Below are 119,719 nucleotides of genomic sequence, written 5' to 3'. Positions count from 1 at the left end.
GCAGGGATGAGGCAGGCGGGCTGGTGAGGGGACAGCGGGGTGACATCGATGGGTTACAACAGACACCGTCAGTGCAGTGTGGGAACTGCCAGTGGCACGGTCCGGCAGGGAGGCTGAGTTCAACCGGAGTGAAAGAGTAAGCACGAGGGATGGCGCAGCTCCCTTTGGTCCCTGCACACCGATGGCTGGCTGGTGCCAGGCTGCCTCTGGGGCAGCACGTGGGGATGCTGCCAGCAAAACAGCAAGGGGAAGGCTTGGGTGTCCACGGTGGGATGTCAGGCAGTGCAGAAGGACCGGTGCAGGGTCTCTGACAGAGGCTTTCTTCCCCCCAGATAAAGTGAGGTACAGGGTGAGCCGACCGCCCCAGGCTGCTGCCGGGCTCTCGTCCCCAGGCAGAAGGGGCTGGTTGCGCCGGAACAGCCCGGGGAGAAGGACAGGCTGCTTCAGCTGCTGCGGGTGTGCTGCTTCCCGCGGACAAATGAATCACTGAAAATGCCATAAGGAGTCAATGGGCATCCTGGTCTCCTCGCACAGCCCACACAGCTGGTGGGCAGCATGAGCCATCGCGCAGGAACCTTCCCTACCCTCCACTGCGCTGCCTGGCCTCTGCTGCTTGCTCCAGGAAATTCCCATCTGTTTCAACAGCTCATCCACAACCCCCTTCTTACTCCTTTGCCACCACAGTTCTCCCTTCATAGGTTTCCCCTGCAGTAACTGCGTGGCTTTAGCTCCACGGCATGTGCAAGGCTGCGATTTTGGAGGGGAGCAGGCTGCAGAATCAGGCAGGCTGGAGCCCTGTACATCACCCTGTGTGTGTGCATCTCCCCAGCCCTCAGTGCTGGCTGTCCCTGTGCCAGGGAAAGAGAGCTGCAGCAAGCTGAGTTTGGTGGCACGGGGTGGGGAGGGACCCTCTGCCAGGTGCGCTCCAGAGAAGGGACTGGGGGCTCTTTGCCACAGCACAGGCAGATATGGCGCCCGTGTGTGCCTGCACGAGGGGCTTAGCCAGCACGGTGGAGCATTGCTCCCTGATGGTGCCTGAGGATGCTGGAGTGGGAACGGCAACCTCTGAATGAGCACAGCCACAGCCCCGCTGCCTGGACGAGCTGGAGATCACAGCCAGGAGCCCAGCCGGCACTCACTTGTCCTCTGAAGCCACTCTTTTGTTTCCCAGGTCCCCTCTAGCCCAGGAGGTCATGTCCTCAGCCCTGTGGCAAAGAAGACATCAGACTGAGAGCAGAGGGGCAGTTTCTGCCCAGGCTTGTGGGGAGCAAGGGCCCACATCGCCCAGTGGTGCATTTCCAGAGGTTCCCTCCTTGCCGACCACTCAGCAACACAGAGCCCTCATGTCACAAGCTGAGGAGGAGGATGAGGCAGAAGCTCCCGAGTGAACATGGCTGATCAGGAACCACCAGGCACAGAAAGCATGGAGGAAAAGCAACACTAGGTCCCCGCGCTCGGTGACTTCAGGTGAAGGACAAGGCTGAGCTGAGTGCCGAGTGGGGCTGAGGGGAAAGAAAAGCAGAGCTTGTGGAAAGGAACCAAGCAGAGAAACTCAGTGAAACCCAGGGGCATGGACTGCTAACCGTTGCTGCCCTGTGGGGAGCTGGGCCTCCAATTAGCAGCCCACATGAATGAAGATTGCCTTAGGGGAGGACTTTGGGAGACCCCCGGGGGCACCTTCCCCTTCCGCTGCCCCCACCTTACCCAGCCGGCTGGGGTGGCTGTCCTGGTCACCACACAAATTCCCCCTGGGGCTGCATTTAGTTTTAGTGCCAAGGAGAGAGCGGCAGAACATGGGGGGCTGGCGAGGACCCACCAAAGCCTGAGGATGTTGTAACTCGGAGGAGCCCCATTTGCCGCTGCCTCTCACTGCCCGGTCCTTACAACATTTTCCCATCCACAAACAGGGGCAGCTGCAACATGAAACTGAAGGCGGGAGTTTGCACAGCGCAGGGTGTCTCCTGTCCAGCCGCCGCTCATTGGCTCCTGCCCCTGTCCCACATTTGGCCTTTGGTAGGCGAAGGGTACCTTCAAACCCTGTCCCCTCCTGACCCCTGCCCTACTGACATTACTCGCTCTCTGCTGTTTTGAAAGGGCACTTGCAGACTTTTCCTGTTATATTTTACCTTGGTAATATTATCCCCAGCCCCTCCGGGCTTAGCATCGTGTTGCTGCGGCTGGCTGCAGTGCCGGCGCAGTGCCACGGAGCGCTCCGGCTTAGCCAAGGCTGGCAGGCGAGGGGTGGGCATGAGGGGTTTATTTCTGCCCGGCTGTGGCTGACACCTCTTTGAGTACATAAATACGAAGAGCAGCAGAAGCCGGAGCTCCGGCAGCTCTCCTGCTCACAAAGCTCAGATTCTGGTTTAGGAGGAAAGCCGTGAGGACTTAGCAAAACTGCACGGTCACTCTGTGCGCAGAGAAGTGTGCGTGCACATGGGGAATATAACATCCCGTTCACACCATTGCACTGAAGTACTGCGGATCGGACGCCCTCTCTACCCACCGCGAGTATTTCTGAGGCTGCCACATGACTGACTTCTAAGAAGGTGGAGACAATACCAGCTATAACATCTTGTCCTCCTTCGCCTCTCTCCTGGTGCTTTCGAAGCCCTTTTTATGAGCATTATTCAGCCAATTCCCCCAGAAACTCCAGGGCACAGGGCAGTGGTGTGATCTCTGTTCTATAGGTGAAAAGACCCAAAAGGCCCAGAAAAATGCTTGGACTGTGCAAAAGTCCGGAGCGGTCAGGAACAGAAGTTGGAGCATGTTAACACCGACTTGCAGCCACGTGAGCAACTGTACTTCGTCCTCCAGGATCCCACTGAAACCCAGAAGTATCAGCAACTCCACGCCTCTGAGATGCCCTGTTTCTCTCCATCTCCGCTGTCCTCTGGTCCCCTCTCGGCATAAGGGCAGCCTGACTCTGACATCCCACCCAGTTTTGCCCGCTTGGCTGAAAGAAGCCCTACCCCACCCCTGTCCAGAGGAGAAACGGGGCAGCGCAGGCTGGGCTCTGCTTTCCTCCTGCTCCTCAGTGCCCCTGGGCTGCCTGGCTGAGCCGCAGCGTGCGGGTGGCTGCTGCCAGGGTGGGTGTCCCGCAGGCTGCCGGCAGCTGGGGACTGGAAAGGGCTCATCTTCTTGGGTTAGAAAGTAAAGAGGGGGGAACTGTGCTTGCACACACACCAGAAGGGAGAAGGTATTTCTAAAACACACAGCTATGCACAGCTTGATTTTAGAACAACCTTTCACAAGTAATTCCCATGAATGGTTGCTTCCTATTTGAGTACAGCTGGTGTAAAGGAAATCACAAGACACTCGAGTGAGAACCTTGCCTTTTGTGCAACAAATTCCTCGCAAAAGACTACTTTCGTGGTGAGGCCTTCCAGTCCTGCTTTTTCCCCTGAGAGGACAAATGTCCCTCCTGTTCTCAGCTCACCTCCTCTCTCTGTAGCGTTCAACGCTTGCATCTTCTGCAAAGGAGAGACTGGAGGGAGGGGAACGCACTCCAGACCACAGACCAGCAGGGTCAACTGGGAATTCGAGTCTTGGTCTGCAAGGAATTGCACGTGCCCCAGAGCAAGGCAATTCCCTTCCCCAGACCCTTCCGGTGCGATCTAGCAGCGCCCTGCTCTGTGCTGTGCCTGCTGTGAGCCACCGCTGTTCATCCCAGCAGTGGCGTTCCTGGGTCCAGACCTCCCACCCACGGGAAGAGAAATTTCATTCCTGGTGGAGCAGCACCAGAAAAAGCACCTTGAGTAACTGTTTCAGCACTTCATAACAGTAATTAGGAATAAAGTGCCACGGCAATGAGGAAGAGGTGGTGGCAGCTTCTCTCTTGCTTTGTTCCATCCCAGCAGCTGAGCTGTCCCTGTCCCCAGCTCTCGGCAGACATATGATATAACACACGCTGGCCACTGACATCTTCTTTCGGTGCAAGGCTTGGGATCATCAGGGAAAATCCAATGTTGCCACACTGTATGGTGTTGACAGCATGTCCTGAACCAGAGGGAGCCTGGAAGGTATTAGAGAGAGGCTGGAAACAGCGCGCTCTCTGCAACAGAAGCAAGGCAAGAGCATGGACGGGCAGCAAGCCTTTCCTGCCAGAGGAAGAAGCACCTTCTGTTCACCCATCAGAGTCTGATACAGAGCTCTCCACCTAGATCGCTCCACATCGCTTTGCTGCATCAGCCATTTACACTGATCCTGCAGGCCCGTCTGAGGGAATTTGAGGGTCTGGAGCCATCAGGTTGCAGGTTTTGCCACTCGGCTGGTTGTGTACCAGCTAATTCGGGCTGCAGTGCCAAGCCCTGCTCTTCCCATGTAATTGCTACAGGTAAGTATATAGAACATTCATGAGATTTTTTGTCCCATTATTAATTATTTCTGAAAGGGCTTTTAGCGTACGCCTGAAAACCCTGGACAGAAAAATGACGTGCGTGACATCGAGACGCTCGCAGCAACAGTGGGATGAGCACTGAGATGAAATTGAGGGAAATCTGAAGATCTTTTGCTCCTTGTTACTCTTTGCTCTCAGTCACCTGGCCCCACTTCAGTGCAGACCCACCGAGCCTAGAAGTGACCCTTGGCCCAACACGCTGCTCTCAGGGTTTATGTATCTCAATATGGAGTGATCTAGGGACTGTTGAGTGGTACCCAGTGATGCTGGGTGCCCCCACTTTTAAGGCCTGGCATTTTTAAGGTGTGCATGGCATTACTTAAAGCAAGTGACATGGGTGGGTGCTCATCCTGCAGGAAGGTGCTTGCGCCCCACATGTGGCTGCAAGCCCTGGGGGGCACTCTGCAACTGCAGATGTGTGTCTCCCGCTGGGCCTAGGTGTGACCCCCAGCCCAACTTGCTGCACTCAGGGTTTATATATTTCAAGTTGGGGTGATCTAGGGACTGTTGAGCAGCACTTGGTGATGCTGGCAGCACCCCAGGTACCCCCACTTTTAAGACCTGGCACTTCTAAGGTGTGCACAGTGGTGCTTAAAGTGGGTGCCGTGGGTGGGCACGTGTCCCGTGGGAAGGTGCTTGTGCCCCACGTGTGGCTGCAAGCCCTGGGGGGCACTCTGCAACTGCAGACGTGTGTCCCCCCAACCCACCGAGCCCGGATGTGACCCTCAGCCCAACACGCCGCTCTCAGGGTTTACGTATCTCAACACGGGGCGATCTAGGGACTGTTGAGCGATGCTCGGTGGTGCTGGCTGCCCCCACTTTTAAGGGCTGGCACTTTACGGTGTGCACAGCGGTACTTAAAGCGGGTGTCCTGGGTGGTTGCGTGTCCCGCGGGAAGCTGCTTGTACCCTACCCGTGGTCGCAAGCCTCGCGGGGCACTCTGCAACAGCGACGGTTCCCCCCCTCCCCTGCACCCTCCCACCCTCCCCCCGGCTCCGTCGCCCTCCCCGGCTCCCGCAGCCGGCGGGCGGGGGCTGCGGGCGGCTCCGCCCCGCCGGCCACCCGGCTCCCCGCTGCCGCCACCGCCGCCGCCGCCGCGCCTGCTGCATGCTCGGTGCCGCCTCAGCCCCAGCCGGAGGTGGAAGATGGCGGAGCCGGGGCCGGATTGCAGCTCTCTGCTCGACGAAGATCTTTCCTCCTTCGTCTTCAGTTACCTCGCTGACAGTCAGGTAGGGAGGGCGGTGGAGGGGCTCTGCCGTCCGGCTTCCCAGCGCGGTGCAACTGTGTGTGGGGGGAAGCCGGCAGACCCCCCCCCTTTCCCGGGGCACCTGGGGGAAGAGCCGGTCCCTCCGGGGTGCCTGCGGGGTGCGGGGACCGGCTCTTCCCCTAGGTGCCCGGAGGATCTGCGGGGGTCCCGTTTGCTCCACGGATGCGCAGAGGGAGAAATAAGGGGAGGGGGGACGCGCGGAACCCTGCAGCCCCCGCTGCTCTCTCCGCGCCCCTCCCCGTGGCTTCGGGGCGGCCCCGGCGCGGCAGCAACCCCGCAGCCCCGCCGGCGCTTTCAGCACCACTCGCACGTGGACTCTCGTGTCGTGTCCCCCCCCCCCCTTCTGCAGGGAATTTGGGGGGGGGGGAAGTTGATGGGTTGATCGCTTTCGGCACAACCCCCCCTCCCTTTGCAACAGTCCGTCCCCCCCCTTCTGATCCCCCCCCCCCCCCGCTGCAAAGGTGGGGAGGGGGACGCCGCGGTGCAGGGCGGGGGGGGGGGGGGCTCCGCAGGGGGCTGCGCGGTGGGGGCTGATAAGAGCCGGGCTGTGGGATGAGTCATGCCGAGCGTCAGTTACACGCATACGGGTTGGGATCTTGGGGGATGGAGGTTTGGGAAGGGGGGGGGGTTGGCAGGGAGAGGGGTCTCGGTGCTGCAAGTCAGCAGCTCCAAAATCTGGATGGGCTCGCTTTTGGACGGAGCTGGGTATTAAAATCAGATTAGGGCTCCTTGGCAGCTCCCGCACGATCACGAGAGCGAGCCGTGCTGGCTATAGGGCTTGCATGCTTTTCCATTTTGGGGGGTGGAAGAGAGGCGCTATACAATAAGCCGGGCAGTAGCAAAAGCCGTGACTGATCTGGAGCACAACCGCGCATTTCGCAGTCGGATTGATGAGGCTGGTGCAAGTGGGAAGAGTTTTCTGTAGTTATATATCATCCCTCCAGCCCTTCACTTTCATAACCACAGATTACAAAATAGCTTCGATTGTGAAGCTAGCACATTCATCCCAACCCTTGCTGTCTCACCAGTATAGCTCCGGGATTGCAAACAGCAGGAGCATGCATGTGGGGAATGGGATGGGGACTAATCCTGCTGTTTGGGTTCAAAACAAATAAGGTCTCAAGACTTGGTAAATCAGATTTGCCTCTGGTGCATGTGCCAGACAGAACCAGGCAGGTCTTGCCACCAGCTAGATTGATGTAGTCCCGGTGCCTCTCCTCGCGTGCACCGGCTCCAGAGCGCTCTGGCTTGGCGTGGGACCCCAGCAGCTTGCTGGGGGCAGAGCAGGGGGAGGTGGCAGCTTCGGTTGTTAACGAAGAGCTGCTGATGGGTTGATTACAGCAGAAGGGTCAGGAAGGGTGAGAAACAGGCCGAGAAGATTTTGTAAGCGGTTTGCGTTTTCTGATTTGGATGGATTTATTATTGCCGAGGGAACCGTTGGCTGGAGAAGAGGAGGCTGGCTGTGTGGGGTGCCATCCCTAGGAAGTATGGCAGAAAGGCCGCAGCTCCCACCAGCCCCATTGCTCCCTGGGCAGGTGAAAGTTTCTGGCTCCGCTTCCCTGCAATAACCTGCGCTCTGCGTGCTTCACGTGAAATGAAAAGCTTGTGTGATTGCAGCATGCATCTGAAGGCTTGTTTCTTTTTTGCTTTTTGGTCAGCATTTGATGTGCCAATTCAGGAATCTGATTCCAAAAAGAGACTGCTAAGGGGAAAAAAAAAATCCTGTGAATTGTCATCCTTCTCTGGTGCAAAACCACCATGTTGTGAACATCCCCTGCAAAATTTGGGACTGTGAAATGGCCTGTGATGAAATAAGACCGTTTTTTATGGCATCTCCTGAAATACAGTTTGCTGTGCCTGTCCTCTCTTTTTCTCTCCCTCTCCATACATGCACTACATTGGAGGGAGCAGTGCAGGTACGCGCAGAGTTAGTGCTAGTCTGATGTCTGCGGAGCGTGTGACACGAAGAGCAGCAGCAGGACCTTTGCAGCCAGCCGCAGGTTCCCTGGGCACAGTGTGCAGCCTGGGTTTGCTCTCCCGCCTGGCGCTTGCTTTGGATAATCCCATTTCCTCTCTGTCCCCACGTGCACAGGGGGGCTAAAGGCTGGGGAAAAAGAAAAGAAAAAAGGGAGGGGGGGAAAAAAAAGAGAAAAGCTCCCCCTCAGCTACGATTTGCATGCATTTGCTTAAGAAACGCCTGAAGTTGTAAGCGTGTGCGGTGCTTGTACCTCACCCTGTGCCGAAAGCGCGGGGCAGGCTCCAGCCCGGTGCTGTCACATCCTGCCTGGGGAGTCGGAGCGGGGGGCGGTCCCGGGCCGGCCGCTGACGTCTCTCCCCGTTACTACCGTACGAGCCTCTGCTTACAACTGGGTTACTGACTTCTCAATGAAGCCCGAAAGCTGCTTCCGCAAAGTCCCCGGTGCTCCGGCACAAGATCAGATTATTCTGAGAGGCTACAATGTCAGGAGGCCATGAGATCATGAATATTAGCCATTTCCTTCGTGGAAACCTTGAGGAACTCTGACTCTCCTCCTCTCTCCCCCGTGCTCCTCCCCAGTCCTTGCTTTTGCAGTAGGTTTCGAGAAAGGCGCAGTTGGGTGCGTGCAGGTGCCAGGCAATCCCTTCCTCTCCAGGGAAGGAATCCTCGGGAGGGCTCTCGGGGAAATGCACGGTGAAGCTTTAACATGGATATTTGCATCAGTCCCGTAATTATATGGGCTTGAGCTGAGGATGCCTGCTAACCTCTATTTACATATCGAGGACAGCGATGATTCACGTGCTACCTGCATTGCTACAGAAAGAAAATCAGTGGTTTTCACTTGATATCTGCCTTTCTCCTGCCAACTCCTTTTCCTTTTTTAACAGCAAAAAAAGTGATTTTCTTTTGCTGCGACTCAAAATGTGTTATTTCTGGGCCCGCTTAATCCATTTTGTGCAACTCTCTGCTGCTCAGAGGTATGAAGCTGGTTGTAGCTGGTTCATCTGCTGGCACCAGGCGCTGGAGAGTGACAACCATGCAGCTCTGCCGAGAGCACCACGGAGCGGCCAGTGACTCTCAGCATCCCTGCGAGATGCAGGAGCAGTTTGACTCTTACGGCTTCGATTTGTTTAAAAACCACAAACAAAGTGCAGCGGGGGGAAGAAAAAACAAAAAACCAGGCTGGTTCTCGAAGAGATGCTTAAAGATCACATGAACTGAAATACAATATTCCCTCTTTCACTTCTCAGCTTCCTGCTAACAGCTTAATCCATTGATGAGTGCAGGAGGCACAGTGAAGCCCTTGGTGGAAAAGCGGTCCATCGGCTGGATTATTACTGCTAGTAATGGAGCGAGGACGCATCCCCAATTTCTGATAGTCCTCACCGAGCGGACTAATATTCTGCTGTTTCTGTGGCTTTTCTCTCAAATATTTTTTTTGCGGGGGATGTCTGGATGACTGAGACAGCCCAAGGGCCTGTGCAAAGTGTATCTCCAGCCTGGCTGCATTGCTGCAGCTTGGGTCAAAGGGCCACTGCATTGCTGGGGCTGGAGACCCCCCCTCGCTCTCCTGGGGAAGCAGTGCGAGGTGGCTGTGGCGTGGTGGCAGTCACCGATGGTGGCGGTTAGCAGAAGCCACGCCGGTATGTTTGCAAAGCTGGGGGCGGCAGTTGCTGGGGATGCCGGCAGGCGCCCGTGCTGCAGCGGCGGCTGCGGGAGATGGTGAGAGCGGTGTGCTGCTGAGCCTGCCGCTCCGAGCCGGGAGAGAACAGCCGCTGGGAGCAGCGGGAGAGAGCAGCGGTGGGGGAAAGGAGGGCTGGTCTGAAATCTGGCCGCTCAGAGAGCCTCCCCACATACCCTCCTGCCTTCACCCCCTGCTTTTGAGCAGATCCCCTGGTGCTCCCCACCCTGGCAGGGCCCCAGGGCTGCCCCACACTGTGTGCTTTCCTCCCTCCTGCCTGCACATCCCTGCGCTGGTCTCATGCCGTAATGGAAAGGCACCTCTCCAACAGGTGAATAATTAAGGTCTCAACCTAGTGCCTCCAGCAAAGGGAGCTTTGTGAGGGAGACAGATCTCTCTCTCACATTAACCTTTCCAATGTCAAAAGCCTCTTTGTAGTTAGAAACTCCACTTGCTCCGGCACTTCGGTGCTGTCAGTTGTCCAATGAAAAATGCCTGGGGGATGCCCTTCCTGCCCCAAACCCCTTCCTGGCCTTGAGGAATGGGTCCCATGGTCCCCAGCACAGGGCTGGGGACAGGGACGCCGTGGGCTGGCTCCTGGCAGGTAGTGTGCTGTGCTGCCAGCCACTGCTGCCTGCTGCTCCCGAGGCTTTCCAGGCTCTGAAATCCTCTTTGGTGGGGCTGGGGGCCAGCTCATGGCACAGTGTGGGAGCCCCGTGTCTGCACTGCCAACGAGCAGTGTGCCAGCACCCATGGGAGCTCGGGGACATCACCCGTTCGGCACTGTGCAGGGACAGTCTGTGGCAAATGCCACCAAAGCCACGGCTTCTGCCTGCCCATGGCCTTGGGGAGAAGGTGTCACTGGGGTGAGGGGCATCGTCCCTGCAGCGTGCTCTGAGCTTGAGCACCCCGTGGGGCTCTCCAGCATGGAGGGGGTCCTGGCTCTGCTGGGGAAGGGAAGGGCTGTCACCAGAGATAAGGGTCCGCTGGCACCACACACGTTGTGCTCACTCGCCGCCACCGAGGAGCCGGGACGAGGGGAGCTGGGGACACGAGGTGCCGGCAGTGCCTCAGTCGGCAAACGCGTTTGCTGGAGGAATCAGCTTCGGGCTCCCGCGGCCGAGCCCCGCTCCATGGCAACCCTGCGCGGGCTTATATTTCTCGTGACTGCTTGGCAGCCTGAAGTGATTTAGCAGAGGGGGAACTTTGTACACGCTGGAGCTGCTGCTGCCAGCGCGGCCGTGCCGGGCTGACCACTGTGGTCCCGGCCACGTGGTACTCCTCCTCCCTGGGGGGCACAGGCTGGGGCAGCCCCTTGCCTGCACCCCAAGAGTGGGCAGCTGGCTCCCCTGCCTGCACACTGTGCCAGGAAGGGCAGGTTCCCACCACCTGCCTGATGCCAGACAAACTACCCTCTCGTGAGCGCCTCAAAGAGAGTGTTTTAAGCTGCCTCTGCTTGTAGTAATGAGCCAGAGACTAAAGGTTGAAGTTAATGGGGTGGGTGGTCAGGTGAGGTAATGACCTACTTCCAGGGGCACCCGTGCCGTAGGCACCGGGTGACGGTCCAGCCAATGTGTTTCCCTTCCCTTATCGCTTGGCTGTTCTGCTTTTCAGCACTTTTCCTGAGCTCTGGCTAATATTTATTTATTTATTTATTTATTGGGGGTTTTTTTTGTTTTTTTTTTTATAATGGGAGCTTCCAAGAACTGCCGAAGGACTTTCCACAGGTCTGGCTGTGCTCAGGGTCTTATCAACCCCATCCTTACCCTGCTCCATCTCGCTGCACCTCCCCAGGCAGAGACAACAGCCAGGGTTGAGCTGCTGCAAATTGCTGTGTTAAACCGGTTCACTTCAGAATTAAGATGGGGAAAAATCAAAGCTGGAAATCCTCTTTGGCCCTGTAAGAGCTGGACCACCACTCCTCCCCAGGGAGGGGTTCCCCATGTAGCAAGTCTGGTATCTGCTGGTGGGGAGTGTGGAGACTGTGGCAGCCCTGGAGGCTCTTTGGGATGGCCCCATCCGGTAGCCAGACTAACCTTTGATCACTGCTGGCTCCTGGGCAGCAATGTGGGGCTTAGGGAAAATACTTGGCTTATCTTGCATCCCTGCTGTCCCCAGGCAAAGCCGCAGGCACTGGGTGCTGGGTGCCTCCCCAGTGTTGTGTGTGGTGTTGTCGTCCCCCATACCAGGAGCTTTGTCAGGGAAACACGATGAGGGTCCTGCTGAAGTATCACAGGAGATTTTTATATCTGCCTGTGCATACCCACCCTTCCCGCAGCACCCTACCCACCCAGGCAGCGAACAGGCAGGCGTTTGCCTTTGCAGCTGGGAGCAGGAGGCCTCTGCCCTTGGCGAGGGGGAGCCTGTGTGGTGGGGGCTGAAGTGAGAGGGACCCCAGTGCACCGGGAGGGCTGATGTGACACTTCCCCCCTCCCCTGGGACGGAGCAGTACATGCTTTGTATGGATGTTTTTGTGCTGAGGCGGCAGAGGATAAATGAGCCTCGAGCTCTTGCAGCGACTACGGTTGCAGGGCAGCGTATCTTTACAGAGATGCATTTTCTAAATTCTTCCTCTGCATCGGTCCTGCGCCCTGTGGTTGCTGCCTGCAGCGGCAGGGAACACGCCGGCTGAAACAGCCCCTTCTGCTGAGCCAGCGCCACTGGTCAGGCTCCTCAGTTCCTGTTTCAGTTTGCAGCAAGTTCATCGCTGCTGTCGCTTCTGCTTCCCCGGCCTTTGTTTGGGGAGTCTGCAGAACCCCAACTGACCCCAGCGTATGGGGTGACGGGCGAGGGGTGTGGGAGGTGTCATCCTTTCCCCCTGCCAAAAGCTGCCTTCCCCACCTGGTCCCCGAGGAACCCTCATTTCCTAATTTTCGTGCACATCAAGAGCAAGGAAATCCTGTGACGGGGGGAGATGGAGGGGAGAGGGCAGAGCATCCCGGCACAGGCGGGGGGCTGAGCTGGGGCTGTGCTGCAGCCGGAGCAGCGTGCTGGGGCGGCCGGCTGTGCCTTGCGGACGGAAGGAAGCCCAGCTGCCTCTAATCATGTTTCTCCTCCTTCCTGCCCGGATGAGGGGGGACTGCAGGTTTTGCCGCCTGCAAGTGACAGCTGGGGACCCGGTTGTCCTGCTACGAGGGGACCCGTGGCCGGAGCAGCCCCAGCTGTCCCTCGGTGTGCAGAGCTGGGGTGCAGGGGGGCTGCTGCCGGGAGCAGGCAGTGTGGTCCCTGGCCCCAGCCTCGGCAGCTTTCTTGCTGAGCCCTTTCTTGCTTCGTTTTTAGCTAAAGTGCCTAGGTAGGAGCAAGTTATGTTATTTTTTTTTATGAAGAAAGTGCAAATGTAGCCGTGGGGTGTTTCAGGAAACATCCCAGCGGGACACTGCCGCAACCCTTTGCATGCACACGAGACTGATGGGCTGAGCTCCAGCCAGCCCCGCAGCAGTCGGGCTGGGTTAGAGCAAAGAGCAGCGCTGATTGCAGCCAGGGTGATGGTTGTACACGTGCTTCGATAACAGCAAGGAGCTGGAGGTGTAAAACATCGCACTTATACAGCTCCCCTTGAAGGCCAAAGCAGGGGCAGGCTCTGGCTTCTCTCTGCCCCGCGGCCAGCCCCTCCGCGAGCATCGTGTGCCGACGCCGGTGGGCGCAGGGCTGGGGCGGCCGCGGTCCTTTGGCTCCTTGCACGTTGCCCAGGCAGAGCGTGAGCTCCCTGGGCTCAGAGCAGCGGGGAGAGCGGCCGCTTGTGTGCCGCAAGGATCGGGGCTCTGTCTGCTGGCAGTCAGCACTGGCAGAGGGCAGGGCAGGACACCGGGGGCTGCGCCGTGGTTTGTGCCAGGCGAGCTGGCAGCGCCCTTTCCTGCCACACAGAGGTTGCTCACCTGGCACCAGGCATGGCGGGGTGAACTTTGTCCGAGCTCAGGTCCCTCTCTCCTGATTTCCCGGGACTTGCACAGCCTTGGTGCAAATGTTTGCAACTTCCATGGCCCTTGGCTTCAATATAATTAAACTTTACATTCCTGTCGGCTCCCTTTACACCACGGCTGCTTAGCAGCTTTCCTTTCCCCCTCTGCTCTGGGGCCTGCAGCCCTGCCTGCGCGAGGTGTGTGTGGCTCAGAGCCACCTTCCAGCATCTTAATGACGGGAGGATTTTTAAACCTTCCCTTCAACAGCATAAACCCCAGAGCTCTGCATAGCTGGAGCTGGAGATTTAAACCAACCAGCATCGTTTCTCCCTTCAAGCAAGCTTGCACACAGATAGTCACGACCTAACCGTGCTAGTAATGAAAAGAAAAAATTGCAAATGTTTTTCTTAAAAAGGAAGTTTCTGTCTCTGTGTGGGCCCCACCAGGAGATTGGCATATGTGAGTTTTGGGTGCATTTTCCAGGTATCAGAACTCAAGCCTGTGAGAACTGTGTGGTTTTCTCAGGCTGAAAGGTTGGGTGGTATTTAAGCTGGTGTTTTTTTCTTTTATTCTTGTGGCTGTGTCCTTTTAGAAAGGAATGTCTATTTTTATATATTTTGAAAATGAAAGCACGTGGTACATGTCCCCAGAAACCCTCATGGTGCATGTTGTCACCCAGCTCTGGTGGGGATGCTGCTTTGCTGATGACCAGCAACCAACCCTCCCCAGCCAGCTTGAGGTGAGCGGCAGTAGGTGTGCAGGACACGCTCGTGCTCACGTGTCTCCTCTCCTCATGGGATCACAGGCTTCGGGATGTGGAACTGGATGCAGGAGGAAGGAAGTCGGCAGCTGGGCGGGGAGGGATGTCATGGGGGGACTGTTAGGACAGGCACAGATGGGGAGGGCTGGAGCTGCTCAGTTTATTTACTTCTGTTGACTCCTCCTGCCCGTGCTTTCGGTCATGCTGCCTGGCCTGCCTGCAGTGATGGCTTCTCCATTCCTGTCTTAGCGCATCCGGGATGCAGTACACTGGCAGCCCCTGGACCCCTGCCTCCCTGCAGGGACCAGGGGTTGCCCATGAGGGTCTGCTTGCCCAGGCTCCCTCATCTCAGCTTTCACAGCTCTCCTGCTGCCCATCTGCCCAGAGGAGCTGGAAACCCATCTGCACATCCAGCCGAGTCAAGAATAAATGAAAGGCAGATTATTGGGGGGGAGACTGTCCCCATCTCTGCTGCTCACTTATGGCAGTGCAAGGATCTGGAAACACAGCTTTCACGTTTTTCTCTGTATTTATGTAACTCAAACTAACTCTTTTTTAGAAAGAGCCACTCTGTCTCATTTAGATACCTAAATATAGCAGCTGCTCTGGAGGGAGGATTAGCCTGCGAGTGCCCTGGTGGGTATGGGACCTTTGTGGATGGGTGTTAGGGGGAGTGTAAACCTCATTCAGTCAGGCACTGGGGGGGTTATTCCCCTGCCATTAGCAGGGCAGCTTGCAGCTGTCCCAGGGCAGTGGGCAGTTTGCGGTAGCGACCGGGCTGTGCAGGCTGGCAGGGAAGCAGGAACCTGCAGAGATGTGGACTGCAGGGTTTTTTCTAAATGTCTTGATGCCTTTTGAGGTCAGAGCCCATCTATGCCAAAACATGCTGTTCACTAACGTGCCATCACCTCCACTCAGAGGAAGGAGCACAGAAGCAGAGCTGAGCTATGGGGTGAAACCTCCACGTCCTGCCCTGCCAAAGGGACCTGTGGGGCTGCAGCACCTCGAGGTGATCATTCCAGGCTGTTGGTGCAGAATCATCACTGCGACGTGGGGCTGGGCAGAAAGGCAGGGAAGGGCAAAGGTCCTTCTGCCCTTGGGTGGCATGCCCACAGGCATGAAAGTCCTTTCAGCTCCTTTAGTGAAGGATGCAGGACCAACCCTTTGCAATGCTGAGCTGAGGGACACCCCACAGGTCCCCTTTCCCCTTGCCAGGGATGTACGCTCCCCACCCTCACGGGCACTGGGGCCCGTGCGCTTGGCCGAGGCACAGGCAGCAGCAGGATCCAGGCACTGCGCACATCCCATGGACCTGCTTCTGCTTCTTCAGACACACAAGACCTCTCCTTGCCTTCGGAGTGAGCACAAGAGATGGCTTTGCCCGAGTGGTCTGACCACCTCACTAGCTTGCCCACATGGTGTGGTGGGGCTCTCTTGTACCATCTGGGATCAGCAAGGCTTGCACGTTGCACCAAGTATTGATGGAAACTGAGTTTCTCGGAGGTGCACGGGGTGGCCCTTGCTTTTGTCTTTTGACATCTCCGACTGCCCTGCAATGAGGGTGCAATGGGTCCCTTCCAAGGAAGTGGGGAGCAGCTGTTTGTGTCCGTGTGTGCCAGTGTCTCAGGGACTTGGAGCATGGGACACATGGTGCTTGAGTCTCTGTAGCTGGCTATTTATAAGCACATGGAGGGGGCACCCTTGTGTGCCCCCTCTGCTCCTCCCTGCTTTGCAGTGCTGACAGTGAGTGCCTGGCTCCCTGGCCCGGCGCTGCTGCAGGGGCTCCCTGATCTGTCTTGTGATTCAGGCCCTGATGGAGATGCGCAGGAGCTGCCTTATGTTTTCTGTGGGAAAGCAGAGCGTCCCTCAGCTATTTAAGCCTTCATCTCTATGCTTTTCTTGTTGCTTCCTCTGCACATGGCAGCTCTGTCTCCCTGCACGCCTCCACATCTCCCTGCTGCCCATCTCTGCCCCTCACTGTGCCCTCTGCCCAGCTCAGAGCTGTGCAGCACCTCGTGCCAGCGCTCATCCCGGTGTGCAGGGTCCTCTGCCATCCCTGCCATCCCACTGGGGCAGGAGCCACCTGGCTAAACGGTGGGACCCCGGCAGGTGTCGGTGAACACATGCATGCTGGCTTCACACGGTGCCCTTGTACAACCTTGCTAACCACGGTGCAATGCCCCCTCGGCTCCCATCGCACGGGCAGGGACCGGGCAGGTTCGGCATTGCCCCGCGGCAGCCCCACTGGTCCCTGCGGGTGGAGGTGGTCTGGGTCTGAAGGAAGGACCCCGCCATTATGGTGATGCCCTCCTCAGGACTGTGTTATTTGGCCCTAGCAAGGTGGAGGTGAAATAGAGAAGGAAAACGCTGCGCATTGAAATGGGAGGAGGCAGCGCGGTGGAGATCCGGCCGGAGGGCTTGCAGCGTCCCCAGGATCCCCGAGCCGCTCCGGCAGATGGCTGCAGCCCTCCCGCCCCGCTCTAAGGAATACAAATGTGCGGCAGATACGGTTACCCAGCCCTGAGAGCGGTGTTAGCTTTCATCTAGATCGATATCCCTGCCTGTCTGCGTCTGAGGGAGCACTCAGCTGGCAACCCAAGCCCAGCCAGGAGGAGACACCCGCCAAGACTCTGCTGCCCACTCCAGACCCTGCCTGTTCGTCTGTCCGTCTGCCTCGGCGTGGAGGCAGAGCCAGCACCGACCACAGCGCCGTTGCCGTGCTGTCGGACTCCGTCATGCGTAAAATGTAATAAATAGGGCCATAAGCCTTTTACGAAGTCTATTTCCACTCTTGGATCCGGGATTTAATGCATGGCTGCTTAGAGAGGCTGAGGATTTCAGGGGTCAGCAAGGCTAATTGCACTGCTGGAATAAAAGGGCGCAGAGCAGGATCCTGCGTACAGGCAGGAGGGGGTGCCCGGGGTCCCAGCCGCCCACCGTGCTGCCCCGGCCCTGCGTGCTCCCCGCCAGCAGCCTGGGAAAGCAGCGGCCACGCGTGGTGGCTTGGCATGGGACGCTGTCCCCCGGGGAGCCCTCCTCGGATGGGCACCGGTGGCTTTTGGGGCTGGGGGGACTGTGCCAGCTGGGGAGTCATATGCTGCAGGTGTTCGGTTCCCCACTGCTCCGTGGTGTCCTTGGGCATCTGACTGAGCATGTCTGGCTGGAGCGCTTGATCTTAGATTACCTGGAAGCCAGGGAAAGCCTCCCTGGGGGCCATGGGCCAGTGAGGATCAGGGCTGTCCCGATGCAGGCTGGTACTGCCGGGCTGGGCCGGCCCCGGTGCCAGCTCTGCCCCAGCCTGCAGCATCTCCCCGAGCTGCAGAGGGGAGTTGGGCACCGCCCTGCCAGGCTGCCCCGTGCGCTGGCTGGCCCCGACATCCCAGCTGGGGCATGAAGGGGTATGTGTGCTCGGAGGTGGTGCTGCCAGGGAGACGGCCCCACCAGGAGTGGAAATGCAGTGCCGAGGCAAGAGCCAGGGGCACAGACCTGGCTAGGTGCTTCGGTGCTGGGTGTGCGCCCGGCCAGCCGGGGCTGGGGGTCGGGATGTGGACTGCGCTTTCATGGCGGTGTCGGGGAGGGACCGACGGGATGGGCAGGGGACAAGCTGGCTGCCAGCACACGCCCTGTGAGGCGAGGGGGACCCAGATGCCCGGAGGCTCCAAGGGCTTTGCCCTGTGCCAGCCAGCCGCGCAGGGCTGGCAGGGCTGTGCCGCCGGCCGTGGCAGACGGAGGACGCCAGCTCCGCTCAGTTACTTTCCTGGCTGATCCCGTCATCTCCATCTCACGCCAAGTGCTGAAGTCGTCATGGAAACCGGCACGGCGGCAGCCTCGCCAGCAGCTCCTGCGCGGGATCCTCGGTCTGAGCGCCCGGCCGGCTCTGATCTGCTGCGGCGGTGGTGGGTGGCCGGCTCAGTCGGCCACTTGCTGCTGGTCCTTATTCCTTGAGGGCATCAGTCTGATGCTGGGCTCCAGCGAGGCACACGCACGGTCGCTTTCCCAGCGATGGATTGTGGCAGGGCCCAATCCATTTGCGTTCGCCAATCCCAGAGAGAGTCTTGCAGAAAGCAGCAAAAAAAAAAAAAGCCCTATAGTATTGCTATTAATAGTACCTGTTCACAAAGTTATCTTTAGCAGCACCGTTCCCACCTTCATTCATAACAGCCATCGCATGGGCCTGATTCTTCTCCCTGCTGCCCAAGTGGCTTTGAGGTAACCCCGACCTCCCGGGGTGCCCTACTCACTCCGCGCTTCCACGGCTCATCAGCATTTCATTTGGCTGTGGAAAGAGACGGTCTGCAATCCTTTCCCTGCAGTGGGAAATGGAGTGGGGTTTTTTTTCCAGGGTTAATTTTTCTCTGGTGACTGTAACTCTGAACTCCGCTTGCCTTTGCCTCTCCTCCCACATCGCTCCTGTCCAGTGGGGCTGTGTCGTGCCAAAAGCTTTCTCCCTGGAGCATCCCTGCTGGAAGTCCACGCTGGTGCTGGGATTTTGCTTGATCAGTGGAGGAGGCAGTGTCTGAACTTGACTATCAGGGATGGAGTATTTTCCACTGGTATTTCAGTGGGTGTTTTCATAGGTTTCAAGCTATGGTCTTCCCTTCCTGTCATCTTCCATCCTCAGAGCTCACACAGACTCCTGGGAGGGTGCAGAGCTCTGAAAGGGCTTTGAGGATTCATGGGTTCAGCCCACCGCTTTGAGGTAACATCTCCTACCACTGCCAGGGAAATGCGTATTTCTCCTATTCTTGAACTCGGCAGTCACGGAGTTCCTCGGGTTCCTGAGCTAATCTGTTCCTGCCTTTAACGAGCTGCCTCATTAAAGTGTTTTTCCCTAATAACCAGCCCTCCGGGCTGGGTGAGAGGCTGGTGATGTTTGACTGTAGACAACTGGAGACCTGCAGGCTGCAAAGGGCTTTTCCAGCTGCTCGTGGGGGTGCAGGATGAACACCAGCCCTCTCCTCCTGCCTGCTGCTGGCAAGGCTGTGGAGGAGGCACCCCAAACCATGCCTCTCCTGGCTTCCAGCACCAGATTTACTGGACCCACAAACCACAACAGTGCAGCTGAGGGGCGCAGGTTGCATTGGGGAAAGCATCTGCCCTTGGAGTGCAGCAAACTGGTGATACTGGGACTGAACTGCCCTGCTGCACAATCTTCCTGCACAATGTCCTTACCCAGTGATGTGCTGCATTGGGGCTGTTCAACGTCACCCTGTGAGCCAAACCCGTGTGTGCACGCTGTTGAGCAGGCATGCCTGTGTGCCTCGGGCCCAGGAGGTGTCTGCCCAGCCTTAATGAAGGGTTTTGAGCTTGTTGCCTTGGTGCTTGGGAGCTGGGGCGGCTGGTTTCAATAAATGGAAGTGGAAATCTCCCTCCTGGGGGTCTGTTCTGTGTGGAGGAGTACACACACAGCTTGCAGCTGTGGCCTCCTGGGATTGTCCAGGCGTTGGTCCCACCTGGTCCTCCCGCCTCCATGGTGACTGCCCTGGCCAAGCAGGGCACAGGGCTGATAGCCCTCGAGGCGATGGCTATGAAGGAGCAGATTCAGCAGTGCTGGCATCACGGCTGCCACAGCCCAGGCTGAGCCAGCCCCCGTCTCCAGGCCATGGTTTTTAGGGTGGCGATGATGCAAGGCAGGAAGGTGCCTGGTGCCAGCACTGCTGGGGCTGCTCTCTTTATATATAGCTGACCCACTTGCTGAGTGGGGGCTGCTGGCCCCTCCTGGTCCTGCACTTGGGGGGGTGCGTGCGTGCACTGGGGCTGCGAGGGGCTGCACCAGCGTCAGCCTCGGAGCACTGGGCTGCAGTCGCCTGCAGCCTGCTCTATGGAAGGGGCTGCAGGAACTCTCTGCTCGCAGGCTGCAACTGTGCTGCCTGTGGCTCAGGGGTTGCAGGCTCCGTAGCCTGCCTGCTTCACCAGCCCTCCTCCCAGCCTCACCCCCCCACTGGCATCCATCCTGGCTTTCCCAGGGAGGCAGGAACCTCCATAGCCCCAGCAGAGACAGGAGCGGGCAGGAACGGCTGCTGGAAGGACCATCCCGAGGCGTACCCGGCTCTGCCTGGGCTGAGGCAGGATCCCAGCCCAGGGCAGTGCTCAAGCCCCCGTCCCAAGAGGCAGCCCAGCCTCCCGGGGGGTTAACGTGCCTCCTGGCCATCCCCTCCAGCCAGGCCTGGGGGTTGGGTGCTCGATGGGCTGGGGCTTTGGGTGCTGGAGCAGCCACGTCGCTGCTAGCCTCAGGTCTGCATGAGTGGGCGTGCGTAAGGGCATGCATGTGCACGCACCAGAGAGGCAGGAGCTGCAGCACACGGTGCCTGTGCTGCCTGCCGGGGCCAGCTCCCGACACACGCGCTCGGTGTGTGCATAGCCGAGCATGCCGGTGCTGCTGGTGTGCACCGTGTCCCGCTGCCCGTCCTGCCCTGCCCACCCCAGGACGGGTCTCTGAGGCAGCAGGCAGACGGGAGCGCTGAGGTGGCTGGGATGGGGTGGCAGCGGCACAGGTACCTTGTCCCTGGTTGCTGAGGAGAGCTGTGCTGCTCCCCAGGGCTCACATTGTCTTAAAGGCACACCGGGTGCAGCGTGGTGGCCTCCCAGGCTCGTGTTCCCCTGGGGGACAGGGTACAAGGATGGGGCTGGCCAGAGTAGATGGCAAGAGGAGAGTGGGCTGTAAGAGGTGAGGATGCAGCCCCAGGTTCCCGTGGGCCAGAGGACTCAGGAAATCAGGAAGCAATAACCCACCAAAATTCACGCCCCGGACAAGTCCGAGCACAAATCTTGCATCCTCTCCCCTGCTTGGTGCTGGTGGGGCTGTCCCCATCACCAGGCACCCCCCAAGCCCAGCTCACTCCTCCAGCTGCCTGCTGCTGCCTGCACTGGGTGCTGCCAGCATACAAGGGGCTTTGGGGAGCCCTTGGAAAGCACTGGGCTGCCAAAGCAGTGCCTCTCAGTGCCAAGCACCTGGGAGCCAGCCGCTTCCCCAGGATGGGGAGGATATAAAAAGAAAATCTCTCAAAGCGTGGCTGGTGGGACACCGCCATGCCATAGCTGTGGTGTGCAGGCCACCCAGGTGAGGGAGGGAGGAGACGTTGGTGCTCCAAAGACTACACCTGCACGGGCCTTGACCGGTTTCTTGGGGAGGAGATGGGGTGCATGGCTGCCTGCCTGTGTTGTGGCCCTCCCTCCTGGTCACGGGCAGGCAAGGAGTGAAGTGAGAAGGAACGATGCTTTCTGGGTAGGTTCGTACTGCTGCCCCTGTGGAAGGGGAGATCTGTGCCTCTGGAAGGGGGGTCAGCCAGGAGAGAGGCTGGGAGCCCCCAGAGCCTGCAATTGCCCGAGCTGCCCCAGACGGCTGCACAGAGCCGTCTGCCCTGAGCCATCTGCCCCGCTGCCCACTGGTCTTCTGCCTGCCCTGAGCCCTTCGGGGCAGAGCATCGCCAGGTGCCCGTGCCTGGGGACAGCGCCCGGTGCCGAATCGCCCGTCACGTGAGGCTGCGGATGACAGCGTGCCTGAGCTCTCACCCGCAGCAAGCCGCTCTGCAGCAGGATGTCAGTGCTGGCATGGGGAGGTGGGTGCCATGAGAGCCAGGGACGTGGCAGTGGGTGGCATGGGAGCATGGCAGGGTAGCCCTGGAGAGACTGTGGGACTGAACCCCATTAACCCTGCAGCTCGCTCCCCAGGCTCGGGGTGCCTGGCCGGGGTGCTTTCCTAAAAAGAGCCGCTATCCGCGCGTAGTTGCCTCTGAACAGGCTAGAGGGGACATGGTGTTCCCATCCAACAGCCTCTTGGGGTCCCTTTGGCTGGGTGTTTCCAGAGCTGTTGTGGTTGGCACACCTGAAAAGGCAAGTCCCCAAGGTAGGTCAAAGCAAAACACTTGCTGCGGAAAGGGAAATTAATTATAGGCGCTTTGCTGCACTCCAAGCGACTGCAAAGGCTGATGTTTCTCCTGTTGGCCGATAAACTAATTGTAATGACAAAACCTCAACAAAAGCAACGCACTTAAATGCTTTCTCAATTAATAATTCTTAATAATTACTTGACGTCAATGACCAATAAACATTCTGGAGAAGGGAAGTTGCCGTTAAGCGCCTGATACCTTTGCTCTTCCAGTCGCTGCGCCTGGGTTCCTGCAGTTCTGATGAATCCTACAGAAAAGCACAAGGAAGGCCAAGCCCAATGTTTTTAAAGGAAAACATTAGGCAGTGAAAAAGTGATTATTCATGTGCGTGTCCACAGGGAAAAGAGGAGGGAAGCTGAGCAATCACTGAGCCATGCTGCTCCTCACCTAGCAGCTGGCAAGGGGTGGCAATGCTGACAGGCAGGCACCTAGAGGGGTGGCACCCATGGGTGCCCCTTTCCCTCCCACTCCAGTGCTGCTGAGCCCACGGTGGGGTGCTTTCCTGGGGGCGGTGTGAGGGAGCCCATGTTCAAGGGGGCTTCGAGGCGCTGTTGAGAGTCCTGCACCCATGGAGGGTCACCTTCCTCCCGCAGGCATTTGCTGTGTGCCTCTTCCTCCCCCTCCCTCCCCCTCCCCTCCTCCTCCTCCACCTCCTCCTCCTCTTTCTCCTCCTCCTTCCCACTCTGAGGGCAGCATCTCCTGCCTGGGCGACACCAAGCCTGAAAGCATCACTGGCTGCATTTGATCGGGAGGGAGTTGGGGGGACCCCGGTCCATCTGCTGTTAAGCAGAGCCTCAGGAAACCTGCCATTCGTCCTCACCGCAGGGTCCCCAACCACAGCGCGGCGCTGGGAGGGTTAATGCCGTCTTCCTTCTCCTCCTCCTCCTCCTCCTCCTCCTCTCAGCTTCACAGCCATCTTAAAACCGCTGGAGCCGGAGCTGTGCAGTCCCTGTTCCCACTCCTTTTACAGTATGGGCCAGCCGGCTGGCCAGGGAGCCCAGCCGGCTCCTCCATCCGTTCCACTCCTTTCCTTCTTTGGATGTCCCCCGCGCTCGCTGCCCAGGCGCTGCCTGCCTCCCGCGGGACCCGTGGCCCCGGCGAGGGCCAGTGGCCGGGGCAAGGGGCTGCCCAGGGCTGTGGAGGGGGGCAAGCACGGGATGTGATTTTTACAGAGTTTTCTCCGGGATGGCACTGGGTGGCTGCCAAGATGGATGCCAGCCGGCTCGCAGGCACGGTTAGCACTTAGTGAGCCCTTTATACCTGCAAATCCCTTGGCGGGCGTTAACAAAATCCTCCTGCAGGGAAAGGTGGGAGAGGGTCACTGAGGGCGGCACAGCCAGGGGACGTGAGCTGTTTGGGGTGAAGGAGCCTGCTGCAGAGCATCCCATCAGGGGTGGGGACAGGGCTCCTTCCAGCAGGACAGCTGGAGGCCCAGCCTCACTGGGTACATGTCACCATCCAAAATAAGCTGCCCTCCTGGGGGGGCAAAAGCAGTGGTGCCACAGGAGGCCCCCCCAGCCCAGAGAGCTGCAGGCAGGGAGGGCAGAGCTGCAGGCAGGCAGGCAGGCTCTGCTCCCCTCTGAGCTCTTTCCCCATCTGCCCCCCCTCACATCTGGACTTGGGGGTCCCGAGGGTGTTTGCTGGCGGCTGTGGGAGAATTGCTGGAGCATGCGCTGCTGCTGTCTGTCCGAACAACAGCAGCGCATGCTCCTGGCTCTGCATCCCCAGTGCTCCGTGGCCTGTCACCCAAATACCAACTACTGCCCAAGGGTTTATGCCCCCCCTGTGAGCCTGGGGAAAGCAGGGGAAAGGCCCCTGGGGCTGAGGAGGAGGCAGAAGCTGGGCATCCGTGTGTCCCCTCTTTGCTGCTTCAGTAGATGTCAGCACAGGGAGGAGGAGGTCATCCAGAGATCATGTTTGGGGGTTTTGGGTTGCTGTAAGTCTTTGTGCATAGGATGGTCCCTGAGCAGGGAACGATGGGAGAAGGGGGAGTAGCCCCCAAAGGCATGGGGTGGTCTCTGGTGTGGTTCTGCCTTGTGAGCCCAGACATTCCCCCAAAAGAAGGGCTGTTGCCATCTGTAAGGTCTGGCTGAGGAACATAGCCTGGGACTGCCCAGCTCACCCTGACCCTGGGGATGCAGTGAGAGTCAGTCTGCTTCAGGCTTCCCCACGCTACGAAAACGTGAAGGTTGGTTGGAAGATGGTGAGATTTGGGGGGGAAGGGTCAAAACATGTCCCCTGTCTCTGGTCCCCAAGAAGGGACTGAATGGGAATTTCAAGACTGTGAGCATCCCATTGTATCCAGGGTCGGACTGAGGGATGTTCGTGGGCATGCGGCTCCCGTGGGCTTGCAGAGCCCCAGCTCCCTCCCTGCTGTGCTGCTGTGGGTCCCTGCGGGCCGGTGGCAGCAACAGTCTCGCTGTAGCCCCAAGGCGGCAGGGACACTCCATGGGGGCCAAAGACCTGTCATTTGGAGGGTGGCTTTTTCAGCTGCCCTGCAGGAGCCCCGCACCTTGTCCTGCCTGTCCCCACATGGTGCGAGCATCCCTTGTGTCCGGGGGCCCCAGGCTGTTTCTGCAGCCACCCAGCTCAGCTTCCAGCCAGTGGCTGAGATGCTCAGGAGCAGGGGGAGTCACCTTTGCCCCTGCCCAGGGGATGTTCAGGGTGCCTGCATCGCACCCTCACTACGCCAGCGGTGGGCAGGGTGTGCAATGGGTCAGTACGCAGTGGGAGGGTGTGTGATGGGCAGGTGTGCAATGAGTGTGTGGCACGAGGGTGCGTGATGGGCGGGTGTGCAGGAGGAGTGCTGTGCACGCCTGGCAGGTTCCCGGTCCCCACGTGAGTGGTGGCACAGGAGCAGCGGGTGCCACGCTGACTACCACCATGTGATCCGATTCACCCGGAGGAGTGTACGCTGCCGGCCTGGCTGCTGGCGGGACAAGGCAGCCCCCAGCAGACCCCTGCCCCTTTCAAGACCCTTGGGTCGTCCCAATACCGAGGTGCATGGGGTGCAGAACTGGCACTCCTGTGGGTGCCATGGGCCCTGGATCCAGCCACTTTCCAGCAGGGATGATTAATGGCTTAACCCCTTCCCTCCCGTCGCTTCCCAGCTACCTGCTTGGCCAGTGGGGTGGCTGGGGGGAAAGGCCGGGTGGGCTGGGGAGCTGGGGGCTGTTTCCTTTGGCCAGTGCTGTGGTCGTGGGGCAGGAACTGTGGCCGAGGCTGGCAGCGGTGGCAGCAGGGCACCCTGGCCACCCGGGGAGCAGGTGTCCCAGCGTGAACCGGCCGGCCGGGAGCGCCGGCGGCAGGAGGCAGGATGCCTGGAGTTCCCATCCTGCTTGGCCCCGTCTCAATGGGACTCGGCGCCAAGAGCTGGGGGGATGGCTGCTGTGAGCAGCCAGCAGCGCCTTGGCCCAGCCTGGCTTCCCGGCCGTGCAGGGGTAGGGACTGGCTTGCAGTGCAGCCTCTTTTTTACGCATTTTTCCCAGATGTGGTGATGGAGGCAGCAAGCACACAGCCTGGGGCTTGATGGCACCCATGGGAACACGGCTCCCTGCCCCATCTGCCTCTTGCAAAGGGTCCCTGCTCCGATGTCCCCACCAGAGAGCAGCAGGAATGGTCCCAGGAGCTTGCTCTGCAGGGGCAGGAGGCTTGCGGGCAGCTCACGCCAGCCCTGCATCTCCTGGGATGGCTCTGACAGGGCCGTGGACTGGGATCAGTGCTGGGGTTCTAGTGGGAGCACCTTTGGGGTCCCACCGAGTCCCACTCCCTCAGACGCTCCCCCACAGGAGCTGTGCAGCTTGGCCCGGGCTAGGGAGGCTGCGCGGGGCAGCACGGGGTCGGCTGCCAGAGGAACAGTGCCATGCGCCGCAACTCGCAGCAGCCCCTGAGTGTGGGTGGCAGCCAGCAGCGTTTTACAGCATCCTGAGCTTCACCCCTCTTGCTGAGGCCCCGTGGCAGCTGCCTTCACACCATGTCCCAGAGCTGAGCCTGGCGAGATTTTGTGCCAAGCATCCTCCCCTGCCTGCCCTGCCCTGAGCATCAATTCCTTGCCCCCAGCACTGCATTTCCCATCGGTGAATAGCTCCTAGGAAAACCTTGGCAAATTTTGAGGCATCTTTTCTTCTCTCTGGGATGTGCAACAGAGGAACAAATCCTGGTGTGACCCGAGCGTTTGGCAGAAATGAACTCTCACCCATAGTCCCAGGGAGACAGTAAGTGCCGCTGGGTCGAGTGGTTTGGGTGAGGAAGCATGCCTGCCTTTCATCAGCAGGGAAGGCGCAGGGCAGCCGTGCATCCTTTGCCGGGAGGCCTGGGGACCACCGCTGCTCTCACCAGGAGCGGGGGGAATCCCTTCCCACCAGGCAGGACCTGCTCATGCCAGTGCATCTCTAAACCCTCCTGGGATGCAGAGAGGGGGATTTGGACCCACGGCATTTCACCAGCAAACCAGCCCCATTTCTCAGGAGACACCTGGGAAGAAGGGTTGTGGTTTATTTTATGCTTTGAACCCTGTTTAAGCCATTGGGAGCTGCTGCACTGGATGTGTACAGGCAGTCCCCAGCTGCGGGTGAGGGGGAGCGTCCGTGCAGCCCCCTGGCTCCTCTCGCACCAAATCCAGCAGCCGGCAGGGTAATAAATGAGGAGTCTATATTTAGATGCAGTGTCTGGTGAAGCGTCACGGCGTTGCCAGCAGGTTTTACTATTCCGAGCAGGAAGGTTTCCCCACTCCTCCAGCTTGATGCCACCTTTGCGGAAAAGCTCATCGAGGACATCCAGCATCAGCTGGAAAAATACCCCAAACAGAAAAACCGACACCTGTGACAAGATCTTGGCACCCGCAGAGGGATGGGTAGTGTGGAGCATCCCAGGGAGCCTTGGAAGGAGCTGGCTCAGGGCCCGTTTAGTTTGGCAAAGGCCTTATTTTGTTGCACAGAAGTTTGTAGTAAAGAAACATGTTGCAGGGATGGAGCCATCTCTTGTGGCACCCCAGCCTGGTGTCAGCTCCCTCTCCCGGCACTGCTGCTGGCGCAGCCGGGCTGGCGTCTCTCTTCTCCATGCGGTGGGCTGGCTGAATCCTCTTCCTTTTCCAAAGCTGTTTCTGCAGCACTTTTCCCTCTCCGCATTCCCACCTGGGTTCCCTGGGTTGGACACCATCCGTGGCAGGAGCCCCACAGCCTGGGTGCAGGTGGGTGCCTGGCTTCATCCCACTTCACCCTGCTTTTCAGCACAGTGTCAGCTATGGCCTCGCAGAGCTGCTAATTCATCGAGTGTCCTGGCCGTACTGCTGGAGCTGCTGGGACCAGCCGGAGGGTGGTTAGGGAACATTTCGCTGCCGGAGCCGGGGCTGCTGGGCCTCCGCTGACTCAGTCGGTGGCATATGAAGTTCCCAGCAATCCATGTTGAAATTTAAGGAGAGGCCAAAGTGTTGTGCAAAGAGTGCAGAGCCCAGTGCAGAGCCGAGCTACAGGTTTCCTGCAGTCCCAGAGTGTGAAGTTGGTACCGGCTTGGGAAGGATGAGATTTGCATGAAGATGCCTGGTGCTCAGATCTGGGGGTTTTTCCCCTGTTTTGCAACATGTTGGAGGCTGTTTGGAGCAGATTTCTCTCCACGTGCTGGCTCATCTCTCCTCCTACCCTGGGGAGAGTTTCTCGAGGCAAAGCCAAACACTGAGCCGTGGCCATGAGACGTGACTGTGGCTGAGCCAGCCGGTGACAGACATGGTGACCAGCTCTGCCAGACGCATCCTTTGTGGCTCACAGCACCTTGACTGTTTTTTCCTGTACCCTTCCAAATTGCGATCTTAGCAGGTCACAGGGAGCAGTTTGCTTGGGTTCCTGCATCCCAAGGATGCAGACAGGGCAGGAAGTGCCAGCACAGCCACAGTGCTGGGCAAAGCTCACCAGCAGCGGGGCAAACAGCCCCTTCCCCACCTTTGCTGCACCCTGGGGCTTGCACAGCCCCGGCTCCCTGCCCCTGGCCGAGCATGATGGGTGTTGTGTGGGTGCGAGCTGCACATGGACAACCTTTCCTTTGACTGCCCGTGCTGCACACTCTGCGTCGGCAGTACCGGGACACTTGAGGACACTTCAAGGACTGTGAAACCCGCTGACGGGGCTGGTTCACAGCTGTGCTGAGGGATAACAGCTCATCATGCTGGGGGACAGCGAGCCCCCACACCTGCCCCCACCTCCCGGGGCACCCCAGGGAGGGGCAGCCCCTCGTTCACAACAGGCACGGCGTGTTCAGCGTGGGGATGGAGGCACCCGCGGGAGCCTGGGCAGCTGCCCGCAGGGGACTGACAGCCGTTTCGGGAGGAGGAGGAGGAAGAAGGCACCTGACTGCCAGGCAGCAGTCCAACTAGTCGAAACAGCTCCCATTGCAGTTTGCATAACCAAGCACGGCTCGGCCGGGTCTGGGGACGCGCAGCCCCACCCGGTCGCCCACGGTTGGAAACCACACTTGCAGAGGAGCGCTGGATGGAGAGGCCGAGGGGTTTGCTTGCTGCGTGCCGTGCCCGCGCTGCCAGGGCTCAGAGGTGCAGGGGTGGCTCGTTCCCCTCTGGCAGCGGCAGGAGGGTGTGAAGGCAGCTTCACCCGTGGGCTCAGCGTGCGTGGACTGGGCAGGGTTCTCCTGCCAGGGCCCTGCTGAACGTGGCCGTGGGGCTCCCTGCCTCCCTGCCGCTGCCCAGCTGGAGCCGCGGCACACCCCTCCAAGGTGACATTGGAGGCTCTGCCCAGGGCCGCCTGGCCGCAGTCCCACCCGGCAGCCCCCAACACAGGGAGCAGAGGCAGCCGTGAGAGACGCATGGCCTCCGTGGAGCGGGGAGATGGATGGGATACAAGCCAGGCGCAGAGGCGGTGGCGGGGCCGGTAACTGGAGCCGCGCACATGACCGGGGAGCGCTGCCAGGCACTGGGACCATTCAGAGTGTATGAAGGTGGCACACCAAGCAGGCGCCTTAACCCCTGCGAGCCCGGCGCAGGGATTTGAGCCCGTGTGGGACACGGAGCTGCCAGGGCTGAGGTGGCCTCCCGTGCACTGGAGGGGACCCTCGGCTTTGATGCTCCCGACCCAGGGATGTGGGGTCAGACCAGTTCCTGGGCACCAGGCTGTCGGATCCTGATTTCAAATCTGGATTTCAAGCCAGCCTGCCCCAAGGTCCTTGGCTTTAGGTCGATCCCCGGATTAGCTGGGGTCAAAAATGGGGGTGAGGCATGGCTTGGGAGCAGGCAAGCTCAGGGCAGGGTTGTGGGGGAGCTGGCACAGGACATGGAGCCAGTAAAAGGATCTGATTTAAGCATAGGAAGTCATGTTTGTGGGCTTCACCCCCGCTGGTTTGGCAGGGGGAGAGGGGGCCCAGCCCCAGCCACTGCAGCGGAGAGCGGCTGGACCCCGCCTGGGCGTGCAGCTGCCCCGCACCCTGCCGAGCCTGTGGGGCTGGGGCTTTGCGGAGGGGAAAGGTGTGGTCCCTCACAGGGGCTTTGTGCATGTGGGTGATCGCCCCGGTTTGTATGCGCTCCTGAAGGAGCGTTTTGCCCTTGGAGGGATTTTTCTATCTGGAAATCTCGGAGCAGTTTCTTTCCGGGGTGAGTCAGTTGTCTGCGGAGGAAGGGGGGAGACAGGAGCACCCGATCCCAAGGCGGGGGACAGCTCGGAGGAGCAGCCAGGTTGGCCGCGGCTCCCAGAAATGCTCCCTGCAGAGGCAAAAAGCAGGGACAGAGCCCAAGCCCCGGTGGCCTGGCTGGGACACCCGCCGCTCCTCGGGACGCCGGCAGTGCTCCGGTGCCGACCCTGGCGCAGCAAAGCCTTGTGCGGGTTGGTAGCGCTGGGAAATCCCCAGGCCAAACAGGTTGTGCTAGTGAAAGTGCAGCAGGCGCTGGGAGCGCCGGGAGCGCCGGCACGGCAGCCGCAGAGGTGCTGCTCAGGGATCACGCCTCTGCCATCCGCCTTGTGAGCCATGTACATAGCCGGTGTCATGGGACCTGCTGTAACCTGCTCTCATGTCACCTTCCCGTGCCTCAGTTTCCCCACTGTAATAATTGGAATAGTATCGATATTGTTGATCAGTCAATACCGGTGGTTTCCCAGCACTGATGATGCCCACCTGGAAAATATCCAGCTATTATTTGGCATCCCCTTTCCCCACTTTTTTGGTGGTTTGAGTTGCTGAAGGGGTGATGTGGCTGTGCTGGCTCTCTGCAGTTTGGGGATGCTGGGGCTGGCACAGCCCTGCCTGGGAGAGCCCAAGGTGCAGCAGCACCTGTGCTGTGCCTGCCCACCCGTGCTCAGGCACCCCGGCTCTCCCTGCGCCGGCTTTTCTGGGGACCGCGGGCAGAGTTGTGCCAGAGCAGAGCCAAGCAGTGACCACGCCGGGTGGTGACGCATCTCCAGCCAGGACACCTCCAGGCACTGTGCAGAAAACGGGCAGCAATTTAATCAGGGAGGCTGCAGTGCCTGGCTGATGGGTCTAGCTGGAAGTGGGGAGAGGAGGGAGCCCCCACTTCAGGAGAAGGGGAGGGGGGGGACCCCTCTCCTCGCTCTCGCAGGGGACCCTGGTGATGGGGAGCAGTGAGGTGCTGGCAGCATGTCCACACCATGGGGGGTGCCAGGGCCTCGTGCAAGGCAGCAGGCAGGAGCTGGTGCGGGCAGCACTGCCCGTTCCCTGCAGCAGGGGGATGCAGCGAGGGGTGGCCGGCAGCGCCCGCCTGGCAGGGAGGGCTGGGCAGGGCTGGTGCTTCCACCCCTGCCGGGATGTGGGCCCTGGCACACACGGATGGTCCTGGCGGGAGGGTATGGGCAGATCCTTGTGGGTTTACCCTTTCCACAGCGGTTTTCATCCTTCGAGGCCTCGTGCCTGCAGCTGAAAACATTTTTCATGTGGGAGCTAGGCATAGCGAGGGGTCCCCCAAAGCCCCCCGGGCGGGAGGGCCAGCACAGCCGGTGTCTGGCAGGAGAAAGGCTCCGTTGAGGGTCACAGTGGGTCGGGTTTGGTGATGGTGCCCTGACCCTCAGCGCTGCAGCGTGCCTGTGGCAGCAGAGCGTCGGGGCCGGACCTGCTGGGAGGTCAGGCTAATGCGGGAAGATCCTCCTTGCGCCTTCTTAACCCCAGCTTGAACCTCTCCTGTCTCCCACCTCGTCCTGATTAGCGCTAAGACGATGCTCTGCTGCTGGCAGTGCAGGCGGCACCGAATGGTGTGGGGCACCGCGCTGTCTTCCATGACCAGGGAGGCGGGGGGGCCGCAATGCCCCTCTGAGCTTTGGTACAGAACCTGCAGGCAGGTGGGCAGGCAGGCAGGAGAGATGCTTTCCTCCCTCCCCTGCCTGCCACCTCCCTGGCAAAAGGGACTGGGAGTGCTTCTGGCGGGGGACAGGCTGCCCAGACAGTCCCTGCTCTGCACACGAGTGACAGCGAGGTCCGAAAAGGTGCCTGTGGCCCGGGGAGGTGAAGAGCATCCTGCAAATGATAGCCACAGACCTGGCAGAGGGATAATGTCGGGCTGTGGTGTCCGGCAGTCAGCAGGTTCTCTCCAACCACTCTTCACATGTGTATGTAAAGGGACAGGATTTGGGCTGGCTTTAACCTCAGCTCCCGTTTCACAGCTGTGGATCTGCTGACACGGAGCGCCAGAATGCGCTGGGAATTACACACACACACCCCCCTGCCTCGCCAAGCGTGGCAGAGCCAGGCTCTGTGCCGAGCCACTACCTCCCACTAGCTGCCACCCAGAAAGCCCTCTCTTTGTTGTCCTGAGTCAGGGGAGAAGGATATTTCAGTACCGACGTTCACCCCGAGCTGGCCTCCCCTGCCCTGTCATTTCACAGCCTCAAGGCAGCACCCCCAGACTTCTCCGGGCACCGCAGGGCAAGTGGCTCTGGTGCAACTGAGAGCCTGCCCTCCCAGCACGCTTGCTCCCTGCCGCCTTCCCGTGGACCCTGAAAGCTTCCTGGCTTCCCCATGTTGCCTTTGCCAGCCCCTGGGAGAAGTTCAGGGATTCCCGGGACCACACGCTGCGGCTGTGGCTCCTGGCAAAGCCAAGGGGAGATTTACGAGCACGACACCGCAGAGGATCTCGGGCTGTGGCTGCGGGCAGGGAGCACGGCTGAGGCTGGGCTGGCCCGGGCAGCCCGGGCAGCTCTGGTGCTGGAGCGGGAACCTGCCGTGGCACAACACGGTGACGTGTACCACGCTGCCTGTGGGCAGTGGCTGTGCTTTCCTCTGTGTGCTGCCGCTGGTTCAGCCTCAGTCGTAGTGAGCGGAGCTGCAGGGACAGTTCCCTCCTGGCAGGGATTTGCTCTTGTAGCCAGCTGAGAGGCGGGTGAAGGGGCCTGTGGTTTTGGTGAAGAGCTGCCGGTGCCAGGGCAAACAGTGCCTGCGGAGCTGAGCTGGTGTTAGCTGGGGAGGGCTGTGCCACAGGAGGACGTTGCAATATCCTCCAGACAGAAAGGGCCTCGTGGAACCCCATCAGCCCGCGGGCTGGTGACCAACCCTCCAAAGGGGCCAGTGGCCAGAGCAGGGCAGGGGCAGGGCTGTTCCTCCTCCGGCTCCCACAGCCACCCTGACCCCGGGGGAGCCGCCTCGCTTGGCGTCCCTCTGCCCACGGCCGTCACGTGGCTGCTGGCTGCTAGGACATCAGAAGAGGAAGGTCTGAAAATAATCGCCTGCTCATGTCTTCCTTTCAAAAGGAGGGAATTGCAATCGTGGGGAATTTTTGTGACCAGCAGAGCTGGCTAATAGTCAGCTCCTCCGTGAGTCAGGCGCTTGCCCCCTCCCGTGGCGCAGCCTGGCCCCCCTGTGCCACCAGCCTGGCCGAGGCTTGGGGGCACCCCCGCTCCCGGGGCTCCTCAGCCTGTCTCGCGGGGCCACAGCGTTTCCTGCCACCTCCAGCTCTGGGTCTGCGTGGAGAAACAGCCCTGAGAGTTTCAGGGTCTCGATGCTCCCAGCGGCCTTGGCCATGGCCCCTGCTGCTCCCTATCCTGCTGGGCATCCCCTGTGCAGAGCCCCTCGAGGTTGCTGGGCTCACACCACCTCTTGCTCCATCCTTCTTGCCCCGGGAGGCTGAGCTACCTCACTGCAGAGATGCTGCGGTGAGGAGGTGAGCATCTTGCTGGAGTGCAACAGCTGCCTGCTCCTGCCTGCTCCTGCCTGTGCCTTTCTCCCCATGGCCAGGGGATCACATGGCTGGGCTGGAGACCTCCTGAGCTGATGGGACATTTCAGTTCCCACCACCCGGCTCAGCACATGCTGGTTACTGTCTGTTGGTCCTGCCTTTGGTTTTGGGGCAGATAACAAGGAATTTCTTAGAAACACCACCAGAGTTCAGGACCCAGCCCGTGCCCTGCCTGCCTGACGCCATGGAGCAGTGCCAGCTCTGCTGCCTGCAGCAGCACCCATCGGTGACCGGGGCAATGGCACAGCCGCTGGCACGTGCATATTTGGGGGTGCTGCTCTCTGCTGTGCCGGGATCAGTGGGTGCTGGGTGGCGTTTGCCACGCTGGCTGCTGGTGGGGTTGGCATGAGGTGCTGCAGTTTGGCTCGGGGGGTATGGATGAAGCCATTACACTTCTCTTGCAATAGGAGACACCGGTATCAGCATGCTGTGTGTGCCCAAGCGTGCTGACACTGCCCAGACAGCCTTCTGCCTGGCAGACTGCATCCTGGGGACATGGCAGCAGCAGCAGCCGGCATGGCACAGCACTTGGCAATAGCGGCAGCTGGCAGGTGCTGTTTCCATTAGCCGGTGTTGAGAGAGGAGCGTCCCTCTTTGGGAACGGCCCGTTCCCTGCTGTGTCTACCTGCTGCCTCCTCTCCTTGCACGGGGCAAAACAACCACCGGTTCTCCTTTTCTGCCCTTGCCGGGTGCTCGGCGGTGCCGCCCCAGCGGTGGTGGTGCCAGAGGGTGCCGGCAGTGGGGAGGTGCTTTGGCCGCTGTGCGGGACGGCTGGGGCTGCGGGGGTCTCCCCATCTCTGCCGTGGCACCGCCGGCGGCTCCTGCACCCCTGGGCTGGCCGGTCCTGGAGCTCAGGCAGAAATACAGTGGGCTCTGTAATTTGAAGCCCAAATAAACGGCCACCGAGTATAGTGTGAACATGCAGCTGTATAATCTGTGATATACTGTGCTGTTGCCCTCCTTCCTAAACCCGACACACCTTTGTTTAAAGTGTTCCAGCAGCGTGTTGTTTATTCAGGTCATTATTACCAGTATCTCAGGCTCCTTTTTTCTATCTTGTGACTCAGGGATAGTTTAGTGCAATTTCTGCCATTTTTCCTCCGTATCAAAGATACCCTGGCAAGTTCATGTTTATTGTTTGCAGTTAATGTTTAATATTTCCTATTACTGGCATCTCATGGTTGATCTTGATTACACCCTTCTAATGTAAGACAAAAGTCAGCGAGTGAAACTGTGTTGACGCTCGGGCTGTGGCTCAGAGCCTGGCGCTGAGCACCCCTCGTCCTGCTGGTACTGCTGGGCTGGGTGCCTGGTGCTGCCTGCACCCCCTCCCCTTGCCGCTCTGCGCTCCATGGGCTGTGTCCGGAGGGTGGCTGCTCCGCACGTGTCGGTGCAGGGTGGCCGGCATGGGGCCCGGCACTGCTGTGGCGGCTCCCACACGCCACAGCAGCATGGACAAACAGTAGTCGTGTTTTGAGCAGCTCAACTGGAAGAAAGGATCAACCTGCTATTTGTTTTGTCCGGGCTTTAAATGCTAGTGCTGGTTTGTCTTCTTTCTACTGGGCTGAACTGTTAAAACAGATTAGTAGAAATTAAAAAAAAAAAAAATCAACAGTGTGCAGAGGGTGAAATGCCCTGCTCCTAGCAGGACAGCGAGGTGTTGCACACCTCTGCAGACCCGGGAGTCTGGGAGATTCCTGTGCTCCTTTTCCCCCAAAACTGGGGAGCTGGATGAGGGAGCGGCAGCCTGCTGCTGCACAGCACTGCCTCTGCACTCCTCCTGCCTCCCTCCGCCGTGCCACATCGCTGTGTTTGCAGGCAGGGTCCCCTCTGCCTTTGCTGCCTCCCAAGGAGGGACTGCTCACTCTCTGCTTTGGGGCTCTCGGGCTATAAATATCGGGGGGTGGCGAGGGGCAGCCGGGCCAAGGCACAACCTGACACTGCCTCTCCGTCATTCACAGTGACATTTTGTCAAATGCCAGTGGGGAGGGGGGTTGCTTATCTGCTGGCACACACTCCAGTGACCTTCACAGCTCTGGCCAGGTGCCTCCTTGCTGTGTTTACACTTATTTATAGCTCTCTCCTCCATCCCCACCTCTGCCCTCCTCCCCGGTGCTTGGAGGGGGGCTGCCTGCCCCACACGGGTCCCTCTGGGCTGGAGGGCTGGGAGGGAACTGGCGCGTCCTTGGGGATGGTAAGGGGCTGTCAGCACCCAGCCTCACCCCCGCGGGGTGCTGGTGGCCTGACCGCATGGGAACCGCGTCTCCTGGGTGGGAGCCCAGGGACAGCAAGGTGCACCCAAGGGGCGGACGGGGATGGGTTTGGCCCCGGCGCGGGTCACGGGGGCTGCCTGCCCCCATCGCCTCCCTGTTCTGGTGCTGGGGCGGCCAGGGAGGGTGCTGAGGGTCTGCAGGCACCCGTCCCTGCCTGCCCGAGTGGGGCTCCCACCTACCCGAAGCAGTTAGTGGGTCACTAGCAGCCAGCCCGCTGCCACCTGCCCGGGGAAGAGTTCATCCCAGTGAAACAGCCGCGGTGCCCATCTCCCTGCATGGCTGTAATCCCCGTTTCAAGCAGTCTGTAATTATGGATTTCCCTGATAAGGCCGGACGGCTGTCTCCAAAACCCCTGCCCAAGGATTTTCTTTCCTTTTTAGAGACAAGCCTGTGGTGAGGGCGAGGAGGGGGAAACTCCGTGGCTGGCCATGAATGCAGGCACTGGGAGCCGGCGCTGCCGGTGCCGCCGAGGGAGGGCTGGCAGGAGTCGGCGCTGCGTGTTCTCGGCATTTCTCACCTTCTGCTGGTTTGGGTCCCAGCCTAAACGCTACTGGCTAATTTGGGGCTCTGTCTCCAGCGCGTGTGGATGTATATTTATCCCTTAATACTTTGGGTAGGCACTGGACTGTGGGGAAGGAGGAGGCTCCGTGTGGGGCTGAGTCACTGCTTCGGCTCCTCGGCAAGTGTATGGGCTGCCTGTTTCTGGCCGGTTCCTTCAGCCCCTCTGAGGAGGTGCCGCTTTCCTTCCTTTTTTCTGCACAGCAAAGTGGCATGTGAGTGACAAGGCAATTGCAAAGCGTCCTGGGGCTGTGTATGCAGGCGGCAATGCAAATCTGGCCTCCCAGGATTAAACGGGATTAAGTTCCCGCGAAGGCGCTGCACCCGTCCAGCAGCGCTTCCGTGCCGGCAGACTTCAGAAGCTGAAACTTTTGCAGGCTCAGTAAGCACGAGTACAATGCGTGTGCCATCGCCCGGTGCGCTCGGAGCCTCGCTGCAAAATACTTGGCCACAACTTCAAGGGGCTCGACCTAGGGGTTTTGCAGATAAGGACAATTTCTACCAGTGCTGTTGTCGGGAGTGTGACAGAGGAGAGGACCTGCAGGTCTCTTCGTCACGGTCATTGCACCGTCCCCAGCCCCTCTGAGCCAGTTAAGCACCGCAGGCAATGGCCAGCTGAGCTCTCTTGTTTGCCCTGATTTAGGTTGCTATTGCCAGGCAGTCGGGCTGCGGTTCCTCCAAGACAGTGCCTGGAGGCGGCATCTCCCTTTTGCTTCTCTCCCAGGCTTGCTGCAGGGAAGGCAAAACCCCAAAGCATCAGCATTTGCCTGAAGGCTCCTGAACTCCAGGTGGCAGGTCCCTGTTTTCAGGCTGGCAGGCAGGAGGGCCGTGCGCTGCCTGCTCCCTCGCAAGCTGGCTGCACGCACGTGGGGCTGAGGTCCGCTCTTGGTGGGCTCGCTGGGTATGGCTGCTCCCGAGAGCCTGCAGCCGGTCCCCAGCCAGCCTCTCCAGCCCTGCTGACCAGGGGGCTTAGTCTGAGGAGCCCAAGTTGACACTGAAAAAGAGGAAAACCTTTCCTGTCTCGTTAATCCAATATTTGAATTAGAGTTGGGCTTGGAGAGTAACCTCATGTGTCTGCAGAGATAAGACCTCACATGCTCCCGCACCAGAGTTAACGCTGCTCCAGAGCAGGAGAAAGACCCGAAAGGGGAAATGTCCCACCTGCTGTCCCCACAACACTGGGAGCCAGCACTGAGCTGTGCACAATGGGGCATCCTTGGATGTGGCTCCAGGCAGTGGCTGCCCTCACTCTGCTGCAGGTCCAGCCCAGGACACATGCTGGAGCTGCTGGGGACAGTGGAGACGGTCACCCGTATCGGCCACCCTCACGGTCAGGCAGGGAGATGGAGCTAACCCCCATGCCAGCTCCTCGTCCCGCTCCACTGTGCCGCTGCCCCGGGAAGGGCAAAGATCGGGGGCTTTGCGAAGGGACAGGGAGTCGGAGCAGCAGTTGCCCTGGTGGGTGCAGTCCCCAGAGCCCCCGGGAGCTCTTCCATCCGCAGCCCCCGGAGATAGAGGGATGCTGACCATGGAGCCACCACCAGCTCTCAGACTGATTTGGTGGCATGGGGTTTCCAGGAGAAGGCATAGCACAGCTGGGGGGGGAACTGGCCCCTCCTCACCCGCCGTGCTTGGGGAGAGGCCCTGCGGGTACTTGTCTGGAAAAGTTTAGGTGCGGCCGAGGTTCCCCGGGTCGGGAGGCTTGGCGAGGTGACCTCTGGACGTCCTTGACTGCCAGTTTGGAGATTGGCCCTCGTGTTTTCTTGCTATTGCCAGCTCTGCCATGGTGGACATGGACGGTGGGACTGGCAGCCGGGCGGTGCAGCCGCAGCGGGCATAGCGCCCTTCTGCTCTCCAGGCTGTCCCAGGGCATGCACAGCACGGCTGCTGCTGCCGGATCTGGCCAGCCTCGGCAGAGACACGAAATGAGCACAAACCCTCAATGCAAGGGTCCCTGCCAGCCTCCCGGGGCAACCCCTGCTCCCACGATGTTAGTTATAAACTCCTCGCAGCAGGAGCTCAGCAGTAAATGAATAAAAACGCTAACGCTCTGTCCTCCCAGCGAGCAAAGCCTCTGCAGAGGCGAAGCTCCTTGCGACACGCAAGCGAGCATCAGCTGCCTCTTTGTCCTGTAACTACGATTGCGTTTCTGCTAGGGCTGAGGTCAGAGTTGGTTCATGCTTTAAAGAAAGACGAGGAGGACGTCTCTGAACAGAGGCCGTTTCCCCAAATGCCCTCCAACTGTTAGCTTTGGCTTTGAGGTGCAGCTGCCCGCATGGTGCTGCTGCGGGCTGCTCCTGCTGCCAGAGGGGATGCCCAGGCGTGGGCTCCTGCTCCCCCAGAGGATGCGAGTCTGTGGCATGGGGGCTCCTGCATAGCTGCCTGGGCATCCGTCTTCCCTGGAACAGGGATTCATCAGACAAGTTGCAACGAGCTGCCAGCAGCTTTCTGCTTGCGGCCATGCTGCAGCGTGCACGGGCCAGGTGTCTGGGCTGGAGGATGCCTCTGAATTTTTGAGCATGTCTCCATGGGTGTTTGCTGGCTGCACACCAAGAACCCATGGCTGATCTTCCTACAAACTCCCGAGTAAAATTAGAACAAAAGTTCACTCCTCTCCCAAGGCAGCAGGAAATGCAAAGGGTGGGAAAAGGGAAAGTCAGAGCAGATGATGTCCAGTGCCCACAGGCAGCTTCCCTATCACTGCCACCCCTACCCGGGCAGGGGGCTGGGTCCCCCCCCACCCCTGCGGCCAGCCCAGAGCTGCGGCCAGCTCTGCTCTCAGCGCTCAGAGACGGGCTAGCGGAGCTGGGAGTGATGGGTTCCCTCCAGAGACACAAGTCCTTGGTGGCTGGGCAGGTTAAATGACCCTCTCTAGCAGAGGGGGCTGGCTGGAGCCGCAGCTTCACGCTGGGATGCCCTGCCAGGTGCCCGTGGGGGTGGCTGCACTAGGCAAAGGGTCTCCCTGCTTTTTCTGAGGAGGAGGAGGACCGATGCAGGCAGAGCTGAGTTTTTGGGCATTCCTGACCTGTGCTAGCTAGGAACCTGGGAGCATCTGCTGCCAACCGCTGCCTCGGGACAGCTGCACGCAGCGTGGCAGTGCCGGAACAGTCCTGCCTCCGGGGCACCCAGAGAGGGCAGCTCAGCAGCATTAGATTGCAGGAGTTTATTTTTACCCAGCCCTGTTGCCAATGGGGACATGTCACATCTGTGGAGTTGATCAAAAGACGTCCCGAGCACTGGTGTCAGCTGCTCCTTGTGATCTCAGCACCAGGATCTTTTCCCTTGTGGCATATCAAAAGGAACGGGAGAATTTGACTGCTTTGCTATTTTTAATTGAACGCACGCACACACACAGACACACATATATATATATGTATGTATGGCTTTTCTAAAAATAAAAGCCTTTGCCTGTGTTCCCATGGGAATATTTGGGGAGAAGGGGGAGCCAAAGTTGTTGTAGGACTTTTTCTGGAGCAGGCTCAAGAGCGGTGGCAGGAAAGCAGGGACAAGCCACAGCAGGTAAGGGACACATCTGAAAGGCCAAAGGACGCCTGATCCCAGAGCAGCCCAGGATGCCCCTGAGCAGAGAGGACAGGAGAGCTGGGGGAAAGGTGACATCTGTGTCCCGCAGAGCTGGCAGTGATGAGGACAGGGCCTTTGACCAGCTACATGAGCTCTGATCACCCAGGGACCAAAGGTTTTTGCAGGGCAGGTTTGAAGAGCCCCGGTCTTGGGGGGCCCATAAGGAGTATTCGGATCCCGGAGCAGTTCAGGGGGTTGCATAGAGTTTTTTTGTGTCCAGTACACTCGGTGGCACCCCGCTCGTGGATGTCTACCTCATACACCCCCTCCAGTGGCTGGGACACTGCAGGAGCTCACTATTGGGCTGTGAAGCCGCTCTTTCCTGCCCTTGCTGCATCCTCCAAACTGCTCACCCTTTCCTTGCCACCCTGGGGAGGGAATGGGGCAGAGAGCAGGCGAGAAATGCAAAATGGGGGGGGGTGGGGGTGGGGGTGCACAGGGGGGTCCTTTGCTGTGGCACAGGGTATCCTACACCCGGTGTGGAGCACTAGCACACAGGCTCCTCAGCCTATGGGAACACAATCAATAATCACAGATTATCCCAATTGAAAAAAAAAAAAAATAAAAGAAGAGAAGAGAAAGAAACACTGCCTTTTCCATTCCTGCAGCTCAGTTTGAAATCCCTTTTCCTTTCCGTTGAGCGTCGGAGGAGACCCTTCCAGGGCACTTCAGGAGGGGAGGCCCCCATGTTCTCCTGCTCCTGCAGCCTCTCTCACGTGCTCAGATGTTTACCTGCTCCAAAATCCATTTGCTCTGTAAATAAACTTGCTTCCCTCATCGCCAGAAAACTCCCCCTGGGCAGCCAATACCGGGAGGAGCCGCACCAGACCTTTCCCCTCCGCGTTTGAGCCTGATGTCAGGGGAAAAAAACAAGTGTGACCCGAGGGCTTGGTGCAGGCAGCGAGCGGCAGTGCAGGCAGCGAGCGGCAGTGCAGGCAGGGCCACGCTGGTGCCAGCCCTCGCGCCTGTGGGTGCTGGATGCAGCCGGGTGCTGGATGCAGTCTTGGGGCTCTGTGGCCCAGCAGCGGCTGGGAGCCAGGCAGAAGCAGGGCAGATCCCAGCCACTTTCTGTGGTTCACTGGAGATCTTTAGCTCAGTTCCTAGAGCTCACATCGCCCCATGTGCACCTGGACATCGATTCGTTTCCGTGCCATTTTTCTCATCCTGCATGTGCGACACGGGGACCAGGGTCCGTATTGCCTTGGTGGTGCCCTGGTACATGCAGGACGTGCAGCTTCCCAGAGGGACTGTCCCCGAGCAGTTCAGTGCCACGCGGCGGGGACGGGGACGGGGACAGAGCAGCCACGCTGACAGGGTGTGCAGCTGCCCACTGGAGCCTGGCCCCGTGCGCTGCTGTCTCGTGTGCGCCCAAGTCTGTTGCCTCGCTCTGTTATCGCTGATTCCCAGGGCAGCTGGATAATCCTGGACGTCACCCTTTTAGGGCACCAAAGGCAGGAATGGCTTCAGCATTCCAGAGAGCACCAGCAGCTGCTTTACCACAGTCTGGTCTCTGAGCTGTGCTTAAAGCTTCTGCTCGCCAGAGGGGACGAGGTTCTTCCTGTGCAGACGCTGCTGTTTCGACGCCTGTCACAGCGCGGGACGCAAGAAGGGGGGCTCGGTGGCAGTTGCGGGGTGTCTTTCAGTAACCAGCAGTGCCAGTGCCAGGCTGTGCAAACTGATGTGCAAGATGTGCAGCGAAGAGGTGCTCTCTGTGCTCTCCGCTGCCGCGTAATTGCTCCTGGAGTCACTTGCCAAAGGTGATTCGAAAGAGGGTCTGAGTAATGGGCTCGAGCAGAGGTGATGGCATGCGGGGAGACCGGCCGTCTCCGCAGGTGGTTGCTGCTGCCTGTTGCTGCCTGCCCCTCCGGTGTGGCGGCAGGCTCACCCCCTTTCTCTTCTCTCCTCAGTACGAGGTGTCTGGCGAGGAGCACCTCTACTCCGACTTCCCCGAGATTGATTTGTCCCAGCTGGATGCCAGCGACTTTGACTCGGCCGGCTGCTTCAGCGAGCTGCAGTGGTGCGGGCAGCACTCGGAGACCGACTCCAGCCAGTACAGCACTGACGACTCCGAGCTCTTCCAGGTACCCCCATCCTCCTGGCACGGGGGACCCCAGGATGGAGGCAGGGGGAGGGCAGGAGAGGGGAGGAAGGAGGGGACCCACGCAACTATTAATAGCTCCTCCCCAGCTGATTAGTGCTCCATTAATTTGCGTGCCGGCTCTAAATGGAGCAAGCAGAGTAAAGCTAATGAGGAGGTGGATGAGCAGAGGAGGGCTGCTGAGCCAGCCCTCCTGTGATGTATTATTAAAGGGAATTACAGCTGGTGCACAGCACATCCCGTTTGATTCCCGGGGAGGCAGGGTGTGCCGGGGCAGCAGCGCGGGGGGTCTCAGGGCTGTGGGATGAGGCAGGTATATTCATTTCCCAGGAGCAGAAAGCAGCCCTTCCCCTGGCTCTCCAGCTCTGGCATCCTCCCTCTGTTTGGGGCTGAGGTCCCTCTGGCAGAAGGCGGCTGGTTTCTCTCCTCGCCTTTGTGCTGGGATGGCCCCATCGCTGTGCCGGCACTTGGGACCGCGTGGTACAAAGTGGCGCTGGGACAGAAGATGCTCCCAGGCACTGGCAGGGCTGGTCCTTGTCCCTCAGCACGTTTTTGCCTCTCCCTGCAGAAGAGCTGAGCATCTCGCAGAGCTGTGGTGCCAGGGCAGGGCTGTGAGCACAGCACAGGCAGGTTGGAGGCAGGGCACTGCAGAGGCTGCCCGGGGACCGGGGGCAGAGCAGGCAGGGCAGCCCGCTTACCTTCCCCAAAGCTCATGCCATGCCCTGGATGTGCCCTGTCTTTGGGGGCTGGGGTCGCCATGCCCTCCTGAGCAGCCCTTACCCCCTCGGACAAGAAGATTGCGACTCACTGGTGCCCGCTAGTCACCAACTCTGCATTACGTTTTGGGAGGGAGGACAATTTGTATTTAAACAAGGGGGGGAAAAAATAAAAAACCCCAATATTTTCTAACCTGGCCATAATAACAACCCTCTGGCTTTTATGCTATGCTGATGCTGTGCTTGAAAATGGTCCAGTCCAGCTGAGGGACCTTCATCACGAGATGCATACTTTCCGCTGAACTTCCTGGGGAAAAGATAAACAGAAAAGAAATGCAAAAGACAGGCCCATTAGGAGCAGCAGAGTATGATGAAATGTATCCCACTGAACTTGTATGCACAGCGGTCTCGTGCCAATAACAGGAGGAAAAGAAATGGAGCCAAAAATGGAGCATCCTGCTGCCTTTCCCTGGAGCCTGCTCTAGTAACTGCGAGCAAGGTTAGGGCATGGAACAAAAGATATTTAATTTTCAAACAAGACAAGAGAAGCACGGGAGGCTGTGTGCAGTCAACAGTCCTCCTTGCGAGCCTGAATTTACCCCTGCGCTAATTTTATAGCTGATGGTAGCCTGCTTCTTGTTGGACATGGTTTACATTCAGAATATGATGGAGGAGGACCAAAAAGAAGGAACTCCTGGCTCACTTCAGCCATTCCTCAGCTTCTACATCCTCTTCCAGGCTTTTGCACCAGACTGGAAGGGGACTCGTGGGGCTGTGTGGGACTGGGACGGTGCTGAGAGGACTGGAGGTGTACCAGCCGAGGCGCAGCCCGGATGGAAAGAGGGGCTCGAGGGGGCAGGTTGGGGCGGCGGGCGGGGAGAAGGCAGGAGCAGCCTGTGGCCTTGCCTGGCCCAGCACAGCCCCGGCGCAGCCCCAGCACTCACAAATCTTCTGTCAGCATCCCCAGATCATGACGTTCTCAAAAAAAAAAAAAAATAGATCAGGGAGCTGTAATACGAGGCCCATCTCATTCTGGGGGCTGTGCTCTGTCGATAGGGTCCCTCACACAGCACTGGGCGTAGCCGGCTTTCAGCGTGAGGGGTCAGAGCCCCTGTCGAGTGGAGGTGCCTGCGTTTGGGGGCTTTTAGTGAAAACAAAACCCCAAACTGCTTGTTGCAAGCTGTGGCATCTGGCCAGTGGTGCAGCCCGAGCTGTGCTTCCCCTGTGTCCTGAGGGGGGCCGTGCCATCTTGTCCACTGGGCAGCCCTGGGCTGGGCTTACGACTCCACACATTTTCTTTGCCTTCCCCATCAGGAGAGCTGTGAATAACCGGCGGTGCCCTCTGGAACCTCCCCAGCCCCTCAGAGCGGGCTGTGCCTGCCCCTTCCCCGGGCTCCCATCCCAGTGGGATGCTGCTCCCAGCCCCGCTCAGCAGTGCTGCGACAGCCAGCGCTGGGGGGGGGACGGCGCTTGCAGCCCAGAGGAGAGAGGATTTGGGCAAGGAGCCTTTTAGTCACAGATCCTTTATCTGCTGCTGCTTGCCTCATGGTGGGGTGAAGGTGACTGTGGGGAGAGAAGATGCTCTGATTCATTGTTTTCCTGCTGGGGGTGCAGGGGGACAGACTGATGCTCCTTTTCCAGTTGTGCCTCTCTCCCCCTGACCCTACGCTAGTGCTCTGCTGGGGAGAAGCTCTCCCGGGTCCCCTGTGGGGTCACCGGGAAGTGTGGGTGCTGGTGTGGCACTGCCTGCCCCTCTTCCCTGCTGCCCAGCATCCCCCAGTCCCTCTGCCCAGCCTAACTCCCCCTCTCTACCTGCTCCTTTCAGATAATAGACAGCGAGAACGAAGCGCTGCTGGCAGCCCTCACCGAGACATTGGATGATATACAGGGAGATGACATGGGCCTGGCTGCCTTCCGAACTATGGAAGAGGGGGACACGCTCAACCATGCCTACACCTCGCCTGCCCCCTCCCCCAAACCCACCGCCCCGGTCACGGGGGAGCCGCCCCCGGCCCCCGAGTTTGATGAGCTGTCTCTAGTAAGAACCCACTTCCTACTGTTTAAGGTGGATTTGGATGAGCCCCTGATAAGCCGGCTGCATGGGTATGATAGGAAGCAAAGGTCTGAATTTTTTCATTCTAGGCTTAAAACTCTCTTTAACCGTCAATACCAAAGCATATACTTGTATTGTATACGTATACATGTTCTGCATCATTGCTGTCACCTCCATCACCATCCTCACGGGAACAAGCTGTGTGTATACAAATATATATATATATATATGAAGAGGGTGGGGGCGGGTGTCGAAGGGGCGGTGGCTGCTTTGGCAAGACCCACACCTGCTTTTAATCGGACACGTGGATGTGGGGCTGCCCGGGGGTCTCCCTAACTCATTCCAGCCCCGTGCCTACGAGCAACGGTGGCTGCTCCCACCTGGCTCTGCCTCGGGGCCGAGCTCCCCGCTGCTCTGGCAGGGGGCACAGAGGGGGCTTGGCCAACTATCAGACAGCCCATGCCCTTAGCTTTCAGAGAGAGGGGTTGACCTCCCTGCGCCTTCCAGCACAACCCCCTCAGGGGCTGTGTGGCCTCCAGGCCCTACAGATTTGAGGACCGGAGCATCCGTCTTCGTTCCCTGTGATATCAGGGCTCCAGCCCTGCTCCCCCTCCTGGCCCGGACTAACGGGCAGCATTTTCTGCAAACCACCGCCATCCCCGGGAGGTCCCCTGGGACAGGGGCACCCAGCCTGTTCCCTCCTGGGGCTCACGGTCCCCCCCAGAGCCCCTCAGCCTGGCCCCGGGGTCTCCCCAAAAGCCGGGGCTGTGGTGGGGAGGAGTGACATCCAGTGGTGAGAGCGTGCATTTCCACCGCCCACGCCCTGCGCGGGGGGGTATATATCACACACAATATGTATGTGTATATATAGGATGTATACGTTGCAGGGGTGGGGGGGAAGGTGCTGGTTGCTTCCACCAACAGGAGCTGCACGCCTAAAGCTGTGGGTGCCCTGGCTGATGTTTCCCAGCAGACCCTGACCCAGGCACCCCCTATTTCTATCACCCCTTAAAACCCCCCGTGCCTGCCCTGGGGCTCCGTGCCCACCGGCCAGCACGGGAGCCCCAGATCTGTCTCCTCTGTGCAGTCCCCCGGTGCCTACGCAGTCGTCTTGCTGTTGAGGAGTTGTCGCCTTCGGTTGTTAGCGCGACATGGGTGGAATATGAAATGTTGTTGCTGGGTGTGGGGTTTGGGGTTTTTTTTCCCCTAACCAAAAATGATTTTGAGTAGAAGAAAAACGTTATGTTGACCTTGCCATCAGAGGTGGTGGCACTGTGGGTAACTCAGGGAAAACCTCACTCCCACCACCCGTGGGCTTGGCAGAGTGTGTTGGGGAAGATCCTCAACAGGTCCCACAGGGGCTTGCATCTGCAAAGCGCCTTGAAAACTCCTTAATGAGTCAAGGCCCTCTCTGGATGTTTTGGCTAAATGAGCCTTGCATGGGAGCCCGAGCGAGCTGTCCAAACCCATCACTCATGCCAGTGTAAAGTCTCTGTCACCTAAGGGCAGAATTGATGGAGTGAGACGTTTGGATGCCACGACAGCTCCTGTCTGTCTCACGGAAGCGGGGTTGCCCCTGGAAAGTAAATTCCCTCGTGTCCCCACCACCCCGACCTGCTTGGGGGCCCCTGGGGATGCGGGTGAATGCTGCAGAGACAAACCCGACCCCCTCGGGGCTGCGTACGGCCAGGCACCTGCCCCCGCAGCCACGGGGAGGTGGGAAATGCCTTCCTGCCCTTTTATTTTTCCTCCCCCATTTTTGGGTCAGATGCTCAGCAATGGACATGCCCAGTGCAGGTGCGAGCCGAGGGGCTGCGGCCCTGCTGGCACTTTCCCCTGCCCTCGCTGCGATGCCGACTCCTTTTCTTGCCGCTTCTCTTTGCAGCTGAAGAAGTTGCTCCTCTCTCCATCGCATGTGCCTCCAAGCTGCGAGGCTCAGCGGGACGGGAGCGCCCGGCGCCCGGGGAACCCTAAATCCCGACCTGCACGGCCCTGCACAAAGGTACTTCCTCAGCGGGCAGAGCTCGAGCCCATCCCAGCACTGACCTCTCGGGAACCGTCCTAAAGGAGCTCACCAAAGCATGGTGTCGGGGAGCATGGGCAGCCTCTGAGCAGGGCTGGGGACAGGCAGGGGCTTTCACCGCCGGCAGAGCAGCACTCAGCATTCCCGTCCCTGTCTGCGTGCTGCGCTGCAGAGCTGACCCCGTCACTTAAGCTAGTCTCCTGAAACCCAGCAGAAGTTGCCATCAAAGATTTTTCTACTTGGCTAATGGTAATTGTGCGGTGCATTAGGCCCAGCAAATTAGATTGCCTTGGAAGAGCACCAAATCTCTCCTGGGGAGAAGGAGCATCATTGCGTGCTGGCTGCTGGAGGGGCAGCGGTTGGGGAACCCCCTGGGGCATGGGGCTGACCCCCAGGCGGGTCGGGATGCTGGTGGGCTGGTACTGGAGGATTTGAGGATGCGGGGCAGCTCTGTTAGCCCGGCAGGCTTCTCCTCCCATGCCTGATAGTTGTGGCAGGTTGTGGCTGCAGGGCTCGGGGCTGACTTTCTCCTCTCTCATCTCCAAAGGTGGAGGGTCCCCGGGACAGGAGGGCAAGCATCCCGCAGGCACAGAGCCGTAGCTGCACTGAGCTGCACCGGCACCTCACCTCCACCACCCCCTGCCCCCAGACCAAAGCTCCCCGGGCGCCCGAGGAGTGCCCCAGCAGCCGCCACCACCCGTCCCCAGGCCACTACACCCATCACGAGGACGACAGCGACGACAGCGAGGACTCACTGAGCTCCGGCGGCTCGGTGACCCCTTCCTCCTCAGCAGAGGATGGTTCCAGCAGCCAGTTCTCCTGCGAGGGGGAGATGCACTCGGTGGTGGAGCTCATCCGCTACATGCACACCTACTGCCTGCCACCACGGAAGCTGCCCACCCGTGACGCTGCCGATGCCAAGCCCCAGCCCTGCAGCAGCCCCTTCAAGAGAGCCAAACCGGACTGCTCTGCACAGCCGGGCCTCCCCAGCAGCGCCCAGAGCCGGCCGGGCTGTGCCTGGCAGGCTGCCGGGGGCTGCAAGAAGCCTGGAGCATCCTTCTCCATCCTGAAGGAGCTACTGGCACGGGACCTGCTGTGCGATGTGAGCAAGCCATACCGCCTGGGCAAGCCCGTGTACGCCGCCCTGGCCCGGCCGCCTGGCTCCCACTCCCCTGTGCCACCAGCCCAGGACAGGGAGGATGCTGGTGGGACCTGCACATCCAGAGCCAAAACAGCGCCGGAGAAGGGTGAGCCACGGCAGAGCCCCGGCGTGGAGGCGGAGGCACCACAGGAGCTGGGTGGCCTCGGGGACGATGCTGGGAAGCGTACAGGCGTCCCAGGTGCAGCCGCAGGGAAGGTGGTCCGCAAGCAGGAGAGCACTGTTTACGCCGTCCGCCGATCCAAGAGACTCAACCCCGAGCTCGGCCACTGGCTCTCCTTCCTCAACGAGCCACCCTCCGAGCCCTCCATCCCCCAGGAGGCAGGGGACAGCCGTGGCCCTCGGGATGCCCTGACCTGCAGGGAGCCCACATTGTGCCCGGCGCTGGAGGGCTTCTCCGCTGAAGAGCCTGCGGCCGAAGTGGAGGTGGGGGGCACGGAGGAGGGAGACGGTGGGAGCACGGCACCGCTGGCGGAGCCCCAGCCCCTCTCCCTGGGCTCCCCAGGGGATGGCAAGCTGGGCGACGGGGCTGAGAACCGGTGCTGTGCCCTCCTGGAGCAAGCAGGTGAGGGGGGCCGGGGGGCTGTCGCTCTGCTCACCCCTCCCCAGTGCACCCACGCTGTCCGTGCCGCCCCTGCTGCAGGTGAGCGCTGCTGGCCAGGTGCCTGGCACTCAGCTGGCGCTGAAGCTGTGAGGAGCCCCAAGCACAGCCGAGCCCTGACCCACGTGCCAGCTGGCTGTGGGGTCCCGTGCATGGGGAGTTGGGGCCCTGTTCTGGTTTTGGGGTGCTGTTTCAATCCATGGGGTCCTTCTGCCTCAGTCTCCCCATCCTTATAAGGAGATGAAGAAGCCAGTGTAGCGCTAACCCAGCAGGGACCGGGTTGCCCCATCCCTCCGGGTCCCTCTTCCCCTCGGGCTTGCCCTGTGCCTGGGCACAAGGGGTTCAGCTGCACTGACGCCCCAAAATCGCAGCTCTCCGCAAGCGCTTGGTGAGCACGAATGGCTCGACCCTGGCAGTGTTAGCCCTCCCGCAGTCGCTGCCGCCTCGTAGGCAGGCAAAGCCCCCGGTCCCCGGCACCCTGCCAGGCCAGGGCAGGCTGAGGGACCCTGGCTCCCGCCGCCAGCACCACGGGCACTGGAGGGGCACAGCTCTGCTGGTAACCCTGCTTCTCTCCCTGCCTTTCAGAAACACCCAGGTGTCTCACGCTGTCCTTGGCACAAACGTAAGTGCACACGGGGCTAAATGAACCGCGCTGGGGCTGGAAAGCCACCTCGGTATGTCTGGCTGGGCATGCATCTGCAGTAACCAAGCGAAGCTGCTTTGCAGAGCAGACCGAGCCGTGCGGCTGGGCGGGGGGCTGTGGGGTGCTGTGGCCCTCGCTCGGGTGCAAGGAGCTCAGAGAGCCCCGGGCTGAGGGCAGGGCATTTCTGCATGCCAGGGGCAACACGCCCTGGAGCTCTGGCTGGGGCGGGGAGGGCACGCTGCTTGCCCCACTGCCCCTCGCACCCCTCCGTGGGGTTACTCTGTCAGGCACTAGCTATGGTGGGAGGGCTCGCTTGTAGGCAGCATTTTCTCAGCTTCCTTTTGTTTTTTTGGGACAGTGGTTCACCTAACCACCTTCTCTCTCCATATTTTCTCCTCTTTTCCAGTGACCCGACCTTTGGGAAGAGAAACTTTGAGCCGATGCTGACAGTGGAGCTGTGTGGGACAGCAGGTAGGACAGGCTTTTAATTTTTTAATTTTGCAAAAGTCCTCCCTGGGAGGGGCAAATTTACCCTAAATTCAGCCTGGAGTTGCTGGCTCAGCCGAGCTCAGCCAAGCGGGCACGTTCACCTCCCAGCCTGGATGCACTGCAACTGCAGGGGACTTCCCATGCACTGCCTCCGCATCCGAGCGCTGCAAACAGCTCGCAAGCTGCATCCGTCAGAGATGCCAGTGCTGGGGGGATGCATTTGAGATGGGCAGTTCAGGGGGTCCCTGCATGAACCCGGAGGGAAGGGAGAGTCCTTTGGTCCGTTCTGGGATCAGGTGTCCTTTTTCTCCAAGTGCCACTGGATGGGTGAGGCAGCGGGGGCTGAGCAGCCGCCCTCCCCTGCAATGCCTGGTGCAGCTCAGGCGTCAGGGTGGGAAGGGGCAGGATGGCAGGGGCAGAGCTGACTCCTGCCTTTTTTTCGGGGGAGTTCAGGTCTCACGCCACCCACCACTCCGCCGTACAAACCCGCCGAGGAGGACCTGTACAAGCCAGACATCCCCCAGGAGCCAGGGAAGGAGGACGGGACAGCCCCCAGCCCCGGGGGTGCAGGGGACGTGGCAGCATCCCGGAAAGCCCCCAGGAAGCAGCCCGAGAGGACAGAGCTCTTCGCCCACCTGAGCCGAGCCGCCGGGCGCCCCACGCTCCCCGAGCAGCAGGGCGTGCTCAAGCGGCCCTTCTCCCGCTCCTTCGGGGACCACGACTACTGCCAGGTGCTGAAGCCCGAGGCCGCCCTGCAGAGGAAGGTGCTCAAGTCGTGGGAGCCCCCGAGCCAGCTGGAGATGGAGCACAAGAGGAGGATCCCGGCCGCCCACTACCAGGGGCTGGACGTTGGCGGCAAGGAGGCGGGCAGCGAGATGCTGTGGAAGGATGGTGTCAAGCAGCTGAGAGACCAGGAGATCAGAGCCAGCTTAACAAAGCACTTTGGCTTTCTGGACAGTGCTCTCAATGATGAGGACATGGTCTTCTGCAAGACCCCTGAGTACGACACTGTCTTTGAAGACAGCTGCAGTGAGAGCGGCTCCCCCGTGGAGGAGGAGGAGGAAGAGGAGGAGGAGGAGCATGGCGACACCAAGCTGTGCTTGCGGAGAAACCCCCTTTCCAGGACCAGTTTGCATTACTGTTCCCGGAGCAGGTCCAGCTCGGGGTCTTCGTGCTGTCGGTCTCGATCGCCCACAAGCAGACGGACCTTCAGGTACAAAGGGAAGTGGGGGGGGCACTTGGGGCGTTTTTGCACCCTATGTTTTTGCCCCGGTGCATGGCAGCCCTGTATCTCTCTGGTCTGCTAGCCCAAGTAATAAAGATGCTAATTAATGAAAGAAAAACTGTTGAAATAATTGGTACTACATCAGCAGCTGCTGAAAACATCAGTCATGGCCAGAGAAAGCAGCACTGGGGGGAAGCAGCCAGGGATTTCCATCACGCTGGGGGCGAAGGGGCATGGGCATGGGCCGGAGCTGTGCCTGGGAAGGGGTGAGCAACAGCTGGGACCCCCCCCCCCCGGCATCTGTTGGAAAGGACTTTCCAGTGTCCTTCCCAGTGTTTCCAGACCTCCATCTCTCCTCGGCTGCCGGTGCTTCCGAGCGCCCGCCCGCCCGCTGCTGCAGACGCCGTGTGCCTCGGCTTCTCTTTGATGTGTGCAGCTTTCCCTGCCGGATCCAGCCCACCCCCCCGGCTGACCTCCTCTCCCTCCCTTCCCAGGTGTGAGAATGGCGAGCAGTGTCAGGGCGGGAGCGGGCACCGGGGCCAGCTGGAGAAGAGACAGGAAAAGGCCATCGTAAGTGAGCGGGGACCCCGCGCTGGGACAAAGCAATCCCCAGCCCTCAGTTCATGTCCTGCTGCAGAAAAGCAGCGGTGGAGGCCATTTGCCCTGGCTTCAGCATCCCTTGGTGCAAGGCCAGCGTTAAACGAGGACATGGGGGTGGAGAGGGGAAAGGAAAACCTAACGTGAAGCAGAAGCCACTGGTGACTGGCAATACACGGAGTCCTTGGCGCAGAAATCCCCGGAGCATCCTACTCCGGTGCTTCAGAGCACGTGGCATTGGCAGTTACGGGGTGAGCTGGGGAATCCCTGAAGCTGCTCAGCCGTTATGGATGTGGTCCTGCTGCAGAGGCAGCCTCGTGCACCAGGAGCCCTGCCTGCACCCACGGGTGGGAGCTGGGTGGGGTGGTGGGCACGCGGCGAAATAACTGTTGGTGCATGCACACACACTGACACACACTCACACGTGCCTCTGGCATTTTTCTTCTGTAATGCAATTGAATTTTGCCCCTAGCAATTTTTTGGAATATTTCCTGGCATCTTCACCAGGAGAAGCTGAAAAATCTGCAGGAATGCAGGAGAAATTTAAATGAGAAGGCGGCAGGGGAGGCTGCTTCAGCCTGGCTGTAGCACTGTCCTAAGGGATGTGGATGCGGCTGTCCCCCGCAGCAGTGGTGTCCTGGGGGTGACACCCATGAGCTAGCTGGAGCAGAGGCAGGCAGATCTCGCAGATGTCAGGCTGTGCCCGTGGCGGCATCGCCCTGCTGCAGCCCGATTCCCGGTGCTGGCTCCTCGGGGCTCCCTGACAGCCCTGCATTTCCAGTGCCCGTGGGCAGCACAGAGGAACGGGGCTCCCGGAGCCTGAAACCTTTCGCTTGCTTTGCCAGGGGGAAGGCCGGGTGGTGTATATCAGAAACCTCTCCAGCAGCATGAGCTCCAGCGAACTGAAGAAACGCTTCGAAGTGTTTGGTGAAATCGTGGAGTGTCAGGTCCTGTCCAGGACTAACAGGTGGGTGGTGAGCGAGCCGTGGTCTGGGGCTCCAGCAGCTATGGGCAACCCCTCTCCTGCGGCAGCATCAGCGCTGCCAGGCGGTGCAGGGTCACCCCAGTGTCCAGCTGTGCATGTGACAGTGATGCGGCTGTGTCGGTGCGGCGAAGTGCTCTGCGCCACGCCACCCCCCTCGGTCAGCCGAGCCCCAGGTTTCGGTACTTTGGGCGAGGAGATGCAGCGTGTCCCCAGGTCCAAGGGCGTGGGGAGAGCCGGTGGGATGGGGGGACAGCTGGATGGAGGGCTGTGGGATGGAGGGCTGGTGGGATGGACAGACGGCGGGATGGAGGGACAGGGGTGCAGTGCTGGGCAGAATCACATCAGAGGGGCTGTGGGGCCCATTGCATCTTGAATTCTTTCTCTGGTTGCTCAGGGGGGATAAATATGGCTTCATCACCTACCGGTATTCAGAGCATGCCGCCTTATCTCTGAAAAACGGCACCTTGCTAAGGAAGAGGAACGAGCCTTCGTTCCAGCTCAGCTCTGGTGGCCTCGGGCAAGTCTTCCGGACCAGATACGCTGACTTGGGTAAGAAAGCAGGAGCTGCTCTTTCCAAGCATCCTGCTCATCAGCACAGAGCCGTAATGGCCCGTTGCACTGCTGAACCCTAGTCACGCAAGGACCCTAAACCTCTTTAGAGCCTGCAGGGAAAGCCCGCCGGCTCTCCTATGGCTCACATAGCTGCTCTTAGCTCAGTCAGATGGCTTGGGAGACTGGCGGGGAGAAGAAAAGCAACTGGCATGAGGACCCGGAGCGTGTTGGCTGCAAAACGTAGCATCACACCCCAGGGCTGCCGGGTCTCGGCTGACCACAGCCCATCCTGTCTCTGCTGCGTTTCTACACAGTGCTGGGCCCTTTCCAGCAGAGAAGTCCCTTCCTAGTCGTTACAGAAAGCAGCCAGCAAATCTCATTAGCCCAAGAGGAGTTCTGGGTGGTTTGCCACTCCACAGGACAGATTCACCAGCCAAAACAACAGCACTGAAATGTGCTGCGGTCGCATTAACACTTTCTGTGCTGTATGGGCTTCTGCAAGACCTCCTGCCTCACTCAGCGACCGTGTTAGCCAGGGTCTCGCTGCACCCTGGGCTGAGGGACAGGAGCAAAACCCTGTGCTAGTCCTGCAAGAGAAAGGTGATCCCGGCTTTGCTCAACCCTCGTTGCTGTGATCTTCAGGTGTTTCACAAACACTGCACGTTTACTGCTGTACCCTCTGCAGGGAGTGAAGTGGTTTCAATATCCCACTTCATGCATGAGAGACTGAGGCCCAGAAAATAGAGCCCTAAGTCTTGACATATCTCTAGATGTCCAGTCTGACACAAGTACTGCCCAATCTTTTAGCACCTTATAATATCTCATCTGCTCAGAGCAGCACTCCCTCTGACTTTGGTTGTGGGTGCAAATGCCTGTTGTTCATCTAAATAAATCCCAGGGCCTCTCATTTTGGGCATGGAGAAGACAGAAAACAGATAGCACCCCATTTGAAGATGTTGGCATGCGGTTGTGCAGTGCTGTGGGGAGGGGGACAGGAGAACCCCCTCCCCAGCACTCCTCACCTGCAGATTGCTGTAAGGTCAGCAGTCACCCCTGTACTGCACAGCCTGGCTCCTTCCTAAAATCCTGCTCACCCTGGTACAGGATGAGATGGGCAGCCCACAGGCAGAGGTGAAATGCAACCGTGCCGTTCATGGCTCATTCACAAACACATACCCAAAAGGGTTAAGCTGCTGTTAAATTAGGCAGCCTTATTTCTGGCATTTGCTGAATTTTCCAGGCTTTGCGGTGGCTGCTTGTTCAGCTTCTGGCGGAGGGCTGGGGAGTGCTGCAGGCAGGCACCCCCTCCCTGCGACCGGCACGGCTCCCGCAGGGATGGCCCTGTGTCAGCGCCTCGGAATTCAGCGGGATCCGGCAGATCTTTACGCACCTGGGAGCGGGTGTCCGTGGTGTGCGACCTGCCGGGCTGGGCACTGCTACAGCCCCTCTGCAATGGGGGAGAGACAGCACCGTCCCCGCTCCCTTTCGCCATCACTGCCTCGTCCGGGCTGGCTTTGCAGCGCTGGGATGTAGCGTGCCGGTAGCGGGGGAGCAAGCAGTGCCCTGCCGTGCCTCAGTTTCCCTCCCTGCTAGGCAGCGAGCGTGCTTGTGCCCCGCTCCCTGACCCGGCTGCCTTGTGTCCCTGCCGTTCCCAGATTGCAGCGCAGAGGAGTCCTCCCCAGCTCCAGTGAAGAGCAAGTACGAGACCATGGATTTCGACAGCTTGCTGCAGGAGGCCCAGCTAAGCCTGCATCGGTAACAGCCTTAACCTTGGAGGAATACCTCAATACCTCAGTCAAGGCACTTCCAATATGTTTACGTTTTCAAAGAAATTATTCAGTCTATGGAAAGCGAGAGAGAGCGAGAGAGCGAGAGCACGCACGCACGAGAGAGAGACTGCTGTCCCTTCCGATCGATGTTTACATTGAACAAAGCTGCTTCTGTCTGTGAGTCCCCATGGTGTTGATGTCTCACTGCCACACGTTAGTCCCCCCGCTTCTGACTGGTTGTTTTAGGGTGAGCCTAGGAGCCCCCCGGCCCCCTCTCCCTCCTCCTGCCCTCCCTGTGCTCCCGCCGCGGAGTTGCAGCCGTGTTCACCATAACATTTTTTTGTCCGTAGTGTGTGATGATGAAATTGTTAATTGTGAATAGAATCAGGATTATAAACTAATTTTTAATAGAAGAGGAAAAAAAAGTATATACTTAAAAAAATGTATTTATGGCTCAGATGTACTGTAATTCAGATTTATTGTACCGCTTCCTTGATTTTTAACTATGCACTGTAATGAGGCACTTGCCACTCAGCAAATGGGGGGTCAGAGCAGAGTCACGGAGCCGGCATTCACCCGTTGGCCGTGGAGGCGCCCGCCTGCCCCGCCAGCAAACCGGGGTGCTCGGCGGTCGCGTCGGGATCGCCCACTTTGCTGTCAAAGCCATTCTTCTTGCTCGCGTGGCCCCAGCCCCCCAGCCCCCAGCCCCCAGCCCAGCTGGGTCGCAGCACCCAGATGCTGAGCTCGGTCCTCGTGCGTGATGGAGCCGGCGGGCGGTGGGCCCTGCCCAGGGGGCCTGCGGGACCGATGCCTGCCAGCCATCGCTGCTCCAGCGCTCTGCTGCCTGTGGAGCCAGGAGAGAGGGGCCGGGGGGCCGGAGCCGGCCAGGCTTGATCCGGCGGGTCCTGCAGGCACAGCCCGGGGGACGGGTCCCTCCAGGTCCCTGCGCGGGACCCGCCTTCTCCCCAGCTCCTTGGGTGGCTGGGAGACCGGCCGGGACAAGCAGCTTGCTCCCTCTCACTTCCACCCCCTGCAAAGCAAGCGGGGCAAGAAGACCCATCTGCGATCCCTGCCCCACAGCCAGCCCAAAATCCAGAGAGGCAGGAAGGCAGGAGGGGACACGGCAGCCGCACTGAATGCCTCTGCTCCACAGAACGCCCTGCCCGTGCTCTGCCCGGTACCTGATAAGCCATACACTTCCCCAGCACCAGTTGGCATGCAGGATCCATCCCCCACGCCCGCCGGCGCCCCGTGGTGCACTCGCTCGCTCTGCCTCTGGCCAGGGCCCTCGGGGCTGCCCAGCAGCACTGGATTTAAGGCATGCTCAAGCAGCAACCCCCCGAAATTTGCTTGCAAACCTGCCTTCTATCTCCGGGTGAGATGGGAGTGGGAGAGAGCCCACCACTGGCTGGAACGAACTTAACCGTGAGCCGGCCAGAGGCGCCGTTTTCCCGAGGGAGCGGGAATCTCTCTGCTCCTCAAGCCATCACCATTGTCTCCATTTTTTTTTCAGACCCAGAGACCACTAGGGATTCAGCCATCCTATGTAGATAGAATATTATAGCCTTAACTCTGCCAATAGATAGATTAGAGTCTCCTGGGGTCTCCCCTCAACATGACGTGGGGGTTTTATTCTCATTTCCCTGGCGTGGATCCAATTTTTTCTTGCAGGGAGTATGACCAAAGCCTCCGAAATTGCACGAGATGCGATGCCAAGAGCCTGAGCCCTGCCGAGGTGGCCCTGGGCTCTGGGGCCGTGTGTGCGGCTGGTCTCTGGCAGGAGCAGGAATGCCGGCAGCGCCGATACCAGCACAGTCACCTGGCTAATTCTCCCCGCTGTCGGGGGAGCCGTGGTTCTGATGACAACCAGCCCGGCCGTGCGGGGGCTCACAGGCCACTGGGGGGTTTGAACTGCGGGTCCCCAGTCTGCCGCTGGTGACGATCACTGTCAGGGAACGGTCCTTGTGCCATTTCAGTCTCAGCAGCAAGGTTTGGCGTGTCTCCTGCCACAAGCTCCCCCCCACTTCTCATCCCACCTTAGCAAACACGAGTAGCTCTGGCCGAGGCTGAGCATCTGCTGTTGGCAATTGCCTCATTGTAGCTTTGCCTTTTTCTGTCCTAGTATTTCCTCACAACGATGATGTTTACATGTGATTGCTATAGAGCTTATGTAGAATGTATATAGCGACACATTTAGGGTGGGTAGTACTGTCCTGTGCTGTGCTGATGTTTTTCAGAAAACAATCAATCCAAAAAACAAACAAAAAAAAAAGCAAAGTAAGTGGAATTCTTCCATCTCCTGCTCAGCCGGGGGCACCGAGCCCCCGCGGCCGGACCCCGCTGGGGATGCATCAAGCGTGGCGGAGGGGAAGGGTTAGGGCAGAGCTGGGGGGGCTTCAGAGCTGGGGGGGCTTCAGAGCTGGGGGGAGCCCTCTCCTGGGGTACCACTCAGTCGCTTCCCAAGCATTGGTTTCGGTGTACCCAGATACAAAATTTCGCGTTGTTTTCCTGCAGCTGGGCGCCCCGGGTCAGCCCGCAGCCCCTGCCTGTGGCCAGCCTCTGGGTATCGCAGGGAGGCCGGTGCTGGGGAAGGGGAGGGCTCGTCCTGCACAGAGCCGATCAGTACTGCACCCGTAGGGTAGGAAGAGATGCAATAAGTGGTCTTCGTGGTGCCTGAAGCCTATAAGTGGGGTTGGGGTGGGGTTTTTCTTAGTTGGGGGTTTTTGGGGGGATTTTTTTTTCCGTTAAATTGGGATGGTTTGTTTTTCCTCCTCCTCCGAGAAGTTTCTCCAGGACTTACGCACTGTGCATGGAGGTGTGCAAGGCGCAGAGGCACGAGCGTGGCTGGGGCAGCCCGCTGCCGCTGCCCACGCCTGCAGCAGGGAAAAGCAGGGGGCACGTGCTGCCTGCCCTGGGGGCACGTGCTGCCCACCCCAGGGGCTTCCCCAGCTATTTCGGACCAGGTGAGAGTGGAGGGTGTTCAGCTCAAGAAGCACAGGTGTGACAGTCAGCTGGGGTTAAAATCCCTCACACGGGGTTTGTGGTGAAAAGTAAGTTTCTGCTTGGTTTTTTATTTTTTGTTTAAATACAAAGGTGTCTTTAGCTCGCAGGGCTCGAGTCTGCAAAGGAAGGAGAGGTCGGGCAGAAGGGGCAGGTGAGAGCTCCCTCCTTTAGTGGCCTGTGACTTTCGGGTGCTGGCAGGGCAGCAGGGCAGGAGCAAAGCAATGGCCGGGCACTGCACGGGGAGAGGCATCCCGCACTGCCGGGCAAGCCAGAGGCACCCAGCGCTTTGCAGGAGCCTCAGCCCCGGAGCTGCCAGGGCTGGGGAGTGGGGATCGCCCTCCCCGAGGATTAGCTTTATATCCTGCGCAGTCTGTGGCATTGTGGTGGGTGCCCCACCTTGGCACCCCAAAAAGGGACCCCCTGTCTCCCCCGGCAGCCCCGGGAAGCCACCCCTGCCACCTGCGAGGGCCGAGGCGGTGGGGCAGGTAAGAGCACTACTTCAAAGAGAAACTGGGAGCAAAAGGGTTTATTACGGTAGGCAATAAGTGCGGAGGAGATTTATTTTTTTAAAAATACATAACTATAGAATGTCCCCCAGTAGTTTCCTGCAGGTACTGCGGGGAAATGCTGAATGTGAAGAGTTTCATGATAAAATGCCCCTTTGCTTTTTTTGCACAGATTTGCCCCAGAAAAGCTCGTTGTTCAGGGTGGGGTACCGGGTTTCTGGCTGGAATCCAGTGGGTCCCTGGGGCTCCGCGGGAAGGAGCAAATGTTTCCGAGTGTCTGGGCTGAATGCAGAGGACAATCCCAGGTTTTAGGTTCGATGCCACCCCAAAGAAAAGGTTCATCCCGATTCCTACTCAGCGCAGCTGGCTGGGCTGCACATCTTTAACAAAGCGGCAGCTCCGTCACCACGTTACAGTCTTGAGTGTCTGATTTCAGCACTGGTCCACGCAAAGGAGCGTTGCAATTGCTGACCAGCACTTTTTTTTTCTTTTTTCTTTTTTTTCTTTCTTTTTGGAGGTATGCTAAATACTGAGATACATCGTCGTTCGTAGCTGAGCCCTGACACCCTTTTCTGTTCTAAGCGTCGTAGTCCATCCCCGACAATCTCAAGCAATATAGAGCCAAATGCAGCCTTCGGGTTTCATTCCTCTTCCCTCGCCCAGCCTGGGGCCAGGGGTGGCGGTGGCAGCCTGGCTGCAGTGCCCACGGCCACGGCGCCGAGCCGAGAGCCACGCTGCGGTAAATACTGAGTTGGGGAGGGAATGTGTGTATGCATGTGAGAAAGGGAGAGAAAGATTAAATTGATGCATTTCTTGAGAAAGGTGTAAGAATTTCACCTAAAAAGGGGCACATCTGCTTTGTTATTTATAAAAAAAAAAAAGCTAAATTCTTTTTTTTTTTTTTTTTTTTTAAGTAAAAGGACACTGCTAATAATTATTAGGGGCCAATTCTGCCTCCCTTCCTCATGCCGAGTAAGTACTACTGAACTCCACAGTTTTCTACTTGCAGAGTAAGTAAAAGTAGCAGAATTGATCCCTCTGTGATTAAGAATCTAGTTTTTAGTCTGTTTGGTTTTTTTTTTTAATTGGTAGCGGTTTTTTATATTTCACTTAATTTTTTTCCCCAGTTCCATTCTGTTGTGTCCTTATTTATGTAATATACTTTAAAAGATGGCATGGATTCTTATGCCTTTCCTTTATTATTATTATTTTTAAAGAAGAGATTTATTTCTAGTGTGATTTAACTGTCTACCTTCTAAAACAAGAGAACGTTTTCTTGTATTTTTACATTGTCAGATTCTATAGTTTCATAGATAATTTAACCAAATCGCTCAATGTATTATCTATATCTATGCGGTGGGTATAAAAGTTCTATTTTAAATTGTGTAAATACTTCAGAACTGGCTTCTTTTTCCAGACTCCCCTGCTGCGGAGTTACTTGTTTACATCAAAAAGACTGTAGAATCTCTACGCTCATGTACTGTAAATAGTGAAGTGATCTGCCTATAAATAAACGATAACATATATACTATAAAGTGGAAAGAAAAACAAAGCAACACGTCTGTGCCGCTAATACTTGTGTTTATTAGTGCAAACCTGCTCTGGGAGGAGCTGTTTTGCTTTGCAGAAGGTGCTCTCCTGCATCTGCCTGGCCGGCAGCGGGATGGTGGGGGCACGGCCGGGACCGGGGGGGGTGGCGGAGCCCCCCCAGCTCACTCGCACCAACACTGCACCACTGCCAGGGATGCGGCTCCTGCGAGGGAATATCTCTGTATATTTCTATTTTAAGTGTGGTTTCTTTTAGTTTGACTCGTACAGGAAAAGCCTGGGCTCTGTACGCTGGACTTTGGGAGTGGTGCCACTGCTGCAAGACCCATCGTGGAAGAAATCCCCTGGATGGGGGGGTTAAAAGTGAAGTGGGGCACGCACCTCAAATTGCTTGGGTGGGATTAAGAGAGCAAAGGGCTGGATTGCAAGAAAAAGTGTGGAAAAGATGGTGATGCAGCAACCGTACAGCTCAGGATGGCACCTGGATAGTCCCCCCCGGTACCGGAGAGCAGTCCCGCAGGAGCCAGCCTGCCCTCCCAGAGACATGGCTGCAGTGGCCGAACCGCTGTTTCCCAGTTCAGGGTGTCCTGGTGTCCCAGTCACCAGGAGAGCCCAGGCTGCGGAAGGGACGGGATGGAAAGCCCGGGCAGTCGGAGGCAGCACCCCCGCAGCACCCGGCGCATGGGAGCCCAGCACCAGCCCTCACCCCTGCAAGGGCTTGCCAAGTCGGAGGCATTGCACTGAATTAATCTGGAGCATGGCGTGGTGATGCTGCTGGGCGGGAGGACCTCAGCAGCCCGAAAGGAGGAGGTCTGCAATGTGCTGAGCTGTCCCGGCTGCTTTTTTTCTGCCGATCTGCACAGATTTAGGCAGCTGCCCTAGAGCTGCCTGTCTCCAGCACAGCACAGCTGGTGGGACCCCAGCAGGGGTGCCCCTGCCCAGCCATGGAGCCAGAACCAGCCTCCCACCCCAAAGCCAGCCCCTCGTCCCTGTGACTGCTGCACCTGAGTGGAGAACGGATAGGAAGCCCATTGCCCTGCTGCTTTCCAAAGAAAATGGGCTTCAGAGCCTCCCAACAGGAATATTTTTCTAAGATTATCAGGACACGGCGATGCCACCAGTGCCAGAACAGATTAAAACACAAAACTGCAAGGAGGAAATGCGGGGATGCGGCTGGGGCAGCTGGTGTTGGGGTGCCCGGGGCAGATGCAAGTGGGAGAAGAGGCGAGGGAGTAGGTCCCCAATCGGCAGGGCTGCGGGATGGACTGAGGTCCCCCCTGGCAGGGCTCCAGGGATGGAGCAGGGGCACAGGAAGGAGGGATCCATGGGGAGGAACAGACCCGCAGCTGAGGCTTGTCCTCCCAGCCTGACCCACGCCACTCGGAGCTGCATTCCCAGGCAAACTCCTGGAAATAAAGGACCGGTGCTGTTTATCGAGTACGGTGCAAGCAGACCTAGGGATGGAAGGGAGCTGTTGGTGAGTCACATCATTCAGCAGCTCCATTAGTCCCAGCAATTACTTCCAGCCATTTGGGAAAAAAATCCCAACAAAACAGTTCTTCATTTTGGTATAACTTTGTGATAAAATGGCTTCCTTTCACACAGCCGGGCGCTGCTTTTGTTGTAGCTTGTAAGGCAGCCCTCCAGCTGCCGGAGGGATGGGACGCAGCGTTATTTCCTGCGCTAGGCACGCTGTGCTGTGTGGGAGGAGAAAATAAGTCAGTAACGGGCTTTTGTAAATAGGGACAGCTTTTGTTGCTGACCTTGGCTGGCTAGCACCTGGCAGGCAGTGTGGGCAGCAGGTAGCGTGGGCAGCACAGGCAATGCGGGCAGCAGGCACAGCAGGGGCAGTGTGGGCAGCGAGGGCAGCATGGCAGTGCCCACATCTGCCCAGCTGAGCGGGGCTGGCTGAGACCACGGCTGCCCCGGGCTCCACCGGCTTGGTGGGACCCCCCCCTGCCCCACAGGCAAGAGCCCACAGAAAGGCTCACGGGTGGGCAGGGGCACAGCAAGGCAGCGTCTGGAAATGCCACACCAGGCTCATGCTCCCGACAGGTGTGAAATACCTGGTGCTTGGGATTTATTTCACTGCCCGGTGAGCTGTCCTGGCTGCCCTTGGGAGGTTCGGCTCCCACCCGTGCCCTGGGCAGTGGCACCAAATCCTGCCCTGGGCTTTGCTGGCCGCAGGAGCTCCCTGCTCCCTGACGTGGACCTCAGCTCCTGGGCACACAAGGTCTGTCCAGGGGGTTCTGCAGGCCATACTTCGAGTAATGTATGCATTTGCCCACTCTCAGCGTTTATCAGTCCCAGCTTGTTGTCCAGGTCCGTCCAGGTGTCTTTGCAGGGAGGAACAGGGACAGGTTTGTTTCCTTTGCTCCCTGCCAGCTCTGGGACCTCCCTGCCCGCGGTACTGCACTCCCTGCCCGCAGCAGCTGCCCACAGGGGACCCCTCCCACCTTTCCTTCCCATTCCTCCCAAGCTTTGCATCTCCCTCCCTAAGACACCTGCAGCTTCTGCCTCCTGTGCTTGCTGTGTGTTTTTAAATGCCAGTGGAGAGCTTTCTCCAGGTGCTGCTGGTTTTGGGTCCTGCAATCTCTGCTCCCTCTTTCTCTCCCACTCAGTTCTTGGCTGGATACGTTTTAAGTTTTTCATATGCCATCTCTGCCTTCAAATATCTTTTCAAACTCAGACTTGGACCCCTCATGTTTCTCAGCAGCCTCCTGCAGGTAAGAAGGCACCATCCTCTCCCCGCTGGCTTTTCTAGCACTAACCCTGCTCACCCCGAACCCCATCACCCTGCTGACTCTGAGGGAGCATTTCCAGTTCCTTATGTCTGCAGGCTCTTGCTGCCTGCAGTGCACAGTGGGCCATGCTCAGCGTTGGCTGAACAGACCCTTTGATAGCCAGGGCAACAGCAGCAGATCTGCCCCGGCAGCGGCTGCGATGGGCGAGGTGCTGGTGCGGGGCTCTTGGGAGGCAGCCGGCTCCGCACAGCAGTGCTGCCGCCTCTCTCCTTTCCTGAACGGCTCTGCTTCCCTTTCAGCTCGACATCCACAAGGACCCCTCCTTGCTCCTGCACTCGTGCTGTGATCACCATGAGCAAGCGGCTGCCCGGGCAGAGGCTGAGCACCGAAGGAGCAGCAGACGGCCAGGGAGAGCGCCTGTCTGCCGGTCAGCAGCCTGCAGGGCAGAGGGAAGACACCTCCTCATCGCCTTAATAATAGCGATGACTTTGGAGGAAGACTGTCCACTCTGCAGTAGTGCACACATGCACACGATGCCCTGGGCTCTCCCCAAACCACTGAGGGCTGACTGCCCATGTAGAACCTGCTAGAGACAGGCACAGAGGGGGGTTGGATTGCCCTGGAGCCTGGCACACGCATCCCATCATCTGTGTCTGCTTGTGCTGGTTTTGGATCTGTATTGGGTTTGTGTGGCAAGGTTTTGGTAGCCAGGGGGGCTACAGGGGTGGCTTCTGCGAGAAGCTGCTAGAAGCTTCCCCTGTGTCTGATAGAGCCAATGCCAGCCGGCTCCAAGATGGACCCGCCGCTGGCCAAGGCCAAGCCAATCAGTGATGGTGGTAGCGCCTCTGGGAAAATGTAGTTAAGAAGGAAAAAAACCCAAACAACCCAGCAGCAATCGCAGCCAGAGGGAAGTGAGAATATGTGAGAGGAACAGCCCTGCAGACACCAGGATCAGTGAAGAAGGAGGGGCAGGAGGTGCTTCAGGCACCGGAGCAGAGATGCCTCCTGCAGCCTGTGGAGAAGACCATGGTGAGGCAGGCTGTCCTCCTGCAGCCCATGGAGGATGGCGGTGGAGCAGATAACCACCTGCAGCCCATGGAGGATGGCGGTCGAGCAGATAACCACCTGCAGCCCATGGAGGATGGCGGTGGAGCAGATAACCACCTGCAGCCCATGGAGGATAGCAGTGGAGCAGATAACCACCTACAGCCCATGGAGGATCCCATGCCAGAGCAGGTGGATGCACCCAAAGGAGGCTGTGACCCCTGTGGGAGGGACCCCAGGCTGGAGCAGGGGCAGAGCGTGAGGAGTCCTCCCCCTGAGGAGGAAGGACCAGCAGAGACAGCGTGTGAGGAACTGACCACAACCCCCATTCCCCGTCCCGCTGTGCTGCTGAGGGGGAGGAGGGAGAGAAATCAGGAGTCACGTTAAGCCCAGGAAGAAAGGAAGGATGGGGTGAAGGCAGTTTTAAGATTTGGTTTTATTTCTCATTATACTAGTCTGATTTGATTGGTAATAAATTAAATTAATTTCCCCAAGCTGAGTCTGTTTTGCCCATGACAGTAATTCATAGAATCATAGAATCTTTAAGGTTGGAAACGATGTCTAAGATCATCAAGTCAAACCGTCAACCCAACACCACCATGTCTACTAAACCATGTCCCGAAGTGCCACGCCTACAAATTGGTGAGTGATCTCTCCTTGTCCTTATCCCGACCCACAAACCTTTCACTGTATTTTCTCTCCCCTGCCCAGCTGAGGAGGGGAGCGACAGAGCGGCTTTGGGGGGCACCTGGCATCGAGCTGGGGTCAACCCACCACAGGATCACTCGGAGTCTTCATTGCAATGGGTCCGCAAAATAGCGGTGTCTGCCTGCAGAGAGGCAGGAAAAGGATTTGGCTCAGCACTGCTACATGGGCAAACTCCTGGGTGAAAGCCCTGGCTTTCATCGTCACCACCACCTCCATTCATCACTGAAAGTCAGCTCCAGACAGCAACTCAGCAGTCCAAGGAGAAAAGACAACTCGTGGAATCGCCCTGGGGCGTGGGGCTCTCCCAGGCACGCTCAGGCAGCGGAGGGAGGGACGCTGCTCTGAGCATCCGCACTCCTGGGGTTCAGCTCACCGTCAAGTTTACCTCCAGGAAACGGAAATCCAGGTTTGCTCTGCTGGGTTTTTGCAATCTGTCAGAGCCAACCAGCACTGAAATATTGTCGTATTTAAAAACTATACAGAAAAATAAATGCATCTGGCAACTAGCTATTGCTCTCTCCACGGTGCTTCTGGTATAAGCTCTGTCCTGGCTACTGAATTTAGCGTTCCTTCAGTGCTGCTGGTGGGGGGCACTCCCACATCAGGGTAGCTGTGAGGCTAAAGGGAAGTTAAAAAGCCTGTCTGGCGGTGGCCATGCCCCATTCTGCCACGCGCGCTGCCCACAGGCAGCCCAAGAAATACCAGCAGATTCTTTACAGTGGCCGTTACCTGCAGCTTCCAGCATCTACTGCCTATCCTGAAGGAAATTAAGGAAATTAATTTTTCTTCACTGAAAGGACTAAGAACTGTAATTAATGAAGGGTAAAGAAAGAAGATTTTAGGCTAGGCGATTTGCAGGCAGCACGCACAGCAGCAGGACCGCAGCAGCTTGTCTCAGCCTGTGCCTGCAAGCAGAGCACAGCAAGTAACCCAGAGTGATCCACAGAACTCCCCACAAGTTCCCGCGGGCAGCAAGCCCTTCTGCAGCCCTCTAGGGCTCCAGGCAGAGCAAACAGGATTTTTGCTCTGCAGCACCAGGTTTTGGGGTTGGGATGCATGCAGCAGCACGGCAGTCAGCTGGTGCCATGTGCACTAAGGGCAACATTTGCAAATGGCAGTTCTGCCACGCTGGAGGCGGTGGGGAAGGACGACGGAAAGCAGCAGTTTCATGTGCTTTGGAGGCACAGCAAAGCCAGGTGAGCCCTGCATACAGCGTTAGTCACGTTCGAGACAACTGTGGAAAAGGGATTAGCGGTAGTGAAGTATGAAGCCACAAACCCCATGGAAGAGAGAAAAAATTATCATTAACCTAACCACACACAGAGTGGTTAGGAAGGAAAATAAGAAACTTCACTTGGAAAGTACAGCCAACATGTGAAACATGCCCATCGAGTGGGTCAAGGTCATAAGAAAGCATTAGGGAGCCGGTAACAGGCAGCAAGCTGAAAATGAGCTTGTGCTCTGATGTGGAGGTAATTCCACCTGGCTGCTGCCCTCCCCGTTTAAGCAGGGCTGGACTATTTGCCTTGCTCCTTTTGCAGCGGCCAAACTTCGGCACCAGAACTGCCTGCGTGGGGCTCATCCCGTGCTGGCCATGGCTTCTGCCAGCGTGGCGGATGAGAGGCAGGCAGCTGGGCGGAGGAGAGGGATGACCTTCCCTTGCGAGGGGGAGGAGGCAGCAGCTTCCTGGCCACAGAGGGAGGGAGAGGCGCCTTGCTGCTATCGCTTTCTGTTTCTCTTCCCGTCAGTGCCCTCCCTCCGGCCCTCGGCCCTCAGGTGCCATGGCTGACCTAGGTGCTGTGGCCACGTTCGAGGAGGACCTGACCTGTCCTATCTGCCTGAGCATTTACAGCAACCCCGTGTCCCTGCGCTGTGGTCACAGCTTCTGCAAGAAGTGCATCCAGGAGGCGCAGAGCCACCAGCTTTGCCCGCAGAGCCTTTTCAGCTGCCCGCTGTGCTGCGCCCGGGCAGACTTCGCTACGGAGCTGCAGCCCAACGTTCAGCTCCGCAGCATAGTGCAGAAGTTTTTGGATGCTCCCACTCGTGAAGAGGAGAAAAATAGCGAAGTGCAATGTGAAGAGAAGGGGGAAAGTTCGGCCCAGCAAGACGAGGTGATCCCGTGTGATTTCTGCCTTCAGGAGCCCCAGCCAGCCGCGAAGACCTGCCTGAGCTGTGAGGCCTCCCTGTGCCAAGCCCACCTGAGCAAGCACAGTACAAATAACTCCCTGAAAGACCATGTCCTGATGGAGCCCTGTAATGCACTGGTTTTGGCTGAGAGGAAATGCTCCCAGCACGGCAAACTGCTGGAATGCTACTGCAAGACAGACTCGGTTTGCATCTGCGTGCTGTGCTGTGTCACCAGCACCCACAAGAACCACAAGATCATCGCTTTGGAGGAGGCTCATAGACAAGCACAGGTAAGAGGCTGCCAGGACAGTGGCCGGGGCACGGATTGCACTAGGAAAACCATGGGGGTCTGGCACGGAGAGCTGCCTGTAGCACAGGGATGAAATACCTCCCCAGTTTCAGATGCACAGACTCAGGGTGGGGCTAAATCTCCATCTTGGGATATTGGCCTTTTATTCCTAGTTTTGTCCTGGATTCCCTCTGTGCTTGCCCCTCGGAGTATAAAACAACATGTTATAAATACTTTCTTCTCATCCTGAGGAGCCAGACTGGTGGGACCGAGCGCTCGTGGCTATGCTTTTAGTCCTTGGAGCACTTTCAAAGCCAGAAGATCAGCCTAAGCTGCATTTATGCAAAGAAAATTAATGACAAAGCAACGGAAATGAAGCTATCGGCATGGAAAGTAGCTTTGTGTGTGGCTATTGCCCATGAAGTTTTCAGTTTCAAAATGTCTTTCCCGTGCTTGTAATTGTGGTATTTGTTTGGGGATAAAATCTTCCAGTAAACCTTTAAGTATTGATTTGTCCTGAGAGCATGCAGTGAGCAAACATTTTGCAGGTCTAGCTTAACCATTTCCATAAAATTACTGATCTCAGACATGTATGTCGGTCCTAGGCTGATATCTCCCTCTGGTTATTTTTATAGAGTGTTTTTCCTGAAACTCTGAAAACAGTGAAAAGACACGAAGCGGCGCTGAATCAAAGCATAGCAAGCCTGCTGAAACAAGAGGAGGAAGTAAAGGTTTGTTCCAAGGTCCCATATCACTTCGGGGACGATTGCGTGCTGGTAGCTGATAAGGTTTTCTTTTGTCTGTTCCCAGATGACGGATTCCGAAGCTTTTTTAGTTCTGGGTAATTTCTCAGCTATTTTCTAGGTTTCTTCTTTGAGGGAGGATGATGAACAACTTTCCTATCATTCTGGGAAATACATTTCTAGTTTCCAAAGGACCTTTGAGCTTAAAAGTTGCTGTTAAGTCCATGCCTCCTGCTTCGTGGGTGGTGGTTGGCTTCCCCCCCCCCTATTCAATTTGTAGACTCTAAAATATTTATGGAAAAGATACAGACCATCTTATAATGATTTTATTTCTCTTTAAAACAAGAAATCCTTTTAGGTTAGCCTGTGGTTCTAAAAAGTTGGTAGGAATGAGGTTAAAAGATTGCCCCAAAGTGTCTGATTTTTGCTCCCAGCATGTAAATACGTATCTAACAGCTCTGAAAGAACAGGGAATTTAACAGAGGTCTCCAAATGCTAGTTCATTCTGCTTGGGCAGAATTGGCACTTGCCTTCTCCACAGTAAAAGTGATGGGACTATCAGTCCTGGCACTGGGCAAAGGAAATGTTCCCTTCTCGTCTGAAGACAAGCCGGTACCTGTTGGCAGTGTCCTGCCCGGCAGCGCAGCTGCTGTCAAACAGTGCTTGGTGGAGGCTGCAAGAAGAGAAATTCTTTTTCCTCACCCAGCCTTAAAAGAACCAAATGCAACGTATCCGTAGAAAAATACCAGTGCAGAATAAGGAAATATGTACATAGTAGAAAGCCTTCAGCAAGCATCGTGCAAGAAGCACTACTTTTTCATCTTTTTCTGGTCAGGTGCCAGATGCTGGGGAAGGCCACTTATGTCACTTGGCCTTTTTGCTGTCAGTGGGACATCTTGGTTTGTTGTTATATGGAGAGGCACTAAATTAGTAGCTACTTCTCTCAACCCAGAAAAGACCAGGCTCTTTTCTGAGTGCGAGTTAGTATGGAAAATGTAAGATTCAGTCCCTAACAGCTTTGAAAGTGTTTTCTTAATAGACTAAGGAGAGCTGGCAGAGGAATCAGCTGGAGAGTCTCTTCAAAGACATGCATCAGCAGCTAGATAACAAAAAAAGAGAGATCCTGGAAGTTCTCAGTCGCAATGAGGAGCAACAGCTTTCTCAGATTCAGACGCAGATACAAAAACTCAAAGAGGGGAAGGATGCAGCCAGCCGTGATGTACAGAAGCTGGAGGCTCTGAGGGATCAGAAAGACCTACTTCTTTTCACCAAGGTACCTAACAGCATCTCCTTCCCAGAAATACTCAGCTCTTGGGCTGACATTTGCCTGTGCTATGCTAATTCTACTTTCAAAATGTCTTTTACAGGCTTTTTCAGCTATTCGAGCCAGGTAAGCTCTTCACGAGGTGGTCTACTATTGCATTACATGTTGCTTCAGGTGACCAATAGTCCAGTGGTGCAGGTCTGCTAGCCCAGCCCGCGTGCACTGCAGGCCCACAGCTCCCTGGGCTCACCTTGGCTGCCCCGTGGGCTCGTTGACTGCACACTCTGAACCCGGCTTCGTCAGAGACCTGGAGAAGCCCCAAAATATTAACAAAGGTCGTATGTGACTCTTCATATACAACACAGCTTATTTTTCTGTACCCTCCGTGCCTGTTCTCTAGACCCACTCAATTCAGGCAATTCCTGAATATTTTGGTCCCTGGGTGAGCATGCAAAGGATGGATGAGCTTAGACATCCTGAGTGGTCCTCCAGTTTGCATCGCCTTCTGCTTGTAAGAAGCACATGTGGTGAAGTCATGAGTCTACAAAGTTCATGGCTTTTCTCCTGAGCTGCTCCCCCAGCGCTGTTCCCCCACCACAGCCCACCGCTGCGTGCACACAGCCCCCCCTCCCCAGCCTTTCCCCAGCCCTGCATTTCGGGTGCAGCATTTGCCCCTTGGCTGTGATAACGCAGCACTTCTCGTTTGCTGTCCCAGCACCCAAGGGCTGCCCCTGACACCTCCTTAGCTCCTGCTGCGGAGTTGAGGACTGTAACCACAGACATGATGCTAGAGTCTGTCCCGGCAAAAGTTGGGGCTGAGACAAGGTCTTCTGGGGACAGAAAATTGTCCATGGAGTGAACTTGATCCTAACGATGTTGAAGAGATTCTGGGTTCTGGGAAAAGACTGGTCAGAGGGGGAGTCCCCGGTAAAGCTGCAGAGGGAGGGGAGGACAGGAGCTGCTTTCGTATCTCCTGTCGAGGCTGGGTGTGGAGCGGGGGATGCAGTTGTTGGCTCAGGGATGGTTTTCTGATGACTTGCTGCTCTTCTGATGTCTTTTTGCATGTTTTAGGAAACACAAGGCAGTTCCTAACAAAGCTGGTGTAAAACTGTCAAAGCCACACTTTAGTATGGATGAATTAACAACAGAAATGACTCAGATGCTTTTCCAGCAATTCCTCTCAGATATGCAGTCCTCATTTAAAACACCACCTGGTAAGTGACCATTTAACCACGTGACAAGCAAGACGGAGAAGCTAACAAAACATATTTAAGCAAGGACTGTAATAAGACACCAAGTAGACCAAGTACCTCTACAAGAACTTATTACTAACATTGTATTTGATTATTTTCACATATGCGTACATAAAAGGGTGCTTGTACTGGGCTTCAGTGCTCTGGGACATGCCTTGAATACACCCTGTTAAAATGGGCTCTGGGTAGAGAGGTGTGGTTGTCACAGGAATTTTTGGGGAGGATTACGAGAAGAGAATAGCAACACCTCTTCTGTCTGTAGCATCACTTTGATTCAAAGCACAGGGAAAGTTGAGAACTCATCGCAGCAGCAGGAGGTGGAGTTTCTCATATGAGATAAACAATCTACTCTTTCTATGTAAATAATTCTACTCTTTTGTAAGATCAACCTACAGTCCTTGTGCTGTGCGCGGTGGGATGCTTGTCCAACTGAATTGAAAAAATTAGGGTTCCCTTATTATTGCTGTCTTGATGGTGCTTGAGCCGTTGCTGACAGTGAGCCCAGAGTCGAGACCGAGACAGCTGGGGTGGGAAGGCTCTGTCCAGAGCGTGTGCGACAGTGCGCAACGTGCACACCTAATTGGCCACCATCCGTACAGCCTTGGGTCCACTAAGCAGCAGACCGTGCTCACAGCCATGCCTGAGCTCAGTCTCTGCCATCCCTGTAAGCATAGTCCAGACCTATTCTGGCTAGAAAACCTCAGATCCAGGTTTTCCTCGTCATCTATGCCATCTGAGCGCTTTTGGTTAGTTGCCCAAGTCACTGCTGCTGTTTCAGTTTCCTGAAGGAATAACTTCCAGAGCAGAAAATGCCATGATATTGAAATGCATTACCTGCAAGAGAAGATTTGAATAAAAACATTCTGCAAATTCCTGAGTGTAGAATTACCTTCTTATGACTGGTCATGCTAGGAAGTTTTGAGAGTTCTAGAAAATAACTTCAAACGATCCTAAGCAAATAAGCTTTTATAAAATGACTGTGCTACTGTTCACACATTTCTTGTACATGGAAGTTAATCTGCAGAGTTTTTAAAAATGCTTAATGAAGCTCTGCAGGACAATGATGGAAAACTAAAATCTAAGAGTTGCTGTAGTTGGAAACAAAAAGCAAAGACACTTAAAAATTGTGGAAGAGCAGCATTTCTTGAAATGTGATATCACCCCCCTTTAGAATTACATAGGAGCAGCTAAGAGAGGTGCAGGAGTTGTTTCAGTTAACATATGCTTTTAATGACTTGGGTGGGTTGGACTTGCATTGGATGATTTGGATAGGATGACTTGGACTGGGAAATCCAGCTTTCAGCAATGGGGATGTAAGTAAATCTGCAGAATTTTCTGTTAATCATAATGTGGTTGTTTTTTTTTTTTCTTTCTATAGTTCACGAACATCTGACTTCTTCAATGTATCAAGGAGGTGGATCTGCTTACTGTAGCAACACAGTCATTGCATCTTCACTTGTTTCTTTCTCCTTTGGGATACCATATCCATACAATCCCATCCCACATGCACAGAGTGACCAGAGCTTCTCGGAGGGCTGTCACTTCTGGGAGGTGGACACCAGCAAAGCGAGTCGCTGGAAGCTTGGAATCACTCAACCCAACACTGAGTGCTACCTGCAGCTGTCTAATTGTTACCTCTCTGTGTTCCTAGGTCAAGCAATGATTTCAGAAAAGAACTTACCTGCAGCTCTCAAAGTGGTCAGGGTAGAGTTAGATTGTGGAAGAAATACACTGTCATTTTATAATGTGTCTGTCAAGGACGGAGATCCTGCTGAGAGCCTCGAGCTTCTACAGAGAGTAAACATCCCTTCAAAGTATCCTGCCCGTGCTATCTTCGGTGTGTCTGATGGCTCTTTGAATCTCCTGTAGTGATGTGGGGACGAGGTCCTGTTTTATATTTCCATATGTATTGGGACTGCTGCTGCCTGGAGGCTGTGCTAAGCTAGCACATTAAAAATTGGATTTTGGGCTGCTGTGATGGTTTATCTGTGTGAGGACAAGGCCTCTGTGGGGTATATCTTGCTGCTTACTGCAAGAGCTCCTATCTTATCTGTTCTGTTAATCACGATGGAAATATCGTTAAGTTGCGTTTTTTTGCTTGGCTGTATCAAATGCTGTGTTGGCTACATGTTATTAAAATAATTTAGTTTGCAAAACTAAATGGCAATTTAGTTTATAAAAAAGGTGACGGCACAACATTAACTGCGACAGAACTAAGCAGCAGCAGCGCTGATCTTTGCTCTAAGGCATCAGCTTGCACCTCTGCCCTCCTCCACCTGTCCTGCACACCTGAGCCATCCATTGCAGAAGCAAAGCTGGCCTGGGAGGTGAGTAGAGACTAGGCAATAAGACACACCTGGTTTCCCTTTTTTCCCTGCTCCTGTCATCCCCTGTAGGATCTCTGATAGACCACTTACCTACCTCTTGCCTCAATTTAAATTTTCTCCTCCCCTATGCAAAAATCTCACAGCAAATGGAGTAATAAAGAGGAAAACTCCCATGCCTTTAGTCTGTGCCATATGGGGCCTGGATTAGTTCGTTCTTATGATTGTCTAAACGCCTTGGAGAGGAAGAGGTGATATTCCTGCCTGCTGCCTGTGGTTCGGCTGCCTTCAGACAGAGCCACGGTATTTGCATGAAGAGGTCCAGGCAGGAGCTCTCCGCCCAAGCAGGGACAGAGAAGGACCTTGAGGGACACCACAGTTTTGCATATGCTAAAAGAAATCCTTGTTCGGTCTTAGAAAGTGGCTGTGTTTTGTCTTTTGCATTTTATACACCAAATTGATACGGAAAACCATGTGGATAGAGTTGGGTCTCCAAAATGCATGAGGCTGCTGCTCTGCCTGGTGTCTGATGGTACAAGCGAGGCAAGCCAGGCTCATGACAGGGTACAGGGATGCTCCCATCCTGGAGTGCCTTTCCGGGAGCCTTCGCCAGCCCCCATTTCCCTGCCAGCTGGCTGGAGGTGGGAGACCAGCCTCAACAAGTCCTGGTAAAACATTCCCCTGGGTCCTCCATATTTTACCTGTAGGGGAGCATCTGTAACTGTTGTGGAGAAGAACCAGACAAAGCAGAGGGACTTCCTGACTCACTCCAGAAAGGCTCATGCTCTTCTCAGCCAGGGTTTATCTTTAATTCACTGCCCTTGAGGGGGATTTTTCCAGGAGGGCAGAGGGCTGTAGGAGAATTGTCCATCCCATGCCCTTCCCAGCACCCCCTGCTCCCACCAGCCTGCTGGGGACTCGCACACCAACCGATGCTGCCTGGGACAGAGGGAAAACATCTACAAGTGGCCCCGCACCTCATAGGAGCTATTTGCGGGTGGAGCCTGGGCTGGGGAGTGTATCTCCGCCGGCCTGTCACAGGGCAGACAGGAAGGACTTGCAGCCTCTGGGCTGGGTCTCCAACCGGGGCACAAAGCCAAGGACGTATTTCTAGTTTCGTTTCTCGCAGGCTGGCTAACGCGCCATTTCTGTAGCCATGGCAAAAGCTAAGGAAGAATTTGGAGGGGCTGGCAGCCTGGAGGACGAACTCAGCTGTCCCATCTGCCTGGGTCTGTACAGGAACCCGGTGTCGCTGAGCTGCGGTCACAGCTTCTGCAAGCAGTGCATCCAGAAGGCACTTGGTACCCAGCAGCAATCCAAGGCTCCTTACACCTGCCCCATGTGCAAGTTCCATCTGGGGCCCATCCTGGAGCTGCAGAAGAATTTCCAGCTGTGCAGCATCGTGGAGGCATTTCTGGCCACCAGTTCCAAAGGACAACAGGACCAGGGCTCTGCAGAGGGGAAGAAGGAGATGGTTCCCTGTGACTTCTGCCTGGATTGGTCCCAGCCGGCGGTGAAAACCTGCCTGATCTGCGATGCGTCTTTGTGCCAGGCCCACCTGAACAAACACAACGCCAAGGCTTCCCAGCAGGACCACGTCCTGGTGGAGGTGGGCGCAGGCAGCACGGCGGAGGAGAGGAGGTGCCTGGAGCACAGCAGGCTGCTGGAGTGCTACTGCCAGGACGACGGGCAGTACATCTGCGTGCTCTGCTCTATTGCGGGACGCCACAAGGGCCACAGCATCATCACCCTGAAGGAGGCACATGACAAACAGCTGGTAAGGGGCTCTCCTCTCCCCACCGCCCCTGCAGGGTTTGCTCCAAACTCCTGACCTGGAGGAAGGGGGCAAGCCGCAGGAGGGGTGGTGAGGCTTTCAGGGGGCGAGGGCAGGCAGGCAGCAGCTCAGGGGATTTCATGTCTGCCCCAGCGGGGACTGGTGCGTTGTGCTGGAATTTGCTTTTCATTTCTTCCTCTGTGTTGCCGCAGCAGCTGGCAGGCTAAGTAGAGGAAGAAGAGCAGAGCAAAGTTTTTCTGGGGCTGGTCAGGACAAGGGTGGGTAAATCCTGCAGTGCGTGTTGACGTGGGCGAGTGCGCAGGAGAGCAAGCGAGAGGCAGGCGCGGGGCTCCGCTGTCCCGTGCCACGGATGTGCGTGCCCGTGTGCATGCCTGTCGTGTGCAGCCCCAGGCAAGTGCGAACTGCCACTCACCAGGGTGTTCCCGCCTGGGATTAAGAAGTATTCTTGCAGGGATTAAGTTTCTTCCTCCACAGAGCCTCGGGGACCCCACCACTGCTGAACTTTGGGTGGGGAAACAGGTTTTCCCACTCGAGGCCCTTCCCTCTGGCTCCCTCCTCCCTCTGCCCTAAGTTTTGCCGAGCCAGCATCCCAGCAGGCACAGAGATGGGGGGGGGGGTGTGTGTGTGTGATATCCTTGCCTTTGAGTCCAGCTGCTGTCCTTGAAATCCTCCAGCATCAGCTGAGACTGAGGGGATAAAATGCATTTGCTGTGCTCACTCACTGCATTTGAAATTTCTGGGCTCAGTTTAGAACCCAAGCAAAGCAACCTGCAGCAACCCAGTGCGCGGGCAGGAAACGTCCGGCTCGCTCTGCACCTCAGGACAGGTCACAGCCTCCTCGGGAATTAGTGGGAAGCATCCTTTGCAGTTACACATATTGCAAACTAACTTTCTCCCCCAAGTTATATATAAAAAATTCAGGGCTGCCAAACAGAAGTGGGCTGTGTAGGATAGTAGCCATTTCCTTCATCCCTGGAGCTGGTAAAGGAGCAACACTGCCCTGGCTATGGGGAAGCCATCTCCATGGGTAAGCTGAGATCTCAGCTGCATATTCTTCTTGGGTTTTTTTGGGTTTTTTTAACTCCCCAGGATAGCAAGGGAAATCAGGAAAGCAGCTCTTCAGGAGGAATTATAAAATGGTTTTGGTGCAAGGAACGTTGGTCAAATTTGATTATTTGTCTTTTAATTTTTCAAAAATTAAAACTTTACACCTGTGACAACTACCTCATGGAAAACCTAAGCTTTCTGGCATCATTTTTATTAAAGAAATGCGAATCTGCTGTGGCTATTCGTGGGTGCTCGAGGTGTGAAAACACTGCTGGAAGCAGCCAGGAGCAACCAGAACCATTCAGAGACTGTCTAATCCCCAAAGAACGAGGTTTAATGTCCCCTCTTAAATGTGTTATCGTGCAGTATAACAGCACTCAATGATCATGGCATCTGTTAAAATAAACAGCTGGGTGAGTAAGTACCACTGTTTTGCTGATCTTCAGAAAAGATGGTTGCTTATTACCTTACCCTCAGATCCCACAGCTGCTGACAGATGTGAAAACTAAGGATTTGGATTGCAGTAGACACGTGAAGATTCTGGCAGGAACAGAGCTTTAACGGATAAAGCGAGATTTATTCATTTAAAGTGAAATGTACTTATTCAAAGGGAAAGTTGTTTATTAACCTACCGCATGCAAAATTACACATATATAAAAATTTAACATTGACTTCAAAGATTTCAAGATCATATCAGCTTTCCATTATGCCTTATCTTTATGAGGAGGCAAGGGAACGCAGTTTACTCCAAGACTCACTGATGAAAGAGGCAGGTAAAAGGCATCCGTGCCATTTCACCAGGTCCGCAAACTGCCAGTCAGGTTTAAAGCTTCCCGTGCTGCTTCCCTGCTATGAAGTTCAATGCTGTCTTTTCTTCTGCTAGGGTGAACTCTCGGACATGGTGACACGGCTGCAGGAACATAAAAGCACTTTAGCTACCACCCTAGAAGGGCTTCAGAAAAGCGAGGATCAGCTCAAGGTTGGTACCCAGATTGTTGCTAAGTCAGAGCATCTTTCCTCCACAATTTCCCAGAAATAAGTAATGGCAACTAACTGTTAGAAGCAGAAGACTAGAAAGAGATACAGTCTAAAGTAGGGAAAACACTGGTGTAAGAAGGTGCCAGAAGCCAACCTTTCTCACAGCCTCCCAGTACAGCTCCACAGGAGAAACCATCTGGCAGACTCCACCATTTACTGTGGTTGCAAAGACCAGGTTGCAGGACTGGCAGACCACAGGTTGTATGTATCATTATGTATTTTTAAAGTTTTCTATCTGTTAAATAAAAGAAAAACAGTTTGAGTCTACAAGTGGGATTTCCAGTGTGTACCAATACAGTTGTCACATTGTTAGCTGAATTTTATCTGATTTTGTTATTATATCAGGATTAATTTTCCTAACTCTCTGTTTAATCAGATATTCTAAGAAAATGCTTATTGTCTGCTTCCTTCTAAAGTCAGTGAAAAGGACAGATACAATCCTAATTACTAAACAGAGACACTAAGCTGAAGTGTTGAGTTCCTGAGCCAGGGCACCATTTTCTTACCTGTTTGTTTAGACCAATATGAAAACAGTGACTTCTCAGCTGCAAAATGTGTTTGATAAGATGAAGACAGAGATAATTCAGAAAGAGAAGAAGATCCTGAGTGACATTCAATCCAATGAGAAAAAACAATTGGCAGACATTACCAAAGTGAAGAAGGAAATGGAACAGAGGAGAGATGAGGCTGTGCAACATCTTCAGTCTTTCCAGAAGATGAGGGAGCAACCAGATGTTTTCCTCTTCTTCAAAGTAAGCAGTGGTATTCTGCTTTTCTTCATGAATATGCTTATTTCTCAGCCAGCTGCCCTTTCTGGAAATCATACTAACAATTTTTTCCTCTTTTTTTTTTTTTGGCAATCCTATTTGTAGCAATTTAAACTGGCCAAGGACAGGTATGTTCCACCTGAAAACACTTGTTTTCTTCTTTGAAAAAATATGGTGTTGATAACTGGGATCAAACCCCACTGCCTGTGCCCCTCTGTCCCAGCACCCTACACTGCAAAGCTGCTCCCTATTCCAGCCGAGCCAGGGGCAACATGTCCACACAGTTAACAAGGATGGAGAGATACCTGCCTGCTGTTCCAGTGGTCCCTTTAAGTTTCAGTTTCCTTGGCAGCTACATGGTTGCTGGATTCTGATGAAAACAACTGGCTTTTATTACCAGAAAAACATTTTTGTCAGAGGTGAAGCCCATAGGGTTCAGTATAAAGCAACACTCTCTTGGATGCGAATTGGTGACACTCCTGCATGTAAGTCCCAGTGAACAGCCTTTGGCTGCAGAGGTAACTGGCTCATTTCCCAATGATTTTTGCTTCAACTAGTGGACAAGCTTAATAGCTAGGCAGATTTATTTCCCCTCCTCTTGCAAGTGATAAATTTAATTTATAACTTATCACTTCCTAATTGACACCTGGGTGTCAGCTGTAATTCAATGGTGCAAAGCTACACCAACAGTAAGTTAGAGATCCACAAGAGATTTTGCTGCAGCACCAAACTGCCCAGCCGCACGAAGGGCTAGCTCAAACATCTAGCTGGATGTTAAGATGTCATCTCTGTAACTTGTACAAATTAAAGCTGAGTTTGAACTTGGATTGTAGGGATAACTTTGAATCACCGTGTACCCAGGGGCTGTGCTGGCAGCAGCACGGTCCATTACTCACAGCTGTGCCGCAAGTCAAAATCTAGCCTGTGGGATCAAAGTCATTTTCCAGAAGCCTGGACACCATTTAATATGTTTGGCATTTTCTTTCTATCACGATGGCGGTTGTGCTAGAACAATAAGAGCCTGCCTGCAGCAGGTCAAAGCACTATTCGCACAAGGGTATTAGTAAAACGCCTCTCCCTTTCTCATTTTCAGCATTTGAAAGTTCCCATCCAGGTTTGGTAAGCAAAAGGCATTGCCAAATAAATAACAATATATCACAACTGCAACTCACTTAACCTTATCAGAGTGCTCTTTACCTGATACTTCATGTTGCCAAAGCACCCTCCTCTTCGTAGAGTGCTTCCTAAGGAAGGAGTCTGTCTACTTTCTAATGCTAAATGGTTTTCCTTGGTGAAATGACTGCCTGTGCCCTAGGATTGCGAGTCAGAATTTTGGTGTCAGTGGGATGGATGTGGCGGTAGTGCAGCTGGATCACGCCAGGATCAACTGCTACCAACACCTGATGCAGGACTTCATGAGTCGCCTGGACTCGCTGCTGCAAGACGTGCACCGTGAGTGGCCTGCCCTGACCCGCCGGCCACGCACGGCTGACCCCGAGCGGACAACAGCAAGCCGTGGGGTTCAGTGAGCTGGGCTGGTGGCCGCCGAACGCTGGGTGTGCGTGGTCATGAGGGGCTGATGAGGATTCAGATGGGATCTTGGGGGTGTCGGAGCGGGGAGGGCGAAGGGGGCAGAAAGACTTTTCCTGGGGATAACAAGAGGTCTGCTCCTAACCAGCGTAAGACTAGCTTCTGCATCTGATGGGGTTTCCTGCTCCCACCTACCTCCCCAGTCTTTGGGTGCTCAATCATGCTTTCGAGAAACATCCTCTTTGTTTGCCCACCCCCATCCCCACCTAGTTTATCCCTGACCATGAAATCCAGGGGCACAGTACCAAGTCCCAAACTTGAATGCATTGCCAGCTTTGTAAAACATTCTTCTCCATCTTTCTTAGGTGACCTCACCAACCAAATTAAGTGGAACAGGTAAATCCTTTTTTTTAACTTACAAAACGTTCCTTGCAAATTTCTCCAACAGTTGTTTGTTTGAGGACCGTGTGTCCTGTGCTCCCCTGCTTCGGTCTGACGGAGAGCCAAGCAGAGTCTAGAAGGCTGTCTGTCTCAAAAGAGGGGGTCAGATCTATTCACATCTCTTATTTCACTATTAACAAGATATGATTTGTGTTTTACGAGGCACTAACATTCAACACTGTTTCTTTACAGTGGAGCTTCAGATACTGGTACCTCTCCAAACTGTAAGTGTTCAAAAATGCTAGTTATTCCTCCGAACGCTGGCCTGGGGCTGTGAGTCTCGCGGAGAAAATCTCTCACCTAAAAATGTGAACAGCATTTTGTTGCACGCATCTCCTCTCCTTGCCAGAGGTGAGACCAGCAGGAGTACAGCTTCAAGGCACAGTTCTCAAAATCCGCAGTGGGCAGAAATCTCTGGGAATTCTCCAGAGAAATCATTTATCTTCAGCCTGAGGGAGAGACTGGGTTTGCTTCAGTACTCTATAAAAATCTGAGCCTGCTCTGAGGAAAGACCGTGGAGGGGTTCCCACCAACCGAGCAGGAGCTGGAGCAAATCCAGGGCCTGAAAGGATTCCCAGACAAATCCAAAGGCTGCAGGAGATATTCAATCTGTAAACAGTATTTCTCTTCAGGTAGTACTAGTCCAACCCTCAAATAGATTTCTGCTGGGTACAGTGGTGCATCTTTTCTACAAGCTTTTTTGAAGAAAACTTAATTAGAAGTTATTTGAAAGATTTTTTAAAATATGTTTTAATTGCTCCTCCCCCCCCCCAGTGGCACAGGGGGACGGGGAATGGGGGTTACGGTCAGTTGATCACACGTTGTTTCTGCCGCTTCTTCATCCTCAGGGGGAGGACTCTTCTCATCGTCCCCTGCTCCAACACGGAGTCCCTCTCACCAGAATTTCTTCATGAACTTCTCTAACGTGAGTCCTTCCCACAGGCTACAGTCCTTCACGAACTGCTCCAGCGTGGGTCTCTCCCATGGGGTGCAGACCTTCAGGAGCAGACTGCTCCGGCATGGGTCCCCCACGGGGTCACAAGTCCTGCCAGCAAACCTGCTCTGGCGTGGGCTCCTCTCTCCACGGATCCACAGGTCCTGCCAGAAGCTTGCTCCAGTGTGGGCTTCCCACAGGGTCACAGCCTCCTTCAGGTGCCTCCACCTGCTCCGGCGTGGGGTCCTCCACGGGCTGCAGGTGGAATCTCTACACCCCCTCATCCTTCCTCCATGGGCTGCAGGGGGACAGCCTGCTTCACCATGGTCTTCACCACGGGCTGCAGGGGGATCTCTGCTCCGGCGCCTGGAGCACCTCCTGCCCCTCCTTCTGCACTGACCTTGGTGTCTGCAGATGTTCTTACATCTTCTCACTCCTCTCTCCAGCTGCAAAAGCGCTCTCTAACTGTTTTTCTCTTTCTTAAATATGTTATCACAGAGGTGCTGATTGGCTTGGCCTTGGCCAGCGGCGGGTCCGTCTTGGAGCCGGCTGGCATTGGCTCTGTCAGACACAGGGGAAGCTTCTAGCAGCTTCTCGCAGAAGCCACCCCTGTAGCCCCCCCCCCAAACCTTGCCACGCAAACCCAATACAGAGGACAATGTAGTCTTGCCCTAAATGCAAACATATTTGTTTTACCAGACACATTTGAAAAAACATTAAAAAATCTCCTTTTCTTTTTTCCACAATTTATGTAGCTGACAATGGATGGAGAGCACAAGAGGCAGGCGGTGCAGGTACACGATGAAATGGAGTTTAAATTACACAGTGCAGCTTAACAATACAGTTGCTTTCATTTAATATAATGTCAGCCTCAAATCTAGAGGTATATTTTTAAATCAGTGTACATGGGCATTTATTTGTCTTGTGAGCTCAGTCTTCTACAGACGTATTAATATCTGTGTTCTATACAGAACCAGACAGTTACTCAAAACGGGGGAGGGAGAAAAAGTATTTTTTCTGAGGCAATGCAAAGCTGTACTTGGAAGCAACTTGTCAAATATGTTATTAGCATAGCAATAAAATATTACTTTATTATTACAGTAAGTGAAGCTTTTCCATCTTGTGTATTCCTACAGAACAAAAAGAATGGAAGAGATCAGTGCAATTCAAGTGGAAGATGTGAGCAAAGTCCATGGTCCCGATATGGCAAGAAGTAAGGGAGAGATGAAAAAAGAAGTCAGAACTGAGATGGAAAGAAAAAGTTAAATATTGTCAAAAATGTCCTCTGATAATGGGGACCTGCCAAGTATCTTGACCTCCCCTGCATACCTGGTATTAAAAGCAATTCTGTAGCATATGCAAAATTAGAAAAGAAGTGCTAAGAATTAATATGAACATAAGAAAATCTCCAACTGCTGCTGGCTTCCAAACTGTGGACTGTATCATCTCACGGTACTAATGCTACTTGTGTACTATTAATTGTGGTGACTACGTTCTCATTATGTGGTTGGATAACGAAATAAATGGCCATAGATACAGACAGGCAAGGCTGGCTGATTTCATACCATTACCAGGAATTAACTGTTGAGAGCATTGTTTGTGGACGGCTGCAGTAGAAGGCTGTTTAGGACCATGCCACAGATTTGGATTATCACATTTGACACAAGTGATCTTTGTAGCAAAGAATTAATTACCTTTGTATGAAACCAGCCTCGTCAGCCTCTAAGGCACGTTTGAACACTTCTATGGAGCGCTCAAAAGAGCCATGCAAAATACCATGGTCAGCAGCATAGAACGATGCTTTACTGGCCGCATCTCCATGGGTACAGATGTTGTTTTCTGATGAAGCGCATGCTGTGCTTTCCAGATGTAGCCCTTATTGCACACATCGACTCCGCAGAGTGATTTCATGGACACTGCCAGGCAGATAAGCTCACTCTTGTTGTAGGCTGCTCTGTGCCTAGCTGTGGTTCGGATCCAACACGTAGGTTCACAACCTGAGTGGTCCTTCTCCAAATGATAAAAATACTCTACTGCAAACCGGGGTTGCCAACATAAACATTTTTAAGAAATAAAGGCTAAAGTTCTGGGTGCTTCTATATAAATTAGGATTCATGGCTACAACTCTATTCTGTCACTTGTGATAATCAACATATAGCTAATTGCAGGGATTAAAACGAATAAACTCGACAAAATCCATCTCAGATTTAGAGTAACATCTCCCTTTGTGGTTTAAACGGACTCGCCAAGCTGTAATGGATCCGCAGCCCTTGCTCTGCTCTACACATCAATTGTCAGCGTAACAGAAACTGCATAGCCAAATTTTGGGAGCTCAGCAGTAGCTCAAGGTGACTTTGCAAATATTCCCTACTGCTCGAAGCCAGCGAGACATGAAGGACAGCTGCTCTCAACCACTCAAATGAGGCAAAAGAAATGAGCCTGTCCTTTGGCACTTTTATTACCTGGGTTTCTCTCTGGCTGCCAGGTAGTTATTGCTTTCACCCCAGGTGAAGGAGCCGTGACCAGCCAATGCAGTTCAGTGCTGTTGCTGCAGACAGCAAGTTACTGCACTGCTGCAAACCGCTACAGAGAGCAGGAGATTTACTCAAGCATGGTATTTTAAGTAACTCCCCCCATCTCACAGCGCATCCTTCGTTGACTGCACTTAGGAAACGTCAGCACCTCTGTAGCCACTTCTGAAATACCAGTTTAGCATTTCCTCAGCAAAACCCACGTTACAAATGTGTATTCCCGCGCCTCAGCCGCATGCTGCCATGGGAGAACTGGAGCACTGCTCGCCCTCTCGCCAGCAGAGGGAAAGGGCAACTGGCAGGAGGGTGCTGAGCAATTCCTGCACTCCCAGCCAGCTGCCCTCACCAGCGTGTTTCTGAATATAAGGCCTTGCCTGCAAGCAATTCTCATTTTTTAACCCCATTTCTGACAGTCTTGGAGAAGCCACGATGATATATTCTTTCCCCAGGGAGGATGAGGTACTGTCTTCACCTGTCCTCCAGTGCCAGCCATCAGCTCCCTGAGTCTCCGTGACCTGTTTACAGCAGGGTCCTCCCAGAAACCTTCACCGCAGATGACTACCCAGGTCTCACGAATGGTGTCACAATCACAAGAGACTTTCAGAAGGGCTGGGAGCAGTCAAGAAGGGAGCATGTCTGCAGCAGGCTGGGTAAAGGCCGTTCGTGCTTTAAGGAAGAGCTCTGCAGCCCTCATGAGATGGTTGTAACGCTGCCTTTGAAGCGTCGATCACAGATAATACAGTATTGCACTAAGATTGAAGTACTTAGCATAACTAAAACCCAGGACCAATGGGACTTACTGACCAAAACGAAGACAATAATTGCCTGGATGGAACTTGCCTAGCATCTAATTTGAAGGAAAAAGTGCACGTAGCTCTTCACTGCTAGGCTTATTGGACTCGAATTTGGGGCTGACGTAAACGCTTGCCAAAAGGGAGCAAAAGAAGGTGACTCTCTTGTAGGCAAAATTAATGTGATCCAGGAGATAAGGACTTTAGAATTGCTGCTATATGGCAAAAGCAAATTATTTCATTTCAAGTAGGTTGGAAAAAATATATTTTTTTAATACTGCCGCAGGCTCACAAAGCTTTTGGGTGAAAATTAATATATAGGAAGGTAGATTTTCTAAGTTAGATACTAAGCTGATAGTGCAGTCTATTTCCCCCATACTTTTGCCTGCTATAGTATTAGCAAAGATAGACTACTCTGAATTTGAGAGTTGTATTTTTAATATTCCATGCATTAGCCTTGAGGAGGCAAAAAGAGGTGAAAGCCTAGATGAAAGCAATGTAAGAAAACACACTGGAGTCCAGCAATTATTTAACTAAGCCTTCTAACCCACAAAAACCCTCTGAAAATTTTTACACCTAATTAGTTTTGACTCTAGGAGATGATATTGGACCATGGCATACACTGAGAGTGTAGCAATTCTGCACAGATATTTGTGCAGAACGTTCTTTCTTGATAGCAATATAATGGTGAGATACGTTGTCCTGAGATATGGACAGAGCTTATTTCTTTCTTATATCTTTATGGCTTAAGTATTTTGATTACCTAAGGACTCTGATTCATTGCATCTTTCATTATTTATTATGTTCTCTTCCCTCCAGCCACTTCATTTTTACTTGGCATTTGTCTCATCCTTGATGGAAACCTTTAGAGGGGTGGAGAGTGAAGTAGCTGATTTTATGGCTCTTTTTTTGCTTTTGCCAAGCGTTGCACGATGTGGCTGAATTTATAATCATATACATAAATAAAATGCATTTCAAATCTAGGATGGGCCTCTTTCTGTTACTTAGTCTGATGGATTTTCTTAGTAAGCCAGACATGCCACATTTAGACCTTTCTGCGTCTAGGGCCTTCTAAGACCAGCAGGTTAGGCACCAAACCCCAGGGGTACCGCTTCGGTTTTGCACACTGGAAACCGCAGAAGGTCTTGAGGAAGGTTGTCCTAAGGCCCCTGATTGCTCCCCCCAACGGCTCAAGTTCAGAAGCTCAGGGTAGCTTAATGTTACTTCTGTTTTGTCCCTATTTCCTGACTAATTTGCCTGGGTGACCAGACGAGCTGACTGCATTGGGAGGCAGGTTCGTACGAGCTCCGATATGCAGATAGATCTCACTTTCTGGGCAGCAAGCTAGGCAGTTCCCATCTTCTCCATCTCCAAACTTCATGCAACATTTTGCAAATGCAGGCCTGAATCTCAGTGGATGACGAGTTGTACAGGGAAGGAAGGACAAGGAGAGAAAATAACACATTGTTAGCTGCTTTTGCCGTAGCCCACCTGTCCTATCACAGAGCCATACAGCTGGCAGGACCAAGGCGCTGGGCAGGGAGGCAGTAGGAGGACAGTACCGAAAGCAGGAGGCTCCTTACACAAGGCTGGGAGCCAGGTGGCACAAACCAGCCAAGAGCTGGGGGAAGTCAGAGGGTGCCTTTATCTGCTGACTGATAAAGCAGAGCTGGAAGCCTGGAGAGGACTGAGGACCAGGGAGAGCCACTGCACAGGGGTTTTATTGATGGGGCAGAGAGGGACGATAAGACCGTCCCATGCAGACCATAATGCTCTTTGCTGGGGTACCATGGCACAGCAGGGCTGTACGAGAGCTGCCGGGCAGGAGGCAAGGCGGGAGGGCTTCCTCGGCTGCCGTGTGCGGGGCTGGTGGAACAAAACAGAGTGTTTTTCAAGATTATCTTGTAGTCTGAGAAACTGGTCTCTGGAAGTTTGCTATTATAAAGATGATGGGGCAATCTGGAGAACCGGCGGCAGCAGGTTTGACAGGCAGACTGTGGGATGGGCAGATGGCACGCGTTCATGTTTTTGTGTCGGAAGCCTCAGCTCACTGTTCCTTGGCTGGAGATTCTGGAGTGTGAGGAGCCCAGAGGCACATTTCTCCAAGGCCAAAGGTTCCCTTAGCACAGAAATACATTAACCATAAAACTTAATATACGTCAAGAAGAGGTAAGCAATTGGAAGTTAAATGATTTACTTATCTTAAATATTTACTTGGATTTTTCCCCCCACACTTTTTAGAAAATCAGTGTACAGTAAAAAACAAAACCAAAAACAAACCCAAAAACCAACCCCAAAACCTAATAATAGCAGTGATTCAGAAAAAAATTAATGTTTGGGAATTTTTTTAATATCATGTGCTTTATTTGTGCTCCAAGAAGATATTATTTCCCTGTTTCTTCCATGAAGACATGATGTATTTAATGATCCAGGTTGTTCCACAACCAATACCTCTAGAGCAATGAAAACACTATAACGCCCGTTGGTTGGCTTTGTGGTTTCTTATTAAGTTTCTGCAGAGTCCCTACATAAAAGTCTCCTCTTAATGCTTTCATCATAGATGTTACTCCTGACAAGGATTTCCTCTGGTAGTCTTGGAGTCACCACATACTTGAAACTCAATTAAAACTTCCGTGGAAGTCCCTAAGAGGATTGGGAAGTCAGAGCCACTGATGCTTTTGGTGGTAGGTAGCCAGGAGAGAGGGAGGCAGCTCTTTTATTTCCTTTGCAACTTGCCTGTTCTAGTTACCATGCCATCCAGTTAAACCCTTGTGGAAAGGGTAAATGTTTACTATATCGGAAATATTCTGTATTTCTACAGCAAGATTTATAGCATTTCCGTAATACCAAAAGACACGAGCACAGATGGACTTTCTGACAGCTCAAGGTTCCACCTGAAATGTTTGATTTCAGTGAATGTCTGCTTTTCTGTGCAAACGGCGAAGGAAAGGCAAAGGAGGCTGGGTACAGCCCCTCTGACCTTGAACCTCCAGTCCAGAGATAAAAAGAGTACTGAACAAAAACCTGGTATTTTTCTATACTGACATTTTCAAAGATCCTCTGTCCTTCCCAGCTGGAAGTACCTCCCAGGCAGATCTGGACACCAGAGCAAACAACACTGATGATCTTAGAAGACTGTTTTTAATGAAAACTAGTGGTACCCCAAAGCAAATGAGGCCATTTTCTGTCACTGTTACAGTTTCCCTGTGACAGCCATGAAAAGTTTAAGGTCACTTTACCTCAAGTTACCAACACATAATTAATCTTTCAACTTAAAAGCATGCTTGCAATTTAATTAACAGAAACTTTAATTCTTCACTAGAGTTTCTCTGGTTTGTTTTTCCTTTCAGGGTGGCTGTTTTTCTAGGGTAAGGCGCAGAATCAGTGAGTCACTCCCTGCACCAGCCTTTTTCAGGCCGCTCATAATTCAGAACACACTTGGAATTAATTAGAAAGTAAAATCTGAAGCGTTAGGGCGGGGGGTTGGTGTGGGCGGTCCGGTAGGTCAGGCCGGCTACGCCTTGTCTCCCGCGGCCTCTGGGGCGGCCCGGCCCGGCCCGGCCCGGTGACGGCCGGGCTCCGTGCTGCGCTGAGGAGCGCGGCGGGGCCGGCTCTGCCCTGCCCTCCCCTGCCCGCCGCTCCTGCCCTTCGTGGGGAGGCGCCGGGCCGGGCCGGCGCTGCCGAGCCGCCAGGAGCCGCTGCGGCGGGTCGGTCGTGGGTCCCGCCCGCCCGAGGTCTGCCCGGAGCCGCCGGCGGCCTCGCGGTGAGTGGGCGGCTGTGAGGCGAGGGAGGCCGGCGTGGCGGCTGCGGGGCCGTGTGGGGGAGCGGGCGGGCCTCGGGGGCGGGCGAAGAGACGGGCAGGGCGGCGGGGGCCAAGTTGGCAGTGGGGTCTTGCTGTGGGCCCGCCTCGGCTCCCCAAGGGGGGGCTGCTGCTCGCAACCCTGCTTTAGGGAGCGGCTCGCAAGACCGTGCCTCAAAATAAGAAGAGGGAAATGAAAGCCAGGGAAGCAGAAGGAGAGTGCTTGCTGCCGAGGGGGGTGTCTGCCCGCCGGAGGGGCTGGGTGGGAAGGAAGTGGTGTAGAGATCGAGAGGGTGAAACTGAATGTTGCAGTAAAAGCGTTGTAACTTCCCTTTTGCTGTCCTGGAAACTTAAACGTTGGTTGGCTTCCAAAGTGATATACAAGCTCTCAGCAAAACCCTGCAACTTCAGGAGTATAAAAAGTGCGTGGATTTCTTCATGCTGTATGTTCTTCTTGCAGATTTTAATTTAAAAAAAAAACAACCCAAAACTATTTTTAAGCACTCCCTTATCCAGTGCAAACCCTGCGCGTGGCTTTCTGTTCAGAGCCGGACGGGTCTCTTGCACAACCCTCTGCCGCACACATGCAGCCCCGCCGCTGCTGTGGGGCCAGGGTGCTGGCAGTGTGCTGGGGTGCTGGCGATGTGCCAGGGTGCCGGCAGTGTGCACGGGCAGCTGCCCAAGGAAAGCATTTGGGGCAGTGCTTCCTTCATCCAGCCTCGCCGCCCGAACACAGCTCTTCAGTGTTTTACCTTCGCTAGCTAACGGTAAGGGCGGGAGGAGGGTCCTAACCTAGAAATGACTTAATGGCAATACTGCTTAGCAAACTCTCTGTAAGAAATCTGGTTCGGATGGCAACAGCTGGAGTGCTGTGCGAGGCTGCAGACCTTATCTTCAAGAAGGATCCACTTCAGACAGGGCAGGGCAGTGTAACCTTCACACTCAATGTACAGCTGCTTTCTCAGAGGTGAGCCAACTTTCCTGGAAAGGCTTGCTGTGAGCGGGGCTGCCGACTTCCATGGAACCTTCCCGAAAGAGCCTGGGGGCTGTGCGAGGCTGGTGGGTGGCTTCATTGCTGTTGCTGCTGCTCGGGAGAACTGATGTTTGAAGTAAATGGAGATAAAACCTTGCTTGCATGAAATATTCTATTGTCCAGCATTGCAGGTTTTCCCACTTAGTGGCTGGTGATTATTGTGCCGACAGTAAGGTAGCTCTGTTCCCAAATGTGTTGCTTAAACGGGGTAATTGTGGTATGTCGTTTTATGGTTCTTGGGAAGATTTCAGTATTCATGTGCTTTTAAGTCGCTTGTTGAAATAAATGTTTGTAGCTTGAATGTTTTGTTGGAGGATGTTAAGGATTTTGTCAAAAATCTGAATTTTCTTCCAAGGTACATGCAGTGGTGTTCCAGTGCCCATCTCAGTGTTATCATGGCAATATTGAATTTCCTTGTTGCTCCACAACAGTTGAGAAATTATTTGGAAAAGCCTGTTGTCCAACAAGAGTAAGGATGAAAATTTAGTTATCAAAATGTTGTGATATGCTTTCCTTTTATACTCTTAGAGTGAGGTTTTCCAAGGACCCAGAGGTAGTAGCCCAACTCCAATTCATGTGGAACTTGGATTTCTGATTCGCTTGCTTCTCCTTTGCATCTCTTAAAAAATTGTTCTTATCTCTTTAGGTTATGTGTTTATGCATTACTTTTTAAGTGTGTGCATTTAAGTGCATGCAACTTCTCGTGTCTAGCAGGTGAGTACCTGAGGGTGGGTAGTGATCGCATACAGTGACAACTCATGCACGTGAAATTTAGAAAAGTAATCTGGAAAACAGAGATCAATGTTATACAAAGAACACTTTTGATTTCACTTCCTCTGAAGTGCTCATGTCTTAAGCTTGTAGTATGTTATTTCAGCAGGTGAGTGAGTTTCACAATTCGTTATTCTTTTACTGTTAAGGTGACTGTGATCTGCAACAGGGAAGTGAAGTCCAAGCCAGCAAGGCCTTGTGCTGCAGGCAGTGTTTCCCCAAAGACAGACGCTAGGCAGATGCTAGCTCACCTCTGCCATGTTGTGGGACCAGTAAGAATGGCCCAGGTGAGATGGAGAAATAGTCTGTAAAGTCATTAGATCTCAAGAATGCAGTGCCTCCCCATACCTTTATTTTATGGCAGTCACTTGATAACAGAGATACTGGAAATTTCCTCAGTTCTGTGTTGTAGTCTTTTTATTGTATCTTAAGTAAAGCTTTATGGCAATGAGGCATCCTCTGAAGACCTTACTCAGGCCAAAAAGAGTTGAGAACAGTGAATTCTAGGCATACAAATGAGTTGTACATAAATAGCAGCTTTCAAAATAAAAAGCACAGTAGCTCCTTTTCCAAGTTAAATATACAGAGTATCTTTCAGTATACTGAACCAAAGGGTGTTGGTTTTTTTTTAAGAACAAAACCCAGTTTTACTAGGCAAGCTTGGGCTAAACAGTTACAAAAATAGTATAGAGCAACGCTTTAAGGGTGAAAAGAGTATTGGAAATTGTGTCATTTCCTAGTGCCCTGACATCGCGAGAGGCAGTGACTGTGTGATGAAAGGCCCTTTTCATGCCACGTAGAGAAAGCTGTCCTGAAGGTCAACACAAAGATCCAGTATATGGTCAGAGTTTAGTAGCCAAAAAACTTTTTACTTAGAACATTTCTCTACTGTCTAGACATGACTGAAAAAAACCAGGTATCATCTACTATGCGGACGTTTTACAGCACTGCAAAAAACTAAACCGAACTATCTGGGTTTCATGTCAGAGTTCCCTGACACGTTAAGAAAAACTCCCAGGTTTGAGCTGTCTGTAAGTCCTAGATGAGGGAGAAGGGAATCGGAATGATTTTCATTACTAAAATCTTTACTAAAAATCTCAGAAAAAAAAAACCTCAAGTAATTTGCTACACATGAAGTAGTCTGGGCTGAATTTTTCCCTCAGATTTTACAGTATTGATTTGCTGAGCTTTGAGTGAAAAGCTTTTTAATGTGTAACTCTGTGCTTGTGAAATGAATGAAGCTGCTTGAGCAAATACAACTACAGAATGTGCTTATGCAGAGTACTGCAGACACGTGCTTTTGTACGCTATATTCACTTCATTCTCTTTGTGTAGTAGTTGATGTTTTTTGTAAGTGCTATAAATAATCCCTGAGCGGACTTTGCAATACTGTACGGGTGGGTGAGATTAGATATCTGGAAGGTAGGGATGGATTCTCATATAGAGATCACACTTGGAGCATCTTGAGTATGTCACTTCTTGCAGTGATTGCACTTTCCTGACTGTAAAGTTCCTAATTCTTCATATGGCTCTTTGGAGCCTATAATTATTCTAAAATACATTAAAGATACTGAATTGGAAGGCATTGGCCAAGGCAAGTTTGTTATTATAAAGTGTGTATAGGTATGTGATACAGTAATTCTACGTGGCCAGGAGGCTGTAAGATAGAAGTTTAGAATAATTAAGAAGGCAGGTAGGAAAAACTGGAGCTTTGTTCTCTTACCTTCTATTGTACTAGGTGATTGACTTGACTAATGAAATTGAATATAGAGACAAATACATACATTTTTAGGGCTAAATTTTCAAATGTATTTATTAAAGTTCTGAGTGGATTCATCTTGGATCCAGAACTCTGTTCTCCAGGTTACAAGAGCCAGGACCAAGAGAAGGACATAGATGCCAGAAATAGGACTTGAGTTGAAACTGTGGAATTTTCCTATTAGGTCTCACTTGACGTAACAGTGCATTAAAGCTTCATTTGTCCTTTTTTGGGGGAGTGTGACTTTCCCTAAGCAGCTCCTCTGCCTATGCTCAGAACAGCAGCCGCGGGGAGGCACATTCTCCCTAGCTGTTGTGCATAGAGCTGTTTTCATCTTTCTGGTTTGCAGACCACCCTGCAGACCCCATGTGCGGTTCAGATGAATTAGGCACAGAGTTGGAGGTATGGGAATGTGGAGCAGGGCAGGAGCTGGAGAAAAGCATTGATGTGTTGCTATAAATATGTGGTAGGTGTGAAGAATGAGAGGTAGGTATTAATAAAGTATTGGGCAGAGCTTGAGACCTGGCAATGCTGTTCAGTCTGCTCCAGCATGTAACAGAGCATGCGTTGTGTTGGTCATGATATCATAACAGGAAGGCATACAGTCCCTATCGTACACAGAAAATCCTTTCCTGCTGATGCCATTGAGACAGTTTTGGAGCCAGGGAGGTCTCTGTTGAAAACACAGCTCCTTTTCAGTAGCAGTCCAGTGGCAGGCTAGCAAAGAGCGAGCTGTGTTCAATTATCTGAAAGGATGCAGGAGCTTACCCGCCAGAGAGACACTGGCTGGGTCTGTAGTAAATGAAAACACCTTTTGGGAGTCCTAGCATGCAGCAGAAGATAAAATGCAGCGTTTTCTGTTGGCTATCTATTGGCATCTGTCCTGTGTGTTGACTTTAGATAGCCCTCTGCATGCTGTAGCCTGGTAGCTCTAGGGAGAAGTACACTGCAGCGTAAGGTGGAAGAGTTGGATTACTCGGGTTGAGTTGCTTTCAATTGGAGGGCTGTTCCAGCAACCTCCGAATATTTTTATCTGGAAAGAGAAGCCAGTCTAAACACCAGGTATTGTAGCTGCTTCTACTCTCATGTGGGTTCCTTTGCTATGGTTAGGATTGTTTGCTTAGGCTGTTTTAAGACAGTAGATAGTTGGGTTGGTATTGTCTTTCTAGCCGGAAGGAAGTTCGTCTCTCTCGGAGCTAGCAGCCTGCTGGAGGCACGGCTGTGTGTAAACCATTATGTAGGGCTGATGCATGGCACTTCTTCGGATACCTCTATGTGACAGCATCTAACCTGGAATGAAAGAATGGAAACCATATGCTCTAGCCAGCTAGACCAAGGTCTGAGAGAAGGCATTTCCTCTCTGTTAGCTGTAGGATCAGTGCCTTGTAATGGGCTGGCTGCAGGAGAAACGGGTAGTTCAAGCACTGCACTTAAACTGACTTCTCTCACTTCTCCCCTCATGTGTTTTTGATGCTCATGCTGAAGCGATAGTAGCAGAGAATGCTTTATAGCTACTTGTGAAATGGTGATGAAGCAAACAAATTCTGAGAATGACTCTTTGGTGGCATCCTCAGCACCGCTAGCTCCAATACCCATTTGGTAATTAATTCAGTTGTAAACATTGCATAGAACATTAGTTTGGTTGATGTTTGCACTGCTCAGAGAAAGTGTAATTAGCATCTAAGGGGTATGTCGTTATTAGCGCTCCGGGACTTCAAGGCTGTGTTTGGAGGGGAAGCCTGGGACTTAGACTTTCCAGGATTCTCCTGCTGTCTCTGGCCTTGACTCCACTGTAGCACCAGGTGAATGGGATTCTTGCTGAAATTTCACGACTGTTTGTACAGGTATTGTGACTGAAAGAGAGTCTTCTGGAGGATTTTGGATGTTTTCTGGAAACCAGGAGTGCTGTATGAACACTAGCAATCACTGTTGATGTTGCTAAGGTTCATTAGGGCTTGTTGTGTCAGGTCTTTGTTCTTTCACATTCAGACAATGCGTTTCCAGTAGTAAATGTGCTTTGATACAACCACCTTGTTGTACTGTTTGTTGGCAGCCTGTACTAGAGCACGTGTTCTGGCAGAAGGCTTCCGCCTACCTTACATTGTGCCCGCTAATGTTTTTTCCACTTGTGTGTATTGTTTTGGTTAGATGTAATTTACTTGAAAATCAGCTTTTAAAAAGTGTGAAGAGCATTCCTTGCAATGTGTCACTGGCTGAAATAAAGCCACTGTGAAAAGATTGCATCTTTTTAGGTAACAAATCTTTACAGTATTTGGCAGATGCAATCACTTTTTAAAAAAAAAATAAATAAACCAAGCTGTGCAATGTTACAGATATACTAATTGTAGTTAATTTTCAGCAACTGAATTGCAGTGACTGTTGGACGACAATAAACCTTGTGTCTACGTGCAGTGAAACAGACTGCAGATAGCGATTTTTATCAAGGAAGCCTCACAGAGAGACAGTGTTGCTGCATTCTTTTCCATTTCACAACATTGCCAGCAGCGGGTTTATTCTATGGGATATTGGCTTCCCTCCTAGGGAAGGTGATTCCTTGCTTAACAGGGATGTAATGGGGAGGCTCTTTCCAAGTCGGCTTGGAAATTGCTTTCTCTGAGTTTAACTAAGACTTTTTTAGCCTTTGCTTTTCATATGTACTGTATTAACTCCGTTAAAAAGTCTCACGCAGCATATTCATTTATGGTTTAATGAAAACGGTCTTTTTGTGTGTTTTTAAGGAGTCCTTAAGGTGGCAGCAATGGCAGAATTCAGCAACGTCTGTTCAGTGACTGAAATGCCAGGAGATGACGAGGCTAAACGCAGTTTCCATCACCGAATGTTCTTGGAACCCCAAGAGAAGAAGAGGAGCGTGAAGTCTCTGGTGGTTAAGCAAGCAAAGAAAACTTGCAGCTGCACTCCAGCCAAAGTTAAAGACTGTGTTTTTAGTTTCTTTCCTGTCTTGCAGTGGCTTCCTAAATACAAACTAAGAGAGTACCTACTGGGAGACATAATGTCTGGTGTGATTGTGGGGGTCTTACTAGTTCCACAGTCAATTGCCTATTCTCTCTTGGCTGGACAGGAGCCTATTTATGGCCTTTATACATCTTTTTTCGCTAGCATTATTTATTTCATATTTGGAACCTCCCGCCACATCTCAGTTGGCATCTTCGGTGTGATTTGCCTGATGGTGGGACAAGTGGTAGATCGTGAAATACAGAGAGCTGGCTACGACATAGAGCCAGCTGTGCCCAGCGTCCTCACAGATACAGCAGTGTATGTAAACACCACCCTTTTGCCTGTGAATCAGACATCGCAGAAGCTGCTCTGTGATAAAAGCTGCTATGCAATTACAGTGGGAGCCACCATGACCTTCATAGCTGGAGTTTATCAGGTAAGAGAAGGTGGACAAACAGGTACTATGTGGAAATAGTTTTAATTCTTCTTTAGGTGATTGTCCACGTGAACAGCCTGCTGGGCTTGTACGTGTCCTCAATCTGCATTCCAGGGAAGTGGACTGGAGGTCTCCAGTTACTGTGGTGCAAGAAACTCCTCTGTATCCCCTCCTTTTTTTTTAATAGCATTTTCTGCTTGCGTTGCTACTCTGGAGACTGTACAGACCTGTACATACCCACCTGCTGCTCTTACACAGTCTGCTCACCACCTTCCTTGCTGTGGCCTGAAGCTTTTTTTTTTTCTTTTTTTGCTGGCTTATAGTTTAGAGCTCCATTTCATTGGGTCAAAATGTGGCGTGTTAGCTTTTAATTTCAGACGTCAGTCGTTTGCCTTTCCTTTTATAAAAAAAATAATCTGGACAGTAAAAGTATCTCCAGTTTCTTTTTATTTGTCACTGTGCTTGTAAAACTTTGCTGTTTGCCCATTCAAAGCCAAAACAATACCATTGTATGAAAAGGATAATACTGAGATGATAAAATATATTTGAAATAAAACCTTTAATTATTACCGTATTAAAATGCATTAACAATATTTTACCACTCTGTGTCTACTTCCTAGAATTCACTGCTTGCTGAAATTAAAACAGATGTCTGTTTTAGGAGTGTCATGCATTAACCAGAAGGGATTTAGTTTTAACAGTACTGCAGAGCTGTGGTATTTCAGTTTGTGAGTTCACATTCATTTGTTCTTACAGTGACCTCCAGGGTGATAGCTAATCAACTACAGAGGAATGGAAAAGGAAGCATACCTGTGATACTCTAAAACACTGGGTTTAGACACAACCTGGGACTTGCTTGTACTGCAAGTCGGTGTTGAGTAATTTCAGAAATATTCTGAGACTACTGAGGTACAATGGATTTTGTGTTTCATCAGTGTAGGATGGATGCTGTTTTGGAGTTGTGAATTGCGCTTAGTATTCTTTGCAAGTACAATTAAGTTTCTTTATACGAAGAAGTTGGATTACTTTGTCTTAAGTCCCTCTGAATGTTAGACGTGTTCTACTTGTTGTCTCTTTGCCTGCTAACCAATAGGTCTTCACACCCGCAAATATTCTTTTTTTGGAAGCTCCAACCAAAATCACATATTCTTTGTATTAGAAACTTTACAATCAAATTGCAAAAAGCAAGCCTGCTCACACCAGTTGCCTACAGCATAACTAGCTAAGACAATTATTCCTAATGTTTTATATTTGGAGAAACCTCGAATTAACTTAATTACCAAGGCTGTGAGGGTGCCTTTTTAGAGCTTGGCTCTGAGCTGGTGTCCAGTCAGTCCAGGTCCCAAACCTGCCTTCGCTTCAGTAATGCTTTGCGGTTCTTACGAAGTTTCCAGCCATGATCCTAGCCGCCTTTATTTTGCCTCACCTACCTAATAGGGTATATCAGATTGACACTACTTAAAGTTTAATATCTGTAAGTTCTAGCCTGCAGTCTTCAGATAGCAGTGTAGACAGCCCTGTTAGCCAGTGCAGGGAATGAAAAGGTTTCCAGCAAACTGCTGTGAGAAGGTCCATGCTTTGTTTGGCATGAAGGTTGATGGGGAGGAAGGGACATTTACCAGGTGCAAAGACGCATGTGTAGGGTAGGTATCCATAAAACCAGTCATTCCCATGAGAGAGCACCAAGGATTTGTCTGTTTAGCTAGCATTAATGAAAATGAATGACAAGGCACTTCAAAAATTCATCTCTGTTTATATAGTCTGCATCACAAGAGTTTGCAGCTCATATACTTTGAGTCAGATGCACCAAACTATGCAGTGCAAAGGACAGCTGTCATGCCACAAGCTGTATTTTTATTGCAGGTTGTGAGCTCAAGTGTAAGACAAAGACAACCAAAAAGGTTTTGGATCCCTGCAAAGTTCACAGAGATTCTAAGAATTTGAGAGAGAAATGGCAAAAGTAGCTAATATTTCAAATGCTTTGTTCTGTGGGTTTCTTTGCCTGCTGGGGCAACTAGGAGTTACAACTGAACCAATAAGCAATGACAAACACGAGTTCAGAGTACGGAGACTCCCCCAAAAAAGCCTGCTCTGTTAGGAATGCATTTTGTTTAAGTGCAGTGGACCAGGAGTGGCTGAATGCTGGAGACTCTTTTCTCCCTGCTCAGATCGTGCCTCGTCCTCTAGGGCCGTGCACAGTGGGTTTGCGTCTATCCCACCTCCCTGCAGAGCCCCACAGTGATGACATCTGTAAGATCTGCGTCCTAATCTGTTGTGTGGTTGATTCCTTCCAGGTTGCCATGGGTTTCTTTCAAGTGGGCTTTGTCTCAGTGTACCTCTCCGATTCATTGCTGAGTGGATTTGTCACGGGTGCCTCCTTTACCATCCTAACCTCACAAGCCAAGTATCTCCTGGGCCTAGACATTCCACGGAGCAGTGGCATCGGCTCCCTCATAGTCACGTGGACAAACATCTTCAGAAACATACACAAAACCAACATCTGCGATCTCATCACCAGCTTCTTGTGCTTTCTTGTACTTATCCCAACCAAAGAGCTTAATGAACATTTCAAATCCAGGCTCAAGGCTCCAATACCAGTTGAACTAGTCGTGATTGTGGCAGCTACTTTGGCATCTCACTTTGGGAAGCTGAGAGAGACTTATGGCTCGAGTGTTGCTGGACACATCCCAACTGGATTTCTGCCACCTCGCCCTCCAGACTGGAACCTGATTCCTAATGTGGCTTTGGATGCTATCCCCATAGCTATTATAGGCTTTGCCATCACTGTCTCCCTCTCAGAGATGTTTGCCAAGAAGCATGGTTACTCCGTGAAGGCCAACCAGGAAATGTATGCCATTGGCTTCTGCAACATCATTCCCTCTTTCTTCCATTGCTTCACAACAAGCGCAGCTCTTGCCAAGACTCTTGTCAAAGAGTCCACAGGCTGTAAGACACAAATGTCTGGCATGGTGACTAGTTTGGTAATTCTATTAGTCCTCCTTGTGATTGCACCTTTATTTTATTCCCTTCAGAAATGTGTCCTTGCTGTCATAACCATTGTAAACCTCAGAGGAGCCCTGCGGAAGTTCAAGGACCTGCCAAAAATGTGGCATTTGAGCAGAGTGGACACAGTGATCTGGCTGGTTACTATGGCAGCCTCAGCACTCATCAGTACCGAGATTGGTCTTCTGGTTGGTGTTTGCTTCTCTATGCTCTGTGTCATCTTCCGAACTCAGAGACCAGAGGCACCGCTGCTTGGCTGGGTAGCAGAGTCTGAGACATATGAATCCCTGTCTGCTTACAAGAACTTGCAAACCAAGCCAGGAGTTGTGGTGTTCCGTTTTGAAGCACCCCTCTACTACATCAACAAAGAGTGCTTTAAATCCACCCTGTACAAGCAAACTGGCGTCAACCCTGTCTGGGTCAAGGCAGCAAAGAAAAAGGCAGCAAAAAGAATGCTTAGGGAGAAAGAGGTGGATTCTGGTGGCAACCAGACCAGCATCTCCATGGATTTTGTCTCTGAACCTCTAGATTTTCACACAATAGTGATTGACTGTTGTGCAGTACAGTTTCTGGACACGGCAGGAATACGCACGCTCAAAGAGGTCTGCAAGGACTACAGGGAGATAGATGTCCAGGTGCTGCTGGCCCAGTGTAATCCTTCGGTGAGGAGTTCCCTGATCCGAGGAGAATTCTTCAAAGAGGGGGAGGACCACCTTCTCTTCCACAGCGTGCACCAGGCTGTGGACTTTGCGTTGGGTGCACAGGGGCACAGCGGGACCAGCGCTTCTAAGAACTAGCTGTGGAAAGGCAGCAAACTGGAACAAAGCCTGGGAAAAAATGGCTGTGGGTCTGTACGTCTATGCAATATGTATGCCCTCAGATAAAAAGAGGCAGGGTTGATGTTAACGCACTCGTTACTATGCAGTCTGTTTTGATGCTTTAAATTTGCCTGCCGGGTATAGTGATTCAATAGGTGGTACTGAATGAAGGCAATCCTTAACTTGATTATGGCTAATCTGTGAATCTAAGAGTTTTCATATGGTTATTCATCTCCTTTCTTTCTCTCTTAAATTTTCCGTGGCTCAGTTCCCCTCTGAATTTTGATTGTCAGCACTGAAGTCTTTATTGCAACCCTGTCTTTATGGAGGGGACGGGATTTTGAAGTAGTCTGGGCATCCTGTGCAGCCGAATAATGAGAGGCAGCTCATTTCTTGTCCCTCGTTCTGGCATTGCTTTTCCATATCACCACACCCTTATATTTATGAAGGAATGACTGACAGGGACTGTTTGCTTTGGTCTTTACTGGGGAGTGATTGATTGGTGATTTTGTAACCTCCCTGAATTTGAGACAGATAGATAAATAAAATGGAAATATGCCTGAAAAGGTCTTAAAGAATAGCTTCTAACCACCTGTCACCTCCAGAGGCTTTGTCATTGTCTCCGGAGAGCGTGCTGCAGCCAGGCAGTGGGGACGTGGTTCTCTCGTTTCTACACGGGCCTTTACATGCCAGGAAAATTTGCCTCTCTAGCTTGAATTTTTTTGGAATTATTTTTATTCAGAGGTGACTGTTTAGAAGTCTGATTCGTGGTTATGGTCAGTCATTTGTTTTCCTAATATTTAGGAACCCCTTAGAATTGTGGTCGTTGGATATGGAAAATCTCTAATTCTTGAGTTTCAACAGAAAACCATCCTTAAAGCCAGTTTAACGTACCAGGCAGACAGAATCACAGGCACTAAAATGAGAAGGGCCAAATAAATTATCCAGCATCTGTCCAAATTACTCCATTTCATACAGACTTCATGTGTGAATGCAGGTTTTATTGACCATAAACCATTTACACATGCTCTGTCATGGACTTTGTGATGGGGATGGACAGACCAAGAAATACAGCCCTTAGAAAAGGAGCCAGAGAGAATTCTGCTGAACGTTACTTCACTGTGTTAGTGTAAATAAAGCTTTGTACTTTGATTTTTAAATTGTGCAGAACGGTGAAGAGCACCTGTTCGTCATGCTAAAATGCAAGCACAGAGTAGGAAGAGTTTCTCTTTTCTTACCACAATAGAATACAATTATGAAGGCAGAATTGGGAGATTAACAGTTTTTACTGAGTACCAGCTATACATAGCATGCAGTACATCCTTGGAAGATGGTGGTTTCTCCCAGGGGAGTTTATAGTCTGAATTGTAGGTTCTTCACAGCTTTTAAAAGGGAAAAAGTGTTGTATACAGACAATATTCTCATCCTTCATCATTCAAAAATAATGAATCAGGAATCAAAAAAGGAATAAATGCAGTATGAATAATGGAATATTTTTTAAATAAAAATATATTTTGAGCTTAGGATTTATTTTTTTTTCCCCTGAGCTAGGAGCAGTAACTGTTCCCTTCTCTCTATGAAAGCTGAAATGTCATGTATCACTTCACTCTAGGAGCTGGGAGCTCAAGAGGAGGAACTAGATAGCAGAAAGATGAGTCCCAGGACCTGGCAACCTTTATATGTTAACTGAACTCACTACATGTTTTAGGACATCATAGCAGCACCCTGGGGGAGAAGGGGGGTGGCTGTAGCACATATTGAAAAGGAGCGCATGACTCAGATCTGTGCATTGTGTGTTCTAGAACTGGCATTGTTAAGGAAACAGGTCTCTAGGTATCAGAGAGAAAATGCTAAAGCTTCTGCAGTATTCAAAAAGCACAAATATTTTTCTTTCTCAGCCTTAAGGCATGCTTATACAAGGATGAATCCCAGATAGCTATTGTTATTTTTTTTTTCTTTTCTGCAGTAACCTCTTGCATGAACTTTTTTCTTCTGGGTTAAGAATCCCTTATGCAGTTTGGATAATTATAATTACTGAATTGGTATTACCAGAATGGGTTAGCCTAAAAGCAGTGAGTGGGGTTAACGTGTGTGTAGGGGGTGGGTACAGGATGGAAATGACGTTTAATTCCTCACCATACCTGTTGCCTTGGGTTCCCATTTAGAGCCCCTGGGTCGGTGTTGAGAGCAAGCGGGCGCACGGGCAGCAGCTCCCACAGCTGGGTGCCAGCTTGGGAAGGCTTGTCACCGCGGGGCGGCTGCTGGCAGGGGAGCAGCGCAGACCTACACATGTGCATTCAGCAGACGGCAGCGCGAGCGTCATTAAAACTATGAACAAAATCCTCGATACCATTTTTAAATGCTGATTTTAACTAATGTTTTTCAAGAGAGCAGAACAGTGCTAGAAGCAGCGCCCTCTTCTGAAAGCCCTGATGAAAAATTACGGCACGGCAAACAATAAGCAGCGTACCTTGTTATTGCCAATGTTCCTGCCTACTCCCAGCTACTCGTATTCACCCCTTTGCCCTGCAGGCACAGGCAGGAGAGGAGGAATGAGCAGCCGGCCAGGAGGCTTCCTCTAAGGCAGGTCAGCCACAAGTGGGGTAGAAGTAAAGTAGAAATTGCTCTGGGTGATTCTTTCCTCTCTATACTCACAACTCCTTTCTCTCTCCTCTTTCCATGCTGTGCAGGTGGAGATTTTTTGATCTGTGACCATGACTGGTTTGTGTAGCCAAATTCTAACTGAGAAGGGGAAAACAGGAATTATTTATTAAACAATGGTTTTTTCAAATCCATTTCTACCTGTGCCAGGAAGGGAGGAATAGCAATGTTACTTCCAAGAACTACGCACTTCCCACAGCTAGCGGGATGCATATTTGTAGCTCCTGGGTATTTGTTTACATAAAAACATAATAAAACAGCCATAAATTTATTTTCAAAGAATTAATTTAGATTACAGCTAAAAGACATACTTAAGTGATTTATGTTTAGCTGGAACACATCATATTTGGCCTCAATGCTGTTTGTGCAGCCACAACTGGTAATATAGCCTCCAAATTCCATTTCAAGCAAAACACAAGGAACTGTATTAAAATACAACTGTAAAAGCAGCCAGCCAACCAAAAGGACAACTTTTAATGTTCTTATTTAAGATAACGTCCAGAGGTCATAGTATTAATGAGTCTATATTAATGCACACAGCCCTGGTTAAAAGGGAACAGAAATAAATGCCGTTTGCCAGAGGGTTCAGTATAATGGAGAATCCTTTGAAATTAACTGAAGATTAGAGCTTATGGCTGGAATTTCATAAAACAGTGGGGTTTCAGCCATTCTTCTTTTAGGCCTAGAATAATTTTTTAACAGAGACAAGAATCTGATTTCAGCCTACTGGCAGGAAGCGCACGCTTTGCTTGAATGTGTTTGTGGCCCCTGTAGAAGTAATCCAATTTCACCTTTAGGAATCAGGACCACTGATTGAAAACTGTTGCCCTAAAGAATTTGTTTTATAAAGGAATTTCATATATCTCCATATACACATATATATGTATATATGTGTGTATGCAGATATAGATGTGTATATATACACCTTTTGCTGCTATATGATGGATGCAGCAGCTATATATATATCCAGTTAGGCTTTTGTGATGTGCTTATTTCTGTCTCGGAAAGGGCTCTTCTGCCTTCTGCCGTTTTAAATGAATGGTGGGGTACACGTAGCAGATTTCATGAGGGGAAATCTGCTGTACCCACTGCCTTCTCTCCCTTCTCTTATCCCTGCCTAATAGCTTAACTTGTAATCTATAGGAAGAGGGAGTCTCAGAATGATTGTTTTTGGGAATACGCATCTGTCCAGAACAGGGACGTTCATCCCAGGCGCAACCTTCAGAACCTGGGGCCAGACGGGAAGATGGTATGAATCAGTTGATCTCCGTTCCCAAAGGTACTAATCAGCAATTATCAGTCTAAATGAAGAATTAAGAGATCATTAGCACATTCATTAATGACAATAACATGGCATTATGGAAATTAACACTCACAGTCTCAGCTATACTAAAGACTCCTGGAAATGCCTTAAGTAGTCTCCTGTTAAATGTCAGGCTCTTTTTTTACATTTATTGCTGCTATAGATAGTAGTGTCAGTTCCTGCTAACGTGGCAATTGCACTAACAAATGTTTTGCTTGTGTGAATGTTTTGACATGGAAACAATTTTCAGTCCACTTCATAAAACAGGGAGAGGTGGTGCACCATGGTGCAGAGGGCCACGTGGTGTTTATTTTTGGATTTATACTGACGTTGCCAATTGTCTTGGGCAATTTGGTGATCCTGATTTCCTTGTAAGCCATTGCAGCTCCATCTGCTCCTCTCCGGTTCACTGTGAGATCCCCCCTCCACCCTCTGACACTTCTGTGTTTTGCTGTAAGACATTGAGTACGATTGACTGTAAATAGAAGAATCGTTGCCTTTGTGTATGTTGCTATTACATGTGACCTGCTACTCAGTTTTCATGCCAGATCTTTTGATAAGGCTAAAGCTCCTGAACAGAGAGTGTAAAGCAACCCCAAAACCCCACCGGTCCTCTGGGTGCTGGGGCTGGGAGAAAGGGGGCTGTGGGCAGCTGGCAGGGGAGCATCAGTGTGCGTGTCCCTCTGCGAGGCTTTGTGTAGCTGCAGGAGTAACCGTGCTGCCCAGGAACGATTAATTAACCTGGAGGTGTCTTTATTATGAGGCTACTGTGACACTGTGTTATGCAGCCGTGTGTCTTTCTCTGTGATGACTGTAATAATACCGTGGGACCTAGTTCCTGCTCAGTGCTGATGCATGAGTCGCTGTCCCAAACTACATATATGAGAGATTTCTGTTTTCATGCTTATTTGTTTTTATCTGATTTTAATCTAAGTCCATGCATGGCTCTCCCAGCCAGAGCAGCAGATCTTCCATGACTGCGATGCTCCTTCCCTGTCATGCTGCGGTGATGAATGGAAAAGTACTCTCTCTAGGGAAAAAACACAGCAATTCCTTCGTGTCCGCTTGCTTCAGCTGGCTCGTGCCAGGAGGCATTAAAATCCACTGCTGAGGGGACTGAAGTGCAGAGGCGAGGTATTGCAGGCAGGAAAGCATCCTGGCTGCTGCACCACAGTTTTAAGGCGGTTGATACCCAGCTGCTCCCACAGCCTTGTGCTGACGTTGGCCGTGAACTCTGCCTGTGCCAGGTCCTAAATCTAGATCTTACCTGGCAGGGTCCAGTCTTTCTGTGGCCAGTTCTCCCTTGAGAAGACCAGCAACGTTGTGCATCTCCTTGGGTCCAGTTCCCTGAATCTTTCACCCAAGGGCTGTGCTAAGTTGCTGTTCCCCACTTGCAATCATCTCCAGTGCTGCTGGTGCTAAGAGCCTTTAAGCAGGTTGAAGTCACGTCACCCACGTGTCTCCATTCCAGAAACGGTGCAGGAACACCCGTGCTGGCCCTGCAGCAGGTCACGCAGGCAGGCTCAGTGCTGACCTTAACCTCCCTGGGTGCCCGGCGCAGTGCGGAGCACGGCTGGGCTGTTAGGAGGCTGCTGGTCTAGAAGAAGATCAAACGAACTGAAAGAAGAGGAAACTCTTGGCGTTGAGGGTGAAACTCTTCAGGCAAATAGTGTGTTTCAGGGCATTATCTTCTCTTGTGGGGTTTTTTCACATGCTTTGGAAAGGTGATTAAATGATTGAGGTGATTTACGGTTTTTTAATTTTTTTACCAACATAGCTAAGCTAGTGAAGCTGTGACACAGCAGTCATCTGCTGCTGATGCCATGCAAGGTGCTTTTTGTAGCTTATTTTGCTTTGCTGAGTCTCAGTGTAGGATATTGTTGTGCAACTTTAATATTGATGTAACTGTCCACACTAGAAGGGCTTTGCACTTCTACTATGCTGGCATAGATAAAAGGAGCAACGTCTTTAGTGCAGACTTTGCACTGTGAATGACCTTGTTAAGTCCCAAGAATTACTTGCACTTGTGAAAAACTACCTGATCTTTACTATTTCAGTCAAATTCTACCTGAAGTGGAAATAATTCTGAGTCTTACTTTTTCTTTTGAGATCATTACAGTGCTAAAAGTGAGGCCTCTGGTTAGGTAAAATGGCAAATATTTTATATATATGTTTAGTTCATAGTATAATTAGTACCTTTATATTTTATTTTCTAGAGATTGTATAAGCTAAAGCATATTGCTGTTCTCTAATGTGCAAATACACAAAATACTACAGCATTGGATCGAGATTCAAGTCTCCATTGAGTAACTTTACTGCCAAAACTATTTGAATTCCAGTTCTCGCCAGCTCTGAAAGCACTTAGCTGTTATTCCGGCTCCCAAATGATCTCAGGACTCCACAGGAAGATAGGAAGTGAAAACATTTTGCTGAATTTGGGTTCAAAATTTTTATGTCTAATTTTTTACTTGAGGAAGTGTATTTTATGTATATTTGAAATAAAACTGAAACATGATTAAAGAGAGGTAAAGCCTCACTCTTTCTGGTAAGCACACGATGCTTTGAGTTCACCAGCCTTTTGAGTCCCTGCCCATCATCTCTGGTACCTTGGTATGTTTTGGGATATAGTTCTTGAATTATTTTAAATTCAGAATAATTTTAGATATTTGTGATACAATGTTTCGCAGAATAAACAAAATGACAAATTTTGCCTGGAGTAGCTTTTCAGGTTGGAGAATCAGTTTAACCAAACAGGACCTAAGGAATGGAAGAGATCCCATCAGTTGGCTGACCTAACCAGTTTACAAAATTATTTATTTGACTAAAATGTGGAAGAGTTGTATAGTATGCATAAAAGATTACCTCACTTTTAACTGTGACTCACCTGTGCAGTAAAAATAAGGCATAAGGTTCCCCCTGGTTCGGTGGTGGAATCCAAGGTGCTGGGGAAGCGACTTGCTCCGTGGTGTAAGTCCGTGCTGGATGGGTGTTTGCTAACACAGACCTTGCCTTGCGCCCGGCGTGGGCAGAGATGTGTTGCCATCAGCTCCTCGTTGAGTGCTGAGCTCACTGACCAAACGTTTGTGATGAGAGTTGTGTTTTGTCGATCGTCTTGTTACGTCCTAGGATCAGCTGTGGGATATATCCTCTGCCTGTTGTTGACTCTGCTCTACGCTGTCTCTGTCTGTTAGATCTGTATCAATTGTCATTTTTAAGTGCTAATGTGCCTTACTGTTATTGTAGAAGATTTGTTAGCACAAGAATTTTCTGTCAAATATGGTAAAATCTTTGGGATTTCTTTATCACCATTAAAAAATGATATTTATGTTTTTTCTGTTGTCGGACATATACTTGATACCTTAGAAGATGCTGCAGCTATAAATTTTAAACAGAAGAGCCACGCAGGTCTGAGCAGTGAGTCCCCAGTCCCTGTTTCTCCTGACAGTTGTGCCCAGTCCCGGTTGTAGAGCGCAGTGTACACACAGCTGTGTGCGCTGTTCTCCTGCGCTCCATGGTACGCACGTAGGCACGTGTGGAAGTCTCCTGCCAACATAATCCAGGGCATCGACTGATGATACGTGGCCAGCAGAAGGCTTTCACCTCCTCCTGACTTTGGTGCTCTGTGCGACCCGGCTGCCGTTTGAATAATAGTAAGTAACAAGCAATGTGGTGGTGGTGATGTGCCGGTGAGCAGCACCCTCCTGTGGGCCAGGTCCATATTCCTAAGAGGCAAAAAGTGACAGATTTGGTCAGGTTCGGTGCTGCCTGGATTTTACAATATGTGTAGTTCCAGCATGTGGTATTACACATTCAGCCTTACGAAATTGCCGCAGTGTATTTCAGTGTTATTTGACATAACAAGTGATGTGATTTGGTCAGGTCATGGCCAGTAAGAGTCAGAGCAAATGTGGAGCAGCTCCGGCTGCAGTTCTGGGCAGTTACTACAAGCGTTATCTCTGCATAAATGTCCTTGGGTTGATAAAAGATTTTCTCGATCCAGCATGGCTCAGCTTTTACCTGAGGATGCCTTTTACCTTAGGAGACCTCAGTGCACATGCTGTAATTTTTGTGTTGGTGCCAACAGAGTGGTAGGAGCACTCAATTACGGAGAATGCCAGCAGGAGCTTTCTGCTCTCCTGAAAAGCATAGGACAGCCATTGCCTTCAGCCGAGTAACTCTGATTCCTGCCGATACAGAGCTGAGATAATGGGCTTCAGTCAGCAGCGCCCTTTACCCATGCTATCCAAGGCTCTACCTTACCCGCAGACAACTAGTTCTCGCCATACGTGCTCCTGTACTGACTGAGACTCCTCCGGCCCCGTCTCCTGGGTCACAGCCTGGTGGATGCTGCTTGGGAAAGGTGTCCCAGGGGTCCAGCCCGTGCAGACCCCTCCCAGCACCCAGCAAGCAGCAGGCTAGAAACTTTGATGTTTCTTTCTTCAAATAGCATTTCTCCGTGAAGCTTCCTAACCCCTTTTCTTGAACCTGTTGACTGCCACCACACCCTGCAGCAGTCCGTCCCACCCTTTGTGTTGTGTGAAAAAGCTGCTTCTGTTTAAAATCTCATAGTAGATCCTATCTTGTCATATGGCAGGTAGTTAAGAGATGTGCTGTGGTTTGTGGGCTTCTGCTGGAGCATCTTTCTGTCCTGTGACATTGAGATGTGACCTCTGTAGGATCCCTCTCCAGTGCCCCGGGGCACAATGAGCCGGCTGCTGGGAGAGCTCGGGAGCCAGCGCAGAGCTCTGCCCGACACGGAGCCTGCTGTGCTGCGGTGGGGGGAAGAGTTGTGGTACCTGCAAACAGGGTGACCCTGTGAGCCAGCCAACAGCTCCGGGGGGAGCAGCGTGCCCCCAGCGCGGCCTCAGTGCTGTGAAGGGCTCATAGACAACACGCACAGGTCAAGCCTGAAATGATGCCAAACGGCCTGGGCTGAATGACAATTCAGTATAAAATAGAAATGTCTCTCCCTGTTTTTATTCCACTGTATTAATCTGTAATGAACTTGGTCTGTTTACAGAGCCATTGTAGCATTTTCAATTACTAGCTTGATAATTTGGAAAAGGGTCATAAGCACTGGACATTTGTCATGCAGGGAAAAACATGAAAACAGCAACAAAGTGCAGCAAAAGTTGGCAAGGAATTATTTTCACTCTCCTTATATAAATTGGGAATACTCCCCAAATCCTCTAGCTGATGTGCTTGGAGGTGCTCTTTGTTTCCATCTTCTACGAGGGGGTGTCTGTGCTGGGGGAAGGACTTGTAGCAGGGCATTGGCAGGGTGGACCCAGCGTGTGGTGTCCTCCATAGCTGGTCAGTTGGTGTGTGGTTTATGACCTCTGTGGCCAAAGATGTTCTTCCACGTCCTTTTAGATCTAGTACCTCTGCACTGAGACTCTTTCCAAGGACATATGCTCCAACTCGCATCTTTCTAAATGCACTAAAAACCATTCCTTGCACATCTGTCTGTACGGCTCATTGCTGGGAGCGAGCCATAGCTTAAATAGATGCTCTTTATCGTTATTTATTTGTAGGTTCTTTGGTCCCTTTCAAACTTCAGAGTGGCATGACTGCATTACCACGTGCAGGCACAGGGCGAGTGACACTTTTGGCCTCACAGCATTTATGGCTGGAGAGAACTTTATCTCTGCCTTGCATGCTCTGCTGTGATCCCTACACGTTCACATAAACTGCTCTGCAAAATAACAGGAGGCTGCAAAATCTTTTATTTTCTGGGACGACCTAGTATACTGCTTCCACATTCTCTGGTGTTATCTCTTGCAGAAACGTGAATAATTGCTTTCCAAGAAACCATTGGAGAGGTTCTGTTCAGCTTTTTGTCCTCAGGCGCTTTTGTTGCGTATTGCCATATCTCAGCAATGGGACCAATTCTGGGCTTGTCTCCTTTTCTTTGTTTTTCCCTTTAAAAATGGTGATGTTTTGCAGATGTCTACAGCTTGAAAATTAATTTCCAAGTGGAACTGAACTAGCAGCCATCTGAAAAGACTGTCAAGTCCCAAATCTGAAGGGAAGGAAGAGCATCTCTCTCAGATACCTGGCACCATTACCTGGCTCGCTTGCCTTTTTTTTTTTTTTTTTTAAAGTTGCGTGTGACCTAAGCAACTGTGGAACAGTGGGGTACAGCCATGTACTAAGCCAGGCTGGTCCATTTATGAAGCAAAGACATGTGGGATGCTACTTGAAAGGTTTCCAGGAGCCTAATAGTCAAAAGTGTGTTTACAAGCCTTAAAGCAAATCAAAAATCCTTGTGCTGTGCAGTTAGCTCTGTTCCAAAGAAAACTGGAGATGCCAGCTCGTACTGTTAAGCAAAAGCGATGCATTGACACAGCAGCAGAGACGTGAATTCACTACACTTACCCACTGCAAAATGCCTGGGTAACAATCACAGATCCAGACAATTCCATGATTTTTTTCTATTCTAGGACAGAAAACTGAAGTAGCCCACTACTGCATTCTCCTTGTACCTGGGTTTCCACTGCTCTGTTTCTAACTGGCATGCAATGGCTGTTGCATAGATGGATGTTACATTGCTCACATACCATGCCATAAATGAAAAATTTGGATTTCATGCTTTCTGCTTGTCTTAAAAACAAAGGGTGCCATGCTACTGGCAGGCAACGTCCTGTCTACACTTGTGTTGTTCAGGCTAATACCATCTGTCCAACCCAGCCTTGCCCAGAACGGAGCTAAACAGTGAAGTGGGTTTATAGTAGCAATAAAGAACAACCCTTGAAGAGGCATTTAAAAACAAACAGTTTCAGCAGTTAGCAGTAGTGACCTTGTATTTGGACAGTGGCACAGCCTTAGCCAGCTCAAGGTCACATGAAGTTCCGTTGTGGGTTTCGTTTCTTCAGCTGTCTGCTATATATTTTCTAGAGCAAATGTGAAATGTTTGCAGTTTCTGCCCTTGCCTCACCTCATCCAGTAAGTGATTTCAGCGATGTACACAGTGTTCAGAGTCACCAAGTATGTTCTTACATCCTCCCTGCTGGGATGGAGAACGTAATGTGGCTTTTCCTCCGGGCCCACAGCCTGAATTTCCAGCACAGAGAGGACCACGCAGGAGCTGCCCTAGCACGAAGGCTCGCCCTTTCAAAGAGGTCAGCACAGAGAACTGAACGCATGGGGAAGCCAGCTGGGACAAGGAGCCTGAGAACTTAATTGCAGGGAAAGTATGGAATATTTTAAAGTTGAGTATATAAAAGCAACTGGGTATTTGCACACAAGAAAGAGGGGAAAAAAATGTAGGGAAGGCTTCAGACTTAATGGAAAGGATAGTCACAGTTACAAAGGATGGCAGGGGAGGCACAGAGACAAAAGGAAAGGAAAAAAAGAACTGCTCACCAAAACCTGTGCCTTGGAGAGGTGGAAGAGCATGGCTACATCAAGGCTTACCAAGCTGTATCAGGTGGTAAAGGAAATCATAACAAATAAAAGAGTTCCAGAAAGTGTAAGTGAAGATGGAAGTTGGAAGGAAAAGCAGGCAGTGAAGGCAGGGCGGAGGTTAAAGGTAGGCTAGGTACTGTCACAAATGGAAAAAGTGCTTTGTCCCATTTTCATGGTGGAAAGATCAGAGATCCAGAACTGGAAATGGATGCTTCCTAAATAAGATCAAAACCCAAAGATGGACTGTGCTCAGATGTGTTTCATCCCAGCAAACAAGCCAACTTAAAGACCAGCCTGGCCAGCTCCTCAGCGACTGACTCACCAGTTCTTCAGTGACTGAATTTCAAGATGAAGGAATCATACAAAAAAATAGAAATTTAGGTCATTTGCTAAGGAAGAAGATGGAAAACAAGTGAATAGAGACAATGTCAGACAGGGCAAGACACAAAATGAGCTATAACTAGGAAGGATTATAAAACACATGAAGGGATCATCTTTTAAGGACAGGAGGAATGACAAGGCTAAGGGAAGATACAGGCCATTACTGAAAGGGAAGGGAAAGGGGAGCTACCAACAGATGTACCTGAAAGTACATGAGCTCTGGAGGAATGGCAGAGAATAAAGAATTCATATAAATAGATAAATACATTGAGCAGCTGTCTCCCCTACCATGTGATCTCTTTTTTTTTTTCCTGCTGCCAGAGAGCACTGATGTTTATTTACTTCTAATTATTGAGATACAGACTTCCACTGATGAGATAAATGTAGCTCAGGATGCTGATCTTCCCCTTCTCTTCCCTCAGGGTGTCTCCCCAGCATCTAAATCAAAGCCTTGTGAAAATGTCATCTCTGCACACCCCACCCCATCCCTCCAAACGCTGTGGGCTCTCAGCCCCCTCCCCAAGCCCACAGCACAGTCCGTGCCAGGAGCAGAGGCAGGGGCTGAGCTGCCAGACTGCCAGGCAATTGTCCTGCTCCACGGGGCAATGGCACATCCGGCAAAATCTTGGAGACAAGGTCGATGGGAAAGAGATGGAAAAGAAAGAATGGAGAATGAGAGACTGGCAGGTGGGAGCGTGTGCTGAGGTCTGATGTAGGTTGTTGGCATGGATCCCAAGGACAGAGCAGTTACAGCTGGTATTTACGAGGCTGCTGTCTCAGTTCAAGATGATGAGACATTACCTTTTTCCTGCCCACTAATGCAATTGTTCACCTTTACCTACAAAAGAAATGCAACCCTGCACTTCACTGAATTGCGCTTACTTCTGCAAAGCAAAATGCCTTGTTTGTGCTATGGTCTCTAAAAGGCATGTGCAAAATGTGGATTGTGCAGATTTGACGCATATAGAGTTCTTCTCTAGAAATAACCTGTGCCGTCACACCTTTGCTGTCAGTGCAGACCTGTGTGTACAAAGCCTCAGAGAAGCCCGGCGTCGTGGGCTCCGTGGAAGCGGGTGAGCGCGGTGCAGCCGAGCAGAGCTGCCCCGGTGTGGGCAGCGGGCGGGCGGCTGATCAGGGCGCTGGTGGAAAAGCTACCAGGAAAGAAAAGTCATTCTGGAACAAGTTTTGCTTTTTGATTGGGGTTTTTTTTTTTTTGAACAAGAACTTGTCCAGAACAGATGAAAACCAGAATAGAGTGGAAAGCCCAGCAGGACTCGGGCAATGATGTGCCCTCAGTTCGGGGAGGGGCAGAGCAATAGCACACGCAGGAGGATTTCTTTGCATGGTTCCCCTTGTTTAGCAAACACATCTCCAGATACCACCAATACTGTTATCTGGCAGGAGCACTTCTCTAAACCCCTTTAATCATTCTTAATGGTCAGAACAAGTTTTCATCAAAAATACTCTCCCAGAACGATGTTTGTTTTCAAAATACAGCTCTGTTTGGCCGGCTGCACCATCTTCATCGGCTGGAGCGAGATAAAAGGGCTGATCGCTTGGCTGAGTAACTCAGATCTCTTCTCAAAGGGAAGCAGCACATAGTCCAGAAGGAAGGCAAAGGAAACAGGTTTGCAGTTGTTAGGCTCATGCTTTCTCCGTTCAGCCTGCGTCGTGAGGTGAGGAGACAGGTCTGTCCATAGGGGAGAAGCTCCAGGTAGTGAGAAAACACCCTGTGTATCTGCTTGTAGCCAGAGGTAAGAGATTTGGGTTGGGACTAGTGATGTGAAACGAACCCGTAGGGCAGGGGAATGGGATTTCTCATCATACCAGTTCAATTTCCAAACTGCAGCCACTCTAGGTCTCCTCTCAGGAGAATTTTTCTCTGTGTGTGGTGTTCAGTTTTGACAAATAGTAGGTTTGTTGGAGCTGCGTTTTGACTGAAAAACTTGGAGTAGCTCTGGAAAGTATGTTACTTAATCAGACTGAAAAAGTAGGATGCTTTCATTGTGCAGATAGGAGCCCTGTGATGGGCCTGTTTGATGCAAGCCAGCAATGTAATTTAAAATTTTGAAATGTTAAAGGAAAAATTATTTTGCAAATTACCTCCCTTACCCACATATTACATTCCTAAAGCATTGCTTGGAATAGCTCAGCATTTTCAAAATAGCTTTAGCTTAAGTGGAAGTATCATCAAGAAACACAGGGTTCCTGAAGAAGTTTTAGTTTCAGTGAAATAATATTGTCTAATCTTGACCCATTCTGCTGGTTTAACTCAAAACAAGAGGTATGTTGGGAAGGAGCACAGGGGTCTCTCTAGCTCTGTCCCTGATGTGGGCATCTGTGCCAGTGTGAATGGAATTTAAATCATGGTCTCAGGGTTGTGGTTAATCAGGACTGTAAGTGAAAACAAACAAATCAACTGGCACCACAGGAAGGTGCTTTTCTGCTTGATTTGTCTGAGGTTATTTTCCTTTATTTATTTATCCATGCAACCTGCATGAGCCCTGGAGCTAAGCAAAGCACAGGATGTACATGACTGCAAGACCTCATGGCTGCCTGCTCTCCTGCCTTAGCTCTCCTGGTGCAATGGAGGACACATCAAGCCAGAAGTCAGGACAGAGCAGAGATGTACTGAGCTCCATAACACTAGAAGAGAGTCCTGCCGATTTTATACGTGTCAAATTGGAGGAGTACGAGCCTGCAGACTTCAGCACCAAGGATCTCATCCTAAAGAAAGCCAGAGAGGTCTGCACATGCAGTCATCAAGCCATCATCACCTTCTTCTGTCAGCTGTTCCCAGTGCTGGACTGGCTTCCCCGTTACAACGTCAAGACGCAGTTGCTTGGGGATGTCATATCTGGGCTCCTGGTGGGGATAGTTGCCATCCCTCAGTCCATCTCCTATTCCCTCTTAGCCAGCCAGGATCCCATCTATGGAATCTACACCAACTTCTTCTGCAACATCATCTACGTCGTGATGGCCACGTCACGCCATAACTTTGTGGGCTCCTTCGGTGTCCTGTGCCTGATGATTGGGCAGTCTGTGAACCGGCACCTCCAGCTAGCAGGGTACAGCGACGACAACACTGGCTCTGCACTGGTGGGCAACTCCACCTCCTTCAGTAACGGGACAGGTGCCTGTGACAGAAGCTGCTACGCCATCACTGTGGCCCTTTCCTTGAGCTTTCTGGTTGGTCTTTACCAGGTACAAATATTCGCTGTTGTGCTGTTCCTCTCTGTCCTTTCCCTGCTAAGAACTTCTCTGAGCTAAAGACCTCTAAGCTCCAGTTTTGGTTCAGACTTACAAGTCATGAGAAACCTTTCCTGCCATGACTAGACCTCAACACCCTTGAATCAAATTCAGTGATTTAGAAACCCCCAAACGCTCTGGGGAATGTGGGGGTTTGTTCCCCCCATGTTATAGGCCAGGTCCTTGGATGTGTCTGAAACATCCTTTAGGATCAGAGACAGCAAGGGAGGAGAGGGAACTGTGAACCACCTTCCCACCACCCCAGTCCTGGAGGTGGGCTAGCTCCTGGTGCTGGTTAGAGCTGGTTTGGGGCTGGCAAGAACAGCCCTCAGGGACCCTGCCATCAGCAGGGGCTCCTTCAAAAGCCATGCTCCCTGGCAATGTCCCCACTGCCTGGGCCTGGCTGTCACTGAACAACTTCGGGCTCTTTCACTGGGACAACTAAAAGTCAGCGCATCGCACTGGCTTTATGCCACCAAGTGATACTCACAGCTGCTTTGATGTGGCTGCTGCCTGGAATTTCAGTGTTGGCTATGCACCCTTATTGCCTGCACGGAGACAGCGGCAGGGGCCTTGTAGGCTTCTTTGTACGACATCTCTAGCCACAGACGAGTCTCATAGGTAGGTGTCTTTAGTTTTCCATACCCCAGATTAACTGCTGAAGGCAAAGTCCTCTGCCTCACGCTGAATACTCAGCAGACAGAATAGCCAGAGGTGCTGAAGTGGAAGCAAACCGACAGAAATTGCCAGCCACCTCTCCCAGCCCTTCTCATCAATGCTAAAGGTATGGCTGGCTTGCTTTTCAGATCCTGCTGGGGGTTTTACAGCTGGGCTTTGTGGCTGTCTACCTGTCAGAACCTCTCCTCAGTGGCTTTGTGACCGGCTCCAGCCTCACCATTATCACCTCCCAGATGAAGTATCTCCTGGGACTGAAAATACCTCGTCATGAAGGGGTGGGGTCCTTCATCCTGACATGGGTTGACCTTTTCAGATACATCCAGAACACCAACATCTGTGACCTGGTCACCAGCCTGGTTGCTTTGGCCATCATAGTGCCTGTCAAAGAGATCAATGACCGGTATAAGGAGAAGATGAAGGCACCATTCCCCATAGAGCTGCTGGTGGTCATTGTAGCCACAGTAATATCTTACTACTGTAGCTTCGAAAAGCGATACAAGTCTGCTGTTTGTGGGGATATACCCACTGGTTTCAGGAAACCCACTCTGCCAGATATAAACCTGTTTTCCAGCCTGGCAGTTGATGCTCTGCCCATTGCTATTATTGGCTTTGCCATGACCGTCTCCCTGGCAGAAATCTTTGGCAAAAAGCATGGCTACGCTGTCCGTGCCAACCAAGAGATGATTGCCATTGGCATGTGCAACCTGATCCCTTCTTTCTTCTACTGCTTTGCCAGCTCTGCAGCCCTGACCAAGACTCTGCTGAAGGAGTCCACGGGGACCCAGACCCAGGTCTCTGGCCTGGTCACCTCCCTGGTGCTGCTGCTAGTGCTGCTGTGGATTGCCCCACTCTTCTACTCGCTGCAGACCTCCATCCTGGGGGTGGTCACCATTGTCAACCTGCGAGGAGGCCTGAGGAAGTTCTGTGACACCCCCCGCATGTGGCAGCTCAGCAAGCTGGACACGGTGGTGTGGTGGACAACCATGCTGTCCTCCACGCTGATCACCACAGAGATTGGGCTCCTCGTGGGCGTCTGCTTCGCTCTGCTCTGCATCATCTTCCGCACACAGAGACCCAGGGCCACGCTCCTGGGCAAGGTCAGCAACACGGAAATCTATGAGGACCAGTCCACTTACAAGCAGCTCAGCAGTATTGCCAACATCAAAATCTTCCGCTTTGAGTCATCCCTCTACTATGCCAACAAGGACTATTTCAAGACTGTTCTCTACCAGAAAACTGGTGTAAATCCCATCCTGCTGGCTGCGAAGCACCAAAGGGTGGAGGCCCAGGCAAATGCAGACACAAGCAACAGCAAGAGCTTTTTTGGCACCGGGTTTGACTGCCTGAAACCTGCCAAGAAAAGAGCTGAGAAGCCTCCAGCAGATGCCTGTCCTCCCTCCATAGATATGCACACCTTAATTCTTGACTGTGGTGCAATGCAGTTCATAGATACTGTGGGTCTCTCTGCGCTAAAGGAGACACGTCATGACTACAAGGAGATTGGTGTCCAGGTGCTCCTGGCCAACTGCAACCCTTCCATCCGCCACCGGCTCCGGGAGGGGGGCTGGGCTGACGAGACAGACAGTGGTGGTCAGCTGGCTTTCCACAGCGTCCACGATGCAGTGCAGTTTGCTGAACGGTGGTACCATGTGCAGCAGGAGAAAAAGGAGAAAAAGCATGCTCGCCTGGACCCCGAAGACCTGAACTTCCAGGTGTCTTTGTAGACTTGTGTGTGAGGCATGATTTCTGAAAGGGATGGGCTTGGTATGTGCTTGAGAGCAGTTTTAATCTTTGTGCAGTCAGAGCACGCAAAAAATACTTTGATGAACTGTCAGCAGCAGGCATGGGGCAAAAGCATAGGGGAAGGTGTGGAGTTCAGGAGAGACTGCCAACAGGTAAACAACCCGAGAGGCATTTCAAGGTCTGTCGTTCGGTAAAGAGCCCGGACAGCTTCTAACCCTTCTCCGTTTTGGGAAGGGCTGTGACGGCAAAAGATGCCGTGCCGGGAGCTGGGACGCCAGGCTTCCACCAGCAGCTGCCATCAAAGCGCCTCCCTCCAGTGCCTCTCCCGAGGCTGCTGCCGCTTTCCACACGGAACACCCCACGGACCGGGGCACCCCGCCAGCGCCGGCCCGGCCCCCCCCCCCCCCCCCCCCCCGCTCCGCTCCCGCACGGACGCGTGTCTCGCGTGGGCAGCGGGCGGCACGAGTGAGCCGCGCTGCGCTGCGCTGCCCGAGCCGGCGCTTCCCGCCCCGGGGCCGCTCGCTGCGCCCCCCCCGGGGGAGCGGTCCCTGTGCCCCGGGCGCTGGGCAGCGGCCGCGCCGCCTCTGCCGGGGAAGGCTGCACACCGGTGGGAGGGAGGAGGGGGATTCCGGCCGCTGGGCCAGACCCCTCTGGTTTCAGTCGGGGGAGAGGCCGAAGCGCTGCATCCCGGCCCCCAGCCCCGGGCCTGGGTCGGCTGGTTGGGGCACCCTTTGCTGAGGCTTGGGGAGCCTCTGGGAGCTTGCCCTCAGTCAGGAGGTCACTTGACTGCCAGGTGAGCCGGAGGACTACAGCAAAGGAGATGGGAGCTGTGGGCAAGGTCTGCCGTCTGCTCCTCCGAGGAGCCCTGTGATTCTTCCCACCTCTGAGGCCAGGCGTGAAGGTCAGCAGCTCCCCTGTGCTGTGCAGCTCAAGGTGTGCACCCCCAGACAGGAAAGGGGCTGCAGCCGGCTCAGACCCACCAGAAAGGTTCACAAATGCAACAGGACCTTGTTACATGGAGTTTCCTTGTGTGTGCAACTCTAGTATCCACATGCTGGCCCAATGCAGAATAACTAAGGAAAGAGAGGATGCCAGCATCCTATCTTGTGGTCCAGTCTTTTGAAAATTGCACAGCACGAGGCATCTTCGGGTGCCAGACTGCAAAGCCACTCACCTGCCTCCCAAGACGTGCGGCAGTGGGGGCTATGGCCTCATTGCACTGGCGGCGAGAACTGCCACTCCCACTCACTCCTTCACTTATTAATGTATATTCGTCTTTCGCCACCTTTATTTTGGTCTGCCCTTCTCTCCCCCACAGCCACTCTGAGTCAATGTGGGAACTGAATTGCAGAGACTCATTTATTTTCCAAACACCCTATGGCATGGAGTTTAACAGCCCCTCAGTGGCCACAAAACAGCAACAAACCCAGCAACAGCAAAGCACTTCCCTTCAAAACAAACAAACAAGCTTCAGAAAACTGCTGGGAGTTTGTTCAGCTGATAGTTCTCACTCAGGCCCTGCCTGTGGCTCAGGACAGGCTGCTGCAGGGGAGGAGAAGTGCTTTCCCCTGCTGTGATTTACAGACTGGGATTCTTGTGACTTCCGTGAATGAAATTAAAGATTTCCCCCCCAAAAAGGTATCTGAGATTAACCAGATGCTCTTCATAAACTGTAAATCAGGAACACCTGTGCCGCAGTTTGCAATAGCCACGGTTCCCCCAGTGTTTGGCAGAATCTGTGCTACCTTCCACACGCGCGGCTGGATCCTGACTGCTGCTGGAAACAGGGTGCTGCCACTCATAGCAGTGGGACAGGGCTGCCTCGTGCTTGCGGTACTGCCGAAGGCGTGCAGCCGGAGGGGCTTCAGCTCCAAGGCGGACACGGGGACCTGTCCTTTCTGCTGGGCCGGGACAGGCAGCATCCTGCTAGCTCTGCTTCTGCATCCCAGGGGTGAGTCCTTGCTCTGAGCTATGAGGCTCCACAGCATTGCCAAGTACCAGAATAGCTTCTCTTCCGTGAACTCCATCTGTAAAAACACCTTCTATGTTGCATATTTAATACATGACTATTCCCCTGGCCTCATCTAAGAAATGCAGCACCAAAGATATCCCGCTGAAGGGAACTCTAGCTTTGGCAGCCACTTGGGAGCCCAAGGACAGGAGGCTGTTGTAAATAAAGTGCATGGAAAAGGAAACCTGCTGGGTCTGCTCAGGAAAATGTCTTCTTGTGGTCAAAAGACTATTTCAAGTGGATTAAAGAGCATAGTATGCCCTGCTGTTTGCAGGTCCTTGGAACAAGATTGTAAGTGTCAGGGGAAGCTAAATTGCCCAAGGAGGCCAGTAGGAGCCTTGCAGGGCTGGATGGACAGATGTGCTCAGCATGCCCTGGGTACGGGCACGAGCCAGGTGCAGCTCTCGGGAGTTGAAGCACCTCTCTCCAAGGGTCCTCACAGGCCATCGCAGCATGAGGCAACTCCCTAGGGAGGTTGCATCAGCCATGGAGCAGTGAGTAATGGGGCAGTTTTGTGTCTGAACAGAAGAGAATCAGCAGGTCAGTGGAGAAGAAAAGCCTTGTTACCTGCAAGCATTATGACCTGCCTTCCCCTTTGGAATAGCATTGCCATAATTTTCTTTGTAAGACCGTTTATGGGGAAAATTAAATTGTTTTAGTTAGACTTTAGATGCATTTATGATCTCAGCGGGGTCATAAAGCTACAGCAAAAATAAAAGCAGTGCTGATAATACCTGGGCACAGCCTGGTGCAAGATAGCCCAGATGAGATTACTGTCAGCGCGGTGGTTCCTGCAGCCCTTTGCAATAGGAAATGGCTGTTAATGTGAGCAGTTTCTGCTCAGAGCTGTGAAAATGCAAAGAGACACCCAGCAGGTTTTTTGGGATGCCTTCCATTGGAAGGATGAACTGAGGTGACAACCTCTTTCCTGCTCCTCCCCAGCCCAGAGCAGCTGGGATCTCATTGGCAGTCCCTGCACAGGCTGCTTGCCCAGATCTCCCAGCCCATCGGCTCCAGCATCACCTTCAAGCCCACAAGTCAAATGTCCCAGTGAATCAGCGTTCCTCTGTTCCCCACAGATCACCAAGGTAGCTCAAGAATAATATTTTTATATCAGTTCCTGTGAAGAGGCCCTGGGTCGTAAATGACAGGAGGAGATGAGGAAGGACAAATGACAGAGTCCAAGGTCAGCTTATAATCAGGGTCATGGGAGATCAGGCTGGCTTCTCACCGCCTGTATCTCCTGGTGGAGGCAGATGTGAGCAGGAAGGGACCACAACTGTGGACCAGTTCCCGGTGATGAAAGGCTCCTGGTGAGGACACAGGGCACTTGTCTGCCCCAGCAACCACCTGCAACAACCCAAGTTCCCCCCTTTTTGCCAAAGGGCCTCAACATCTCAGCTGGGGTCTGACCGACCGCATCTCCCACCCAAGAGGACCTGCTGCTGTGTCCTGCTGCCAACAGGCTGCACCCCAGGGCGTCTCGCATGCCTTTCCCCTAAAGCTTCACCAGGGGCCGAGGAAATGCCATGCATCTTAAAGCAAATGTTATCCCTCCTGGTAAGCAGCTCACCTGTTATTCTCCTTCTCTCTCTCCCCTCCCGCCTTGCTATGGATCTATAAATACTCCAGGAGTGTGATAAATAGAGGATTGCTGCTAAGGCTTTGTCAGCTGCAGTTGGAGCTGACTGTGCAACTGTTAATTATGCCTCAGCAGCAGCTGGACAGGTTTAAATCCTTTTGATGCTTTGAAATGCTCCCTCTGGGGAAGTTTAAGGAATAAAGGTTGTCATGGCTGATGGGTGTTTGCTTCCTCTTCTAGAAAGCGTACGAGACACTGATTGCTGCATGGAGGGCTGTTCTCCTCACTTCCATTGCCCGCTCCTGGAAACACACGCTCTCTATAATGGCAAGAAGTTGCTCCTGCAGATCTATAGCTGCAATAAAGCAGTTAGCGTGCTGCCAGCATGTGCATAGAGTTTACCCATGTAAGCTTTCCCTCGCAGACAAAACTGAGTTGGAAAGAGAAAGCAGTGAGCTGGAGGTGATGGCACTGGATTTCCTGGGGGAAAAAGAAGAAGAAAAAAAAAAAAGGGTTAGGGCCGGTGTAATGCCTCACTAGAGATGAAGGAATCACTGGACAGTGGCTTGGGCTAACACAGTCCAGCTGCAGGTGAAAAGCTCCTGAGGGGTTCAGGACAATCCAGGGACTTTGCTGGGCCCCCTTCCCCCCCCAATTCCCCGGGAGCTTACCAGGCTGAGCCGTGTGGGTGTCTGTGTCTTCATCTGAGCTTGCTGCTCTGGATTGATTTATGGGTTTGCTGTGCCATATTTCTACTTGTGTTTCTCAGAAGAAAGGCTTTGCTCTGACACATTCATGGCAGCTTCCAAATTCTTCCACTGAGTGAGGGGCATGCAGCCCTCAGCTTAAAACCTGGTCTAAAACATTCAAAGTCATAGGACGGCCCCATCAGAAGCCCTTTCTAAGCCCCCGGATAAAAATCCCTTCCTCCTTCTGCCACTCACCCCTGCCCTCTAGTACAAAGTGCCCTGGGTGCCCTGTGTAGAGGTATCATCACGGATGATGGGTGATGCCCTGGCAATATGAAAGAAAAATCCAAGCAAACATCAGATGGTGATTGCGGGCAAGTGTCGGCAGAGCTGGGGCAGAGCCAGGCTGGACCTGCAGGACTCGGACCCAGGCACCCTGCTCGAGCTGTGTGCTCAAGGGAAAGACAGGGAGAGGTAGGAGGACAGGTCATCTTTGCTCCTGGCTGTTGCGCTAGCTGTGCCAAGTTTTTATTACATGCAGTAACCTGAGCTCCACGCATCTGCGTAAGAAGTGCTGTCCACACTAATTCTCCTCTTAGAAGATTGCTCTGGGGGACTGTAAAGAACTGTAAAGTCCTTGTCATAAGCAAT

The 119,719-nt window shown here is 53.4% G+C and overlaps 5 protein-coding genes across 7 annotated transcripts; all 5 read left to right on the top strand.

Moving 5' to 3' along the window:
- Positions 1–5,455: 5,455 nt before the first annotated feature.
- On the top strand, positions 5,456–60,433 carry PPARGC1B (PPARG coactivator 1 beta). Its single transcript, XM_075766930.1, has 12 exons — positions 5,456–5,625; positions 41,361–41,534; positions 44,093–44,305; positions 46,206–46,322; positions 46,891–48,067; positions 48,689–48,725; positions 49,153–49,217; positions 49,689–50,448; positions 50,955–51,030; positions 51,903–52,024; positions 52,437–52,591; positions 54,250–60,433. The coding sequence occupies exons 1-12, from the start codon at positions 5,542–5,544 to the stop codon at positions 54,351–54,353; spliced, it is 3,084 nt and encodes a 1,027-aa protein (XP_075623045.1). The 5' UTR covers positions 5,456–5,541; the 3' UTR covers positions 54,354–60,433.
- Positions 60,434–64,974: 4,541 nt separating this feature from the next.
- On the top strand, positions 64,975–72,092 carry LOC104640989 (E3 ubiquitin/ISG15 ligase TRIM25). 2 transcript variants are annotated; one of them, XM_075766932.1, is made up of 6 exons: positions 64,975–66,333; positions 66,968–67,063; positions 68,115–68,348; positions 68,443–68,465; positions 69,411–69,553; positions 71,244–72,092. In XM_075766932.1, exons 1-6 carry the CDS (start codon positions 65,698–65,700, stop codon positions 71,459–71,461), a joined length of 1,350 nt encoding a protein of 449 aa, XP_075623047.1. In that variant the 5' UTR covers positions 64,975–65,697; the 3' UTR covers positions 71,462–72,092. The 2 variants fall into 2 exon arrangements, with proteins under 2 accessions (XP_075623047.1, XP_075623046.1); XM_075766931.1 differs by having other exon boundaries at positions 70,971–72,092.
- Positions 72,093–72,230: 138 nt separating this feature from the next.
- On the top strand, positions 72,231–83,772 carry LOC104640988 (E3 ubiquitin/ISG15 ligase TRIM25). The gene is made up of 9 exons (XM_075766933.1): positions 72,231–73,693; positions 75,642–75,737; positions 76,315–76,548; positions 76,669–76,691; positions 77,879–78,015; positions 78,459–78,489; positions 78,727–78,758; positions 79,383–79,459; positions 80,605–83,772. The coding sequence occupies exons 1-9, from the start codon at positions 73,073–73,075 to the stop codon at positions 80,683–80,685; spliced, it is 1,332 nt and encodes a 443-aa protein (XP_075623048.1). The 5' UTR covers positions 72,231–73,072; the 3' UTR covers positions 80,686–83,772.
- A 2,657-nt stretch (positions 83,773–86,429) lies between these two features.
- On the top strand, positions 86,430–104,658 carry SLC26A2 (solute carrier family 26 member 2). 2 transcript variants are annotated; one of them, XM_075766099.1, is made up of 3 exons: positions 86,430–86,557; positions 92,894–93,543; positions 95,838–104,658. In XM_075766099.1, exons 2-3 carry the CDS (start codon positions 92,911–92,913, stop codon positions 97,341–97,343), a joined length of 2,139 nt encoding a protein of 712 aa, XP_075622214.1. In that variant the 5' UTR covers positions 86,430–86,557; positions 92,894–92,910; the 3' UTR covers positions 97,344–104,658. The 2 variants fall into 2 exon arrangements, with proteins under 2 accessions (XP_075622214.1, XP_075622215.1); XM_075766100.1 differs by lacking the exon at positions 86,430–86,557 and adding an exon at positions 86,702–87,015.
- A 6,155-nt stretch (positions 104,659–110,813) lies between these two features.
- On the top strand, positions 110,814–118,568 carry LOC104639707 (sulfate transporter). Its single transcript, XM_010307847.2, has 2 exons — positions 110,814–112,320; positions 113,172–118,568. The coding sequence occupies exons 1-2, from the start codon at positions 111,643–111,645 to the stop codon at positions 114,765–114,767; spliced, it is 2,274 nt and encodes a 757-aa protein (XP_010306149.2). The 5' UTR covers positions 110,814–111,642; the 3' UTR covers positions 114,768–118,568.
- The last annotated feature ends 1,151 nt before the right edge of the window (positions 118,569–119,719 follow it).

The sequence above is a fragment of the Balearica regulorum genome, chromosome 14, assembly GCF_011004875.1.
Source record: "Balearica regulorum gibbericeps isolate bBalReg1 chromosome 14, bBalReg1.pri, whole genome shotgun sequence".
NCBI classification, from domain to species: Eukaryota; Metazoa; Chordata; class Aves; order Gruiformes; family Gruidae; genus Balearica; species Balearica regulorum.
The sequence above is the reverse complement of the archived record's forward strand: the minus strand, read 5'-3'. Positions and strand labels throughout refer to the sequence as shown.

Excerpts from the sequence above, each read along its gene's own strand:
- PPARGC1B (XM_075766930.1), top strand. The coding sequence starts at position 5,542 with ATGGCGGAGCCGGGGCCGGATTGCAGCTCTCTGCTCGACGAAGATCTT. Across the intron at positions 49,218-49,688 it reads GGAGCTGTGTGGGACAGCAG|GTCTCACGCCACCCACCACT; the intron begins GTAGGACAGGCT and ends GGGGGAGTTCAG. Across the intron at positions 52,592-54,249 it reads GACCAGATACGCTGACTTGG|ATTGCAGCGCAGAGGAGTCC; the intron begins GTAAGAAAGCAG and ends TGCCGTTCCCAG.
- LOC104640989 (XM_075766931.1), top strand. The coding sequence starts at position 65,698 with ATGGCTGACCTAGGTGCTGTGGCCACGTTCGAGGAGGACCTGACCTGT. Across the intron at positions 67,064-68,114 it reads AACAAGAGGAGGAAGTAAAG|ACTAAGGAGAGCTGGCAGAG; the intron begins GTTTGTTCCAAG and ends TTTTCTTAATAG. Across the intron at positions 68,466-69,410 it reads TTTTCAGCTATTCGAGCCAG|GAAACACAAGGCAGTTCCTA; the intron begins GTAAGCTCTTCA and ends TGCATGTTTTAG.
- LOC104640988 (XM_075766933.1), top strand. The coding sequence starts at position 73,073 with ATGGCAAAAGCTAAGGAAGAATTTGGAGGGGCTGGCAGCCTGGAGGAC. Across the intron at positions 75,738-76,314 it reads AAAGCGAGGATCAGCTCAAG|ACCAATATGAAAACAGTGAC; the intron begins GTTGGTACCCAG and ends CTGTTTGTTTAG. Across the intron at positions 76,549-76,668 it reads ATGTTTTCCTCTTCTTCAAA|CAATTTAAACTGGCCAAGGA; the intron begins GTAAGCAGTGGT and ends TCCTATTTGTAG.
- SLC26A2 (XM_075766099.1), top strand. The coding sequence starts at position 92,911 with ATGGCAGAATTCAGCAACGTCTGTTCAGTGACTGAAATGCCAGGAGAT. Across the intron at positions 93,544-95,837 it reads TCATAGCTGGAGTTTATCAG|GTTGCCATGGGTTTCTTTCA; the intron begins GTAAGAGAAGGT and ends GATTCCTTCCAG.
- LOC104639707 (XM_010307847.2), top strand. The coding sequence starts at position 111,643 with ATGTACATGACTGCAAGACCTCATGGCTGCCTGCTCTCCTGCCTTAGC. Across the intron at positions 112,321-113,171 it reads TTCTGGTTGGTCTTTACCAG|ATCCTGCTGGGGGTTTTACA; the intron begins GTACAAATATTC and ends CTTGCTTTTCAG.